Below are 113498 nucleotides of genomic sequence, written 5' to 3'. Positions count from 1 at the left end.
TCACCCGAAGACCAAAAGTAAACATGTCTGACAAAGCTATTTAATATCCCTACTGAAGCATTAAAGCCACACTCCAACAATTTGATGATTTTGGCAAACAGATGATTTAGCAAACTGGTTTTGTACACGTTGGTTTTGTTGAGATGATTTTATGTTATTACTCATTCAATGACTTGTATTTTCTCAAACTGAATTTTAGTGATCAGTTAGTCCTTTTCTCCCATATCACAGCACTCAGTTCACTAACGTGTAACAACAGTAAGAAGAATAGTTAACATTTATTTTTACTTTATGCCACCTCTAAATTAATCACATCTCAAGCACATATAAAAAAATCAGTGCCCTTAAATCCTGCACAAAATCTAATCATCATCATAATTTGAAGATTTTTAGGCAGAACACCCTGTTTCCCGCAGAGTTTCACCCCTACTGGATTATCTCTGCCCCTTTCACTCATTTGTTCATTTAATGCACTGAGGACATTTCTGTCTGTAACCCCTGAATGCAGGATCTCATACTCTAAGTTCAAAAGGGTCAGTGCATTAAAACATTGTTATGCTGTCTCTAGTCAATCCCTATTGATTTGCCTGTCATCAGAACTACACTGTGCCCAACCTGAAGCCTGGACTGCATTTGTCTTATTTACTGTTGTATCTCCGGGTCCTAGCAGTGCACCTGACACTAAATGGGTCCTCAGAAATATTTTTGAATATTTGAATGAATGACCTAACCTTTGCTCCTTCCCTATACTACTTTATCAGCCTTTCGCCTTCCCTGCTTCCTAAAATTTTACCTCCATCCAACACACATCAGACATTTTCACTCCACTGATTAAAAAAGAAAAGAAAAACTCTTCACTGACTCACCTTGGCTAAGGGAGCATTTCAAAACTTCTTAGTCTGACACCTAATGCCATTCATGACCAGGACACTACCTGCCTTTTCAGCCTCAATTTCCTTCACTAATTTTCAATGTTCCTTCTTGCAACAACAAGTTGCTCCTAATTCTCTGGACACACAATGTTATCCATATTTTCATAAATTTGTTTAGATTGCTCTCCTCCCACACGCATGATCCTAGAAAAGTGTGGGGGTTTTTGCTGCAGCAGCACATGCCCATCCCATGCTAGTCATTAGAACTTCCCTAGGGGGACTATTGTCTCTGTACCTCATGATACTGTATTATTTTTTTGGGTGTTGAGTAGAGGGTAGAATTTAAAATATTTTTTCCAAACAGATAACCAATCATCCTAAAACAATTTAACAAATAGTTCATTCTTTCCTCCTTAATTTGAAATGTTAGCTGTATCATAAAATAAATGCTTGGGTGTATGAAAGATCTACCTCTGGAGTATCATTTTCCATTGACTTGTGTTTCAAATACCAAATGCTTTTAATTATAGTTCTTCATAGTGTCTTGCTACCTTGTAGGCCAAAACAGAATCTTATTTTTGCTCTATTTTGCACATCCCAAATTGCCATTAAGGTTGAACATCTTTTCATGTTTCTTGGCCATTCAAACTTCCTCTTTTAAGGATGTTCCATTCATATCCTTTACTCATTTGACTATTACATATACTGAAGAATTACTTTTTCCAAGTCCCTCAACTTTATGGTGCCTTTCATCAAAATGAAGTTTTAAATTTAGATGCAGTTAAATTTTCAATCTTTCCCTTCTATGGCTTGTAATTTTAATAGCTTGCTAAGTTCCTTTCCCCTCTGTCAAAGGTTGTAAAACTCTTCTTCCGTATTTTCTTCATTGTTTTCAATGTTTAGGTGATTAATCCATCTAGAGGGGAGAGAGATAAAGTATAATGGGGTGAGAGATTTCTCTACCAATCCAGAAGGGATGGCAATACGGATACCTAGAGGGTAAAGAATGCAGCCACTCCTGTCACATGTGGAGAGGGTGTCAGAAGAGAAATTAAGGCACAGACAGGTTAGGTTAACCAGCCTAAGCGTACGCAAAAAGTTGGTGGTAGACCATGGCTTACACCCAGGCAATGTATTCCACAGCCCCTGTTCGTAACTGCTGTGCCCCATGGTGCGATACATCTAATGAAAAGGAAGAGCATTATTTCTCAGAGCACAGCTGAGCTGAAGCTCAACAATTAGACTCGTGGTTATTAGACTAGTGCGTAAACCACCACCTGTTTCCGACACCTTTATCTTAAACCCAGGAAAGTGACACTCAGAGGGGGTATCCCTTGCAAGATGATGTCCAGCCGGGCAGCCCACGGTCCAGCAAGTCTCGCTCCCCGGGTTTTGGAACCGGAAGAATCTTCTCCCTCCTCCGCTGAAGGTGAAAGGGAGTAGCGCTCGCCGAGGCCCCGCCTCCATCTCCGCGCGAAGGGGTGCCCTGCGGCGCTTCCCAAGGCGTGTGCTACAGCGATGGGGTCGACAGGAAGCGATAAGGCTTACTTCCAGAGGGGAAGTCTGCTCTGGTTCGCCGTCATCACCCTCTCCTTCGGCTATTACACGGTAAAGGCAGGGAGGGGAGTGAGCGCTCCTTTCAGCGCAGGATTTGCGCCCGCCAGCGAGGACAGGTCGCGCAGGCGCAATTCCAGCCCCCGCGCGCTCGGAATCGCGGGAGAGGGGACCAGACCCAGGAAGATGCTGGCGCATTGGTCGGCCCGCGCCTTTCGCCTGTGCCCAAAGTCCTGAGAAACCGGCTACTCAGGCTTTCCCTGTATGGGGGCGGGGACGGCTCCCAACCCGACGACTCTGTGTTAGATCGCTCAAGATGGTGGTGGCGAAGTCGGAGGCCGGCAAGGCTGGTACCGCCTACTTCCGTACAGCCAGACCCTTGCCCTCGCTTGTCACCGTGCTGGGGCTGGGATATTTTGCGGTGAGGCGTTGGAGAGGGCGGGGCATCTGTGTTGGGCCCACCAGGCCCTCGTAGGGCAAGGGGCGCTGTGGGAGCGAGGTCTTGCGCTTGCGCGCCTGGCGGTTGCCTAGGTTACTCGTGTAAACGGAAGTTCGATGGCCTCGCGGCTTCACAGTGTTTCTGCCATTGGGTTCTCGCCCCTCCACGGTTACCACGACTTAACCGAGTCTGAGTGGAGCTCACCCAGGAGAAAGCCAAGTTGGCAGACTTTTGTAGGCCTTCGAAATCAGGATAGGGCTTCCGAAGCGGAATGTTTAGAATTGCTTGGAAAACGGGGATAAACCTAAAGGATGGGTAGGATTTAATTGGTAAGGGATAGAGAGGATATAAATGTTATGGCGTAGATGTGGAATCAAGAAGGTAGAGGATTCTCTACTGAGAGGAGGAGCTACTTTTGTCTGGCTGACAGAGTTCGTTTAAAGGATAACGGGAAAGACTCCCGGAAAAGTAGGGGGACTAAGTTGTTGTAATTTTGAACGAAGGCAAAGCTATTTAGATATTTGCCTCGGAGATCCTGGAGATTGGGTATTAGAAGTGTATTTGTCCTGTCCACGATGTTGTTTGTCGTTGTGAAATCCGGCCTGATTTCCTTTGTCCTGATTTCCCCATATATAAAATGGAAGCGTTGAGCTGAAAAAGTGCATTTCTGTTCTGTGATTCTGCGTCTCTGATTAGTTAGAATATAGATGGAGGAAAGCTTCAGTGACTTCAGATTGGGATATTGTGGAGTTGGGAGATGCTGCCCCTTCCATTCCCCTTGGTTTTGGAGGATGCAGTGATATTTTATGCTATATTTAAATGTTAGGCGTGTAACAACATAATGAGAGAGATAAGACTGTTCTTGGCTGAGATCTGAATGGGACAACAAATTTTGGACCTGTTGGGTCTTAATTATTCTCAGAAAAGCCTAAACTGACACAGGTTACAACACAGACTGAGGGAAAGTTGGTAAAATTACAAAAACCTTATATGATTAAGTAGTTGCTGTTAGCACTTCACGAACCTGATCTCACTTATTTTCCAATTTTGTACAGTGGATCAGTCCCAGTTTTAGAGGTAGAAAAAGTGAAAGAAGAGAAGGGGATTCTAAATTAAATGGGAGTTTGGCTCAAGCCGTAGTTTCTGCAGTCAAGAAGCTAGCCAGAGCACATAAACTCTTAAAATTTGTTAATAACTTATATAAAATAATGTTTTTGGTAGAATTCATTCATTAAGAATAAAAGTCATCCAACCTGGGCACTGAGTCTGAAAACCACAGTTTCCTCAGCATAAATCTCCCACCAGAATAGCTTTTAGAAAATAGAAGTTGAAAGTGGAAGCCTAGATGATTTAGTTCAGAGTTTCTTTGGTCTGTTCTTATTCTTGTAGAATCAGGATTATTTCATAGCCTCTCTCAAAAACAAACATTTTCTGATTTAAGTGACCTAATAAGTATTCTGTGCCTCTGGTTCTCTTTCAGTGGGTTGTCTTCTGGCCTCAGAGTATTCCTTATCAGAGCCTAGGGCCCCTGGGCCCCTTCACGCAGTACTTGGTGGACCATCATCATACCCTCCTACGCAGCGGGTAAGGAGAGCTGCAGAGTGGGCTGTGGACACTGCCGCTCCAGGCTCACTGTAGACCTGGGAGGCCTGCACTTGCCTTTATATATCTAAGAGTGGTTGGTGCTAGTTCACATTCAAGCACCTTTCTTTTTGAGGTTTCTGTGTTCGATTTCATCATCAGATAACCATCACCTTAAACTAGATTGACCTTTGTTTCAGGTATTGGATTGCTTGGCTGATTCACATTGGAGAGTCATTGTATGCCATGGTATTGTGCAAGTAAGTGTTTTTAATAGGTCTTTGTCGCTTTTCTCTTGGTATCTGATATAAGTTGAGAGTAGCCACATTTAAATAATTCATGCACTTGTAGGCTGAGAGCACACTCAGGGTAGAGTTGAATCCCCACGGCTAATACGGAACCTAGCCCAAAGGTGTACCCAATAAATATTTAATGAATGAATTCATTTCATTTGTGTTTGTTAATCGGTTATTTAGTTACTTCATTCAGATGATTTTTCTTATTTTTTAAAAAAATTCTCTGACTAGTCCCAACTAGAACAAAAGATTAGGAGGCTGACATCTAGCTTGAAAAAGCGCTGAGTTATAAACTGAGGCCAATGATTCTCAATTCTAGTTTCACACATGAATCGCCTGAGGAGCTTTTTCAAAATACACAAGTCTGGTTTCCAGACCCACCAATCCTGATCTGATAGGCCTTGCTTTAGAAGTGGGAATATGTTATTTTTACAGGCTCCACAGATAATTCTGCGATGCAGTGCAAGTTCAAAACCCCTTGACTAGAAGCTACTCAGCAGACGCCAGTGTAGGTGAATACTATGTGAGAGTGCTAGAAAGATTCTCTTTACACCTGTACCTTATGTAGCATACAGAGAAAGTATGGTGTAATGAAAGAGTTGGTTATAGTAATGCCAAATTGCTTTGCATTTTTTTTCTGGTCAAGATTAACTGTCACCTCTATTGTTGTATTACTTCTAAAAATAGAAAATGAGGTACTTTATTACTAAAAGGTGTTTTAATAAAAATAATTAATGTATATTGGGTGAACAGTATGCCAGACACTGCTAAGTGCTTTAAATAGATTATGTTACTCTATCTTCTGGTTGATTAAACAAGCTGGACTTTCCAGGAGAGGAGCAGAAAGCAGTTTTGTTCTTTCTCACCCCTCTCCAAGAACCCTGTTTCCACGAACATAAGACCTAGCCAGACAATCAGCTCTATGTCTTTTGGAGCAAAAGCCAGTCTTATATAATATAAGACCGGATCTTATAGTAAAATAAAACCGGGTCTTATATAAATTTTTGCTCCAAAAGACACATTAGAGCTGATTGTCCGGCTAGGTCTTATTTTTGGGGAAACACGGTAAATTCACCCTGTGGGTTGTTGTCTGCCTCCCACCCCAACCCTGGATGAAAAGAAATCTTAAGCAGTTCCGTAGGTTTTCCTGTGCTATTATCCAATCTAGTCCAATCTATTCATTGAAAGTATAAACTTAGCTAATTCAGAAAGTCTGTTCTCATCCGCTGGGACTCTGGAGCCTGCTATGGGGAAGAGAGCACATTTAATGTCTTCTCTCTCATTCCACCTTTTTTCCCTACTCACTAGCAGCTGCTTGTGGCCCCTTGGGATGGTGAGAGTGGTTAGGGGAAACAGGGTACAGTCTTGCCTTGTAAACAGGCAGCTGGGTGCTGTGGATACTGCATACCCAGTGTTGGCTCTTCTCTCCAGAAGTGGATTTGGGGAAAACCGCCCATCACTAGGGATCTCCCTTCTGCACTTCCCCTAAGGACCACTTACAGTTTCCCCTCAGGATCAGTGATCGGGATGGGGGGAAGCTCCTTTATAGAGGTCTTTCCTACCCTTAGGTTAGGCCTCTGTGGTGGGGTCCCTTTTACGCCCACCATGCCAGTGCGCTTCCACAGGATCTGTATGGCTCACAAAAACAGCTTTTTTGTCCCTCCATGGGATAAACCTACCAGCGTGTGCAGTTCCCAGTACAGCCATGTATCTTCGCTCTCCCATCAGGCAAGCAGACCAGTCTTTAAACTTTTGAAACAGATGTTATTCCCTTCCCCCAAATTCCAGGGGACTCATGTCAAGCTCTCCAACTGGTTCTGTTAAAGCTGTTCTTTGGACTTGACTTGTGATAAGAAATGCCTCAGCTTTAGTCATTTACTAAAATGACCTCTGTCCAATGTCCTCTTCAGCCTCTCAGTGAAATCTCAGCTTGGAGGTGTGTGGTCCAGCCCCTCAACTTACATTGTTGGACTGCCTGACACCTGTTTTGTTACTGTTATTTGGAGCCTCCAATGAAAACCAAATGACTCAAATTGAATATCCTGCTCTCCAGTGTTTGAAGGCAGAGGGCAAGCAGGCATATAGAGGTTAGGGCACTATTGTCATGTCCTTGAAATCATTTCTTTATGGTCTAACATGTTGCAGTGTAACATTGGTCACTATAAAACAGAATCAATATTCCTTTTGAATTACGAATGAATAAATTTAAGTGAGTGATCACTACACAAAGACATGTAGTACATTTGTAACGTCCCAAATCCCACTATGCAGCAGCAAAAAGGAACTGATGAATTCCATTTAACCAGAGATAAGATTGGACTATATGTTTGACTTTATAGCCACCATAATATATCTATATATACATATAGATATAAAATATGCCTATTTTTCCATGTCTACCTATAAGATTACTCATTCATTTTATTAGTGCATAGTATTTTGTCCTATGGATGTGCCTTAATTATTTACATATTTACAAATTCCCTTCTGATGGGCTTTTAAGTCTAATTTTTACTATTATAAGTAACACTGTGTGAACATGAATTTCTCATGCATCCTGGCCCACTTTGACATATATTTCATTTTTTTATTGTTTGCTGGTAGAATGTATGAATGTAGTCGATTTTTATCTATTGACCTTACACCCAGCGGCCTTGCTAAATTCATTTGTGAATTCTAATAGTTCATCTGTCGATTTTTGTATTTTCTAGGTATATAATTGTGTCTAGAAAGAAAGACAGTTTTATTTCTTCCTTTCAATTCTGTGTATCCTTTAATTATGTGTCTTTCTTATTGCACTGGCTAGTGCCTCCAGCACAGTGTTTATTAGAAGTGGTGAGAGTAGGCATGCTTGCCTTATTCTTCATCAAAGGGAAAGCTTTCAACATTTTGCATCATGTTTTTTTCTAGAGTTGTGTAGATCTCCTCTATCAGAATAAGGAAGTTCCTTTCTATTTCTAAGTTTGCTGAGAACCTTGATTCAGTATGGATGTTGAAATTTATCAATGCTTATGCATTACTTAAGATGATCATAGGATTTTTCTCCTTTAATTTGTTAGTGTGGAAAATTACGGTTGATGGGTCCACTTATAGGCTAATTTTTTTCAGTGAATACAGTCGGCCCTCCATATCCACGGGTTTGGCATCCATGGATTCAATGCAGATGTGGAGGGCCGACTGTGTGCATTGTTCTACGTCATTTTATATAAGGGACTTGAGCATTCTTTGATTTTTTTTTTTCGTATCTGCAGGGGGTCCTGGAATCAATCCCTTGCAGATACTAAGGGCTGGCTGTACTTAAGTTTTGGGGGAGTTGAAAAGTTAAACGCGGATTTTCAATTGTGTGGAGGGTCACTGCCCGTAGCCCCCACATTGTTCAAGGGTCAACTGTATATCGTTTTTACATATGTTGTAGTTAAATTTTGTTTTAAATTAAAAGTCATCCATATGAGGCTTATTTATATACAGATGAGACTGTAAAAATCCATTCACTTCAATTGGGTCATTTTCTTTTGAGCTTTGTTTTAAGCAGTTGAGTACAGGTGTTTATTATTACTATATGCCAGGCCCTTTACTAAGTATTTTGTGTATGTTATTTTATAAATCATCTCAAAACTTGATGAGATAAATATTATTATTCCTATTTTTCAGACAAGAAACTCGTTCTGAGAGAGAGTGAGTGATTTGCCCAAGGTCACAGCGGTCCAAGCTGGGCTTTACATTGGTCTATCTTTAAAACATTTGCTCTAAAGCCATCCCACTCCTTTTTTACCTCTATCCACTCATCAAAATCACGCTAGAAACAGTTTTATAATACAATGCTCCGGGCAGTAGCCAGACTGCTTCTCAGGGATGATTGTGCCATTCTAAATGCACACACAAAAAATGAAAATAAATGAACTAACCATTCGCGTTAAGGAGCTGGAAGAAAATGGCAAAATAAACTCAAAGTAGATAGAAGCAGGATATTTTTTTAAAAATTGAAGGCAATAACTCTTCCGAGGACATAACATTCAAATTCTGGTGGTTAAATTTTTCTTTTTGTTTTTTAGGTCTAAAGGCATCACGGATGGTCGGGCTCGACTCCTCTGGTTCCTGCAGACTTTCCTCTTTGGGATAGCCTCCCTCTCCATCTTGATTGCTTACCGACCAAAACACCAAAAACGAACTTAAAGAAGATACACAAAAGCTTTCTCTGCTCTTTGATATCCAATCTCACCTTTTTTTGGGGGGGTGCTGTATTTATTCCATCTTTCTATCTTCTAGAAAGTTAAGATCCTCTAGCTATTGATTATATCATATGCTCTGATTGAACTTTAGTAGATAACGGGAAAAGATTTTAGCTTTTCTAATCTGCACACTAGCCTATTTGGCAGAGGGCTTCCAGCTACCTTCCTGATTTCCCAGGCTATGTTGGTGCTCTCTCCCTATCATCTGTTTTAAGCCATCTACTAAATTTGCTTATTAGTAGACCTTTGCTCCCACCTTCTGACCAAAACACGGTACCCTTCCCACCACCATCTTAGCTCTCCTTTCCCAAAATTTTTTCTACCTTTCTGGACCCAGGTGGAGTGACCCGTCTTCCACACACATTTATTATTAGCACCTGTGAGGCAGGATCTTACCATCTCAAACTTCCATTTCTCACACTGCCGAGAAAGACAAGGAAGATAAGCAAGTCCCTGGAGTGGGGTGGGCTGAGCATTTACACACAGTCACAAAGGACAAGCTGACACCCAGGAGGAGAGGACTCAGGAATGCCTTTCCTGATCCTGCCAGCCAGAGTGACCCTTCCCTCCACTTGTCCCCTGGGACAAAGTGCTGTGTAGTGTACAGGGCTCTGGTGGCCACTGCTGGATTGCTGCTTCAAGCCAGCACCACATCTCAGTCAGCTTTATTTTTCCTCTAGCACCTGCCCCATGGCCTTGCACACAGGTGTTCTATCAGTGTTTACTGAGCAAAGGAGGGAAACTCTGATTTCACTTTCCAGGATCATTCCAATTTTTATGTGAAAACTGCAGAACTCATTCAGGGTACCCTCATCTCAAAGAAAAGCAGGGGACAGCTCACGAATGGTAGCACCAAGTTGCTTTGGGTTCCCTGGTGGGATACCTGTATCTTTTTCACACTTTCCTATTCTTGGTCCCTTTCTCCAGACTCTGTAGATGTCTCCCTCCAGCTTTGTCTTACTCCAACTCAGACGTTCCTGTCCTAGGGATTCTAGCCCATGGGTGATCGAGCTGGTTACTGTCTCTCCCATTTACCTCATTATACCTTATTACTACTGATTGGTTGGGGCAGGAGGTTCATTGACTCTGTCCCCGACCCTGGTAGAATGACTGTCACCTCTAGGAACCATGAGGGCTCCTTTCCTGGAGAACCACCTGCTTGTTCACTAGGGACTAGACCTTTTCCTTCCATGATGCAATAGGGCGTGTTATTTTCTTAAGCAAAATTCATGAGAAACAACCCCCTCCCCGTAAAAAGAGGCCCCAAGAAAAAGCACAATCCTGAAAGGTTATGGACTAGAATTGTTTCTGGTGGAGATCAATTTCTACAAATCTCAGTCTTTCTCTGTTTCTCTTATGATGAAGGGGTTGCTTTTTGATAAGGGAAAAGATTTTAGAGTTAAACATCATGGAAGTCCAACCCAGATTTTTTAAAAGTATGGTCCTTTCCAAGGGAAATAATGACAATAATATTAATGGTTCCAGGAACAATATGGCCGATTATTGAATGAAATTGATTAACTTAAATAAAATGCTATGAATTGTCTCTTCAATCAGTGCTGTTTTTGTGTGTCAGTTTGGATATATTGTCACACATCTGATTCTGTCTTTTCTCAAATAGACACTATTATGGAACTGTTAGTCCAGTTTAGATACCAGGGATTTTTTGTTCACTGATAAATGCAGAATGCCCTAGCTGTGGGGCAGACACTCCTCATGCTTATAGAGCTGTCTGCAGCCCACTTAAGTCCACACACACACAGCTACAGGTGGACATGAATGTCCCCTTTCGTTGTAGGATTGTCCTCTGGTTTCCATTTAAATTTCATTCAGCATTTGACACAGTCTAGCAGCAAGTGAGAGGAGCAGCCTTGACTTTATAAATGCCAGGAGTGTAAAGTCCTGTGATCTCGTTTGGGGTATGATCATGGTTTACAGCAAAAAGGAATCTTGAGGGAGCAAATGGTGCAGGTCTTGACGCATGAACTGCATCCCATCAGGTAAAATAACATCACAGAGACAGCCCAGTCTCTAACTGATCGTGTGTTTCTCCCCTCCGTCACAGCTCATGAGTTTAGAAGTAAGTCTGTGAAGCAAGAAATAAACAGAAAAATGGAGACATCTTGGCTTTGTATTGCAGTCACAGTGGTGATATAGTAGAAACATCTTTATGTTGAGTTTGGATGAGAAAAGGCCAGAGGCATTTTGGTGGAAACAACCATGGAGGCCAAATAAACTAGACTGTTTTGTTTCCCACCTCTTTCCCCCACCCCAAAGATGTCAAGAGCATGTATAGTTTGGAAGAACAAAAAAGGTCCCATGGAAGAAAAACAACCAAAAAACTAATGATCTCACTACTTAAATAATAACAGTCCAGATTTATAAACTAACACTATTTTCCTATATTCAATGTGTTTGTGACTATGCAATCAGTCTAAACGTTTCATAAGCCATGGTTTTAAAACAAGTCTTGGGTTTAAGAGGCTATATTCCTATTGAAGACGTTATACATTTTGCTAAAGAGGTTCTTTAGCAAAACAACTTGCTGTTTGAGAGCCGGTATTTACATGGGGAGCCTGAAAACACAGAAGCTGGAGAACCTGCATTGAGGTTAAAGAACAAAGTGCAGTCACATTTTTGTCTGCCCCAGCCCTTCCTGGAGCCTTATTAATGAAAGCCCTTAGTCTAGCAGCCTGGGTTGTAAGTATCATTTATCCTTCTCTATCTTATCAGCACAGACAATAAAGGAAAGAAATGCCAGTGGGGCAGCTGAGTAATAATATTTGAAATCTGTGAGACCCTTCTCTCTGCAGGGTCCCTTGTCCACATCAAATTGGGAATTGTGGTTCTCTTTTCATTAAGGTTGGACAATGAGAGTCATTTCACATTTTTCTTTATAAAGCGGAAATCTATACTCTGATTCCACAGTGGACACTTGAAAATCCTATTCAAAATACTGTATTGGCAATTTCTATCAACAAACATTTTAAGATGGTTCCTAAACTTTCTTAATAGGGTTGAGAATACCAATTGCTTCGTTTCTGTTTATAGTAAGTCATAAAGTGGGATTAGGGAATATCTTTGGCATACTAGTACTGTTCAGGGAAATATTCATGAAATAATTCTTCCTTTTTCCTTTGACCAACACGTGGCACAGGATGTTCCTGAAAATAAAAATTACTCAATAAAAATTGCCACTAAAATTGAAATTTTGACAAGCAAGAAATGAGAGGAATGGCACCTATGACATAAAGTAGGGAAATATTCCCAAAACTCAGGTATGTAGGGACCACCCCCACACTAGTCACAACTACACTACACCTGAATTCACTTAAAAAAAAAAAGTCATCCTAAGTAAGAATAGCTATGAAATGCCAGGTCTAGTTCATTATAGTTTTCTCTAATACGTGTGAGAATAAAGCATATGATTACCTAAAGTCACCATGCATACTAATGATGCATTCAGCACACTCTTGATAATCAGAAGGTATTACACTACTAAGACCGAAGTGGGGGGTTTAACCTGGCTCTAGGATTTTAGGCAAGTTCCTTACCTTCCTGGACCTCAGTTCCATCATTAGAAAGAGTATGAATAATTTTACATCGTGGCTGGAATGAAACCAGGATGGTAAATTTAAATGAAATCATCTAGATAAGGCAACTTTGTAAACTATAACAGGAGAAGAGTTTTACGGGAAGGTTGGTAATTGCAGATAACACATCTTGTGCTGCCCAGACTTGAGCACGCAGGTGGATCACATGAAATCTGGTGAAAATGCAGGTTTCGGTGACGGTGGAGAGGGTGAAAGAGTCTGCATGTCTAGCAGGCTCTCTGGTGATAATGTTGCTGGTCTGCGGACCCCTTTGAGTTTTAGAGAAAATTTAGGAATCCAACTGTTCGGTTCCGATTTCATGAGGCTTGGGGTTGATTTCTACATGTGCCAACATGTTTTTGTCAATAAGAAAAATGGCTAAACACCCTCACTAGGAGCTCAGCATGCAAGGCAAACAACAACTGATATAGAGCAGTGGTGGGACTAAAAATGCTGATGAAATTAGCCAACTGGCTTGCTCCTCCCTCCTTGAAAATAAAAGTTTGGGACTGAGGTCTTTGAAAGTAAAAAGAATCTGATACTGTTCAAATACTGATTTTGATCTAGACACTGATCCTTGAGCATAGAAGTGGGCGGCAACAGTGGCCAGGGCAGTGTCCTGTCAATATCAGCAACACAAAAGCCCCACAGGGGGGGGGGGGGAATTCATGAAAATACTAGACACAGGCATTCACTTCACCATGGTCCTGACCAAATCACCAGGATTTCAGATTATGTTGTTATTTCTTCCTAAAGGTTTTAAAGTGAAACTTCAGGCAAAAGAGTGACCAGTGGGAGGCAGCTGGACCGCTCAGTTGGTTAGAGCGCAAGCTCTCAACAACAAGGTTGCTGGTTCAATTCCCACATGGGATGGTGGGCTGCACCCGCTGCAACTAAAGACTGAAAATGGCAACTGGACTTGGAGCTGGTCTGCGCCCTCCACAACTAGATTGAGAAACAATGACTTGACTTGGAGCTGATGAGCCCTGGAGAAACAAACTGTTCCCCAATATTCCCCAATTAATAAAAAAAAAAAGAGTGACCTGCGGATTGGCATCAAACAGATTCATTAAGGGTTCTGTGGTTCCTGGATTCTCATCTCTAAATCACTGATTCCAACACAGACTGCACCTGGCCTCAGCCCTCCCCCACTGCATATTACCAGACATGCTGGTTTGATACCCCAGGAAAAAATGAGCTCACAAGCCAAATAACTGGACAGCCGAGGACGAGTATGTGCTGAGCCACACACATTACCTGAAAGACAAGTGTCGGAACAGAAGGCTGGGAATCTAAAAATGTTCCTTAAGTAGGAGATACAGAGTTGATAAGAGAAAATATTAGCAATATGGAATAAGAACAAGAAGTCATTTTTTAAAACTAAGTGAAAATATCAGGCATGAAAAATAAAATAGTTGAAATAAAGAATCTAATAAATGAAAAGAGAACGAGTGAACTAAATGGATGGAGTTGAAAGAATTTGTGAACACAAGATTGAGGAAATCTCACAGTAGGAAAATATAAAATATGGAAGAAAAACTTGAAAATGTGATTGATTAATATAGAAATGCAACACCTGGGCAATAGTTCCAGATGGAGAGAAAGGTAAATGGAGTAAAAATATTTGAAGAAATAATGGAAATAAATTTCCCTTAAATGACCTTATTTGAAACGGCTTAAAAAGAGCCAAACAAATGAGATAAGGAAAAATCCATTCCTAAACAATAAAATTTAAGAATAATAAGGACAAGAGAAAACTCTAAAAGCTTCCGAAGAGAAAGAGCAGATCACCTCTAAAGGAATGACAATGAGATGGATATCACACAACGGTTACCGGAGAGTGGGCCCTTCTCAGTGCCATGTCCACGTTCTTGGCGTCTCGAGCAAAAAATTGAACGAGACACAGAAATACAGTGGTGAAAGAGCAGTTTATTAGAAGTGAAAGTACACTCCAAAGAGATAGGAGTAGGCCCGAGCACAAGAGGATGCTCAAGGGCCGTCATTATTAGAAGAAAGTGTACTCCAAAGGGATAGGACCGAACCTGAGCAAAAGCGTGGCTCAAGAGACACTGACTGGTGAGGACTTGGAGTTTTTATTTTCTTTCTTTCTAGAATGGACTTCTCCTCCCTAGGTGTGGGGCCACTTGATCAATGCCTGTGATTGACAAGAGGCTATTACCTCATCTTTTTAGACTGTGCACGTTCCTTTCCAGAATTCAGTCTGTTATAATGATATTAATGAACTTCTAGTCATATGCATATTATAATGATGGTATAATGAGGCTAAGGTGAGATGAAGGTCATTGTAGCCTTCACTGCTCATGTGTGAGTGACTGGTCTAATCTAGTTAGGTAGTTTGTGCCTTCTGGTGTCCTCATAGTGGTTAATGATTATGGTAGATAAGGGGAAAATTTGGGCATAGAGGGGAGGTTTTGGTAGGTCTTTGGGAGGTCGCTCTCTGTGGGCCGTGTTGAACGTGCAGGAATGTCTGGAGACTCTATTCCTATCTCTAACTGCCTGCTTCATTTTCCCCTGAGAGGTGTGATCCCCATAAATCTCTATGGGAAGTTGAGGGACAGGAGGTCTATTCTTCTGTATCTGCTTCCTGCTGAATGTGCTCGGTGCCCCTGCCTATCGGGGATTCATGGGACTCTCGGCCTATCTGATCTTAGATGAGAGGAAGGGGTCTTGAGATCCGTCTGGGAAGACCACATTGGCCTCTGTGGGGACAGAGCCAGGAGTGCAGTTTCCAGTCTCTTGGCCTCACATGGAAAGATGCTGGCTCAGGTAGTAAATGGCCATCAACTGTGATGGGATGGCCATCAGCTGTGGCTAGTTGGCCATCAGCTGTAACCAGTGAGCCATTGGCCACTAATATAACTGCTGTGGCTACGCTAGTAAAAAAAAAATGAGGGCTAGCAAGAAGATGGTGGCTTAGCCAGCAAGAGCAGATTGTAGTTAGCATGGCGGATTGCAGCTAGCAAGTGAGTTTGGTTGGCAGAGAGAAATGGACGGCAGGTTGCGGATAGTGTGGCTCCTCCAACCCAGCCGACCGCGAGAATATAGCAGTATGACTCCCCTATCTATGGCTCCGTGGGTGTTCCTTTTTGGCCTCACCATGTCCTGCGTTCTTATGTGGGGAGCGGCACTAGAGACCCCGCATGACACCCCACGTGACACATAGTGCAGCGAGCAGGGTACGGTGCTGGCCAAAGCTTTCTGAAGGGCAGTGGAGCAGTTTGTGCCTATGAACACTCAGTCTCAGGAAGACCAAGAGAAGCAGCTGCCGGAGAGCTGGACCCCCGTGGAGGGGTGGGAAGACATGGACGGTTCTCCAACCAGCATAGGCCAGAGAAAGCAAAGGTAGTTGTGGCCCTGGGGCTGGGAAGTTCTTGCTGAGGCAGCCCGGGTGCAGGACTTGTAGTCCCAGGAGGAAATGCTGCTGAGTCCTCCGTGGGAGATGAGGGTGAGGTCAAGGTCGTCCCTCACCCCCAGGACAGCCCTGGCGAATGACTATGGACTATGGGGAATTGCCTTCCATCCCTAATTTATTGGACCGCTTGACTGTTTGCTTGGGAATATACCACCATATAGTGACACTGGCGGTTGTTTGCTTTTGTGTCTTGACAGGCCGTCATCGAGAATATGTAAGCACCTTGACTGTGAGTCGCTGTTGTTCCAGCACGGTACCCTGAGAAACCCTGGCTGAGCCCAGGAAGTCTGGCTGTGCCCAGAGAGAGTGGCAGTGCCCTGAGAGGGCCTGGCTGTGCCTGGGGAGACTGGTGGTACCCTAAGAAGCCCAGGAAGTCTGGCTGTGCCCAGAAGGACTGGTGGTGCCCTGAGAAATCCTGGCTGTGTCCTGGATATTGCATTCACCTCCAGGCTCCTCGCACAGGGCTCCTCGCACAGGGCCCCTTGCAGAAGATGCTCGTCGCATAGATTGTGAGGCAAGACCCTATAGGGGTGGGGACAGAGCCAGGAGTGCAGTTTCCAGGCTCTCGGACTCATGTGGAAAGGTTTTGGCTTAGGTAGTAGATGGCCATCAACTGTGATTGGATGGCCGTCAGCTGTAACCAGTGAGCCATTGGCCACTAATATAACTGCTGTGGCTACGCTAGTAAAAAAAAAAATGGGTGCTAGCAAGAAGATGGTGGCTGAGCTAGCAGGAGCGGATTGCAGTTAGCGCAGCGGGCTGCAGATCGTGTGGATCCTGCTTCCTGTCTCCAACCCAGCCTCCAGCGAGATTATAATGGTATGACTCCCCTATCTATGGCTCCGTGGGTGTTCCTTTTTGGCCTCCCCATATCCTGTGTTCTTTTGTGGGGAGCGGGACCAGAGACCCCGCATGACACCCCGCGTGACAGCCTCCTTGGTCAGGGTGCACTGGAAGCCTTGTTGGGGCATCACTTTTATCCCGATGGCCCCTAGATGAAGAGTGATAGATTTTGGTTTATAGATTAAAAGCGCTGGCCCGAGGAGCAGGACTCAGAGTCCATTTAGCTTCAGTTCAGGTGGTGTTATTTACCCAGGAGTTGGGTCTGGAATGGCCTGGGGAGGATGCTGGGCTACAATGATTACAAGCAACAAGCTTAAGTCACAGGCTTCTAATAGTTATTTGAAGCAGGGAGTGAGAGACATTCTGTGATTCAGGCTAGGAGCAATAAACTGATTTAAAAAGTGATTAAAACCAGGGCCTAGGAAGCTAAGAAACTAGGGAAAAGGAGACTTAAATTTTCTGTAGTGAGGGGGCTCTCCTGTATCAGAATGTTTGCCACACAAAGACCCAAATTAAAAACAATTTTGGAAGAAGTCCTCACATAATAAAAGGATAAAAAGGCAGGCAATGCTGCAAGAGATGTGGGGCAAAGGCATCAAAAAAATGAAAAATAAAAGGAGATAATGTTATCAAAACAACCCTGAATTTAAATGATCTACATTGTAGACAATTTCCTTGGTGGTATATGGGGTGGGGTGGGTTGCAATAGGATAAGTTAACTGGGCATAAGAAAGGTTGAAGTAGTTGCCTTACGAATTTAAGAAAACAATTGGGATAAGTAAATATGAATTGAAGACTCAAGCACAAATGGACAAAAATAGAATATATAATCGTTTTTATTTGAAAAACTTCAAACCTTCACGAAAGTTACAAGATTCTAGGGAGCACCCATGTACCTGTCACCTCCTAGGTTCACCAGTTGTTAACGTTTTGCCACACTTGCTTTACCACTCTCTTTTTCTCTCTCCATATATATGTTTTTTCTTATTCCCTCCTGAATCATTTGAGAGCACTTGCACACCATGACATTTCGCCTTCAGTGTGCATCTCCTGAGAAGATAGGCATTGTGTTACATAAACCCAACATACTATTACACTTGGGAAACTGAACAGTATTGTATTCACAGTTCAGATCTCAAGTTCCCCCATTGTGCTGCGGCTGTCTTTAAGAATCTCATGGCAGGTGGGGAGGGAGAGTCCAGGATCACCCAGAGCATATAGTTATTGGGTCTTTTGAGTCTCCTCTAATCTGGAAGGATTCCTCTGTCTTTTTTTTCTGTCTTTTTTTTTTTTGCTTTTGTTTTTGCCTTTAATGACTGACATTTTTGAAGAGTCCAGGCTAGTTATGTTGCAGAATGTCCCTCAATTTTGTCTGCTTCTTGGTGATCAGACTGAACTTAAACACTCTAGTAAGTGTAGTACCCAGTCACGCTGTGTCCCTTTCAGTGTGTCACATCAAGAGACATACGATGATGTTTGTCCCATTATTGATGATCTTAAACTTCATCACTTGGTTAAGCCCGTGTTTACGGTTTTCTCCATTTTAAAGCTGTCTCCCATCCCTTTGAATTAATAAGGGATCTGTGGGGTGATATTTCAATGCAACATGGCCACATGTTCCCCACCACAGCATCCAGTAATGATTCTTCTTGCCTCAGCCAATCTTCACCATGTTTGTAAACTGGTGACTTTCCTATTTCTATCATTTCTTCCACATTTATTAGTTGGCATTCTTCTGCAACGAAGGCTTTTCCTTCCCCACCTCCTATTTTTATTTATTTGTTTAATATTGGAGGTATCAGTATGAACTTATGAATTCTTTTTTTAAATTCAATGTTATAAACCATTTACAAGTATATCATTATTTATTTCAATGCTCAAATTTGGCCAGTGGGAGGACCCCCTCCAAGGTGGTTCCTGTATCCTTTTGAAATGCCCTCATCAGTTTTTCAGTACTTTTAACAAGATGTAATTTTTGTACCCTACCCCTAGAATCAGCCATTTCTCCAAACAGTTTGACTTACTTTTATTGGAAAAAAGTATTTAGAAACCAAGATCTGGTGTGTTCCTTGCTGCCAAGGGTGTCATTGCTTTAGAGCTGTGTGGTGGACAGAGCTAAGGATGTAGGTTTTTGGGTTTTTTTAATCATGAATTAATACTGATACCTTGGAATTCCTGTTGTTCCCACAGGAGATTTTTCCTCTCCTGTGTCTTCTTCTCCCACAGTGAGAACCATAGTTAGAATAACATCAACGTATTTAATTAATCACTCAATCCTACAACACAGAATCATTTCAGAATAGCACCGTTGTCAGCCAATATTACTGAGAACAACAGACTTTCTTTATAGATCTTTTAATCCTTACAATATATGTCATAGGAGTTATATTTTTTCCCTATGAGTATGCTATTAATTGGTATTTAGTTAAGTTTTAGTTTCATTTGCTCAATTGTATTCAATTTTAGGGCTTTCTTTTTTTCCCATCCTCGTTAATTTTCCCTTACGTCCTTTAATGTATAAGACAAAGTTCAAAAGGCAAAACCATATAAAAAGGTAACTCAGAGAAGTCTATTCCCTCCTCTGTCCCTTTCAGCTCATTCACATTCATCCCTACAGATAACTGTATTTATTAATATTTTAAAGTCCCTTGCCAACCCAGAAAATCCTCTCCACATACGTAGAAAAGAAAGAAAACAGTTTTATTATTGAATAAGCACTAAATCAGACTGCTCTGTGTGTCAGGCAATCTGCTGCTGAGATTGCAAAGACAGAACTCTCACCCTTCCGTATGGCCCAGCAGATACAATCCATTCCATCTATGTGCTCAAGATAAACGATAGCTAGTCCTCATGTAAGAGGACTTGGCAGCACCATTTGCTGTATATGCTTTCCTGCTTTCTCCTAAATTCACCTAGTAATTGTGGTGCCATCTATATTAATTGTCTTCATATCCTAAGGAAAGACACAACTTCTGTCTGTAAGACAAGCAGATAGTTACAGCTTGGAGCAAGGCACCGAGGCTAAGCTCCCTAGGTGACAAGGAGTCAGGGTGCTGCCTTCCTTGATATTTACATTTCAAAGCGATGGCTCCCAGGCCCTTAAAAACATTCCTTGGGTGGTAAGGTTGTCAAGAAGCTTATTAAGCTTTTATATGTATATAGCGCTTAGATGTATGTAAATGACAGGGAAAGTACTCATAAATATAGTTTACTCATAAATAAAATTATATTATAATCGGTGACATATTATACATATATTATTATATTAATTATACAGTCATAAATACAATTTCTCAAGGACAGTCTCTAAGAAAAGAAAAGGGAGGGGAAGATCTCTTTTTCCCTTTAGGCAATAGGGAAAATTCTATCTTATTTTCATTTACCTTTATATAACAAATATCATTAATTTCTGGTTTATCCTTTCTGTGTGTAATTTTGCAAATTAAAGCAAATACCTAGGAATGTTCTTATTTTGCCTTTTTCCCTAGGTGTTAATTCCTATGATAGGTGCCATGATAGTGTAGATTCTCTAGACAAAAATAGGCAGAGGCTCTTTCACAAAACACCTGATGTAATGTTTTCAGTTCCCATCCCTGGGAGAATGGTATACCAGGTTAAGAAACAAATTTTGAAACGTTTTCCACTTTCTAACCCTCTAGAGTCCTCTAAAATCTCCATGAGCTGGAATAATTTACTCTGAAACGGTTTCAGAAAACCTGAGTTGAATTAATTTACCTTACCTTTTGTGCAACTGGAAAATGAAATTACCCCCAAAATATGATCTGATAGAGAAAGCTTCCTAAGAGGGAATCTTGCAGGTACTTTACTTTCCAAGGAAAAAGTAAAAACAAAGCTACTCTCTGAGAGAATTGATAAATTCATATCTCCATCGTTTGTTGTTATTGTCTTGTTTCCATTAAGAGCAAAATGCAGCAGTGTAATGGAATAGGGTCCTTGGCTTTTGAGTGGCAGCTCTATTCAAATTCTTACCCACTACTTACTATTAGATTGGTGCAAAAGTAATTGCAGTTTAAAAGGTTGAAAATAATGGTAAAAACCACAATTACTTTTGCACCAACCTAATGGTTATATTGATGTAGGTGATGTTGGATCTGTCGACAGTTTCTGGGTGTGGGCCAGGATCGTCTCGTGAAGCCAAAGAATGGACACACGGACCAGGGAGAGGCAAAAAGTTGTAAAAAGAGGACAGTTTATTGAAAGCAAGGGGTCAGAGCTCCAGAGCGGGAGGGTTCCTGAATGGGGGTGCCCAGTGACCAACGCAAAAGATCTTACTTTTATACCTTCCCTTGTCTGCTTAGGGAAGGGGGGTGGAGCATTCTAATGAAATTCATCTGTTAGGTTTGTCCTGTTTGCTCATCCTGAAGGGATTAATGAAATAATCCATTCCTATCTATCAGATCTGCTCCTTTGTCCTGCCAGAAGGGATTTGAGATTATTTATTAACCTCAAGGCGTATTCTCATGTCCCTGTCCTGGAGTGAAGGAGACATTCCAGGACCTGGAGTTTCAGGAAATGGCTGTTTTTTTGTTTATTCCACCAGGGACCTTTCTGTCTACCTAACATGCTAACTAACCTGTCTCAATATCACCTTAGGTAAATTTCATCTTTTCAGTGTCTACTCCCCTCTTGATTTGTTCATTTCATTTTATCCCCATTTTCCTCCTGCCCCCACTCTCAGGCATCAATTCCAGTGTGTTTGCTGTGCACAGATTCTTGCAAAATGTACATTGTTCTTTTGTGAGCATGTATTTTTAATTTAAATAATGTTGTGATATATCTGACTTAAAGACCCAATCGAGTTGCAAGATGTCAACTGTGACTAAACTTTGGCATCTTGAGAGGGACTCTGAGGACAATGAGTTTGGTAATTTAATCTGATTTTCATTTAATTCGTGACAATTTGCTAACAAGAGCTGAGTTACCCACATTCCATGTTGCTCCCTTGGAGAAGGAAAAAATATCTGTCTCTAAGACAGCGTGAGAGCCAACTGGAACTTACGAGGTTTGTGAACAAAACAGAGCACAACAGAAAAAGAATAATGCAGGCTGGCTAAGCAGCCAAGCTCATCTTGGATGCCTCCAAAAATCTATCTTAATTTTGCTGGACTTAGCCAGAATTGCATTAAACTACACAGGATATGAGATTAAATCATGTTTGTGTCCACGTGTAATGAGGATGCTGGAAGGGACTGCAGAGATCTTCAGATAGACCCCTTCATTTTACACTGGGAGAAATTGAGCACCTACAAAGCAAAGTAGCCACCAATGTCACACAGCCAATTTGGTGGCAGACCTAGGTCCCTGACTCCTCGATATTTCACCAAGCTTCTTGTCAGTAATGTTTGGATAAAACATCCAAAGCAATGTTCTCAACAGCATGTCTCACCTCCCAAATATTTTACAAATAGTATCCAAGAATGACCCAATAAGAGTGAGAGCAGTTTCCATTATTGTTAGCTGCGCTAAATCCCTACATCCTGTTCATGTTACTGGCGCCTGCCTTTGTTACTGTATCCCTAGCAATGGACAAATGTCACAAACACTCTGCAGACCTAGAGGTTTTCTTACTATTGGTTAAAGATGCAGCAGTAATATGTTGCACATATACACAGAATAGGACTGTTTCTAACATATATGAAGCTGTAACATCTGCGCAGCTAGGGAGTTTGCTGGGCTTGTGTTCTGGGTGTTACAGAGTATTTCCTAGGAAACTGAAAATAAATATATTATAAAATTTCAATTTTCAATGTGTCACTAATATTGTCCTGGCATCCTGTCATGCCCATTGCAAAACACACTGTTGGCCAGAGACCATAATGTAATCCCATTATGTCCTCATTTGAATCTGCAGGAATCCCACGCAATGCCTCTACGTTAATAGTAGTAAGAGCAAACATTAATTGAACACTCACTATGTGCCAGACATTATGCTTAGAACCTTGCTTGCATTTGTTTCACTTAATGCTCATTTTAACCCCTAGGGGGTAGGCGCTGCTATGCCATTTTTCCAGTTAGAAAACTGAGGCCTAATGAAATTAAGTAGCTTGTTAACTACTAGAGTTAGTATGTGGGAGAACCAGGAATAAAACCTAGATCCCTGTGACTCCAAAGTCTGGTTGTAACATGTGTTTGTGGCCTATTGCTTGTAAATTGCAGGTGTAACCATAGTATAAATCATTCCCTGGCATCAATATATTCACAGTGAAGTACATGACTCTGTGAAATACATGGTTAAAATGGACTCCACCATCTAATTCTTTATATAGAAATTATTCCGTTTCTACTTCAAGCAAGGGAGGCAGTTGAAATGTCTCTTCGAAGTGGCATCTAGTAGGAAAATACATTTCCATCTGAACATGAGTCTGAGAAGGACTGGGTAGAGCAGCCTCCTCTGAAGCCACTGGGAAACTGCAGCAGAAGCTCGGGTCTTGTAACAGATCACAGTGAGGCTCGCTGACTTCTCACTCTAAGGAGTTAATTCAAGGGGAGGAGGAGGAAGAGGAGGAGGAGGATAGAGGGCCAACTCAGGAGCACAGAGCCAACCATGCTCTCTGGTTGGGAGGCAGGGTTGATGTGGCTAACAGGCATGATCCAAGGTCATGTCAGTGACCTTGGAGGGATTCTGTAGGTGGGAGTGGCCAGGCCCTACCACTGAGCAGATACCATGCCATTCTGTGTGTGTGTGTGTGTGTTATTATTTTTTTAGTTTTAGGTATAAAAAAACCAAGCCATTCTTGCATGGTCACTTCCAGAAGATAACCCCAAGCAAGTCAGCTGCTACATCCGGACTACATGGAGCATGTAGGTAAATAGACATTGGCCTTCAGGATCTACAAGTCAGAGACCAGGAAGCTTTAAGCAGGATCAAGGTGAAAATTAAGCGGCCCCTGGGACTGGAGTGTGCCCAGGAATGGGGCGGAGCTGAATCATCCCTGTGACACGGGGGTGGAAGGGAGAGGATTGTCTTGCAGAATGTAGAAAGAAGAACCCGACCTTCATCATTTAAATGTTCTAAAATAGAGGTTCTTATCCTGGGATCCATCGATGGGTCAGTAAAAATTTGATACTGTCTGGAATTCAAAGAGGCCCAACAGACAGATAGTTCCTCTTCCTCTCTTTTGGATATTTTTCATGGTTCTTCTTGACTATTTTTCTATACGAACTTGAGAATCAGCTCGTCTGGTCATAAAAACATCCCACTTGCATTTTGTGTGTAGATTATTTAATTTATAGAATGATTTAGGGAAAATCAACATTTCCATCATCTTGATTCGTCCTGTCCAAGAACACGCTGCGTCGTTCTATTTGTTTAAATTTTCTTTTGTGTCCCCCAATAGCATTTCCAAGTTTTCTTCATAGAGATTGTATCAGTTAGCTCTTGTCATACAAGAAACCATCCCCAAACTTAATGGTTTTAAACAACAGCCGTTATTTAGCTCATGATTCTGCACATTGTCAATTTGGGCTGGGCTCAGCTGGGTGGTTTATCTGTTGGTCTTTGCTGGTCTCAGGTGGGCTCACTTACGAACCCGTGATCAGCACCGTGTTTGGAAGGGCAAGAACGACTTGAGACTCTACATGGTAGCTTACCCTCCAGAATGTGAATTGGGGCTTTTTACATGGTGTCTCATCCACTGAGATTATGGATTAGCTCTTGGAAATTGTATGCAAAATTGCATCTGCATATGTGCGAGTATGTGTACTCACGGCACAGGTCCCCTGCTTGTATCAAATACTACAAGGGGTCCATGATCCAAAAGAGATTAAGAAGCAAAGGCTGTGATCCTCCTGCACCTTCAGGAAGCAGAGTCAGCTGCTGGCTCTTACTTGGTCAGCAGTTGACTTTCCTGACTCCTTGAAAACCTTGAACGGCCCCCCACCCCATCCCACCCCCCAGGGCCTCTGTAGGCCTGGCAGGCATTGCTCACACCCTTTCTACCCTCAGGAAACTCCCAACCTGCAAATAAATAAGGCAAGGAAAATACAGTGACAGGCTTGGAAAAACTTGGAAAAGCAGGTCAGAGGCAGGCAAGGGAATTCACATTTTCCGCTTAGGTAGGTGTTATCGTTGCCCTTCTTTGCTGGTGAGGAAATTGAAGCTCAGAGAGAGGAGGTGACCTGCCTAAGGCCACACAGCCAGTGGATAAACTCAGGACTTGAGCCTCCCCTCACGAGGGATTTTAACTGAAATGCTTTGAGCAGTCAGCCAAGCCTGTCCTCTGACAGTTTACATTTTACCCCAACTCCAACCTCAAGGAGGAAAATGAGATGTCCCTAGAAAGCATTGCAGACAAGGTTCTCAAAGGGCTGCAGAAAATGCCAACTGACTCACTACCCACCCACCCCCAAACCCACCAAGGATCCAGAATCATGGATTAATGCATTCTCAGGAAATGTCAACCGCTTATGATTAATTGAATCAACAATAAGCAATGTGAATCTGCGCAAAAATACCTCAAAGCCGAGCAGGCAGGCTGCCTTGCTAGACCCCATTAGGCCAGTTTCCTCCACCTTAAATGTGGATTCATCTCTTCAAAAAACACCGGGAAGCTGCTATTGCTAAGCTCTGGGATAACTGCAGAACCCACCCCATACAGCAATAGCCAAGATTAATTGAGAAACAAAGCACATGGAACTTTGAATAGTGCATGACACAAAATCAGAATCAATGAATGTTGGCTATTAGGACTATAATTTTTGATAGCAAAATTGTTAATAATAAACCCCTACCATCCTCCCACACTACACTTCTCCCTGTACCCAGCAGATTTTCCCACCTTCCTACAGCTTCCTTACCTGGGAGGACTTGGCACTGCATGCAAAAAAGGGGGGAGATTTTTTTAAAAAACAGAAAACTTCTTAAATCTCAACTTGTCAAGTCCTCCCTCTTCCCATCCCCCAACAGAGACATTTATACACATATCCACTGGTTTGCTTTCTCTGACCATAACTTGTGTGGCCCTGGACTCGTAGCCCCTCCATCTATGTGGAGACGGGGTGGCCTGGCCCACGCAGTGCTAAGGGCTCTCCTGGACCTGGTCTTGCCTATGCCAAGACAAGAAGACAAGGAGTCTTTGTGCAGCTCCCAGCCTCCCAGCCACCAAGACCCTTTCAATGGAGCTCCCCCCACCTCCACCCCCAGAGACATGGCCAGCTCCTACTTCCTGTTTCCCTGGCCCCCAGCCAGACTCCCCACCATTTGCCCTTTCAGCACAACCAGGCTGGGAGGTGGGTGGGCATCGTGCAGCATTGCCTCTGGAAGCACGGGCACCCTAGGAGCAAATCCCCACATTTCTACATAGGCACCTCCTAATTTATCCAAGCCTCACACTATGTTGACTGTGGGTCTTAATGCGACCTGCCAGGGTGACAGGAACATTAAATAAAAGGGAAGCTGTGCACATTACGTCACTTAATTTCTGCAGGCGGTTATGGGTGGGCTCCTTCTAACTGCTAAGAATTTGCCACTTTGAGCCCACAAATAATCCATTTGTCCTTTTTTCACCTCCACCTCCCTCCAGATTCCCTCACTACCTAGCTACTTCCCGGGTGCCTGAGAGTCAAGAGGCCTGAAAATGCTTAACAGCATGGATTTTAGAACAAGATCTAGCTGCTTCCAATCTGGAATCTGCCACCCTTTGACCTTGATCAAATACGTGTGCAGTGGTACCTCAGTTTTCAAACGTCTCCATTGACGAACATTTCGGTTTGCGAATGCCGTAAATTTTATGGATCTATGGTATCATTAGATAGTAAAATTCACGCTATATTTGCAGTTTTAGGGGTTGACTTTAAAGGTCTGGAACGGATTAATCCATTTTGCATTACTTTCTATGGGGAAACCGTGCCTCGGTTTCAGAACTCGAATGGTCTTCCAGAACGGATTATGTTTGAAAACTGAGGTACCACTGTATATCGTATTTGAAAAATAGAGCTAAGGATACCTAAACTTAAAAGTTTATTGGTGCAAGGATTACATTACACGAGATATCACAGGTATAGCCTTAGCACAATACTAGGTTCAAAGAAGTTTAGCAAATAATAGAGTAATGATACATAATTATACTTATTGCTATTAGTTCCAGCTGGCCACCAACCTGCTTCGAGGTCTGGCATGTGGGTGGCATATTTTCCTATTTCCTGGCCCTGATGCCAGTTTCCCCTATTTTTAGTTCCATTGGTCATTTCTAGAGAATGTTGGAAGGAGGGCATTAGTTAACTGAGTCCTTACTATCCTCATGCCCAGAAGTTTTCCTTTACGTGTTTACGCTGATTTCTGTTGGTGTAAAGAAATAAATTGATTTCTAAACACACCTTAAATTCACCCAGTTTATGGAGTATTAATTCAAGTAGTTCTTCTAGTTCTACTGGGTTTTCTAAGGAAGCAATTGAACCTTCCTCTGTCTGCAGTATTTTGTCTCTTTCATGATACCTCTTCTTTTCATTTGTGCTTCATTGCCTTGACCAGACCGTAGGTAATGAGTAGTGGTGATGGTGGTGTCTTTACCTCATTCCTGGCTTAATAAAGAACGCCTCTGTCCTTTTTCCAGTATAAATGTGTAAAATACTTGTTTAGATAAAAGTAGTTAGCTTGTTAAGAAAATGCCCCTTTATTTCCTTTATTTCTACCTCTTAGAGTTTGTGGTTGTTTTTAAGTCTGGGATGGCTATTTAATTTAATCAAATAATAGTTTTAGTATTTACTGAAATTATAAGTTTTCATTTTTGTTTCTTTGACCTTAAAATGGAAATGATGGCCAGAGATTTTCTGGAACTCCACTGGGGAGTGAATGCTAACCAACAATTTATTTTACATTCAAATTAGTGGCTAAAGGAGGAACTATGCAGTGAAGAGCATTAGGATATTTAGATGTCCATTTGGGAAGAACATTTAAGTTTGAATCTGTCCTTGCAACCACATAAAAATTCTAGATGGATTAAAGATTATGCCTTTTTTTAAAAAAATCTTTAAACTATTTGAAGAAAATATTGAAATATATTTTTATGGTCTTGATGTGAGGAATCATAAACAAGTTGTAAAACCTAGAAGCTATAAAAGAAAATATTGAGAGATTTGGCTACCTATTTAAATATCTAAAACTTCTGTATGATGAAAGACACCCTAAAGAAAGTTGAAGACAATGGTAGAATGGAAGAAAACGTTGCCAATATATAAATACATAACAGACACTGACTTAATAATCAGAATATGTAAAGACAAGGGGGAAAGAAAAAAAGTATTTGAATACGCAAATAAAGCTCAACTTCACTCATAATAAATTGCAAGTAAATGAAAGCAACAAGGTAACATTTTTCATCATCAAATTGTCCAAAGTTTAAAAGATAGATATCCAGTGTTGGAGAATGCACAAGGCTGCTAGATCTACAACTTCAGGTCTCGCCTCTAGAGAAGTACTTTATGTAAATAGCGCCCCCTGTGGCACACAGAATGGGATCCAACACAGAATTGGATTAATCCGGGGCCCTTGGAGTAGGGTTCTCAGGGCCAGGCCCTGTGTTGCGGCTTAGTAGCAGTTTGGGACATATCTAGCAAAATGTAAAAGGCCCTCTGACTCAAAGATTTCTTTTCCAGGAATCTAGCCTTTCAGAAATCCATGAATATGTAATACGTACCTAAAGATACATGCAAAAGGATGTTCATTGAAGCATGATTTATATCTGGGATGAAAAAAGAAACAAACTACATATCCATCAGTAATGGATTGTCTGACAAATAATGGTCCATCATTCATGAGATATTTTGCAACTTTTCAAAGGAATAAGTTAGATTTATGTGTACTAATAGAATGATCTTCCAGATTTGATGTTATGACTGAGATAAACATGAGTGTGCAAGCAAAGCCCCAAAATGTCTATTATTCAATCCCATGTACACATGTTTGTGTCTGAATATATATTAGATAGATAGGGAATGCACAGACAAGGAACTGAAGCATCCACCAAGTTGAGGGGACTGAGCTGGAATTGCTGGGTAGGGGGAGTTAGTGATGGGGAGGAGTTTCTTGTTTTCCTCTATCTGCTTTCTGCCTTTGTGACTCTACCACAACAAGAAAGTATTATATGTGTGTCGTTTTTATTGCAAATTCAAAATATTAGGTAACCCACTGGTTCTGAGCTGCAAGAATCCCTGTGGGTTTGGCTGTTCCTTGTCAACTGTCCCACCTGACTTACTGAGGAATGTCCTACTGCCAAGTATGAGAAATTCTTGGCATTCTTGTAATAAATCCTTCTTCTGAACCAGCCCATCTGGGCATCCTAATCCCCATGAGAGTCTGCAAAATTAGATCCAAGATCTGCTGACTCAGAATGGGAATTTCTGTGCCTTAGACTGTTACCTTGGAGGAAGAAGTGAGAAGTGAGGGTTTCTGGTTAGTGTAGTAACTGTCCGGGACAACTGCACAGCCACAGTTGATAACAGGAAATGCAGAGAGGCAACCTTGATCTGCAAGGGCTCCAGTTAACCCTGATGGGGGCCCTTGCTGGATAAAGACATCCTCCTGGGCTTGGTGATGAAGGTGCTTGCTCCACTGGCACTCAAGGCTCTGCAGCACAGATGTGAGGGCTGCTTTTGTTTTCACACAAACATAACTTTTTTTTTGCAGTTGTTGGGTGGGTGTTTCTCGTGAATGAGGGTTAGAATTAGGTTCTAAACTGGAGGGAGGTGGATTTGAAGTTCGCTGAAAAACCCATCCAGCTCTTATTCTTGGCTTGCTTAGAACGAAGAAAGACAACCGGGGTCTCAGGGACGCGGTTTATATTATTATCTAAGGGCCAGCCTATAGAGGTAGCAGAACTGGATTCAAATATGACTACATTACACCAGCTGGTGACTATCAGCAAGGTTCTTAACATCTCTGACCCTCTGCCCTTCATGGAGTTGCAGTGAGGATCAAAGAGGGGGTGTATACAGAGGTAAACCGATCAAAGTTTATTAATATTATGGTGGATAATAGACGGAACTCCTTGAGGGCAGACATGTGTGAATAGTCTCCTGGCTGGAATCCCCGCCTGTTCTCAGGAATTTTTTTCGCTTTCCCCGTTCCCGAATCCCGAGATATAAACTATTTTCTATTCTCCACAATGAATCGTTTCCTCAAAGTGATGGCCGATACTACCAACCACCTGGGTTCAAGGGGCCGATTTTCCCGATTTCCTGACCAACTTTTCTCTGGAATTGGGAACGGTAAAGCGAAAAGAATTCCTGAAAACAGGCGGGAATTTTCACCCAGAAACCCTAGCAATAAATAGGAAAAAGGTCTAAGAGATACATTGTGAGTAGTATGTTTATTTCCCATTGTGGGTATTACTGGGTTCAAGAAGTCGATTTTCCCAATTTCCCGACCAACTTTTCTCAGGATTTGGGAACGGAAAAACAAAAAATCCTGAGAATGGGCGGGGATTCCCGCCTGGAAACCCTAGATGTGAATATGAGAATTCTTTTGTTTCCTTCCTCCCCTAGATTCTACCTAACACTGTCTCAAACAGAGGGTAAGTGTTTGCTGAACACTCTGATTCTGATTCTCATTCTATTAGGGTTCTGGGCCTTTCTTTGCTCTTAAGCCATTTTACAAGTCTGTAAGTCATAAATAGCAAAGCAAAATAATTTTTCTATAGGTATGCAAATTATTCCTTTTGTAGGTTCAATTAATTCTCCCCTTCACTGTGTGGAAGAAGCCAGTTTTACCTTTATTTGCACGTTCGCGTCAATATGCCAAGTCTGTGTCTATCCTTTGAGCTGGTTGTCACCTCTTACTGATCCCCTCATTAATAATGAGTTAAGTAAAATCTTCAGCACATGCTCATTTTACATCTGTATGAAAGTCATGATTTTACCTTTTTTTAAAAAATTACCTTCTAATATTATTACACCGTTAGCAGACCAGAACGTTTCTATAGAAGGCAGATACCACTTCTCAAGGCCAGACACTGTCCCGTGCAATTAGAGTTAAGGACTTATATGTATGCGGTCAGAGAAAAGCTTTCACACTCCGTGCAGTCAGGGGTGCAGTGCCATAGCTGTGGGTAACCGGAGGAAGGCACTGCTCTCTAAGCTTCAGTTGGCCGGTCTGTAAAATGGGCTCATAACGGGGACTCCAGGGAGGCCCCTTCCCGGGCAGGCGCCCAAGGCTGGCATGTCCGCCCTCCGCCCGCAGGGTCTCTGGGCTCCGCGCGGGGTGTGGAGGGGCCTCTGGAGGGGGCGGGTTCGTTTGAGCCAGAAAGCCCGGAGCCGCCCAGGAATTTTGGCTGGGACTGCGAGCATTTCCTCCCGGGCGGACCGGCGCGATCCCGGGGAGGGTGGCGGCGGGCAGACGGCACCATGCGGCCCCTGCTCTGCGCGCTGGCCGGGCTCTCCCTGCTCCGCGCCGCGGGCGCCGACGCCGGTGAGTGGGGCCCGGGCGGGCGGGCTCAGGGGAGAGCGTGGTGAGGTGGGAGAGAGCTAGAGAAGGAGGAGGGAGTAAGCTGGAAACAGAGCCAGATGGACAGAGAGGGAAAATGGTGAGAGAAAACAGGGAGAGAAAGAAAAAGGCAGAGAAATAAAGGCAGAAAGACAGAGAAGATTGGAGAGAGGCGAGAGGGAAGACTAAAAGGAAGGTAGAGGCTAAGGCGGAGAGACTTTGGAGATAAACAGATGGGTGTGAACCATGAACTGTGATAGGAGGTAGAAAGAAAAAAGTGTGAGAGGCAAACGGAACAAGAGGGAAAGCAATAGAGCGACTAACATGGCAAGAAGAGAGAGAGAGAGAGAGAGAGAGAGAGAAAGATTTGAGAGACCAAAAGGAAGAGAGTGTTGAAACCCGATTATTGAAGGTGAGAGAGGAGGAGACTAGGATCACCCTCAGGGTGGGGCAGCCCCCACCCCGCCCAGCCTGAGCTCCTTCCCGAGGGCGGGAGCCAGTGAAGGCGCCCAGGCCTGGTAAGCCCTTGCCTTGGAAGCTGAGCTCCAACATGCAGATGCCCCAGGCCTGGCCCAGCACGGCCAGTCAAGGGCCAGGCAGGTGGCCCCAGGATAAAGGCCACAGCTTCACTTCTCAGGTGGCCTGAGGAGCTCTGCAGTTGGGGTGGGGAGGCCAGTCTCCAGGCTTCCAGGGTTCACCAAGGGCCTGAGCTGCTTTGGGCAGAGAGGGAAGGGATTCAAGAGGGAGAGGCCCTCGGGGTGCTGTGCTGGCTGGGTTCTTTGTCTTGTACTATCCCCTCTGCTCTCCTGCCAGCAGTGCTAGTGCTCAGGTGAGGCAAGTGTACTTACTGTCCACACAGATGCTCAATCCTCCACCCTGAGACTCTGCATATTGTACAATACTGAAAGTTTACAAGCCACGTTCCCAGTTACCCAGCGTCTCACACAGGTCTTCGCCAGAGGCAGCTCGTGCTCATCCTAGTTGTTCAGGTGAGCAGAAGGCTCGGGTCCACAGTGGTGCCCAGAGAGAGCATCCAGACCTCCTGCCCCTTCAGTCAGGCCCTTGTCCCCAGGCCAGGCTGCTCCCCCATCACCCTGGAGCCAGCGGGTGTTGAGTCACCCAGGCAAAGTGCTCCGCTTTAGGATGGAAGCCCCACCTGCACCCCCCAAGACCACCTCAGGGTACAATGAACTGTGGGAGTGAGCATAGGGAAAGAATGGAGGCCAGTCCTGACCCTGAGCAGCCTCTGGCTGAGTAACCTTGGGTAAGGTGCTTCACCCCTCCGAGTCTGTTTCCTCCTCTGTAAGTTGGGGAGAACGATCCCCATCCCACAGAGCTGTCTGCGGGAATTGGACAAAAGAGGAAGCACCCAGCATGGAACATGTGTCAACACACTGGCTACTTCTCTCATCCCTTCAGCTCCATTGATCTCTCTGAGCCTCAGTTTCTTCACCTGTTAAGAGGACCTCACAGTCTGGGTGAGGAATGGCTCTGCACAGTGCACGTCCTTCTTTTTCTTTTTCTTTCCTTTACCCTCACCCTCCCCTGCAGCCCCCACCTTCTGGAGCAGAGGAGACAAAGCAGTCTGTGTTCCCCAGAGGGGAGGAGCTGGCCACTGCCCACAAGTGGCTGACTTTTTGTGGCCCCTTTAGCCATGACTGGTACATACTCTTTCATTTAAAACCATTTTTAAACTTTATTTTCTTTCTGATTATGAGTGCTCATTGCTACAGAAAAAAAGAGGAAAGTATAAATGTGTTAATGTAATTTCATATTGAGTTCACACATTCTTGTGTATAATCTTTCAGACTTCAGACAATATACCATTGTGTTTCTTAACTTTTGATTATGAAATCTTTTGGATATAAAGGCATACCTTGGCGATATTGTGGGTTCAGTTACAGACCACCACAATGAAACAAATATTGCAATATAGTGAGTCACATGATTTTTTTTGGTTTCCCAATACACATGAAAGTTAGGTTTACACTATTCCGTGGTCTATTAAGTGTGTAATAGCATTGTCTTTAAAAATGTACATACAATAATTTAAAAATACTTTATTGCTAAAAAATGTTAACCATCCTCTGAGTCTTCAGCGAGCTGAGCCTTCAGTGAGTCATATGTTATCTTTTGCTGGTGGAGGGTCTTGCCTTCAATTTGTAAAAAACGCAGTATCTGTGAAGTGCAATAAGGTGAGGTTTGCCGGCAAAATAATATAATGAACCCCATGCACCTATTACCCTGCTTCAACAAGTATCAATTCATGGGCAATCTTGTTTCACCTATAATTCCCTCCTTCCGATGATTTTGAAGGAAATTCCACACCTCATATATTTTCATCTCTAAATATTCCTTAACTATCTCTAAAAGCTAGGTAATCTTTTAACAAACATAACTACAATACCATTGTCACACCCTAAAAGTGGACATATTCATATCATAAATATCTAATCACGGTTCAAATGTCCCTGATTGCATTATGTTTTTACATTTGTTTTGTTTGATCCCAAGAAAGTGCATATGTTGCTTTTGCTTGATATATCTGTTAAGTTTCTCTTAACATAGTTCTCTACCTCCATCCTTTTTTTCTTAAAATGTATTTGTTGAAGAAACTGGGTTGTTTGTCCTATAGTTTTCCACATTTAGATTTTTATCTGATTGCATCCCCCAGGTGCCATTTAAATGTTCTTCCCTCCCCTGTATTGTCTATAAACTGGTAGTTAGATCTAGAAGCTTGATCTAATTCCAGATTATTATTTTTTTTTTTTGCAAGAGTACCTTAAGATGGTCCTTTTGGCTTTAATTTACATTTCTTTGATTACTACTGAAGTTGGACTTTTTCTTCAAATGCATAGTGTTCATTTCTACTAATTCTTGTGAATTCTTTAGCCTTTTCAATTGTGGTATTGGGAATTTTTTTTAAATTGGCAAATATTGGGGAACAGTGTGTTTCTCCAGGGCCCATCAGCTCCAAGTCAAGTTGTCCTTCAATCTAGTTGTGGAGGGCGCAGCTCAGCTCCAAGTCCAGTTGTCGTTTTCAACCTTTAGTTGCAGGGGGCGCAGCCTACCATCCCTTGTGGGAATTGAACTGGCAACCTTGTTGTTGAGAGCTTGCGCTCTAACCAGCTGAGACATCCATCCGCCCCTCCAGAAGCTCAGCAGCAGCTCATTGTCTTCAATCTAGTTGTGGAGGGCGCAGCTCACTGGCCCATGTGGTAATCAAACCAGCAACCCTGTTGTTCAGAACTCGTGCTATAACCAACTGAGCCATTTGGCTGGCCCATGGTATTGAGATTTTTTTATATGGATCTGTAAAAGGTCTTATTAAGTGAAGCAAACTGTTTTGTGTCATTTGCAGAGAATTTTTGTTGTTGTTTTAAGTTAAGGCTTCAGCTGATTTCCTTTCCTATTTTGCTATCAGAAGGATCTGAAGTACAACAGCCTGGTCCTTTCAGCCAGTGTAATCATTCTCACTCATGCCTCAGTGCCATTGGAGAAGCTCTCACTGTCCACTGCTGACCACTCCAGGTCCTGTGAATATCTATCTTCCATTGCGATTCTACTTTTTGCTGTGGGTGAAAGAGGAAGATGCTGAAGGGCTTTTGTGAGGATCACAGAATATCTTCTCACAAAAATAAATGTTGCGGGGAGTGAAGCTTCAAAGACAGTTGGATCCAAGGCACACATTTGGGCTTTTGTGGGGACTCAAGACAGCTGCAAAGGTGTCAGGTGTATAGGTCCCCTTTGGCCCACACCTGTCCATCCCCTCCTTTTACAGAGGAGGCTGCTGAGGCCCCAAGTGGGGGCCTTAGTTTACAGAAGGTCACACCACTGCCAGGGCATAGTATAGACAGTGTCAGGCAGATTCAAATCTTGTCCCCACCCCCTGCGAGCTGCATGATCTGGGGTATATTACTCAACCTTTCTGATCTTTGCTTTTCTAATCTGTGAATAAAAGATATAAGCATACTGAACTCACAGAATTAAATGAGATAATACATGTACAGACTCAACATAAACCTTGGCACATAATAAGTGATCACAAATCGAGAGTAACTTTGAATATAGAGTATGGTTATGCTCATTCTAAAGGTGAAGAAAACAAGAGTCCAGCAAGTGGGAATGGCTTCAAAGAGCGCGGAGAGCCAGGTGCTGCGTCCTTTGTGTGCTTGATGGAGAAGCCCCTCGCAAGCATCACTTGGACCCCTGCGTGGGTTTAGTTCTAGAGCAGATGCCTCCCTGTCTTGGGGAGAGCTGGTTGGAGTGATCTAGCCAAGAGCACTGGCTCCATGTGGCGAAAGGGAGCCATGAGGGACTTGCACTGCTTGCTCTGTCTTCAGCTCACCTGGTAAACGCCCCTACATGGCATTTCCCATCACTTGGCAATTCCAAGGCATCTTCAAGTGCAGGATCCCGTTTGAGCGACACAGCATTCCTGCAAAGTAGACAGAGCAGGGCAGATCCCTTGCCAATGCGGAAGGTAGTGAGAGGCAAAGAATGTGGTCGGTAAGAGTGGCGGTGGGACTGCGTCTGACTCCCAGCCTTGTGTTCTTTTCAGAGCGCAGAGAGAGGTTTATCCTGGATGGCTTCTTAGACCCTCTCAGCATTGCGGGAGTTTTGGAATGTTCTAGTACATTATAGCCCAGTGAATTAAAAACATAGGATTCCAAGATAGAAGGAATCTTGGTTTCTGTACAGCCTCATGGAGCATAGCAGCCTGCCAGCCCTGACCACCAGCCAGTCTACCTCTGAACTGATACATGAGAAAGAAATAAACATGTGTGTAATTGAAGGGGGCTCTTTGTTACAGCAGCCTAGCTTGTATCAAGCAAAATACTAACTTAACCAGATACTGAAGGTCTTGGAATAACATTTCTAAGCTCTCAGAGTGATTGGCTGGGCTCAAATCCCATCTGGAAAACGAACAGAAACCAAGGGAGCAGGACAGGTCTCTCTCCCAAAACAAAACAAAACAAAAATGTTCCTCAGAATCTGAGCTGTCTGTTTGGGAGCCTGAGGGTCCCTCTCCTGTTTCAGCCAGAGCAGTTCCACAGATTGAAGTTCTTCATATAATTGTTTGAAAATAATATTCTTCTGCTTAAAATAATTTTTAAAAACCACTGATGGTTTTGAATGAATCACAAATTGTAATACAAATATTGAATGTGGTAAAATTTTATTATTCTATTATATTGAATGTGGTCAAATATAATTAACCCCCAAGTGAAAAGAGTTGCTGGTCAAAGCAAAGTGCTTTTGATGATTTAGGAGGCACACTAGCACCTTTCAGGGTCACCAGAGAAAGTATTTGTCATCACCAGCATGGCAGAAATCCTGTGAGTTGTGGGTGCTTTCTTAGTGTTGGAGTCCTAGATACAAAGAGTCTCCTCTGCTTGTAATTGAGAGTGAGCCATACTTCCTGCCTCTAAGGGGGACCCAGTGGCCATGTCTCTTTAACTGGAAAAGTGAGCCCAGTGCCTCCCCCTGGGCCTCTGGCCTCCACTGGCAGCCTGTTTTCACCAGCGCACAACGTTCCACCCTTGGCCACCATCCAGGGTGCAGAAAGGCCCTGAGTGGGAGCCAGGCCAGAGAAAACAATCCGGCATCCAAGAAAGTGCATTTCCCAACTGGCTTGGGCAGGGAGGGAGGGAGTGAAGGAAGGAAGGAAGAGATGACTGGGTAACTACAACCTCAGCTGCTCAAAGTTGGTCAAGGTAATCCTTCGGCCTTCTTCATTCCTTCTCTTGTTTGCACTTTCTAAACCCCGTGAAACAGGTGTTATCATGAGCTCCTTTCTGCTGATGAAGAAGCTGAGGCACCAAGACGTGTGTGTGGTACATGCACAAGCTGAAGAAAAAGAAAAAGAAAAAGGCAGGCACACCCCAGGTCTTGCCTTGGTGGAGCTTCTGGTTCAGGAAGCAACTTATCCTTGACTCATCCCATTTCTGTCCTTGTAGTTAATTTTTGAGGCCTCTCGGCAGGCTCTGAAAGACAGAGCAACATCATGGATGAGCTGTATCTGGGCAGCAGTGCCTCAGATAATAGGCCTATCCCACCCGGTTACAGAGGAGGCAGCACAACGTGTCCCACAGGCCCACACCAATTCGTGGCTGAGCTGGGCTGAGAATGAGGCTGTCCACCGTGTTTTCTGCCACCATGCATTGAGGTCAATGCCATGGGGACCCACGTGGGGGAGAGCAGCAGTGCAGAGCCCTGGCCCTGGCTCTGCCCCAGCTTTCTCAGATGAGCTGGTCGGGAGGCTTGGATGAGCTCATGGACAGTGGGGCGGTGGAGCTCAGGGCGCAGTTCTATCCAGATGTGAGAGATTAGTGCTGTGTGATGTGGAGAGCAACCTCAGCCCAGCCTTTTCCCTGGAGGGGCTTTGGAGCCAAGTTAGACCTCAGCACAGACACGTAAAGAACAGTATGTTTTAGGCCAATGGGGGGAGCAGACTCATGCTGTTCATGACTTACAAAGCTGGCAGATCCCCACTTGGCCGGCAGGGTCACAGTGCTTCCTCTTGGCCTAAGCTGGGGAGATGGTGAGGGGGGAAGAGTAGGTTAGGGTCTGAGAGAGGCCAGGTGAAGCTCAGGAGAAAAATTTGGCCAAAGACCCCGGGGCAGAGCCTGCAGAGGGTGGGTGTGGACACAGACCCACACTGGAACAGCCATCTTGTCTCTGACAGCCCTCCCTGTGGGCCAGAAGAGCTCGTCCTGGCCCCCTTGAAGTTTTTCCTCTCCAGGCTGAGCACCCCAGTCCTTTCAGCTGAGACAAATGAATCAGAATTCGGAGTCCCTTCACCCTGGCCAGCTCTAGACCTGTTCAGCCCTCGAAGGCCTTCTCAGGACACATGGCCCAGAATGAAGCACAGCCCTCCAGGTGGGGTCTCTCAGACCATCCCCCCTTCTTGTTCTGAACATTTTACATTAATGCATGCAGCCCACAATGGCTTCTACTTTTTGCTAACAACCCATCAGGCACCTGGCTTTTATTATGGAAATTTTTAAGCCACATACACGAAAGTAGAGAGAAGAGTGCAGTGAACTCCCATGTCCCATTACCCAATTTCAACAATTACTAATCTTGGCCAATCTTGTTTGCTCTGTTCTCCCATCCATGCCTCCTCCCACACCCAGCTCTTGTTTATTTTAAAATAAATCTCAAGACATCATAGCATTTCATCTGTAAATATTTCAATATGGCTCTCTAAAAGACTCCCTTAAAACAAAAAGTAACCCAAGGCACCACTATAACATCCCCCTCTTTTCCCAGAGTCAACATGAAGACCATTGTCCTTTGAAGGGGCTTTTTGTAAGTTCAGTGGAGGGGAAAAATGAAATGGAGAATGTAAAACACAAACATGTTCTCCTCAAAAGATGCTCAGAGTAGAAGGAAGTTTTGTCTCTGCTGTTGGTTCTCACCCCTGAGTGGAAGAGCTGGGATCCAGACAGTTGGAACCAGAGAATCTCAGGGCAGGGGAACTCCAGCAGAGCTCCAGAGGGAGGGGTCAGCCAGCTTGCTGAAGTGGGGTCAAGAGAAGGCCAGGGTGCTTGGGGATCCAGTCATTTGCTGATTGTGTGACCTTAAGCAAGTCACTCAACCTCTCAGAGTGACACACTCATCACCAGCAAAATGGCTCATCATCTCCTTCCTGACCTCAAGCCCTGCCAACCTTCTGGGCAACTTGAAACGTCCTCTTGGGCAATACAACTAACACCAAGGTCTTACAGTTACAAGAGTTTTGTACCTTGAGCAATCAAGTCCAGTAACTTTTAAACCCTCTCTGCGTCAGATGGCCACATCCATGGCCAGAATCTTGATATTGCCAATCTGAAGCTACTCCGCCTCTAAAAGCTGAAGTTGCAGTATCCCTTACCACTTTTGCCTTTGGCTCCTCCCATCATCGCATCAAGACCTCCAGTCCCTTCAGCCCCTCCGTTTTCCCCAATTTATTGACCCTCTTATTAGCCTCCTTCCTTCTTATGCAAGCTAGACTCCAGAGCTCGTCCCCTCAACCCTGTGCTGGCCAAATCTTCCATTCCTTTGCTCTCTTGCTCTCCACCACATTCATCCTGCAGACTCCCAGGTTTCAGCTCCATCCAGCCATCTGTCTTTGCTGCTCCACCCAGCGTGCTGAGCTGCTGGGGGAGGGCTGGTGCTTCCAACGTTCCTCATTGATGTTAGGTCCTCCTGCACAGTCTCCTCGTCCTCCTCATCCCTTTTGGAAGCCCTCTTTTTATTTCCCCCCTTCTTCCGCCTCCCACCACCCACTCCCGTTGAAGCCATTGTTTCTCAGTTTAGTTGTGTAGGACACAGCTCCCTGGCCCATGCTGGTGTTATGAGCCTTGCGCTCCCCCGGACTGAGGCAGTCAGTCGGCAGTTGACCATGGGTCGCTCATGGCAGCTCTCGCTGGCTACTGGCTGCTCACGATGGCTGCCAGCCACTCACGCTGGGTACCGGCGGCTCATGGTGGCACACGGTAGCCTGCGGCAACTCACACCAACCTCCAGCTGCTCACAGCAGCCCAGCTCCAGGGAGAGCTGTTGTTCACAATCTTAGCTGTAGAGGGCGCAACTCACTGGCCCATGTGGGAATCAAACCTGCGACCTTGGCATTAGGAGCACAGTGCTCCAACCACCTGAGCTACCAAGCCAGCCTGGGAGCCTTCTCTTTATTCAAGCCCCCTACTCAGTGGTGTGCTGGTGGACTGGCTGTAAACAAAAGGAAAAGAAAAAAAAATTGCCAATTTTCGTGGTGTGAATTCTCTCACTATCGCTCCCATTTTATTGGCTGTTGTGGCTGCTAATTCGCGGGTTGTGAAAGTATTCATGAGGCAGTTAGAAATACAGAAGGAAGATTTATTAAAGTAAGAGGAGGGTCAGCTGGGCAGAGTCTGCTCAGAACTATTGCACAGTCTTTGTTTCCTCCGAAGTTTTATATTTGCTAACCAGAATGTAACTTGCTTCAGCCTGCAGTGGAATTTTCAGTTGAGTTCGGCTTTGTCCACTGAGGTAGGGGAAGGTGGAGTTAAACTGGTTATCAGAACCTTTGTATATGTTATGTAGATTTAAGTTGGAACCAGGAGTGGATCCCATACAGGTGCAAAACCTTTCCCAAGTCATAGGGCCTGCATGGCCAAAGTAAACAGAACCATTGAAATTGGTATGCATATTAAATGTATAGTAAACAGAGTCATTAAGGTTTTTCAGAAGGAAGGAAGGCAAAGAAAAGAGAAAAAAACTTTCTGAAAGTCCCAAGCTAAATTACACTTGTTAAATTGAATTATACCAGAGGGCCAAATCTCAAAATAGAAGATTTATTAATAGTGCCACCATTACAACCCCTGTCTTATCAGTGGCTATGTTTAATAACCCACTCACAGAATTCCTGAAAATTCAACAACTAGCTCTCCTCTTTCTTAACCCTACATGAATTTTCAGCAGATGATTCTCTTCATTTTACAGGATGAATAGAAGCTATCAGGTGGGAAATCACTCAACTTTTTGGCCCTCTACGTAGAACTTTTTTACCCATTTTTGCTGTGTCCCCTCTCTCTTCCTTCCATGTATTGCCCCTAACCCCCACCACCCTTTCTGGATTCTGTGGCCTCTCATCTCTTCAGGAAATGCCTTCCTTTAGTTCTGTCTTCTTCCTGTCCTTCAGCCTATAAGCATGGCTGTGTTTCTTCAATGCTTAAAACAACAGAAACGACAACAATAAACATCCTCTAGACTTTGCGATCTGATCTCCTTTCCTTCACAGCCATGCTTCCTGAAAACGTTTTCCAGGATCCAAGTTTCCACCTTCTGACCTCTCCTTCCTTTCTCATCCCACTGCAGTCTAAACTTTGCTTTGCTTCTGTCGATTGGCAAAAAATAACTCGTCAGAAAATTCACCAAAAGAACGGTTTATTCGGGAAAAGAAAAAGAAACGAGGTCACCCCAGGAGTACAGAGGCACACTCACGACGAGTGCTCCCACTGACCGCCCACGTGAAGAAGAGTCCCAAGTCCAAGATGGCTGTTCTATTTATTAGCATCTCTCGCCGCCCCCCCCGCCCCCCCCCCCCCCGAAAGTTACCACAAAGTTTAACAGGAAGTCAGGACTAGAGAGTTAACAAGGGACCCAGGTCCACCCATGGTCCTCCCAGCTCTATGGTTAGTCCTCTTAAGATGCCAGTTCACTTTTATCACTGCCACCACTTCGCTGAAAGTGCTGGGGTGGAATTTAGCTGTAACTTTCCCATTGCTCTGTTTTTCCAGCCTTTGCTATACCTCCATGATGCTTTAGATCATGCTGTCCACTTCATCTTCTGTAAAGCTCTTTACTTCTTAGTTTCTGGGACAGTATCCTTCACCCTGAGTGTCAGCGGTCTCCAAGGTTCCAGCTAACTGATACCCTGCAGGCATTGCAGAGCACCAACTCTGAAACCTCAGCTCAGAACTGTTACCATGCAAAGGGTTGGCTGCTTGCCACACAAAAGCCAAGACTCAAGAGGTGAGGTTGGTGGAAAGAAAAGCATATTTATTCCAAAATGCCAGCATAAAGGGAAGGCAGTGGACTCTGTTGCATAGATTGACTTCCTGCTCTTAATATTGCCAAAAGGTTTTATAGGCATGCAAGGAGAGGCAGAACAAAGGAAAGGAGAAGTTGGCCAGGTAACTCCAGGAAAAAAGCACTTCCCAGAGGCTGGTGTCTCCCAGGGACAGAAGTGGATCCTGTGCAGATGCAAAAACTTCATGTCACTGGGCCAGGCATGCACATGGCCTGGAAGTAAAGAGAACCATTGAAACTGGTATGCAAAATAAATGTATAGTAAACAGAATTATTAAGGTCTGGCAGGAGGAGGAGGGAAGCAAAGCAAAGAAAAACTGAAAAAATGCCAAGCCAAAGTACACTGGTAAATCGAATTGCACTAAAGGTTTAAATCTCAAAATAGAAGATATAGTGTCACCTTACAGAACCAGGGCTCTAAGACTACCCGTGTGAGGGTTGGCGGTGCCAGGAAGAGCCAAGGGGGAACCAACATTGGGGAGAAAAATGATGCATCAAGGGTTGAACCTCAAATCTTCCACTTACTAGCTGAGTGACATTGGACATATCATTTCACCCCTCTGTGCATCAATTTCCTTATGTGTAAATTGGGGATAATAATAAATTGTTGTAGAGGTTGATTGAGTGAACCTATTTGTTTAGCATACTATGTGGTATGTGGTAAGCACTCCTCAAATGTTGTTACTAACTGGTCAGCAATGTCAATGCTACCACTGAAATATCTCCACTCAGTTCCTTCCTCTCTATTCCTACTGCTGCTGCTCCCTTTCATCACTTCTTACACTGATTACTCCAGTAACCTCCTCCCTTCAAAGACACATGCCTCCAATCCATTCTCTGTATTTAAAACATCCATATAAGACTATGTGACTCTTCAGTTAACATAAACCCTAAAACAAACATCGTGATTGTTTTTTAGGGCCTCAGGCTTTGCTTCCATGATGCACCTCTCCAGTGTCATCTCCCACCACCTGTAGTTTCCAGCCACTCCAAACTGCCGAGGGTTTGTACACTGAGCCATGCTAACTCATGCCTATCTTTGCACATGCCATTCTCCCTCGAGGAGACTTTTCCTCCCTCCCTTACCTTACCCAGTTCAGGCAGCACCTCCTTCAGTAGGCTCATCTGGGTCTGCAGGTGACCATGGCCAGACCCAAGGGGGCAGCTCCATACTTGCTCCCTAACCCCCACTTAGCCTTCTTTGTTTTCTCTTTGTGACCGTTTTCACTTGAATGCTTTATAGGAGCTTCCAGTGTTACAGGGAAACCGAGGGCCCTATAGTGACTAGACTTGTTTTCCCACAGCTCCTGAACCCTTCATCCCCTCCCGAGGAGACTCCACTCGAAGCACAGGGTGTGACACACACATGGCTGTGCACGGCCGTTTAGACGTCATAGAGGAGGTAATAATAAGGGTGACCTGGGAGGACCTGCAACTTCACGGCCACCTGCCAGGCTGGTGGCTTTATAGGGCTCTGGCCAACCTTGCGTTAGAAAATTGGGGAAATCCAGGCCAATCTAGTTCCCTGGCGACCGTGTTAATCATCTCCCTGCCCTACCTGGGCTGTCAGCTGACCAGCCCCCAACAGACCCCGACGCCTGTGGCCTTGCTTACACCCACCAGAGATCTCTGCATAATGACCAGACAGGGAGGTGGAAATTCAGTCACTGTGTTTTGTTACACAGCCAGTTTGTAACCTGAGGTCCATAAAATTGTGTGTGGAGGGGAAATTGTTCATTGTTTTAAAAAACCTTAGCATAGCATCCCATTCATTATAAATACAGACACCTAACCATAGTAGTGTTAAAAGTATTGTGATTTTTGTCATCAACAGAAATCAGATAATTTCATCCCATTATGGTTGTATATCTCAACATATCATTTATTCTAATAAGTATATCAAAGTTGTAGTTGTTAGACCTGATGTTAGGTCATGTTATTTAATGAGTTAATAAATACATGAATTTTTACATCAAAATTTTAATTTTTAATACTTGAATAATATTTTAATGCAATTGGTGTCCTTGTAATTCCTGTTTTATTTTTTTCAATTAAATCATTTTTCTGAGAAGGGGTCTGAAACTTTCACCAGACTGCTAACTAATGGGGTTCATTTAAGAAAAAAGTTAAGAACCCTGAATAAAGAAAATTTCAAAATCCCAAACCTGTCATTTGGCAGAGTTGCCACCAGGTGGCGGGGCAACAAAAGGAATGTGAGCTCCCCGTGGTGAAGAGAAGACGAATCCTAGAGCCGCTTCTGGCCGAATCTAAGCCTGAGAAAAACCGCTGAGCGCCAGAACCAGGAGTCGACTTAGAGAGCCGGCCCCTAGGATTCTGTGATCTGGGGAACTGAGAAGCAGGCAGGGGCAGATACTGGATGAGGAGGACTCGGGTCCCCTGGCACCCAGTTCTCGTCCCACTGGATCACCAGCTGCTCCTGATTAAGCAGGACTTGGCACCACTCTTGTCCTTGACTCTTTCTGCCCCCCACCCCACCCTGTTCCCATCTCTCCTTGTTCTAGACGGTGGAGAAGACAGTGGAGCACCTGGAGGCAGAAGTGAAAGGCCTGCTGAGCCAGCTGGAGGAGCTGGCCTGGAACCTGCCCCCGGGGCCCTTCAGCCCAACCTCCGACCTCCTCGGAGATGGTGAGCAGCTCTAGTGGCAGAGATGACAAGCTTGGGGTTGGGGATGGGTGCTCCTCCGCACGGGTGTAGCTTGGACAAGCCGGGAGAGGCTCCAGCTCCTCCTTGGGACAGAAGTGGGAAGGCATCCCCCCCAGCTCACCCCAAATGTTCTCTGTTCCCACCCCTACCCTGGGTTTGCTGCAGCCCAGCATCAGGTCAGGGTTCCTGGAAGAGCCGGCCCCGCTTACGAACCTAACACAGAGCAGATGACTCCTTCACTGGCCATTTTCATCCCTCCAAGCTCCTCAGTTCCTCTCATCTCCCTTCCAAGGAATACCACTGTGCCAAGACTGGCATCCCTCTGACCGGGCAGTGGAGGGATTGCCACCCTGCTTTCTCCTTGAGCTGTTCCCTGGCACAGGAGTTCCCGGGGAATTGGGAGGGGAGGGCAGGGTGCCTTCAGCAGCCCCTGCTTGCTCACACTTCTTTCTTTCAGATCATTTTTGAGCACCGGAGCCCGAGTTGCCCAATATTGGGAAGTGACAAACCTGCAGAACAGCTCTCCTCTGAAACAGAGCCGTGCATCCTGGCTGTCCTTCCTTAGCTTTGTGCAAAATAAAATCTACTCCTTTGGTCCCCTCTGTGTCTGCTAACAGAGTGACCCCCATAGCTGCAGCCCCTTCTCCATCTAATCCCATGCCCTGAGGCCCACAGCTCCCTGCAGGCTCAGACCTGGGAGCCCCCAGTCCGTCCGTTCTTCCTTGCCCTCCTTTACAGGGGCGGACAGGGTAGGGTTGGTTCGCAGAGGTGAAGCACCTGAGACCCAGAATCCAAGGTGACACAGTGGAAGGGCCCTTTGGGTAGCCTTGTTACTCAAACGACGGCCACGGATGAGCAGCAGTAGCTTCACCTGGGAACTTGTCAGAAATGTGGAATTTGGGGCCCCACCCAGACCTCCTGAATCAGAATCTACATTTTAATGCGATCCCCAGGGGATGTCTGCACACTAAAGTTTTTAAAATTTTTTGAGGTAAAATTCACATAGCACAAAATTCAAGTTGTTAACCATTTTAAACTACACAAATTCAGTGGCTGCAGTGTTGTGCAATCGTCACCACTCTCTAATTCCAGAACATTTTGTTCATCCCAAAAGGAAACCCTGTACCTATGAAGCATCACTTCCCATTTCCCTTCCCACCACCCCTTGGAAACTAATATTTCTGTCTTTATGGACTTAACCTATTCTGGACATTTCATATAAATGGAATCATAGAATATGTGGCCTGTGTCAGACTTTTTTCCATTTAGCATAATGTGTTCAAGGTTCATCCACGTTGTAGCCTGTATCAGTTTCCCTTTTATGGCTGAATAATGTTCCATTACACGTTGTTTGCACTTTTTGGCTATTATGAATAATGCTGTAAGCATTCACAGATGTTTTTGTGTGGACATGTTTTCATTTCTCTTGGGTCTATAACTAGGGATGGAATTGCTGAGTCAAATAGCAACTCTTTTTAAGTTTTTGAAGAACCACCAAACGTTTTTGCACAGCAGCTGTACCGTTTTATATTCCCAACAGCAATGTATATATAAGGGTTCCAGTTTTCCACATTCTCACCAATATCTGTGTTTTTGATTATAGCCATCATACTAGGTGTGCAGTGGTATATCATTTGTGGTTTCTAGTTGTATTTACCTAATGACTAGTAATACTGAGCATCTTTTCATGTGTTTGTTGGCTATTTCTACGTCTTCTTTCTTTTGGAAAAATGACTATTCAAGTCCTTTGCCCATTTAAAAAATTGGGTTGCCCTTTGTTGTTGAGTTGTAAGTGTTCTTTATGTGTTGTGGATACTAGGCTTCTATCAGATACATAATTTGCAAGTATTTTCTCCCATTCTGTGGGTTGTCTTTTTACTTTCTTGATGTTCTTTGAACACAAGTTTTAATTTTGACGAAGCCCAATTTATCTATTTTGTTGTTGCTTGTGCTTTTGGTGTCATTCATATCTAAGAATCCATTGCCAAATCCAAGGTCATGAATATTTATTCGTTTTCTTTTAAGATTTTTATAGCTTTAGCTCTTACATTTAGTTCTTTCATCTATTTTAATTTTTGTATATGATGTGAGGTAGGGATTCAACTTCATTCCTTTGCTTGGGGATAGCCAGTTGTCCCTACACTATTTATTGAAGAGATTATTTTCCCCATTGAATGTTCCTGGGACCCTTGTCAAAAATCAATTGAGCTGAGATGTTTAGGTTGATTTCACAATTCTATCCCATTGGTCTATATGCCTATATTTATGGCAGTATCACACTGTTTGAATTACTATAGATTTGCAGTAAATTTTAAGATTTAAGAAGTGTGGGTTCCCTGACTTTGTTGTTGTTTTCCAAGACTGTTTTGGCAGTTTGGGGAGCAGTCCCTTGTAATTCCATATGAATTTTAGGATCAGCTTGTCCATATCTGCAAAAAGGCAGCTGGAATTTTGATAGGGATTGGATCACATCTGTAGATCAATTTTGCAGAGTATTGCCATCTAAACAATACTCTTCCAATCCATGAGCACGGGAAGTTTTATATTTTTGTATTTTTCAGTATACAAGTCTTTCACCACCTTGGTTAAATTTATCCTTAAATATTTATTCTTTTTGTTATTATTGCAAATGGAATTTTCTTAATTTCATTTTCAGATTGTTCATTGCTAGTTCAAAAATCAGATTGTTCAACTGATTTTTGTATGTTCATGTATCCTATCCTGCAACTTTGCTGAATGCATTTACTAGCTCTAATACCTTTTGTGTGGTATTTTAGGATTTTTTTCTATGTATACGATCATGTTATCTGTGAATAGAAATAGTTTGATTCTTCTTAGTTTCCAATTTGGATGCTTTTTCTTTTTCTTGCCTAATTGCCCTGGCTAGAACTCCCAATACAATGTTCAATAGTAGTAGCAAGAGTATTTAGTATGTCAGCTGTTTTTCATAGATGCCCTTTATTTCAGGTTGATAAATTTCCTTTACATTGTTTCTTAGGTGATTTTTTTTTTAATCATGAAAAGGTGTTGAGTTTTCTCAAATGCTTCTTATATTGAAATGATCATGTGGCTTTTATCCCCATTCTTTTAATGCATATTATATTGATTTTTGCATATTGAATGATCCTTGTCTTCCTTTGATATGTCCCACCTGGTCATGGGGCATAAGCCTTTTAATATGCTGCTAGATTCAGTTTGCATTGAGAATTTTAGCACTTTTCTTGTGATTGATGTTTTTGTCTGATTTAGTATCAGGGTAATGCTGGTCTCACAGAATGAGTTAGGAAGTGTTCACTCTGTATTTTGGGAAGAGTTTCCCGCATTCTTCCATCTCCCCTCCCCCCCAATCCAGTTCAAGCCGTTGTTTCTCAGTCTAGTTGTGTAGGACACAGCTCCCTGGCCCATGCTGGTATTCTGAGCCTTGCGCTCCCCCCAGCTGAGGCAGTCGGTTGCCAGTTTTCGGTCGGCTGCTCACAGCAGCTCTTGTTGGCTGCTGGCCGCTCACGATGGCTGCTGGCCACTGATGCTGACCACCGCTCATGGTAGCACGTGTTAGCCCACAGCAGCACACAGCAGCAGCTCACGCCAGCCTCACCGCAGCCCAGCTCCAGGGAGAGCTGTTGTTCACAATCTTAGCTGTAGAGGGCACAGCTCACTGGCCCATGTGGGAATCACACCTACGACCTTGCGGTTAGGAGCACCACGCTCCAACCATCCAGGCCACCGGCTGGTCCTTGGGAAGAGTTTGAGAAAGATTGGTGTTACTTCTTTACACGTTTGCTAGAATGCATCATGAAGTCTGCTGGTCCTGGTTTTTTCTGTTGGTAGTTTTTTGATTACTGATTTAATCTCATTATAGGTCTATTCAGATTTTCTATTTCTTCTTGAGTCAGATTTGGGAATTTGTATGTCCCTAGGAATTCTTTCATTTGCTCTAGGTTATCTAATCTGTTGGCATATAATTTTTAACAGTGTTTTCTTATAATCCTTTATTTTCTCTCTCTCTCCTGTCAGTCTAGCTAAAGGTCTGTCAATTTTGTTGAGCTTTACAAAGAACCTTTTTTTTTCTGGTCTCATCAATTCTATTGTTTTCCTAGTCTCTATTTTGTTTGTCTGCACGCTAATCTTTTATTATTTCCTTCCTTCTGGTTGCTTTGGGTTTAGTTTGCTCTTCTTTTTCTAATTCCTTAAAATGGAAGGCTAGGTTATCTAATTTAGATCTTTTTTCTTCCTTCTTGAGCACTGCGCTTTCACTGCATCCTGTAAGTTTTGATATGCTGTGCTTTCATTTTCACAAATCTCAAAGAATTTCCTAATTTCTCTTGCGATTTCTTCAACTCATTGGGTATTTTTTTTTAAAGAGTATGTTAGTTTCTACATATTTATAAACTTTCCAGATTCAAAATCTTCTAAAATTTATTTAGTTTTGTAGTCTATTTGGAGAATTTTCCATGTGCACTTGAGAATATATTCTGTTGTTGGGTGGACTGTTCTATGTCTATTAGGTCTAGGTGGTTTATACTGTTATTCAAGTTTCGTTTCCTTGTTTACCTTTTGTCTAATTGGTCTATCAATAGAGAAAGTGGGATGTTAAAGTCTCCAACTGTTATTGTTGAACTATTTCTCCCTTCAAATCTATCAATTTTTGTTTCAAACTTCCTGGGGGCTCTATTGTTAGGTTCACAGGTTTATAACTGTTATATCTTGATAGATTAACCCTTTTATCAGGATATCAGTTGATATACTTTGTCTGCTAATTTCTGCCTTTTAATTAGTTTATTTCATTTATATTTAATGTGTAGATTCTTTCATCAAATTTGGTAAGTTTTCAGCCATTGTTTCTTCAAGTATTTCTGCTTTCGCTCTTCTCTCCTGACTCCCATTATGTGTTATGTTGGTATATTTGAGGGAGTCTCATGGGTCTCTTATTCATTATTTTTTCTTTTTGATCATCAGACTGGGAAATCTGTTTGACCTATCATGAAATTTGCCAATTCTTTTTGTGCCTTCTCAAATCTCCTCTTGAATCCCTCTAGTGAATTTTTCACTTATTATTGTACTTCTCAACTCCAGAATTTCTATTTGGTTCATTTTCATACTATCTATCTCTTTACTGATACTATTTTGTGAGGCATCATTCTTCTGGTTTCCTTTAGTTCTTTGTTTATGGTTTCCTTTAACTTTTCAATCTTTTCAGGCAGTTGATTTAAAGTCTTTGGTAAATACAGTATCTGGGCTTTTGTGTTTCTAATAACAGATTTTTTTTCCTGTGTATAGTTCATACTTTATTTCTTCAAAGATTTTTATTGGGGGAGGGGAACGTTGTGTACTTCCAGGACTTTTTACAAGTCAAGCTGTTGTCCTTTCTTAGTTGTGGAGGGTGCAGTTCAGCTCCACGTCCAGTTGCCATTGTTGCAGGGAGCACAGCCCAACATCCCTTGCGGGAGCAACCTTGTGGTTGAGAGCCCGCGCTCCAACCGAGCCATCCGGGAGCTCAGCGGCAGCTCAGCTCAAGGTGCGTGTTCAATCTTAGTTGCAGGGGACGGAGCCCACCATCCCTTGCGGGAGCAACCTTGTGGTTGAGAGCAACCTTGTGGTTGAGAGCCCACTGGCCCATGTGGGAATCGAACCGGCAGCCTTCAGCGTTAGGAGCATGGAGCTCCAAACGCCTGAGCCACCAGGCTGGCCCCCATACTGTTTCTTTGTATGACTCATAATTTTTAAAACTGGGCATTTTGAATGTCACATTTCCATAATGTGACAATTATGGAAATCAGATTCTTCCCCCTAGTGTTTGTTGTTGCTACTTGTATTTGCTGTAGCTTAATGCCTTTTCTAAAACTATTTTTTAAACATTTGTATTCTTTGTCAGGTGTGGCCATTGAAGTTTCTGTTCAGTTAGCTTAGTTGTCATTGATGACTCAACAAACTTCTTTAAACTCTTGGAACCAAAAAACTCACACAAGAAAAAAAATATCACCCAGTCTTTGCACATGTGTTGTGTGTGTGTTGGGGCACGTCTTTTACACTCAGGCAGTTTACAACTCTGCCTCAGCCTTCACTTCCTGCTTGTGCAGAGCCTGAAGGTCAGCCAGAGGTGAGAGCTTAGGACCTTCCCAAGTCTTTTCTAAGTATGCGCCCTGCCCTGGGCATGTGCATGGCTTTCTGGATTCCCAGGAATTCGTGGAAGCTCTTCAAAACGATTATCCAAAGCATCTCATCTCTAGTCTTTCCTTCCCAAGCTCTTCAATTTGTCTCCCATTTGCCCCAGACTTTTGGAACTCCCTACCCCACCATTTTTCCTGACTACATTGAAGTTTCAAAAGCTCTGATTTGGCCTACTTTTCATGTTACAAAGGGACAACACAGGCTCAAATAGGGGAAGTGACTTTTCCAGGACCTCATGGCATAGGGATGCTTGATTTCTGGACCAGTACTTTCCACTTCAGGACTAGATGAGCTCTGACTGTTGCAAAGGAACCAGGTTCAAGTTGAACACCAGTATTAACCAAGGAGAGCTTCCCAAGGAGCAATGGCTGAGCATAAGAGCCCCTCATAGAGTTGGGGGCTTGACTGAATCCTTTGCTGAGGGGACCCTGTCTGGTGCCAGGTGGAAGACTAAGTAATGATGTCCCTTTCTCTGAGGGGAACACACGTAGAGCTTTCAGGTGTGGTGAGGTGAAAATTTAAGCTGTTATCTGCCTGGGGAAATGATTTAGCTTGATTTCTGTTTCTAGGTATGACTCCACTCCTTATCAGCTAGGGCAGGAAGGAGCTGACAGCAGAAAGAAAAAGGCCAAGTCCTAGGCTAGGAATGTAACTCCTTGTTAAAGCAAGAGAATGGACATGGCATGGCCATCCAGCTGTTCTTTTTCTTTTTTTTTCTTTTTTTTTTTTAATTTTATTAGGGAAGGGGAAGAGGACTTTATTGGGGAACAGTGTGTACTGTACTTCCAGGACTTTTCCAAGTCAAGTTGTTGTCCTTTCAGTCTTAGTTGTGGAGGGTGCAGCTCAGCTCCAGGTCCAGTTGCCATTGTTAGTTGCAGGGGGCGCAGTCCACCATCACTTGCAGGAGTTTAGGAGTCAAACCGGCAACCTTGTGGTTGAGAGGACACACTCCAACCAACTGAGCCATGTGGCAGCTCAGCTCAAGGTGTCGTGTTCCATCTTAGTTGCAGGGGGCACAGCCCACCATCCCTTGCGGGAGTCGAGGAGTCGAACTGGCAACCTTGTGGAGCCCGCGCTCTAACCAACTGAGCCATCTGGCCACCTAGGAACTGAGTGGCAGCTCATTGACTTCATTCTAGTTGCGGAGGGCACAGCTCGCTGGCCCATGTGGGAATCGAACCGGCAGCCCCATTGCCCAGAGCTCGCGCTCTAACCAACTAAGCCATCCACCATCCGTCCCCATCCAGTTGTTCTTGGACCATGGGTATCTGAAATGTTCATCTCTCAGATCCCTCTTCCCAAAGTTGGGAGTGGATTTACTTGTCTCATCTTCCGTCAACTGACCGAATTCCAAACACCCTGCCACCTGCTCAACTGCCCTCTGTGTGAACACCTCTAGTCTCAGAAGTTCTTTGTCTCAGTGCAGGAGTATTTAGAACAGCATCAAAATCACAAGGCAAGCAAGTTACAGATGCAATTTCCTGGTCCCCATGCCTGCTCAGAACCTGTGAGGGTGGGGCTCAGGGACCTGCATCTCTAACAGGCTCCTCTCAGATGATCTCGATACATACTAAGGTTTGAGAACCAGCACTTCAGGACCATTTCCCCATCCACAAAGCAAACACTCCAAAGTTCCTTTCCTCAATATTGCACGAGACAAATGACTCACTTGCTTCACCCTAGTCTCAGCCCTACCCCTAACACATACTGTTCCTTCCAATGCCCCACAGCTGTTGCAAATTTCCTCAGGGTTGAATTCATCTGGTGCCTCATCCTCCATTCTGGAAGTGACATTAGATGTGTAGCATGGACTGGCCTTGACTAACATCTCCAGGAGACAGCAAAAGACCAGAGAGGTGATCTGGAAGGTCAAATGTCCCCCTCTCCATATTTTTTGTCCTGAGCATAATCAACAGTGTTAACAATAACTTCCCATTGACCTTGATAGGCAAGTAGGTGCCTTTGCAGAGTTCACAGTCCTCTAGGCCCTACTTACTATGGGCTGGGTCCCATGGGCAAGACTGAGAGGGCAGCCACAGGTACAGCAAGGCAGAGAGAACCAACACCAAGATGAATTGGGGGTGGCCCCAAATGCATGGACCAGGGTGTCAAACTCAGAGGCCTGCTGGGGCCAAATGGGTAATATACGATGGTGTGATACATTAGGGAGTAGGTAGGCCTGTGCTGAAATGCAGAGTACATGACTAAAGGGGGCAGCTGCAACTTGGCTCCAGCAGCAACTGCTGTGCAGGAATACTGGGCCAGTATTGCCAGAGTTTGTTTTTTCAAGAGAAGCTAGAAGTCTAGATTTTTTTAAATATAAAATCTTTCAATGCTTAAATGTTGGCAATAATTTCAAATGTCTAAAAAGACTGGGGACTAAAGTAAATGAATATATAGGTTAGATACTACCTGTTGGTCACCAGGTTGAAACTTCTGGTATAGACAGCAGGGCAAAGTACTGTCACAGAACATTTCCAGAGGCCACTGGGGTCAGCCTGAGTTCATAGCCAAGTTGTGCAATGCAGGGTAGACCATCCCACCAGGCACGTCCCACCTGGCACCCAAGGGCAAGGGGCCTGCCCTAGGGGAGGAGCACCTTAGCCAAGCCTGCTGGGTCTTGGCCGAGGCTCCAGACATGGAAACTGAGGCAGAACGGAAGTGATGAGTAGGGTTTGCCATTGATTCCCGAGTCCATCAGTCTTCCCTGGCTGAAGAAGGCAGGTCTGGATACACCAGCTAGTGTCCAGCTCAGGGCGTCTCCATGCCCCTGGAGTCATCCCCTCCTCTCACTGTGTCCAAGGGGCAGTGAGGAGTCAGTATCCCCAAGCAGATGTCTACTCTTGGACAAGACAGCCCTGGGGCCCCTGGCTAGGACCCAGCAAGTCGATCTCTCAGCCTAGTCTCTGGATTCTCTCCTTTCTAAACTTTCCACATAGAAGGTCAGAAAGGAATAGAGACCCCTGCCAGCAAGGCGAGCTCTGGGCTTCTGGACATGACAGTGATTTCTAGAAACTCTGCCCCTTCTAGACTCGCCCTCTCCTAACACCATCAACCAAGGGGCAAGGGGCCCGCCAGGACCCCCCTTTTCAGACTGAAGGGTCCCCAAAGGAAGGTGCTGACCTTATGCCTCTCTGGCCCCCAACTGTAAGGCCCACCCCAAGTCATGCACACGCCCTCCTACCTATGCCTCTCCTTCAGGACTTGGGGAAGGACCACACCCTTCCTACCTTGTTCTCACTGTGTCTGCTGTGACCCAAATCCCTGCGGCCTATCAGTGCCTGGGCCACGAGCATGGATTTCAGGAATGTCCCTTTCTCGTGTCCTTACACCCTGGGTCTCTGAAAATTACTGATGCTCAGGGTTTCCTGAGCACAAATTTCTGTTTAAAGTCATATCAATTTTCACTGGCTACTAAGGCCGGAACCCGTGGGCTACAGGGCAGAATCCTGAAGCAGAAGAAAACAAGCTGGCACCAGGAAAACATTTCCAGAATGTTCCAGAACTGGCTGGCTTTAATTTAGAAAAAGCTTTTAGCTATCAACATTCAGGTTTAAGGCACAGTCTCACCTACATGAAGCCCTGTCACTGGCAGGGAGCGGGGTTGTTCACGTGGTTTTACATGGAAGAAGGAACTGATGACTTTCTGGCCCTTTTTTTTGTTTTTTCTTTTCTAATAAGCAGTGAGTTTGGCAATAACAAAGCTCATGACACATTCTTTCCAGATACAAGGACTACCCTTAAAGGTCCTGCCTTTCACTCCTCAGCGAGGACATGGTGTTTCCCACCCAGCCTCTCACCGAGATGTGTATGCAGCAAAGACACTTGTATGCATCTGTCTGGCAATGACTAAAAGAAAAGAAAAAAAAATGCCACAAATAAACATAAAATTACATGAGTAAGATGAAGCCGAGTGTCTCAGCTACAAGCAAAGGGAAATGATTGTGTGGGTCAGGAAACAAAATATCTACTTTAGCAGCAACAGGCTGTGAGGGGTGGGGAGGAAAAGGCATCCTGAGAGAGTTCCAGACCAACCCAGGCCCTTCGGCACAAGCACGATATACGACCAGGAGGGGAGGGTGGAGGGCAGGGCACTGGGACCCCTGGGGGCTGCTTTGTGGGTTTGACAGAAACAGACAGACATTCTCTGGGCCTTTTCCTGGCATCACCGTTGCTGGCAGGTGGAAGGAGTGAGCCACCAGGCAGCTCTCAGTCGTTGCCACCACAGATCTTCAGCAGAATTTTCCGGTAATCCCCGGAAGTATCTCCCTGGTCATAAAACAAGTACATCAGTTAAGGGAGGTGTGGCCAGTTTGGGCCTCCTGGCTCCTTTTCTTCTGACCCGTGCCCTTAGAGAGGCAGGCCCCATCCCAGGGAAATGCCCCATCACACAGGTCCCAGAGCAGCCGAGAGGCTCACACAATAGGCAGCGTGGGCGGCACAGGCCTTGGACAATCTAGTAGTTTAACCTCCCCAACTCCTCTTTAAAAACCAGAAAGCTGCAATCATCCCAATGATCAAAGCCAGAATTTGAAAAAGAAACACAAAAATTTTAACTAATGGTAGCATTTTCCCAGTGCATTTTTGTTGCACTCAGGTGGGTTTATACCATAACGCAGTAATATGTCCCACTCAGGAAATGTACTGTGACGTGACCTTCCAGTAGGGGGTGCTGTTATCATTTGGGCTTCCCAATTCACATCGCTCTTCCTCTACCTGAGTCTACGGGGTTAATTCCAAAGTCCAGGCCTCGCTTAGCTAATTTCTCTCTAGTCATTCCCTTCCTGAGGGCAAGGCCTCTAGCTTCTTCCAGATGCCCACTGCCCCCTGGCAGACAGAAGATACTTTGTGACTAATTACTAAATGTCTGCTACCGACAGCATTACTTTTATAGCCAGGGAAATGGAGGTTAGCCTCTCTCAGTGACATGCCCAACATCAAATGCTGGTAAGTCTGAAACCAGAACGTGGTCATGCTGACTTTGGCTGCAAGGTTCATCTGAGTTCAGAATTTAACCGTCAGACCACCCACATAGGAATACATTTTGCCAGACTGGCTCTGGTACACAATGATAAAAAAGAGTAGCGGGTGCTTGTCAGACACTTAACACACATCACTCAATATGCTTTACACGGACCGCCTTGCTCAAGACTCAACCCTCCTGAGCGAACTATGATTATAACTGTCTTAAGGATGGGGTTCAGTGTGTTAAGAAAGCTGCTTGAGATCACACAGCAAGTAAGCAGAAAAGCCAAAACTGGACTCCCCACAGCATGACCTGTTCCTAGATCTGTCACTCTGAACAGCCTCCCTCACTGCCACCGCCATAAGCAAGCTGAGAGAAAGATGTGACTCATAGTGAGAGGAGCTGCACTCCAGGGAACCTTGGGACATGAGTCTCAGTGACAGTGACAGTAACAGAATCACAGGGTGGTGGGACTCTGAAGGCCGGCACCCAGGTAGGGAAGGTCCTGAGTTTTCTCTGACTCCAATGTTTGGAACTCCCTCCCCATCCATCCACCGAGCAGCAGGTGTGCTGGATGCTGGGGACCCAGGGTGGAGGGTCCCAAGGAGTGTGCAATAGGTTTAGGGGCAAATGGATAAACAAGTTTAAGGTGAAGAGAGAAAGTACAAGGCCCATAAACAAGATGCTCATGAGCTGCAGAGGCCAAGCTGTGGGAGTTCTGAAGGAGACGTAAAGGGGACAGTGGGGGTGGCCAGGGAGGTCCCCAGGCGACTGGGACACCCCGAGGCAGCCCAGTTCCCCCTCGAGGCCCGTACCGTGATGTCGTGGTACAGTGACTTGCCATACAGCCGCTTATACTCCATTCTGATGTCTAGCAGGTCAGTCTCACTGCGAGACACCATGATACGAATCAGGGTCCGGTCCTTCGTTCCTGCTCCCTGAAGAGAGGCCACCAAGGGTGTGAGCAAGGGACCTCCTCACCACCCCACCATCCCCAGACACTCTGGTCCCCTCCTGCCCGTGGGCCCCCGACCTCTTTGCTGAGGTGTGGCTCTCCCCATGCCTCCTGCCCTGAGCCCTTGGTCCCAGTCACAGGGGGGGCTGAGACACCTCCCACCCAGACTCTGCATATGGAAGTTACGTACCCTCATGGCTTTGTTGAGCCTTTCAGCAAAGAAAGCAGGGGTATTCTTGAGACATTTCACTAGAAGAGAGAAACAGCATAACTCGATCTGCCGGAAACTGTCAGTCGAGAGGGCACAGAGTACAGTGTCCTCTTCTCTTAGGAGCCGGTGGTCTAACCCATCACTGCAGCCATCTCCCTCTCCCCCTTCTCCTCCAAGCTCAAGTATCCCTGGTCTTGGCTCCAGCTCTTTGGAACAGAAACATGCAGAGCCTGGACACCAACCCAACCTCCTTCCTGGCAACCAACATGGTGAAAGGAGCTGTGCACAGAAGCACCGGGGCAGTGACATTGCTCAGGCGGGAAGGGGCAAACTGGACATGCTGTGAGCCTCCTGGAGAAAGCATGGCCAAGGGGGACGAATGTATCCCTAGTGTTCTCAGGCCGTGAAACCTACCATGGGGGCACACAGGGAAACGAGGAGGAGTCACCATCTGCCCCATCAGAGAGCTCCAAGAAAAGCATAGCAAAAGACGGCAAACCATGATTTTCCCAAGTGACTGTAAAGAGGGGCCAGCCCCTCACAGGAGGCAGGACCTGGAGCCTGTCAGGCCCGTTTTTAAAGGGCAGGGCATGGACACCAGGAGAAGCACCCCATCGTCCCGGGAGCTAGGCCAGCTTTGCTTTAGCAAGGGCATGTGTTGCTGTTGCAACCACGTGTTTCCATCACAAACATCTGACAACTGCCTGCAGGGAGGTATTTTTAGAGGAAACATGGTAGGATATGAGTCATCTCCTCCAGCACAGCAGTCGGTTGCTCTCCCACTAATGCCCACACTGCAGCTCCCCTCCCAGAGCTGCACTTGAAATAGAAACAAGAAATAGAAACAAGACACCTCCAGAACCTCTGGGGGTACAACTACGTGGTGATCCGGGAAGCAGTATGACTTTCCACCATTCAGGCATGCTGGATTTAGCAATCTTGGCTCCTGAGTTTCTTTCGTGCACTGCCCCTCTACCAGAGTATGATGGGCACTGTGAAAGCTTACAATGCTTGCCAGTCCCTGGCCGGCAGGCGGGCAGGCAAGGCAGGCCCGAGACACCTACCCACGGCCAGCATGCCTTGCTCCAGGTCTCCGGACATCTCCCGACAGATGCTCTTCTCAATGTCTCGGCCTGTCATTCGCTGATACTCATTGAAAACTAGTGGGAAGAGAGAAGGGACATGTTATGTATGGCCTGAACTGGTTCCCTCCTAATTCACATGTTGAAGTCCTAGCCCCCAGTACCTCGGAATGGAACAAAATTTGGAGATACCTAATTACCTGTAAAGAGATAAGGCCCTTACTGTGTGCGCTAAGCCAATCTGACTGGTGTCCTTATAAGAAATTTGGACACAGAAGGGAACACCAGGGATGTGCACGCGGAGGAAAGACCACATGAAGACGCAGCAAGAAGGTGGCCGTCCACAAGCCAAAGAGAGGCCTCAGAAGCAACCAAACCTGCTGACACCTTGATCTTGGACTTCCAGCTTTCGGAACCATGAGAAAATCAATTCCTGTTAAAGTCACCCAGCCTGTGGTTTTATTACAGCAGCCAGAGCAAACCAACGTAGGCCACATGGTGAGGAGGCCCCTGCCCCTTCTCAAGCCCGCCTCTCCCACTCTGCTCCTGGCACCTGGACGGCCACCCGGACCGTGCCTGCCCAGCTCTCAAGTCAGCCAGGGGCTTCACCCACAGGTCACGTGCACCACAGGCCTGCGCATGCGGTCCTCTTCCCAGGACGCCCTCACCAGACTGCTTACCCAAATCGTGCCTCATCCCCCATCCTCACACAACAGTGATCCCTCTCTTCTCCAGTCTACACCATTCCCTCCCCATTGTTCCATGCGTCGGTCTTGTCTTTCTCAATCTGACTGTGAGCTAACACCCCTCCCGCCCCCCAGCTAACACAGGATGAGCGGAGCACCCACTGGAAGTGACTGTAGGTTCCCAGGGACGCAGGTAGCACCATGGAGTCCTGGGTCGTAACTCGAGCTCTGACCCTGGATACAAATGTCCTCTCCCCCAGCCTGGGTCTCAGTTCCTATCACTGTTCTCCAAACTTCTGACGTTTGCTTACCAGTGCTGTGCTTTTTGCTATGCCTGTATCCTTTCATTACTCAACTTCAGGTCAGCTCCTCTTTTCTTCTAAGTAATAACGTTTGTGAAACCAGGGTTTCACGTGCTACTTATATGTTCTGCACCCATTAAAATAAATGACTCAGATGAAAATATGTTCACTCATGCTCCATTACAATGCTCTTGCCATCCCAGAGCCTCAAACACCCTCAAAGCATTCATAGCTCCCAAATGTCCATCTCTAGCCAGAGCTCTCCTGGCCTCCAGACTCAGAAACCCACATGCCGACCTGCTTATCTCTAGCCCACGGCTCCCAGTCCCTGCCCTCCTGAAACCTGCTTTGTCCACAGCTTCCCAATCTCATTCCTCCACCGGCTTAGCTGGAAGAAATGCTTGCGTCATATCCTTGACGGCGTCCTCTCACACTCCACGTCCAATGCGTCACACAAGGCCAGACTCTCACCCCTTTTACCACCTGCGCCTGCCCCCTGGTCCCAGCCACCACGTCTCCTCTGGATACGGCAGCAGCCTCCTAATGGGCGTCCTGCTCTGCCATCAACCCCTTCACTCTTCTCGACACAACAGCCAGTGAATTTGCAAAACCGAAGTCAAATCACATCCCTCCTCCACTCAGACCCTTTGATGGCTTCCTGTTTTACTCAGGATAAAAACCTCATTAGGTCGACGTAGTTGTCAGCCGGGCCTCCTGCCATCTCTGACCTGACCACTCTCACTCACTCCACCTGCTCCAGCCTCACCGACGCCCTTTCACTGCTTCTCGGTCGCGCTGGGAGCCCCCTGCTCAGGGCCTCTGCACCTGCAGTTCCTTCATGTTTTTAACCCAAATGTCATCACCGCCGGGAGTACTGCCTCAAGCACCGCCCCAACCCCATCACTCCCATTTCTAACAGTTATTTTTCTCTAAATGACTTGCCATCTGGTGCAGTTTAGTTAGTTTTTGTTTACTGCCTGTCGCCCTGAACAAGAAGGTGAGTCCCATCAGAACAGATTGTGTAGTGCTGCTCCCCACTGCTTCCCACACCTGCTCCATGACCTGGCACATGCAGGAGCTCCATTTATATATGTTGAATGAGTGAATAAATGTTACTCAGCATTATTAATTGTGTTTATGATTTTTATGCCACACTTTGGAAAACATTGGCTTAGGTGCTCTTGAGGGTTCTCGCAAGTCTAATAGCCCACATTCTAGCACATAAAGATACCAGCCAACAGCCGGCGGCCATGTCCTCACCTCTTGCTTTGCTTCCTCCGGAACTGGATGCAGAAATGCAGGAAACCCGCTAATATTTTAAGTCACCACCAGGAGGCTCTCTTAAGGAAGTGAAAGCCCCATGCAGCAAGGAACCACCAAGTGTTCCTACAATCTGTTTCCCCACCACATCTTGTCTTCCGTCATTACCTGGCCCCAGGGAGGCCTGGGACTGCCTTACCTGCCACCAGGTGGGCCCGGCTACGGGAGCACAGGATTGCATTGAACTTGGATTCGTCTGTTCCCAGGCGGTTCTCGCCAGCTGCGTACAGCTCCTGAACAGACAGAGGGGAAGACGGATGTGCAATGCAGGCCTCACCCCAGACACCATGCCCAGATCACCTATGAGAGCTAGGCAGAGACTCCGGGCCCTACAGGTCGAGGGAAAGGAAATGGGAGCAGTGCTTCCGCTGTGTTTCACTCACTGTGTGGAACCAGATACCGTCCACACATCCCTCTCTAAGCAACACAGAGGATTCTAAGGCGGGGAGCACTCAGGAGCAGAACTGAGGCCCAGCATGGGCAAGGAACAGCTTTACCCCAACATAGGGAGCAGCAGCACAAAGGAAAGAATGGAACCAGAGTCCTGGGCTTGAGTCCTAGCTCTGTGGCCAACCTGCCCTGGGACTCTAGACAGGCCACTGGCTCTCTCTGTGAGCCTCATTTCCTCATCTCTACAATGTAAAGGTTGGATTAGATTTGGGGTCACAAAACTGAAAGCCCAAAGGGGCCGCTGAGTAACCCAAGGGAAACAGGCCAGTTATAAGGCCAGAGAGTGGTGGGGACCAAAGCTGACACAGAGAGGGAGGGCCGTTTCCGTCTCAGCACAAGCTGGGAACAATGACAGGGGAATGCAGGCTCACAGGTGCCACATCCATGTGTCATGAGGAGCCAGAAATGGATTTCTATGTCAAGTTTCCCAATCTATAAAATCAGCTTCCCTATGTATAAGAAGGAACATGTGAGACAATACTACTACAACAATTTATAAATCAGTTACAGATGCGGGGTTTCACGTGATAGGTGTTTTCCCAGTGTTTGGTTGCATATGCCATTATGTTTGCAAAATGGGCAGAATTTGCACTTGCCTGTTAAGCTTTTGAAAGTGTGAGCCCAAAATATTTACCAATTTGCAACCCCTGCACGAGGTGGCTTGAAAGTGCCTTCCAGCATCAGGGAACAGCTGTTGGAGCTAAAGCCACTGATACGCAGGGGAGGAGGGTGGCCGTCAGGGGCTCAAAGACCCTACTGTCAAGGTAAGACCGGAGCCGGTCCAGAACAAAGAAGGCAGAGCAGCAGACATGAGACCTTGAAACTGAGGCACTTTCTGCCTCAGCTGGGAAATAGCCTATATGGAAAATAAGAACAGGAAAACTCCCAATGGGGCCCAAGCCAGAGCCCAAGAGCTTTGAAGGTGTCGAGCCATGAATCTGGAAATGAGAATGGATGTCTCGAGGCAGGGAGGTGTTAAGGCCAACCCTGCAGGAGGGTGTCTGGGACCAGGGGGTCCATGCTGCCTGCACAGAGAACAAAGCCAGAAGTCTGGGCTCTGCCTCCACGTATCTCTGGGTACAGTGCTCAGCCTTTCTGAGCCTCAGTTTCCCCATCTGGAAAGCAAATGGACCAGACCATAAGGGTGGCTCTCTTCTAGTCCTAACATGAGAGCAGTCTACAGAGGTCCTCTTCAACCTGGCAGACAGGCGAGGTAAGGAGACCACGGGCAATTCCTGGGCAATGCCCTGCCGGTGGTGGCAGGAGCCGTGAAAAGGGAGAGAGGTATGGCCAGCTCCACCCCACCAGGAAGACATCGATCTCTCCAGCCAGAACTGCCGTGGTCTGAATCCATTAGCGGGAAACCCACACTCCTCTAGACAGGTACTCAGATGCCTGGACAAAGAGAAGAAATGGTGACTTTTTCCCCTTTTGTCAGAAGTTTACACCAGGCCGGGGACAAGGGCAGAATTCTAAGGCTGCACAACTAATGGGATGGCTGGTTTCCAGGCTCAAACCATCAAAAGTTTCACAGGCAAGTGTGAATTCTGTCCATCTGCAAACATAATGGTATATGCAACCAAACAGGGTAAATACCAAGTCACGTGAAGTCCCACATCCATAACTGTGACCTACCAACTGCTGTGATATTTCTTATCTCCTGTGTTCCCTCTTCCAGGTGGGGAAACCGGAGCGCAGAGAGGCTAGGTGACCTGCTCAAGGCCACACAGTTGATACGCAGCAGAGACTGTCTGAAAGTCACAGCATCTAGAACCCACTCCTTACTGGTTCTGTTTCCTCCCACAGCTCTTCCCTTGGGAAGCAAGAAAAGGGCCCCCTCCATCCCCACCCCAGCTTAGGAAGCCTAGGTGGGGTGCCTGGTCTGGCCATCTCACTCACCTGGACATCTCTCTGGACGAGCGACATGTCCACATTTGAGCTTTCATCCCTGTTTCCCTGAAAGGAAGCAGGCTGTGTAGTCAGGGTCACTCTGTGGAGCTGTACCACCCCCTCCCTGCTCCTTTTCCTCCTGGCTCAGATCCCCACCCATCCCCCACCCCCTCCAGCCCTGAGCTCTGAGCGGTCATGGGAAAGGTACCTGAGAAAGAGAGATGAGGAGCCGCTGAAAGTGCCCTGATGTGTCGCTTCGAATGGCGTCCTCCAGCGTCTTTTTGAATTCTGAGGGACACAGTAAAGGCCCACCTTGTAGCCCCACAGACATAGGGCACTAGCAAGAGAAGGGCCTGGGATCTTGGGCACGAGGAGCAAGGTGGCCCACAGGGCTCTCCAGGGCCACATAACTGGAGATTCAGGAGGGGCTGTGACCTTCGGGTTGATCTGGCTTCTGGTCAGTCTTGGCCCAAACCACACCCAAGATGTTCTCTTAGCCCTCCCTTCCCTGAGTCCTGACCTGTGTGCAAACAGAGGCAGGGCTGGGTCTTGGATCAAAGCCCCATGTGCTAGTTGGGGCAGAAGATGAGGTGGTAAGAATGCCAGAAGGAATAGAGGCCCTGGGAGAGGGTGCAGCCAAGCCCGGAACACACAGGGATCTGCAGAGGGTCGAGGGCCTCAGGCCGCCTAACCTGTTTTGTAGGCTCTGCTCAGCTCGCGGATGTGTTCGTTGCTGCGGGAGGCAAGGATCTCAATCAGGCAGGCTTCATCGGTGCCAGCCCCCTGTGGGAGCACAAGAGACCACAGGCTCGTTACGGCTCCCTCACTGGCACCCAGGACAAAGAACAGGTGCCATGCCACTGCCCTACCCCCCAGGGCCCATGCCCAACAACAGACGCCACTCACAGACACGCCCCTGGTGCTACTGCTGCTGCGAGCAGCCAAGCTCCCTCCCACAGCCCCAGGAAAGTACCAGACAATGACAGTGACGTGAGGATGAGCAGAGATCACAGGGAGGTTCATCCCCATTCTACCCACCAGGAAACTGAAAACCAGAGAGGTACAGTGACTTGTCCAAGGCCACACAGTAAACTGTGGGCGGAGATGTGAACCCAGAACTGTTTTATTCCAAGAATGAGATGAGAAACAACTGAAAAAATGGGTTTAAAGCCAGAGTGGACATGTGGAAAAACGAGTCTTAGAGTGGAATGTGGAGCTTCTTGAGACATGTCAGAAAAGGCAGCAATGAGAGTGAGGGATGACCACATCAGGGACAGTGAGGAGGAGGGGGACAAGGTCACTAGCCCAGTTTCTATGTCGGTTGAAGCTTGGCTCTGCTTCTGGCTAGCTGTGTGTCTCTGGCATGTTACTTAACCTCTCTGTGCCTCAGATTCCTTGTCCATAATAAAGTGGAAGTGATCCTAATACCTAGTTCATAGGGAAGTTGCAAGGACTGAATGAGTTACGTAAGTCAAGCACTTAGGCACTTAGAACAGTGCTTGTCACACAGAAAGCACAACACAGAGTTAGCTCTTTTATGATTACTGTGACTTATTTGAGTTGACAAAGTGCTTCCGTCAGCCTCCTGGCTCAGTGCTCACCACACATCACACGAGAGCAACCACATTCCCATTTTACAGATGCTCGCGGCCACACAGCTAGTCAGTGACAGCTGGCCTCAAACCTGTGTTGTTTCCAGCTCCCCACAACTGCCACCACCCCATGAATGGCTGGCGGCGGGGACTGGACAGAGGTCTGGGAGCCACCCCCAGGTGCCCTCCCCAACTGCCTCCGGACCCCCCTCTGTAGGAGAAAGCTTGTAGTGTGTTTCAATGGAGGCCTCTCTCCCTCCCACACTGAATGCCCTGCCTCTCTTCCTGGGGGCAGGGAAAGCTGTCGTGTCCATCAGGCCTGAGGAAGGTCAGATTCCTTCTGAAGCCCCTGCTTGATGCACAGGACCCCCTTCTGTGGGAGCTGCCTCCCCACCCACAGGAGAGCTGCTGTGCGTCCTGGGAGCCACAGGGGCGTGTGGAATGTAGCGGACCCTTCGCTTGGTCATCACTGGGGGACTGGGTGGGGGGAGATAGAGAACCAGACTAAGCCCATCCGAACCTGCCCCTATTCAGCATCTGGACTCAGGGGCAGCTGGTCTCTTCTACGGCCGATAGGTAAAGGGACAGGCTGCTCATTTCTATCCTCATAACCGATTCTCCACTTTGTTCTGCTTATAGTCCCCGAGGGTGTTCTGCTAGCGGCAGTGTCCCAATGAATGAGGATGGCCCCACCCACGCCTCGCACCCCTCCTTGTCACTGCACCACTAGCTTCCTCTACAACCCCAGCTCCCACCATGCTTTTAAGACAGGGAGAGACTTAGATGTTGCCTGACAGTGAATGACACCTCATCTGCCTCTTGCAAAAGTCACCGAAAGTCCCCCTTTCTATATATAGCACTTGGACTCCAGCCTGAGGGGGTCCTAGGGCCGCAGTGGCAACAGTCGCTAGCGAGTGAGCTAAGACACACCATGCGGCCCTGGCCTTCCCCTGGCTGTATGCCCACACGTGTAAACACACACACGCACACACACAAACAAACCTTGATGGCTTCCTTTATCTCATAAACGTCAAAGAGGACTGGAGTCTTCATCATAGCCAAGATTGTCTTCTCAAAGTTTCCTGACAGTTCAGATTTCAGATCTTTGATCAAATCCTGATTGGATGTTCAAAGAAACAAAAAGCCCTATGTTGAGACTCACTAGAAGGTGACTAACAGGGACAATATCCCGGATCTGAGGATGGGAGCGTCAGCAGAAAAGCCAAATCTCAGGCCCCAGCCCAGACCTGCAGAATCGGAGTCTGCATTGGAACCCACCCCCACAGGGTCCGTGGCACATTAATGTTGGAGAAGCACCGGGCTAGAAGCTAGCCGATTCAATATTTACCCAGTTTTTACCTTTCTAAGATTCAAAATCCCAAAAGCTCGAAATATGTCCCCCTTGCATTTGATCATTACTCAAAGCCTTTTCCTTCAAAGCCCTTCTACCAGCTGAACCTCCCAGCGTGCGTGTTAAGAGGGCAGGGACCACAGCCAGGGTTCCCAGGGGGCAACACAGGTCGGGGGTGGGTGGAGGGGAAATGACTTGCTCAGGGTCCCGGGAGTGGTGGCAGAGTCAGGGCGGGAACCCAGATCTCTGGGCACCTCTCAGCAAACCTCACTACCCTAAGGACTCTGGGATTTCTCCCTCAGAGCATCCTTCACCCCTAGGTGTCATCAGCCGAGAGGCCGCTGGCTAAATGGGCAGCACCATCTAATCCAGGCCATGTAGGCCCACTTGGCCCCAAGGAAAAGCAGGGGTGAGTAGTGCTGTGTTGGAGGATGTGCTTCGATTCAGGAAGGATCGGGCCTCCCCGTGCACCCTCCCTACGCGTGTGTTACACACACACACACACACACACACACACTCACTCACTCACTCACTCACCTTCCCGTAAGCTGTCTTGAAGGACAGAAGGATCTGCTGCCGCTGCTTGTTGGAACGACTTCCTAGGCAGTCGATGATGGCCTGCTCGTCAGTCCCTAGAGGAAGAAGAGGTGGGAGTGGGCAGAGCTGGGTTTGTGGGGATGTTCTGCAGCTGGAGACTCCCCGGGTGTGGGTCCTCCCATTCTCCTGGGTGCCCCAACTGCACCTCACATCCACCTTCTGGTCCACCGCCACGGGGGCCAGGTTGCCTCCACCCAGCGACCCCAGCCCACAGAGCTGCTGGGTAACCACCCTGGGTATGGGGGTGGGGTGGTTAGCACTTAAGCCTCCAGGGACTCTCACCAAAGCCTTTCATGGCCTTTCGCAGGACCTCAGCGTCTCGCAAGGGGTCAAAGCCAGGAGCATCTGTGATGGTGCCTCGCGTTCCAAACTGCTTGGACAAACAGACTTAGGTGAGATTCGGCATCTCCCAGATGTGAGACTGTTCCACCCCAGGTTCTGGGAATGACCTCTGCTCTAAAAGCTGGGGTACCTGAAGGAATTCTCCATCATCAGCACGGAGGACTCTACATTAAGGGGATCTAACGTGACTCTTATCTGTCCCCATGTCCTAGCACTGAAGCTTCTGCCTGGCTCCCATGGCTAGGAGCCCACCTATAGCTGAGTCCTGATGCTGAAAATCTGCCCTACTCCCAGGTCCTCCAGGGCTGGCCCGGGTCCCTGCTTAAGGTGCCGGGGCCACAGGCTTCTCCTCAATGCCTCACCACCACAGCACACGTGAGGTCTTCCTAACAGTAGCTGGCTAGTCCACAGGGCACCGTGGTGCAAATCAGAAAACGGTGCTCCCTCTGGGGGATATAGGTGTCCCACTTTCACGATGGTACATGCAGCTAGACTACCTCCGAGACCAGCACTGGTTTCCTAGCACTGCTTCCTAGACTCTGCAACCTGTTTGCCGGCCTTACTTCTTCCTGACACTGACAGCTGTGCTCCTTGGCAAACTTGAATTTTGCTTACTAGCCAGTCTCCTGGTGGATTATCTTCTAGAGCTAATACAAACTGATTTTAACAGAGTTAAGGAGATAAGCTCAGAGAAGATGAGGTGAGGCAGGGAGGGAGGATGGAGAGCAGGGCAGGTGTCGGGGCCGGGAGGAGAGGGGACCCTCTGTCCAAGAATAGTCATCAAGCACATACCACTAGCCCTGTGCTTGGCTGGCTTGGCTATGTAACCATGGCAATGAATTCTAGGTTCTGCAAACATGAACTGCTCTCCAAAAGGAGCCAAGAGCAGCACTGAGGGAACTGCAAACTATCTTCTCTACCCAAAGGAGGTTTTACAAATCCTCTGAAGCCAGCCTGGGAGGGAGCATCCAGGGATTGAAGACTGAGAACCATTGGGCAGGAAGCCTTGGGCCCAGTGGCCTGCGCAGTTCTTACAGAACACAGAGCCTAGACGGTAAATGACAGAGGAATAAAGAACACCCCAGGACACTCAGACCCAACTCTCAGAGATCGTCTAACCAAACTGGGAGAGACAGGGCAGCTCCCTAGGTCTTCAGGGATACACACCAGGGCTGGGAGTCTGTGAGAAAGCGACACTGTTAAAGCAAGAAGTTATGGCTGGAGGACTGAGCCCTGCCCTGTCCCTCCACACCTTCCCTGACCTTGCTAGCAGAGGACACTCGGTCATGTGTCTTGGACCTTTGGGGAAGGACCAGGATTGAGGGAACTGCAGGGCTGGCACTCACCTGGGATGGGGGCACGGCAGGGGTGACGGTCCCGGACCCTTGATATCCTGGGTAACTTGGCACCGGCTGTTGCTGCTGTCCAGGAGGGGGCATTGAGGGCTGACCAGGGTAGGTCATTGGTGGCTGCCCAGGGTAGGCCCCTGGGGGCTGCTGTCCAGGAGGTGGCATGGGCTGGCCTGGCACAGGGGCCCCTGGGTATGGTGGGTATGAAGGCATCCCAGAGGGTGGGTTTCCGCCAGGGGATGGGTACATTCCATATGGAGGAACGGGCTGCTGGGTGGAAGGCGGCTGCCCAAAACCCCCAGGGGGCATTGGAGGGTAACCGCCCCCGGCGGCCCCAGGGTACAGGTTTGGCATGTTGGCTCCTCCGAACGTCCCAGACATGTTGGCCGCCTGAAAGTCCAGAAAGCAGAGCCTAAGACTAACGAGGACACCAAGCAGGGCCCCCAGGACAGCACTGCAGACGACATGGAAAACACCCAGGCGAGAAAGTCTAACCCAATCCCGCTGCCAGAGGAAGAGAAGAGGGAGCCTTTTCCGTCTTCATTCCCTCCGAGCCCTGCAGCGGGCGCCCAGGACCTGCACGCAGAGCTCAGGCAGCGTCTGAGCACCTTGACACTATCCCACATGCCCTCCTCCTGTGCTGCTCAGCCCCTGACCTGCTCCTGCGCCCAAAGCCCACACACTTGCTCTAACTCCACACGGTTTACTTATGGTGACCGCTGTCTCTTCCCAGTGGAGATAAGTACTCAAGGGATGAGACTGTGATTTGTTTTACTCACATATCCCAGTGCCCAGAATGGGTGTGAAACAAATTAGATGGCCTACTGGCCGTACTGTGTACATTGAGCATACATTTGTTTCCAGATTACAAAAACATACTATTTTAAAAGCAAATCAACATAAGTAGCATTGTCTGTCCATGGTACATCACCCACTCCCAGGCCCAACCTGAAGAACAGCTATTCATACGGACACACACACAAATACAGACATACATGTGGACACGTATACACGGTACATGCGCACGCACGTACCCGCTCTCACCTCCCTGCTGACCACACGCTGAGCTCACACAGAAGGTGCTCAACACACATTCTGTGTAGGCACCACCCCTACCCAATTCCCCAGAGCCGAAAGGGACCTGAGAGACCGTGCAGTCCAATGCATTCCCCTTCCCTGATTTCATAGCTGGGCAAATCAAAATGCAGAGAGAGACAGGAGGTGGGAGCCCTGAAGAAAACCCATGCATCCTAAGAAGCCCCTCAACACACTTAGCACTCACAGGTAACACATACACGGACACCTCTGATACCAGCAGCCTTTATCCCTCTGGCCAAGGGGGTGGGCCCAGGGGAAGCCAGCGGGAGGGTGGACTCACCATTCCCGAGAGGTAGTCCTGGTTGAACTGCCCTGCGTAGTTGGCCACGTTATCCAGCCCAATGGGGGGCATGCTGGGCGTGGGATAGCCAGCACCTCCCCAGGGACCACCACCTGAAAGCAACACCAAGCCCGTTAGCTTTCACAGTTGGCCCCCCCAACAGAAAAAGGCAGAGACGCAAGCTCCCAGGTAGTTAGGAGGGGAGGCCAAGCAGGGCTCGGGGACAGCGCTGCAGGCCACAGGGAAAACACCCAGGCAAGAAAATCTAATCCAATCCTGTTGCCAGAGAAAGAGAAGAGGGAGCCTTTGTGGGCTACGGAGGCAGCAAGAGGGCCAAGGGGAGACCTGTCTTCGGGGGCTCACCACTGTGGGGCGGGAGTGTGACACAGGGACAGGTCATTTCAGGGCCCTGTGCTGAGCCCATGACAACGGTGAGCTCAGGGAGCACCGAGGATCAGGGAGATGCAAAAGCATGGTGGTGGGGGGTAGGGGGAGCCTGTTTGCTATCACAGGTGTGTAAGAGGCAGGGAGAAGCAGGATGGGAGGATAGAGGGAGATGGGCTGGGTCACAGAAAACAGACATCGTCCTTGTAAGGGGGGCAGAAGGGGAACAGCAGTGAAAAGCCCCAGCTCTGATACCAGCAGAGCCAGGGTATGAGCCCTGGGGCAAGGCACTCACCATGCTAGTTCAGTGTCCTCTCAGCAGAGGAGATAATAATTAGTGTTTGCCTCAAATTGCGGACTGAGAGGAAATGCACATGCAGGGCTTAGCTGGGTGGCTGATCAGCTCCTATGTTACAGCTGTCATTGTGACAAGCAACATGACAGCTAGTGTCATCGGTCATCATTCGGGCCGCTGGCCTGTTAGGTACATTTCTGTTCTAAGCAGTAAAAAGGCCCTGGAAGCCACAAGTGTGGCTTCTCAGCTCTGGGGCTCCAAGGCACTCAGGACAGTCTTCCTGGAATCACCTGCCTGCTCCCTCTCTTGCTGCTCAGGTGCTGACAGAGGTGGCAACGGTAGGATATGGATGGCAGAATTCCTACTAGAGAGAGGGGATTGAGGCCAGTGCTGGCAGATCTGGGCTAGGGCTTGTTCAGCACAAAATGGCCCAGCTCAACCCAATAAGCCATGAGACACTGGCTGAGCTGCCTCCGACCTCCAGGCCTGTCCTTCAGCTGTTGAATGGGAAGGTGGGTCCAAATGGCCTGCAGGGCACTCTGTGCCCAGACTCACGGACCTCAGCTCTAGGGAAATGAATGTACCCAGGGGTCTTGTGGGGCAATGGGCAGCGCAGCTCTGGCAACCTCAGGATGACCAGCCTGGAACTGTCTCTTCTCTCCCCCTTGTCCCAGAAGCCCTCATGTTTCCTTTCCTACCCTGGGGACCAAATCTCAATTCAGGAACCAGGAAGAGCCGAGGCCAGAGAAGGTGACTTAGTGCAAAGAGCAGCACTGTGGCCGGGCCAGGTTCTGATCACACCAGCTGGTGCAGCCTCGTGGTATTGGCCCCTAGTCTCTGGTACTGTTTCCCCGAAAGTAAGACCTAGCTGGACCATCAGCTCTAATGCATCTTTTGGAGCAAAAATTAATATAAGACCTGGTATTATATTATACCCAATACTATATTATATTAATTATATTATATTATATTATATTATATTATATTATATTATATTAGACCGGATCTTATATTAATTTTTGCTCCAAAAGACGCATTAGAGCTGATGGTCCGGCTAGGTCTTATTTTCGGGGAAACACAGTAGTCACAGAAACAGGAACATTTGACCCTTAGTGATTGCCTCCACTTCCTCCCTCGGCAGGGGAACCCTGCTGTTGCAAACCATGCAACCTGAGCACAGGGTAGGAGAAGTGACAAGTCACCTAACAGTGCTTTGAGGACACGGTGCCAGAGGCTTTACCTGGCTATCTTAATATTCAGGACAGCCCAGTGAGGAAACGATCCCTGAATCCGTTCGCAAAGAAAACTGAGCCAGAGAAGAGAAGGCACTTGCCCACTGCTATAGCTAGTAAGTCAGAGACCCAGTCCTGGGCTTCCAGAGGCAGCTTCCAACCCAGGCCTCTCCAGGCCTCACGGTCCATGCTCTCCTCCAGCCCACTCTGCCCCACCACTGCACTGTTGAGGATTATGGGAATGAGGAAATGACTGGAAAGCACTCTTATTCCTCCCCTCCACTCCTGGACACGGAGCAGAGAGGGCATCCCCTCCGCCACCCCTCAGACCCTCTTACCTGGTGCAGCTGGTGGGTAGCCGCCTGCGGGCGGGGGGTAGCCTGGGTAGCTCATGGTTAGATCTGTAAGGAAGAGGAATGCCACTCAGGCTCTGCCAGCCTTACCAGCCTTACCAGCAACTTCTTGGGTAAACAGCAACACCCATAAGCCAGGCCCCTGCAGGACAAGCTGCATCAGGCTAGATTGTGGCAACCCGTTTAGTTTACCCTCTACCTGCCAGAGCCTCCAGCTAGAAATAGCAACTGTCTTCAGGGCCAGACTCACATCCACACCCAACACGACAGATTCACCATCCTTGAGCAGTGGGTTGCCGTGAAAACCCCTTTCACCCAAGCTTCCCTCCCACCTCTCCTGACAAGGAGGGCTGCTTATGTGTAGAGCTGTTCTCTTGCTTCAGGAGAGAGCACACTGCTTCATTCTCAGAGATCCAGGTCTGTTTGTCTTTATCTTCCAGTGTCCTTACCACCATCCATCCAACAGGGGACCAGAGCCCCCGTCTCCCTGTGCCCAACCTGTAGACCCAAAATTCTCACAGAGGCCCCCAGACTGGATCAACTCCAGGCTACACTTTTCATTCCCCAACGTCTGGTTCATCCAGTGAGGGATCCTGAAATGGAATCACTGTTCTCCGAAATAAGAAGGGACCTCAGGAGGGCTCATCTGATCCAGGATCTGGAATCAGGCAAGTGAGGTAGCACCATCCTGTTTCTAAGAGGCAGGTGGAACTCAGAAAGGGTACGTGCAGTGCATGTCAGCAGTAAAGGAAGGAGAAAGGCCTGGAACCGGTCCTGCCTGCTGCTGCTGAGGGGGATACTTGCTCTCACAAAGTCCCTTTGTATACAGATCTCTCTGCCATGTCCCATGACAATTAAACTCCCCAGGAGGTACAGATTGGTGGTGACACCAGCCTCCCAGAGACTGCCATGAAACCTGCCTACCCTTGCTAATCAATGACTGCTGCAGTTTGCAAAGGCAACCAATTACAGGTGAGGGTGTGTGAGGACACCCGCAGGCGTGCTTAACAATCACATCTGCTGACCTGAGGTAAGCCCACCTTGGTGGCCCTGGACCCAAAGCCAGCATAGACCACTGGTTCTCAAACTGCAGTACACCAGAACCCCTAGGAGGGCTTGTTGAATACAATGGTGGGCTCCACCCGCAGGGTTTGAGTCAGTAGAACCAGAATTTGCATGTTTAACAAGTTCCCAGGAGATGCTGCTGGTCTTGGGGCTCCACTTTGAGAAACACTGCTCAAGAGGCTGCTCTCCATCTACAAAATTCTCGTTGCCCTGCTTGGCTATGCTGGTGAACTGGGCATGCTGTTTCCAAGAAAGCGGAAGGACTTTCTTAAAGTGCCACCAGTTCCCACAGGGTGGGCCTGGTTCTCAGCCCAATGGGTGAGGTCATTTGTTTTGGTTAGTGGGCCCAGAGGTAACTGTAGGCAAGGCCATGGGAGGCCAGACGATAGCCAATTGACCTTGGAGAGAGCTAGAACTGGCTACCTGTGGGTAGGCCAAAGACCCTTTCCCTTGCACACTGTGGTGTGATGGTTGAGACTCCAGTGGTGCTGACCTCAGGCTGACTCTTCTGTGGCTGGTGGAAGGTCAGCACAAAGCCCGCCAGGCCCTGCCCTGGGCCTGACCCTTCGGCCAGAACCCCATACTCTTGGGATCTGAATGATGGATGGCTCAGGAACCTTCTGATGGGGGAAAGAGGAAGGCCCCTGTGAGAGAACAAGGTGAGCTGCAGTTGTGTTCCTGCACCTTTCTTTCTGCAGATCACCACCATGCAGACGCTTGGGCACCAAAGACGCCCCTTCCACTTCTCATCGCTTCCCAGAGCAAAGAGGTCAAAGGCCCCAGCCACAGCCAGACGGGGAAAACACCCAAAACAAAACAAAAACTGGATGCTACCCTGTTCCATACCCCAAAATAAATTTCTCCCAGACCGAAGATTTAAATGTAAGAAGTGGTCCCAAACCCCAAAGATATAAAATTAAACTTCTGCATAAGAAACAAATAGAAAAACATCAAGATGAGAGAAATGACAAGTTTAGGGAAAACATTTTACAATAAGAAAAGGACCAATAATGACTAGAGAAACTCAAATGATGTGAACAGGCAATTATAGAAAAAGGACTAAAGATTAAAGATGTTCACACTCATTAATATGCTGAGAATTGCCAATTAAAAATAGAGATGTCAAAAGTAAAAATGACACACTCTTTGACCCAAAAACTCGACTTCTGGAAATCTATTTCACAGATACACCCGTGTGAGGTGACATGTACACGTGGATTTGACTGCAGCTTTGTTACAACAAACTCCTAAAGGTCCACCTATAAGTGGCTGGTGAAATTAATCACAAGAGCCATACAATGTATACTCAAGCTATTTTTAGAATTAGCCAGCTCTCTATATGGGGATATGAAATGGTCACCATTATTAATCAAGGTATCATACCAAGCTATTTCTTTTAAAAAAGAAAACACAAACATACAAACTTAGTGATGTGTGTATATATATATGCAGAGAGACCATCCCTGGAACAATAAACAAGAAAACTGGGTAACACTGGTTGACTTTAGAGAAAAAAACTGGGGAGGAAATGAACTTACTGTTTATATATTTGCATTTTTTTTTGCCACATGTATGTACTGACCATTTAAAAAAACAACTTTAAAAAAGCCCCAATTCAGGTGGGGATTTCTGAGCTCACTGGAGGCTGTGGCTGTTCTTCCAAGATTTGAATAACTCACACAGGGTCTATTCAGTCTGAGGCAGCCCCGCTCTGGGCCTGGGGTTAGCATTATTATATAAATATATCATGCGACTCGGCAACTGGTATTCCCCACCTGGGTGTTCCCCGCCTGGCCAGCCTCAGCCTGCTCCTAGGGTGATGGCACTCACCCCATGAGGGTTTCAGAGTTCCTGGCAAGAGTCAGAATCTGTCCCCTGGCAATGAGCTCTGCCCTGGAGTGCCCCATAAGCCGGGTGTAATCCCAGGTCCAAGGAGCAGTCCTTTATCCCTGGGTCTTCCCCTTTCCCCAAGAGAGCTCCAAATTTCTTCTCCTGAAACAACAGTCACTTTCCCCACCATTTCTTCCTGCCTGAAATAGTTGAGTCTGTGACCCACTCCCTTCTCCTTCCCTCCTCCCCACCTCCCAGGGCTGCTAACACTTGGGTTCTGGAAAATGGAGACCTGTGGTTAAATTCCTCCCTTACCTTCTGCCCAGGTTATAACCTACTGTCATCTGGGATTCTGACAGACAGCAAACATCTCAGAGGGCTCTCACTTAGCTGTTTCATATCCACCCGCAGAGAAAGGGCCAGGGATGGACACTCCTGAACTGTCACTGCTGACCACTCCCTGGCTTGACGACAGAGGGTATTGGTACTCAAACCACCTATCTGGCCACCTAACTCCACCACAACCCAGCACACATTTCCCTATAGCGTTCACAATAGGATAAAGAGGGCCTCCATCAAATGAGGGTTCTAACCTATCTCCATGCACAGAGCCCTCCAGTTTAACTTCTAATAACCCCCAGGAGAAAAGCAAACCAGCCAGAGAGCTTGGGGCAACCCACCCTGGCTCCCAGGGACTACCCAGCTATTACTCGTCCTAGGAGGCTGCAGGAATCCGCATGCAGCTGACTCACAACGTCCACATTCTTCCCTTTTTTGAAAATTAAGAGGTCTACTCATCATCCAGTCTTTGGGTAACTGGCCTCCACTTCTCAAAAGAAGCCACCATCAGGGCCTATTGTTCTTGGTGAAGTCATTCCTGGGACCCCGGGGCTGCCATATCCTGGCTCAGAGGGGAGCTCAGGCAGGGCTTCCAGGGGCCCCCCACCTGCCCCTTCCAATGCCTATCCAACCTCACTGTCCACAAGAGAAAGGAACACAGTGCATTACAATCCAGCAGTGCGCTTTCTCTCCAGCAGCCCCAAGTATCACACCTCCTGTGCTCTCCAATGCCGTTTTCCTACTCCTGTCCTTTCACAAAGTAAAACAGTGTCTGGGTGGGGATGCTTTACATTGCTGATGTGATTCTGACAGGCCAGGGCACATCCACGTTCTACGTCAGCTCTGGTCAGGCGCTCTGACACGGCGACATAGGGCAGACAGCTGGCCTCTTTCAGGTTTGCTCCAATTCTTAGAAAGCGGGATCCGGGGAACTTCCAGTCTCTGGTCCTGCCTCCTTTGGGGCCACTGCAGCACCAACACCCCCCTTCCCTCCACGCTGGGCCCATCTACCTGCAGCTGTGCACCTAATTACAACTAGCTGTGGCCCCCTCTGGCTCCATTGGTGCTTTTCCACTTCAGTCTGCAAAACAACCATCTTCTGGGCTGTTAAAAGCCAGGCTGCTGGGTCCCTCCCCAACAAGGTCTGAATCAGGTTTGGGATGGGCCCCCAAAATCTGCATTTCCAACACGCTCCCGATGTTGCTTGACTATGGACCAGACTTTGGGTAACTGCATCATCACGCATGAGAATCACCTGAGAGCTAGCTAAAACTGCAAATGCCTGGGCCTGGCATCCTGGGCCCTTCAACCTGGATGGGCCCGGGAATCTGAAATTTAAATAGGCACCATCCCCAACCCCATCCCCAGCGATTCTGAGCTCCACACTCTAGGAAACACTCTTTCTTTGAGGTACTTGGACACTTTCCAGCTTGTACTCTCTAGCCTGTATCACCAGCAGTAGGCTCTGTGGACAGGCTCCAGAACCCAGGCGTCCCAAGATCCAATCAGAACTGAGCCGCAGGGCCCTAGGGGAAAGTTGAAAATATACAGCAGGTACATAGGGGGCTTTTCAGGGACCGTAATAGGGCCTGTTCCCTAAAGCTGTGTATGAGGTCTGATAATTAAGTTCGCGAACTCATCCTAGAAAAGGTGCTACATACCTCATTGCTGAATATCACTACAGTCACCTTCGAAGTACTCCCCTTGGGAAGCTATGCACAAACGCCAGCGCCTAGTCCATTCTTCAAAGCAATTTTGGGGGCTGGCACGGTGGCTCAGGCGGTTGGAGCTGTGCTCCTAATGCCGAAGGCTGCCGGTTTGACTCCTCAAATCCCACAAGGGATGGTGGGCAGCACCCCCACAACTAACAACGGCAACTGGACCTGGAGCTGAACTGCGCCCTCCACAACTAAGACTGAAAGGACAACAATTTGACTTGGAAAAAATCCTAGAAGTGCACACTGTTCCCCAATAAAGTCCTGTTCCCCTTTCCCCCCCTCCCAAAAAAGGAATTTTGGAACCCTTTTTCTGGAATGGCCATCAGAGCTGTCGTCATATTACCCTTGATGTCCTGAGTGTCATCAAAATGTCTTCCGTTCAGTATTTCCATTATCTTCAGGTAAAGAAAGAAGTCATTGGGGGCCAGATCAGGCAAGTAGGGAGGGTGTTCCAATAGTTATTTGTTGACTGGCTATAAACTCCCTCACAGACAGTGCTGTGTGAGCTGGTGCATTGTTGTGATGCAAGAGCTATGAATTGTTGGCAAAAAGTTCAAGTTGTCTTAACTTTTTCATGCAGCCTTTTCAGCACTTCCAAATAGTAAGCTTGGTTAACTGTTTGTCCAGCTGGTACAAACTCATAATGAATAATCCCTCTGATATCAAAAAAGGTTAGCAATGTCGTTGCAACAAGTTCGCGAACTTAGTTGTCAGAACTCCGTGTACATACACAAATATACCATTAAATTTCAAGGGCTCCCCAAGGGCCCTAGCTGTAGTCCCCAAACCCAGGAATATAGAAATGCTATGTTGGAAGAAGAGACAAAAAAAAATCACACAGAACAAGAAGAACCTCACTGCCCCCAGCCCACAACGGAAGATGGAGATACGGGCTGGGCTACACACCATGCACATCTTCTCGCGTCCTGCCTGACTTCCAGGGACATGGAAGAAAAAGGAGGGATGGGAGGCTGCACATGTGTGGGGGAAGGGGAAAACCTGCACTTTCCACTCAATTTTGCTGTAAACCTAAAACTGCTCTAAAAATAAATTACATTTCAAAATTAAAAAACATAAAAGGAACACAAGCACACTGTAGGGAAATTCAAACAGAACAGAAAGGCACAAAGTGAAAAGCAAAAGTCCCTCTCCCCTCCAGCCCCCTACCCAAAGGTCACCACTGAGTAGTTCACAAAGCTAGGTTTGGTCAGGTCAGTGTAATTGGTCATCCACATTCCTGCCTGGTGAACCCCTTGACGCTGTTGGGGAGATGAAGAGTTAGCCAGCCCTCAGCCTCTCTGAGCAGCTCCAGGCCTCTACACATCACCCAGGGAGTGCTGGGCATTCCTCCCCAGATCGCTGTGCTGGACAGTAAGAGGCAACAACCCAGAGCAGTGCATGAATGGGGTCCAAAGCAAGACAGAAATGTGTATTTAAGGTAGTCCAGTTCTGAGAATCTCGCACGGAAAAGTATCCCAGTCAGTGACCTGGAGCCAGGCGCTCGTCTCCACACATCTCGCTATCCTTTGGGTGTGACTTGGGGGCTTCACCTCGCAGGGCTCTGCCCTCCTCTTGGACTTTAGGACTCCTGAGGGGGACACCTCTTTAGGTTTTCACTCTAAGCCTATATTTATAGATTCCCACACTGGAAGGGACCTTGAGGATTATCTAGTTTCTAACCGACTCAGTTTGCAGCTAAAATATGCCAGAGAGGGCTGGCCCGGTGGCTCAGGCAGTTAGAGCTCCATGCTCCTAACTCCAAAGGCTGCCCGTTCGATTCCCACATGGGCCAATGGGCTCTCAACCACAATGTTGCCAGTTCAATCCCTCGAGTCCCGCAAGGGATGGTGGGCTCCGCCCCCTGCAACTAAGATTGAACACGGCACCTTGAGCTGAGCTGCCGCTGAGCTCCCAGATGGCTCAGTTGGTTGGTGTGCATCCTCTCAACCACAAGGTTGCCAGTTCGACTCCCGCAAGGGATAGTGGGCTGTGCCCCCTGCAACTAGAAAACGGCAACTGGACCTGGAGCTGAGCTGCGCCCTCCACAACTAAGACTGAAAGGACAACAACTTGAAGCTGAACGGCACTCTCCACAACTAAGATTGAAAGGACAACAACTTGACTTGGGGGGGAAAAAAAAAAGGCCTGGAAGTACACACTGTTCCCCAATAAAGTCCTGTTCCTCTTCCCCAATAAAAATCTTTAAAAAAAAAAAAATACACCAGAGAGACAGCTTACTCAAGTCAGACACGTTAGGGTGAGGGTCTGTGCTAGAACTTGGCCTGTTGAGAACAGAACTGCCTTCCTTCCCGTAACAGGGCCATGTTGCAGAACTTGTAACCATTTCAACCAGAGCTGGTTGGCTTGTTTGGTGGTCCCAGCCAGTCCTGCCATTAGTTGGTGACCTACTTTAAAACCCCTCCTCCGAGGGCAAAAGGAAGACAGTGCAGTAACTGTGCTTTGAACTGGGGTTGGCCAAGACCATTTCTCATGCCTGGGAGGTTCCAGAAACCCTCAGGAGTCTCAGCTCCCCACACCTATGTGGAGGGGAGGAGGGAAGCCCAAACTCTGCCACATACAGTCATTCCAAGTCTGGCTCAGACCTAACCTGGACCCCCGTCCCCAGGTCAGTCTCCCAAGCAGTAACAAGCTGCATGACATGCAGCTCAGTGCTTTCTGAACTGTGTTCTGCGGCACCAGCTTGACATCTTGCAAGTTGAGAATTTACCAGCTACCCAGCTAAATAAAGAAAGAGATTAGTGTCCAAAACTTTTGGAAAATTCTGCCTACTACATCCCCTTCCGAGAAAGTGCCAATTCATTATAGTATAATAAAGACTCTGAGAAGTCCTGTAACGAAGGAGCTTGCTTAACTTTAACTCAAATTTCCCAAACTTATTAGGCAATAATAAGAATAATTAACATTTATTAAATACTTATTATGGACGAGGCACTGTGCTAAGTGTTTTACATGGATTTTAACTTTACAACAACTCTAAAAGACAAATAATAAGGTTATGCTTCCCATATTAGAGACAAGGAAACTGAGGTGTGGAGAGATTATGTACCTCGTGCGAGGTTACCGCTGGTTAAATGAGCCAGAATTCCAATCCAGGCAGTCAGGCTCCAAAACCCATGGCTTTCACCTCTGCTTTACTTCCTCATGGAGCCCACCGGCCCCAGAAACTTGTGTTTTAAAGACTGAAACTTCAAAAACACTAACTGGAACAGCAAGGGATTAGGACGCAGGATGTCAGGTTTCACCACGATCCCAGGTACTTCATTAAAGGCAGTGGAGGGCAGTGGGAAGAACATGACCTCTGAGGCCAGACTGCCCTCCTTCAAATCCCAGTGCTCTGCACTAGGTGTGTCTTCGGCAGGTTACTTAGCCTTTCTGGGCCTCAGTTTCCCACATCTGTAAAATGTGAATGGTAACCATTTAATATCAAATATATTCTGATATCACTTAATCTCTCATCATATCAATTTCTCCAATATAAAAGAGCAAACAGGATTAGAGGGTCCCAGAGGACCCTGGGCCTTTTGATAATAGTCAGGATGAGAAATGTGGGGGCAGGGCGAGGATGGGGTAGGGGTGGGGGAGTAACAGGAGCGGTGGGAGAGTCGGAACAGCATGAAGGGCAGAGGATGGGAGGTGTGGAATGAAGTCTGCCAGCTCCTTCTCCCACTAGGCGCAGCCCTGTACCAGGACCTGTACTAGGCAGGTGTCCTGCACATGGCTGTGTCGGATTTTCCCATCTTCCCAAGGAGAAACCACCAATAGGAAATCGGCAATGTTTTCTTTCCATCTCCTCCGCATCCCTGGGTGCCCAGAGCCTGGTCCAAGTTCCAGGAATGGGGAAAGCAGGAAGCAGAGTCAAGAAGCTGACTGTGAGGGGAGGTTGTGAGGAGGCGGGAGGGGGTCTTTGAAAAGGCCTCTTGGGAAAGAAACCTGCCTGGGAAGAAGGCCTGGCAGAAGCAGGGCCTCTTTCTGCACAAAGCTCCAGTCCTGCGGGCACCCTGGACCTTGTCAGGACAGCCAGCCCTCAGTATCCACAGCTTCCGATCCACGGGTTCAACCAACAATATAGCAAAACAACTACGTCCATTGTATTAGGTATTGTAAGTAATCTAGCGATGATTTAAAGTATATAGACAGATTGCATAGTCTATACGTAAACACTATGCCATTTTATATAAGGGAATTGAACAGCCTTGGATTTTGGTATCTGCGGGGGTCCTGGAACCAACGCTCTGTAAATACCGCCTATACTGCTACTCTGAGCCCTCCACCCTGACAGAAACCGTTTTCTCTCCTCTCAGCTGCCTGTCCAGACCAGGTCTTTGGAAATGAGAAGCGGAGGGACTGAGGCAAGAAGGACCACTTTCACAGGCACAGAGATTCACACAAGAGGTCTCTCTATCGACTGCTCCACAGCACAACTCCCTGGCAAACCTGGCTCATTCCTGTTCATGGGGAGACTGCCCTTTGCCACCTGCCCACACCAAACAGGCTTCCGGAAACCCAACACTTAGTCCTTGTAGACACCAAGGTCCTTGTGATAAGCCAGTAGCAGCAACAGAAAAAAGCCCCTCACCCAAGTCTTAAGTTCAAGGCATAGTCAGGACAGAAGAAAACACTCCCCTTCCCCTAAAGTAAAAGGAAATTGTGGGCTGTGTTTCTAAGTGCAGTTCAGACTGGGGAGACAGGTCTGTGTCTTTGTTTCACCACTTCCGATGGGGGAAGCTGCTCCCAATCACACCACCTGATCAGAAGGGGCTCCTCCCAGGACCAGCCTGAGAAACAAAGTAGGCGGGACCAGCAGATGTAAATCAAGCACAAGTGCCAGAGGCACAGCCCTCCTCGCAGCTTACACTTAGCTCTCAAGTCCCTCCATTTCCTGCAAAGTCCAACATACGTGCCATTTCTCCAGCATCACCTCGGCCCACAGAGGTGCCCCACACTCCAAGCCCCACAGCAGTTACTATCTGTACAACGCAAACTTTCCATGGCTCAGTTGGAAGAGAACTTGGGGAGCGCCTTCTCTGAACCCCTCCTTCGTCCGGGTGAGGGATGGGGAAGCTGAGTGGCTCACCCCAGGTCACACAGCCTAAGTAAGCATCGTGACACTGAGTCTCAGAAGGTCCAACCCCAGATTCTCTGCAGGACCTTCTACCACCCCCAATTACTGTCTGTCCCACATTCTAAACCAGTTCCCCAATCTCAGCACAACCCACACCCCCCTTCAAGAGCCACAAACATCACAGGACAGTTACAAGAGACTTCTCGGCTTTGCTGTATGGATTCTACCCAGAGCCCACAGCTCTGATATCACCTTCCAACAGGGCTGCTGGGCAACCAGGGTGACACAGGGTTTAGAGTACAGTGACAATGATTCTAGTCCTAGCCCTATCACTTGCTGGCTGTGTGACCTTGGGCATGTTGCTTGACTTCTTCGGGCCTTTCTCCTTACCTATAAAATTGGGGAAAATACATCCATCTTACTATGTGGCTGTGAGGATCGAATGCACGGATACACACATACAAAGTTATTCACCATGTCGCTTATTAGCATATAGTAGGTACTCAGTTAATTTTAACTTACTCCCTAGGACCTATTAGCCTGGGAGCTAGGGTCTGGGTCCTAACTCCACCACTTACTGTATGACCTTCACTGACGACCTAACCTCTCTGGACTTCCAATCTGTCTGGAATGATATAACCCACCCATCTACCTTGGAGTTACTGTGAGGACTGAATAAAGTGAGAGCAGGAAAGAACTTGATAAAGTACGGATAATTCTCTTCACTCTGTGACCAGCTCACCCAGTGTTATTCTCTCCCACGTGGCCAAAAAGGGCAGGCTCTGATGTTCGGAGAGGAAAAAAAGGGTCATCATAGATCCTGGACATGCACCTAAACTTGTTCTATCAGTAGTCCAGCCTACACGGGGGTGGGGGGTGGGCGTGGGGATTCAGTGCAGTGTTGGGAAGGAGTGGGGGGGTGGGGGTGGAGGGCATTTCAAAGCCCAAGATCAAGGCAACATCTGGGTCCTTGACTAGGTCCCTCAAAAATATCCCAAAAGAGGGCTGGTCCAGTGGCTCAGGCGGCTGGTGCTCTATACTCCTAACTCCGAAGGCTGTGGTTCGATTCCCACATGGGCCAGTGGGCTCTCAACCACAAGGTTGCCGGTTCAATTCCTCGACTCCTGCAAGGGATGGTGGGCTGTGCCCCCTGCAACTAGCAACGGCAACTGGACCTGGAGCTGAGCTGCGCCCTCCACAACTAAGATTGAAAGGACAACAACATGACTTGGAAAAAAGGCCTGGAAGTACACACTGTTCCCCAATAAAGTCCTGTTCCCCTTCCCCAATAAAATCTTTAAATGAAAAATAAAAAAGATTTTAAAAATCCCAAAAGACAGCCCGTACCCTTCTCCCCCAGAACCTGTGACCGTTACCTCATATGACAATAGGGACTTTGCAGATGTGATTAAGGTGACCAACCCTGAGATGGGGAGCGTAGCCTAGATTGTCCAGGTGGGCCCAGTCTAATTACATGAGTCCTTTCCTGGCTGTGTTAAGGATGAAAAGAAAGAATAAGGAGAAACAAGGATGAAAGGAAAAGATAAGAAGCATGAGCGGGACTCCATCCGTGGAGGAAGGGGCCGTGAGTTGAGAAAAGCAGATGGCCTCCAGAAGCTGGAAAAGACAAGGAAATGGAATCTCCTCTAGAGCCTCCAGAAAAGAAACAACACTGCCAATAAGAGAGAACCATGAGACAAAACTGCAAGACACGAAAGTCATGGGGTAAAATGGTACAGTGAGTGGCAAACAGTAGGGTGGTTCCTCAAAACATTAACCACCCAGCAATTGCACTTCTGGGTATACATACCCAAACGAACTCGAAGCAGGGACTTATATTTGTACACCCGTGTTCACAGCAGCATTATTCACAACAGCCAAAACGTGGACATAACCACAATGTCCATCAACAGATAAACAGATAAAATGTGGTAATATACATTACAGATTATGTGGCCTTAAAAAGGAAGGAAATTCTAACACGTGCTATAACATGAATGAACCTTGAAGATATTCTGTAAGTGAAATAAGCCAGTGTTAAAGAAAAAAAACCACAGGCCCAAAATGGCACCACTAGAAGTCCATGATACCAAATCTAGATTTAATACCTGATCTAATTGCACTTTCAACCCCTCACAGAGACATAATCATAATCAACAGGTCAGGAGTTTTCTGGCAAACATGGAGGTAAAGTCACCTGGGCCCTCTCCACGCCCCCCACCACCCCCACCATAGAAAGAGGCAATCTGCATGATAAAAACCCCTTCCATTTTCTTCCCCCAAAGAAAAAATGTCCAGGCCCCAAAATAATCCTTTCTTTTCTTAATAGCTCCCTTGCCTCACCCTTCTTCCTATAAAAAGCTTCCATTTTGTACAACCCCTCAGAGCACCCCTCTAGCTACTAGTAGATGGGATACTGCCCGATTCACGAATCACTCGCTTAATAAAGCCAATTTTAGATCTTCCAATTTACTCAGTTAAATTTTGTTTTTTAACACCAGTTACAAAAAGATAAATACTCTATGATTCCACTTCATGAAGTACCCAGAGTAGTCACATTCAAACAAAAAGTACAAGGGTGGTTGCCTGGGACTCGGGGTGGGGAAATGGCCAGTTACTGTTTAATGGGGACAGAGTTTTAGGTTGGGAAGTTGAAAAAGTTCTGCAGACGGATGGTGGTGATAGTAGCACAACAATGTGAATGTACTTAATGCCACTGAACTGCACCCCTAAAAATGGTTAAAATGGTACATTTTACGTTATATATATTTTACCACAAAAAGGTTGTGATTTTAAGCCACTAAGTTTGTGGTAATTTGTTATAGCAGCAATAGAAAACAAATATATAGTTGTCACTGCTTCTCTCCTTCCCTCCAGATCCTTCCATGGTGTCCTCTTTGAAAAGGCCTCTGCTCTCTGTATAAGAAATCTATGCACAAGTCGCCCTAACTCTGCAAGTTTTCTTTGACAAGAAAAGTAATAAGCCACCAAGACCACAAGAAAACCAATCCCAACTGAGAAAGGAGGCATCAGGAGCTCACCTTTCCTGTGTGTCTGGGTATAAGAGCAAGAAAGCTTTGCTCACCTGCACTATCAGTCAACATGAGTCATGCTGAGACTCAGGGCTGTAGGGTCTCAAAAGTTCCGTGACCAAGCCTGACACACCCAGCCATGTGACCAGGCCTGACACACCCAGCCAGCCACGCAAATACTCTAGGGAGGGAAAAGGTCTGATCTGCACAAGCTGGGCAATCACACCCAGTCAGCCAGGACCCGAGGTCACTCAGCCCTAGAGATGACTCAGTTCATTCCCCTCCACCCCACCTCCACTCTCATTTCACAAATGGAGCAACTGACAACCTGAGAGGGGGAAGTGACATGCCAAGGTGACACAGCAAGATCCTAACAAGTCTGGCCCAGGACCCCCACCTGCTGCCCCCAAGCCGAGAAGAGCTCACTGTCCAAAAGGCAAGACACCAGCCAATCCCTAGGTTTTTACCAACATCTGTAAGGGAGGTCCAGGTTTTAAGGGGCCTGGAGTCTACACAACTTTAGGGGCCCTTTTTAAGAAATCAATACATAACAACACTTTTTGGCAAATTTTACAAAACCACAAGACTTTGTGAATTCACTCCCAGGGGCTTGGAAGGGCCATAAGCCCAAAAGGGGGGCAGGGCTGAAGCTGAACTTCTATTAGCTTCAAAGCAATTCCATCTCTCAGCTAGACTCCCAGAGGACAGAGGAGGAAAAAACAAAGTCCTCGCTTGCTCCAAGCTCTCCCTTCAGCCAGAGAGAAACACAATAAGGCCATTACAGGAAAATACCCACGAGCTGTTCTGTGGACCTGTTTAAAAGCCATTCCCAGGAAGAATGAGATAAAGCTGATCAGGTAATTGATCTTTGGGAGTTGAGGAGGGGTGGGATGAGCTGAGGAGGGGTGGGTCGAGTGTCTAGAAAACCATTTCTCCCCACTGATGGACAAACCCAAAACTCTCCTGGGCATCTCTCCCTCACCTATTAAATGAGTGGGGCTGGGAGGGATCCACATTGTCAACTTCTGCTGCCCAGAACCTGGCGCTTTGTGAAGGTTTTGTATTTTGTAGTTCACAAACATTTATTTCTTTGTGGGGAGAGGCGGGGCTGCAAAAGAGATTCTCTGACTTGATTTTTTTAAATGGAAAAATAGGAGACCTGACAACAAGGGTCCTACATTTCTGGGTGGTGACAAACAGCTATGGCTATAGCAGCTGCCTCCTTCAGCCAGGTGTGCCTGCTTCAACGGCCCACTGTCCCTACATGGGCTGTCCCTGCAAGCACCTGTATTTGTAATCAAAGATTTGAATAGATGTTACTTGGGGCTCTGCCAGTTAAGATACATGAGCCATCTCACCTCCATAGGAAAATCTGTCACAGATCCTCTCTCACAATACACTAGGGAGAGAGGGATGGTGGATAAGACTAAAGATCTAAAGGCAGCAGGGAGTCAGTCCCCGGCCCTCTACCAGGGAGGCCCTGATAGGCCCTCACCCAGCCCTTGGGGCCTGTTCAAACAGCTTTGGGAAAGCCCAGTCCCTTCAAACCTAGAAGACCTGACAGAGTATTTATTCCAGCTCCCAGTGGCTGAGGTACCCTGCACTGTCGATATAAGAAATGTCCAACCTGTAGAGAACTTTTATAGGAGTTTATTTGAGCCAAACTGACAACATATGGTGGGGAGCAAGATCCCAAATACTCTGGAGAATAACAACACTTTTGCAGCTTCTTTTATGGATTTAAAATTAAGGATGGAAATAAGGAAAATTACATGGAGGTGGGGGAAAGCAAAATGGGGATCAGATTACAGGATAGTCTAAAGTTATGTGATCTGGAGGGTGGTTACAGTTTAAAGGTGTGTTAACTCTAGGTGCACAGAAACAATGGACAGGGCTTCCTTAAGGCAAAGATAAACCTTTTACTAAAGAAGTGATAGGCCTGGGGTGTCCCTACCCAGGACCTTCCCGGTTAGGAATATAGGATCAGATCATCTTGTGCGGTTACTTTCCATAGAACCCTTTTTTTCATCCACAGCACTTCCTGAGGGCTGCTCTTCTAATGGTGGCGAGAGCTCCAGCCAGCCTTGCACAGGTGGAAGCTGAAAATAAATCCCCACCAGAGCTTACAGAACACACTAGAGGAAAAGATTCTCTTTCAGATCTCAGGCATGGGCTGACCCCTGTGCAGGTGGGATCCTAAGCTCTGCCAAAGTGCCACTCTCCCCACACGAGTGACACTGTGCCATGGCAAGAAAATGGAAGGTTCCCAGAGGTATATGTGCGATGGAAAAAAATTGCAGGAAATGCCTGATCGTAGCTCAGCCAAGCGAAACCTCAGCACTTTGCATCTTTAGGACTTTTGCTCAGATAGCCCCTCTACCTGGTCTGTCCTCCTGTCTCCTTTAAGCCTTCCTTAAGCCTCTGTCAACCCTGGCCTTCTTTTAAGCCAGATGGAGCCCCACCTCTTTCAGGAAGCCCACCTTATTTCTCCACCCGCAATGATTCTCCTTCCTGGAGCTTCCCAGCCCTTGGCCTAAAATGTTCTCTATGCTCTCTAGTGTTCTAATAATATTCCTATTTTTTCAATACCTATGAGCGGTACATATATTACCTCATTACATACCCCTCATTACCTTTCACAGTGTTGCTACAGGATAGGTATTGCCATCTCAAGGGAACTAAGGTTCGGAAATGATCACCAACAAGCAAGGGTTAGACACCCAACCAGTGCCAGAGCCAGAATTGCCTTTGCCGAGGCCTCCCAGGCAGAATCAGTGCCCAGGCTGTAGGACAGCTCTCTCCTCCTCCTGCCACCAGCTAGTACAGGGCTAGCACAGCGAGGTCGGCGACGCACACCGACAGGACACCAGTGGACCCTGATTCATCTCTCCCACACCCTGGGTGGCACCTGTTCTGACGGCCGCTTTTGCTAGAGCTTCTGGTACGTAGGCTCCAGGAATTCTGGGGGCAGAGGACACTAGGACATTCCCCTCCCCACCCCCATGCCAAGGCAGGACCTCAAAGGTGTAACGAGCATCCCTAACTCTAGGAAGCGGGTAGGTGGCCCTAATCTCTGCAGGGACTTTCCTCGTGGGGCTCTGCCTCACCTGAGGTGTGGGTCACGCGTGCCATTAATCCACAAAACAAGCCAGGGAGCCCCAGGGCATCACTCCACCAACCCTGACGTGTTTTCCCAGGCACTGAACAAAAACCCCACAGAAAGTGCTGTAAACATTCCCCTCCCCACCCACATGCCATGAATTAAGAATAGCTGAGGCCTACATCAATCATTAGCCAAGCAGAACCTCAGACACTACCCTCCCAGGGCTGCACCTGGGGCTGCCCAGCCTGGAGAAATCTGGGCAAAACTGGCTGGGGGACTGGCAAGGAGGCAGTGTCTAGACCCAACTGAGGGACTGAACTTGAGCAAGGAGACTCTGAAAGACACCTCTTAGAAATAAAAAGTCAATTCCCAGTGCATTGGCATTTGGATCACACAGGAATTCTACAACGCTGGAGCTGGAAGGGGCCTTCGTGAAATCATTTGGTTCAAATGGCTCATTTTACTGAGGTGGGAGTCGAGGCCCAGAGAGCAGAGGGGCCTGCAGAGGTTCAGGACTGGCTGGGGCAGGACAAACACTAGAGCCATGTTTCTCCCCTTCCAGGCGGATGCATTAGGCCCAGGAGGCTCCCCTCCACTCAGCACACTTGTGGGCTCCACTCCACCTTCCCGCTGGAGCATGGACTTGGGAAATGAAAAGCCTGACCATCAGCCCCAGCTCAGTTCAGGGTTCAAATGGCCTCTGCCCCCAAGCTCTACCCAAACTAGTCATTTGTGTGCAATGTCTGGAGTTGAGGGAGGCAAGCTGAAGGGAGGAAGCACAGCAAGATACTCCCCATCCCAAAGTTGGGTCTTAGAGGGGCCCCCCAATCCCATGGGGCCTGTGAGATCAGGAGGTGGCTCCAAGTGGCAGAATGTGTGGCTGCCAGACCTGACTACTGGGAACAGCCTGGAAGCAGCGAGGACTCTCAGAGAAGCAGCTGCAGCTTGCCAGTTTCTTCACCAGCCCACAGGATCAGAGGCCACCATGCCTTGCACTACCGGCTGGCTCTCCACTGTCACGAGGCACCATTCCCACATCCTAACCTGAGGAATACTGGTTTAGCCAATGGCAATACTGACAAGCACAGTAGTAGCTTCAAATTAAGGACAGCAATGGGCGGTGTTCTAGAAACTTCTAGTTGTCCCCCTTAAACCATCTGTCACCTCTTGCTTCTATAACAGAACACTAACTGTAGCCTGGCACATGGAAGTTCCAAATAAGGACTATGTTTCGGAGCATCCCTGGCAGCCAAATAAGGGCCCTGTCGTGGAGATGAGAAAGCCAGCTGTCCTGGTCCAGGCGGGTAAGGGAAATGCCGCAAATCAGGAAGAGCAGTGCAACCTAAAATGTGGTCCTCAGACTGGCGGCATCAGCACAACTTGGGTACCTATTAGAAATGAAAATTCTCAGGCACCACCACATCCACATACCACCTACAGCAGAACCGTTAGAGGTGAGGTCCAGTCATCTAGGTTTTACCAAACTTTCCAGGTTGTTCTCATACACGTTCAAGTTTAAAAACCATAGCCCTAGAGAATGCTGGGAGCAACTTTACATACGTACATATGGAGTGTGATGCCTGGACAACTTCATGGAACAGACACTTATTAACCCTAAACTCCAATTTCTGCAGAGAGAGAGAAGCACCTCTCTTCATTCATGACTGAATTTGAACCCTAATGCAGGGGGGTGGGGATGAGGAATGATGAGAAAATTAACCAAGATAGCAGAAATCAGGAAAGAAATAACCAAGTAGAATAAATAATAAACAGAAAACAAGATGCAAGGAGTAAAAAATCAAGAATATCCAGTATGTGAACAGTCTGAATTTTCTACCAAAGACACAAGCTACTACATTCAGTTTGCTACCATCATTGTCTTCTGACGTCCTTTCTCCCTCCCCCGCCCCAGTCACATGCTGATTGTAGGAGAAACATTTTTTTTTTAAGTGAGTAAGAAAGGTTAAAAATTAAGGGTTGGGCAAAAACATATTATACAAACACAGAGAAAAACTACAAGTGGAAATAATAGCATGAGCAATATGTTGAGGACTTTCAATAATACTGCCTCAGCAGGCTGAGGGGTTTTTTCCAGCCATTTTTCAGCCATTTACCTTTATCTGGAAAAACAGAACTTGGAAAACAAGACATCCTAGTCCCTTTAAACGGTTATGTGACTTAAAACAAGCACACAAAAGAGCATAGGACCCATGGCCAAATACATCTGATATTTGGCCATGGGTCCTTTTTGTGTACTGTTTTGTAGTATCTCTTGGGGAACAAAGTCCACCTTGCTACCACAAAATGAGGAAGGAAACATAATTGCAAGTCAGAGTAGTCTATGTCCTTGGATCTAAAGGAAGCAGAAACCACAAAGGGAGGGAAGAGGCCTGTCCCCTGGGGTTTGCAGGCAAATCTCATTCTACCCATCCCTCCAAAAAAATCTGCTTATAGGGGGAACACTGTGACAGTCAAGGAGGGGGAGCTCGAGAGCTGAGAAACAGATGGGGAAGTCCCAATTACTACATACTCCACATAAGCCTGAAGTGAAACAAAAGGGGCACGGCTGACCGGCTTCTAACTGACTGACGCCTACCTCTAAATTTCTAAGCCTTTCAGTTACTGTCATAAAACGCACTTATTTATTAGTTTTGGGACTGTAAAGGAAGGATTCTCCCAGATCCTTGGCAATCTATTCTCCTAAAACATAGACAATATGAAATTTAAGGCCAAAGGCCAAAAGCACTACGTAAGCAACAAGTGACACCGGGTACAATCCACAAAGACAAGCTTGATAAACCTGCATATATCGAATATGAAGGCTGAATTCACCAAGCTAGAACAAATGTTAAGTAGAGCCTGACTGAAAAAGACAATTACAGTGAGAGTTTTTGATACACTTCTCAGAATCTGACAGATCAATAAGCAAGGATGGAGAGGGCAAGCTCAAGGTAACAGGAATCTCTAGTCTGTGTCCCACAGAGAATACATAGTCTTCTTTCATGTCCATCAAGCCTTTCAATATCGATCGTGTAGTTAGTTGGCCACAAGGAAAATCTTAATACAGCCCATTAAAAAGAGAGTTTGCTGATCACATTCTACTAATCATAACTCAATAAATATAATGGTCAACACTAAAATATGATCATGCTGCATCCCTACGAAACTACTCATAAATTCAGGACCCCATCTTCTAAATAATCCTTAGATCAAAACTTATCTATATAATAACTAGAAAGCAATGGAAAGGTGAACATTTCATACAAAAGTCCAGTAGCTAGAGCTATACGTAAAGGAAAATGTGGAGCTTTATATGCTTTTTAAATTAAAATAAGTGACTAAAAATAAACAAACTAATTTCTATATTAAAAGTAGAGCAATAAAATATGCAAAAAGAAGGAATGACTAGAGATAAAGGTTGAAATTAATGACCAACAAACACAAAAAAAGTAGAAAGGATACAAAACATTCTCTCTCTATATATATATTTATATATTTAAATTCCAGCAATTCCAGTTAGAATCCTCTTCATAGTATCTAGTAAAGACATAGTATAAGGTCTGTAATCTGTCACTAATTTGGAAACCTTAATATCAGAAAAATGTCAACTTTTCCTTATAAATAAATACATTCAATGACATTCCAATCAGGATCCTATAGGCTGTGTACTCCAACACTGTTCTAAGTTGCAAAAATAGTCAACGGTCTCAGTATCCATCAATAAGGGAAAAGCTGAATGAATTATGGTACATCTGAACATTATACATAGAACGTTCCACAGCCGCTACTGACCTGGAGAACAGTGACCCGGAGTTACTGTCCATGATAAATTAATCAAAAGCACAAGCTACATGGTGTGTTGTACAGCATATATCCATTTGGTGAAACACGCAGGTACCTGCGTCAAAGTGACATGGAAAGAGACAGAGCGGCACCCACGCGGCTAACTTCTGGGGTGGGACGGGAGAACGGGTGGAGGAAACAGAAGCGCCCCTGCAGGCAGTCCTCCTCCAGCACCCCCCAATCTTTCTCCTCCCCTTCAAAGCCCACATCTTCAATGCCCATCTACACCCAGCTCATCTCCTGCTACTCCCCCACCCATTCATTCCATCTGGCTCCCAAAAATAGCCACAGCTAAGGTGCCCAATTTTCTCCACGTCACTTCCCAGCCACCGCTGGCCACTCCCTCCTACTGAAGCAGGCTCACCTGGCTTCTGTGTGGGACTCTGTCTGGGTTTTCCTCCCCACCCTCAACTGCTCTTTTTCTGCATCCTTTATTGGCTCATCTTCCGTTACTCAGCTGTTCCAGGTAAATTCCTCAATCTCACCAAACCCTTGGTATCAGATGCAACCTAGACAAAACTGTTCCTCTAGCCAGGACCCCTCCTGCCTACTTGGTATCTCCAAGCCACCTCAAACACAACATGTCTAAAACTGAATCCATGATCTCCCTCGCTCCGGACCTGTTTGTCATCCAGTGTCCCATTTCTCGGGCATGCAGAGGAACAGCCTAGGGTGGGTGGGGGTGGCCTCTGCTTTTGTGCACACAACATGAGGCTAGGCAAACAGTGGGTACTCATTAATGCTGAGTTCAACAGAAACATGCCTTGTCACCCACTTCCTAAAAATAGCCATGACCTTTTTTATAGGTGGACAGAACAAACTCACATCTGCTATCACCAGCCCTCCCACATACACACCCTTTTCCCGACTTGCCACTCCTAGGGCTTAACCTGCCATCTGCTCCCTCCACCTCCCAATTATCAGCCTGTGTTTTCTTCCTCTCTCCCCTCACTCAGACTGTTCCTATCTCACTGTCCTCTATGCTAGCCTCTCCCCTCGCTCCAGGTGTAAGAGGCGGGGAACACCTGACTTCCCTCTGAATTTCGGAAGTGATCCCTCTCCCTTCAGTTCTGCTAAGGCAGTGGTCACTTCAGGAGTACAAGCCCCTGGAAGACGAGACACTAGGGGATCGCAGAGACAGGTGTCAACCACCTGCACATGACACCCCCAGCTTCAAGGTTCCTTGCAGTGACACACCCAAGATATCACCACTGTCATCACCACCCCTAATTGGTCTCAAACCCCTTTAACAAACATGTTCTCACCAGATTCTGCAAACAATCATTGGAGGTAAGCATTTCACCATCCAGAACACTGGGAGCCTAAGTGGCTACATGGCTTGTCCCAGGTCACCCAGCTCAGATGAGCTATCTCCTGACACCTTGGTTGCCCTCACCCATTAAGTGCTCACATCAGTGTAACATGGTCAGCTGTGGTTCGAGTCACTGTTCAGGCTGTCCTGTTACAATCCCCCTAAATAAAACCACCATGTGACATCAGACCTTTCTTTCACAGGGTACAGGAGTCAGGGTCAGTAGGTCAAATGTGGTATGGTTTCAGTGGTTATTAGAAAGCACCACTGAATTTCAACAACTCCTTTTAAAAGTCCAATTTCCCACCAAGGAAACCAGTTTATTCCTTTCCCCTCAGACCTTTCCTATCTAGAGACCACTCAAATTCCTGACGTGCTGGGGCAATGAGATCAGAGGGTGTTATAAGGGAAAAATCCAGAGAAACCTGAGTGCGCCTGCTCAGCTGTAATTATGCAGCACATCCACACACAGACTCTCCCCCACGTGCCCTCATGGGACCAAGTGTCAGGAACTGCTTCAGGCTTACCGGGAGAAGACGGCAGCTAAAAAGACAGAAGGAGAGAGAGCGCCAGAAAGGCCCTGGGACCCCTGGACATTCAGCACTCAGCACAGGTTCCGTTTCTACACTCACCCCCTGCCCACATGGGCTTCCCCCCCACCCCCCACTCCCCGTATTCTGCAGTGAATTCTCAAGAACCTATACTAACCTGTTCTGACTCAATTCTCATTCCTTTATCCCAAACTACCCAGCCTCCTCCAAATCACGTGACCAAGGCATCACTAATCTATCTTGGCCTTCTAGGAACAGCCATCCAGGATGGGCCCTGTCTGTCATCCTTGCCCTGACTACATAAAGCAGTCAAAGGGCCTCCTATTTGGTGTCTCAGCCAGCTCCTACTCCCACCTCTCAGTCTGGACTCATGTCCATCTCCATGTCTAATATTTTAACAACAGGGAAAACTTACTTCCCTGGCCTGCTTCTCATTCACCTAACATCTGCTGGGCACTCACATTAGGCAAGGCCCATTCTGGGTGCTGTGAGACCAAGAGATGAGTAAGAAACAGCCCCCACCCTCCAGAGACAAAAGACAGAGCAAAGTCACGTGGCCATACAAATACTACGCCCATCGAGAAGTGGGTTAGTACCAAAGGACTGGAGGAGAGCTGCACGGGCTCAGAGTATGTCTTGTCCCTTCCTGCTGTGAACAGGCACCTGGATGGCTCCTAGGAGACTGGTGAATAATGGGCAGAAAGGGGGGAAGGAGAGCACTCCTGACGGGTGGCACAGCATGAGCTAAGACAGAGGGACGGGTCAGGAGAAGAGCAGTTCAATTTGGCTGGACCTTCGGCTGCATGAAGGGAGTGACAGCTATTATTAGTATTATAGTTGATATTCACAGTTGTTTCCTTGCACCAGGCCTTGCTATAAGCTTTATGTCTACTCTGGGTGACATCCACCTGGATCACACAGGCATGGTATAACAGTCACCACCTGTTCAGGTCAGTGACTGAGCTCTACAGTTATTAAATATATTAACTCATTTAATCCTCATAATTACCCTGTGAGGTAGGTATTGTTATTAAACCCATTTTAAAGATGAGGAAACCAAGACTAGTAAGAGACAAGATTAGGGAGGGATGCAGAAGCCCAAGGTTAGCACCCAACGCCAGGGCAACAAATTGCCCTAGCCTCTCTTACGGATCACCTTACATCACTGAAAGTGCCTTGAGGGAAGGGTACCTGTTAATCCTCCTGGAATTCTCAACAATTGACTGAGCAAGGAAGGAATGAGGGAACTTAATGAGAGCCAGTTAGTGGTGAGCAAGGTAACATGCCCTACCTGTCCAGCTCCTGGACTCAGCAGGGCTCTGCCCTGCAAGCTTTTGTTCCTGTCGTGTGGGCAGGGCAGAGGCTCGCCCCTCACAGCACTAATAGTGCACAGGTCAGGGCATCCGGGAACAAAGTGAAGGGCGGGGAGAGAGAGCAGAGCAGCTGGCTACCTCAACACCCAGGGTCTGTCCTAAAACACCCCTCTCCACAGAAAAGTCACTGATCAGAGGGATGGGGACAGAAATACCCCAGGCAGACTGTTCCCCACTTTGGCGAGCACTGGCTAGCTTAACTTTTGCCCTCCAAAGTCTCTGTGTGAGGAACTTCACAACACTCCTTTAAGACAACAGACTCGGTTTCTACCTTGTTAAGCCTTCAGGGGACATAAAAGTCCAAGAATCCATCCCTGAAACCCTCTCAAGGCTGAAGATGGGGGAAAACAGAAAGGAGATAAACTTATTGGTGAACATAGCACCCAGGATGAACCCCACATTCCCCAAATAAAGTGCCTTACAAACAAACTCCAACAGTACCAGCTACCAGGAATTTGTGTCCTCCCAGTTCTGGGAAAAAGTTCCTGAAGGCAGCCTTCTCTACTAGCTCTCCTAGGTACAAGCCTTTCCCGGAAGGGCACACACACAACACGCGAGAACTCGGCTAGGTCGGAGGGGACCGGACCACCGGCCATGGCCACACCAGCCAGTCGCCTTCTGGTCGCAGGATCACCAAGTCCCAAGCCGGCCCAGGCCCGCTAAGTCCGACCCCGGCTGCACAGCACAACCACGTGACCCTGACCATGGGGACAGTCCCCGCTGTAGATCGAGCTGATGCAGGCCGATGCAGCCCTTCCGGGACCAACCGTCCGGGACCAGCCAGACAGCACCCCCCCGCCCCACCCAGCGCCTTCTTGCAGTGCAACCAGGAAGCCGCAGGGCCGGGCCGGGAAGGGGCAAGGGGGGTAGTCCCAGGCCTCAGCCGCGGGGATCGCGGCGCACTGCCGCTGCCCAGTCCCGTGCCCTCGGTCGGCTGGGGACCCTCACTCACCTGGCCACTGGCCACAGGGGTAGGGGGCCGCGAGGAGCGAAAAGGGACGCGGGCAGCAGCGGCTCTCTCCGCCGGCGTTCCGGGAGCGGCGCCTTTGGTCGACGTGGAGCTCTGTCCCGTTCCGCTCTCGGGACACTCAGGGCACCGGGGACACTAGCGACCTGGGGGCGCAGCAGCCACCAGGGCAGGGCAGGAGGAGGAGCCAGCTGGGAGGAAAACTCCCGGAGCACGGCAGTCTGAACACACCCCGGGGCGGAGCGTTCGTTCCAGGGGCGTGCCCGGGGGCCCGTGGGGCGTGGCCTGAGCGCCGTCCCGCCCCCAGGTGAGAACCTTCCTGGGCCAGAAAGCCGGGAGTCGCCTCCTGGAGCTGGGTGATGGAAGCTGTTGGCCTTCCAGCGGCCAGTGGCCTGAAGCACCTTGAGGTCGGCATGGAGCCCCTTCTTCCCCATCCTTTCCGCGAAGGGCCCCGCAAGCGCCGCCCTCTCGGGGAGAGGATTCTCCAAACCCCCTCCACGCCTGTGTACCATTGTAACTCTTTAAGGTAAAGAAAATTTTCTGCATTGAAAAGGTCACCCAATAGTACAGACATGGGGTAGGAGTGGGAAGAATAGCTTTAGGGTAGAGAGCTCCGACAAACTATCTCAGCGGGTGATCAAGGTCAACACCAAGAGTAATAAAACAAGTGACAGTGTGTACCAGTGTGTTTTTCCTTCCAAGAACACATAATCCCAGTCTAATCATGAAGGGAAAAAATCCCAGTTGAGGACTATTCTGCAAAATACCTAACCAGTACACCTCAAAACCCGGGAGGTCATCAAAAACAGAAAATCTGAGACACGCTCTGTCTCAATCAAGAGAAGCCTAAGGAGACATGAACACTAAATGTATTGTAGCATCCTGGATGGGCTCCTGGTAAAAGGACATTTTATCCTGTTATAAAATATTTTTTAAAAACTTATCTATGAGAGGGCCAGCCCAGTGGCCCAGCCGGTTGGAGCTCCGTGCTCCTAACTCCGAAGGCTGCTGGTTCGATTCCCACATGGGCCAGTGGGCTCTCAACCACAAGGTTGCCAGTTCAACTCCTCCAGTCAGCAAGGGATGGTGGGCAGCGCCCCCTGCAACTAAGATTGAACACGGCACCTTGAGCTGAGCTGCCTCCTGGATGGCTCAGTTAGTTGGAGTGTGTCCTCTCAACCACAAGGTTACCAGTTCGACTCCCGCAGGGGATGGTGGGCTGCGCCCCCTGCAACTAGCAACGGGCAACTGTGATGTAGGTGATGTTGGATCTGCTGGCAATTTCTGGGTGTGGGCCGGGATCGTGTCTCGTGAAGCCGAAGAATGGAAACACGGACCAGGGAGAGGCAAAAAGTTTTAAAAAGAGGATAGTTTATTAGAGGCAGAAGAGGTTGCAGCTCCAGAGCGGGAGGGGGTCCCGAATGGGGGTGCCCCAGGACTGAGGCAAAAGCTCTTACTTTTATACCTTCCCTTGCCTGCTTGGGGCAAGGGAGCTATTTGAAGAAGGAAACTTGTTTGAAGAAGGGAACTGGCGCCTTCTAATGAAATTTCCTCTACCAGGTTTGTTCTGCTTGCCCATCATAAAGGAATTAGCAAAGTAACCCACTCTTTATCTATCAGATCTGCTCCATTTGTCAGGCCAAAATGAATTTTGTGATTAACCTCAAGGCCTTGTTACGTTATGTCCTGGAGCGAAGGAGTGATTTCAAAACCTGAAGTTTTAGGAGATGACTGTCTTTGTTTATTCCACCAGGGACCTCCCTGTCTACCTAGGGACATGCTAACTATCCTGTATCAACTGGACCTAGAGCTGAGCTGCGCCCTCCACAACTAAGACTGAAAGGACAACTTGAAGCTGAACATCACCCTCCATAACTAAGATTGAAAAGACAACAACTTGACATGGAAAAAAGTCCTGGAAATACACACTGTTCCCCCAATAAAGTCCTGTTCCCTTTCCCCCAATAAAATCTTAAAAAAAAAAAAAAAAATCATCTATGAAAGATCATCCAGCCTAAGAGAAAGCTTATGAGTTTATTTGAGCCAAACTGATGGCAATTGCCGGGAAAGAAAATCTCAACGGATTGAGATTTTGCTCCAGAAAATGGCGGTTTTGCAATTTACTTTATATATTAGAACCAAAGAAGGAGGGTTACATGAAATCCACTGGTGGTAGAATAAGGGTGTGGGAGAAAGCAAAGGGGGGGGGGTGTGAAAATTGAAGGAGGAATATGTCTCTGAGTCCCCAAATGATGTAGGGAACTTTGAAGTGAGTGTGTGTGCCAGGATCGTGACCGAAGAATGGAAACACGGACCCAGGAGAGGCAAAGAGTTTTAAAAAGAGGAGAGTTTATTAAAAGCAAAGGGTCAGAGCTCCCAAGCAGGAAGGCGTCCCCAATGGGGGTGCCCAGTGACCGAGGCAAAAGCTCTTACTTTTATACCTTCCCTTGCCTGTTTGGGGAAGGGGAGCTGGAGCCTTTTAATGAAATTCATCGACCATGTTTGTTCTGCTTGCCCACCCTGAAGGGATTAGCAAAATAACCCACTCCTATCTATCAGATTTGCTCCGTTTGTCAGGCCAAAAGGAATTTTACGATTAACCTCAAGGCATTGTTACATTTTGTCTTGGAGCGAAGGAGTGATTTCAAAACCTGAAGTTTTAGGAGATGACTGTCTTTGTTTATTCCACCAGAGACCTCCCTGTCTATTTAAGGACATGCTAACTAACCTGTCTCAAAATCTCTGGGATTGTATAAAAAGTAAATTGGAGAGACAGATAGTACTTCTTTTATATTGGTGGGTACAGGATAGTTAATAGCGTTTTACTATCACATAGAGATGGTAATTGGGACAAGAAGAACAATGAGGGATTCTGTAGTTTCCTGCCTGGAGTGGTGGGTTATGCCTTGGAGGGTCCGGAAAAAGGGATTACTTTGACACTTCCAAGGGTATGTTATCTTAGATGCAAAAAAGACAATAGGCAGGATCACTTAACACGTTGCATACGGACACAAGAATCTTCACGAGGGATTTAAACTCGTGTTAAGGTAAAGATTGACCTTTGGCAAAGAAGCTACAGGCCAAGGATGTGACTACTGGCCATGACTAACTTTTTTAGTGAGGAATTTTTATGTTCAGACCATCCTGTATTGTTAACTTCGGTCTCTGAGTGTGTAGGGCCTGCCATGGTGACCTCCCCTGAGCTTGTCGGGTTTAGTATGTGGCCCCTTTTTTTTCCACAAACTGAAATTCATTCTTCAGTCCCTCAACACACTTTTTAGGTTGCCCCTCCAGATCTTTCTCTCTGCAACACACTCTATGTGTGTATATACATGTGTATGTGTGTGCGTGTGTGTGCATATTCATGCAGATAAATTGTTTACAAAGCTGTGTTGTATAATTTTTCTCGTTATTGTTGTGTCTACTTGCTCGCGTACCATGAAAGAATTCACGAATCAGAAATATAGCAGATTTATTAAAGTAAGGGGAGGCTCAGCTGGGCAGAGTCTGCTAAAAACTACTGCAAACTACTGCAGCAAGTCTTTGGTCTCAAGTTTTATGTTTTCCTATAGTTGGGGATGGGGGAAGGTGTAGTAAAACCGGTTATCACAACCTTTGCATACGTTATGTAGATTTAAGTTGGAGCCAGGAGAGTGGATCCTATACAGATGCAAAACCTCTCCCAAGTTACGGCTTACACTGGGCCTAAGTAAACACAAACATTGAAACTGCATAGTAAATGTGTAGGAAGCAGAATCATTAAGAGGCAAAGAAAAGAAAGCTTTCAGAAAGTCCCAAGCTGTGGCAACCAGATAGCTCAGTTGGTTAGAGCACGGTGCTCTAACAATAAGGTTGCTGGTTCAATCCCCACAAGGGCCACTGTGAGCTGCGCCCTCCACAACTAGATTGAAATTACTTAACTTAGAGTTGATGGGTCCTGGAAAAACACACTTAAAAAAAAAAGAGTTAAAAAAAAAATCCCAACCTAAATTACTTATTAATTTGAATTGCACGAGAGATCCAAATCTCAAAAATAGAAGATTTAGTGCCACCATTACAATCCCTCTCTCTTAACAATTACTATCTTGGAGGGTCTTACAATGCAAGCTGACCTGGATCAACTCATTTCTTCCTAATGACTGCACAGTATGCGCCTTCGTGCACGTGTCACCATTCTTTATCACCTAGCTCCCTATGGAAAGATATTAGGTTGTTTCCTATTTGGGGCTATTACTGAGGCCATGCTAAGGTCTGGCTGCCTGATGCTTGAAAAAGTTAAAAGTCAAGAGACAAGGCTAATGGAAAGAAAAGCAGGTTTATTCAGAATGCCGGCGTTCTGGGAGGATGGTGACTCCTGTCCAAAGGCTACCTCCCCCTTCCTAGAACGGGCAGATGGTTTTATAGGTACACAAGAAGAATAAAAGGGGGAGTCCGTCAGGCAGGTCTGAGGGCTGACATCCTTGCTGAGGTCTGGTCTGTTTTAAGATAATGTTATCTCTGGACTCTGGACTCTGACTCCGCCATCTCAGCCTGGGGCTTTATGTGTATTCCTTGAGAAAGGGAACAAAACGGAGTTCTTAAGTCAGTCAGTGAGGATAGAAACAAAGAGAAAATAGCTGAATATCAGGGAGGATCGACCTGCCAGGTGGCTAGATAGTGATCTATGTGGTGAGTCAAACTGCAAACTAGCTAAGTCTAATTACGTTATCGATTTACTGAATTTTACCCTTATATTACAAACTGCGCTGATAGTCCTATTTGCCTTTTGACAACTAGCAGAGAGGGTAGGACTGGACGTGGTTGGCCCAAGGGGAGGCTCTGGTCTCCTCTTTGCCTCAGCAGGGGAGCGGTTGCTGGGTGGAAGCTGCGTCCTCTGGTAGCCTAGCCACAGCTGCACCAGCCTCCAGGAACCCCTCATCTTCTGAGGCACCTCCAACACCCACCCCTCCCACAAGGCGTGGCTCTTTTTCAGGCCTGGACTACAATTTTTGGAGTCGAGTAGGAGGGTGAGGGCAAAACTAAGGCCAAAGGCTCCAGAGCAACTCAGAGGAACCCCCTCCCCCCCACCCCACCCCCCCCACACACACGCCCCCGCAAAAGAGGAGCAAAGGATCAGAAAAGTACCAGAAGTCTCCCCCGGGGGTTGGTCATTACGCTGGTGGGGGTGCCAGGGTCTGTGCAGTAGCTGGTGGGACTCGCAGCACGGGAGTGAAGGTCCCCACACAACCGGCAGCACTCCCACGGAGCACCTGGCCCCCGGCGCTCTCTGGATTTTAATTCTTCCATTAAGACCACCTGGTGCCCACCCGACTCTTCTGCCTGGACACCCTGTGCCCATGCCATCACAAAGGCAAGCACTTTTCTCCCAGCTGAGTGCATGGTTCTTTAAACACCACGTTGAAAAATAATAAATCATTTAGGGTGGGGTTCCTTCTGTATGTAGTATACACTTTCTTGCCTCAGAACTCAGCTCTCTTCAAGCCCAGAATGGTGAATAGCTACCACTGTTGCTCACCTTTTTATGATTTTCAACCATTTATTTTCAACAAACCCCCAACTTGGTCAGAACACGGTGTGGGTAAAAAGATTCTAGACTTGGTGTTCAAACACCTGGGTTCTAGTTCCAATTCTGACCTTGGAAGTGATACGTTCACTCAGCCTCTGTTTTCTCACCATTAAAATCTTCAAGATGATTTCTCAAAATCCGTAAAATAACCTTGGCTTCATTGCTTCTCAGGGCTGATACAAACATCTGCTGAGGAGAGAGAGAATCACCTCCCTACCCTCCTATGGTTTTTGGGTTACCGGAACTCCAATGTTTTGTTATGTTTTGCTTGGTTTTGAATCTGCCTGCCTGCATGGACTGGCCCAAAGAAATGCATGAGTAGGAGTTTGCATTATAGAAAGAAAAAATAGTTTAATATTGAACGGACCAATATGGAGATGGGGAGCTTATGCTCTGAAGACTTGATGCCCCAGGACTGTAGGTAACAGATTATATAGAGCAAAATCGCAAGACGCCGTGGGTTAGGGAGTTGGGTACCATGCTTGGAGTTGACTGGTTGGAGGTGAGGTAAGGGTAATGAATCATTTCTTTAGATCTTGAGGATAGTTCAAAGCTCTTTTCCAGTATTCCTCTGTCTGATCTCATGGGAAAGTAGCCAGGGGGGTCATTCCACCTCAGTGCTCAGGAGCTGAAACATAACTTAGGTCAAAATGTTATCTTTAACCTACCAGAGGTGCTGACCTTTTGACATTAGTCGGGCCCTGGCTACTGTCTTCTGCTGCCTCTGTGGTTGCCGATTTTCTGGGAGAAAGGCTAGGTCTCTGAGGAATATATATATATATATATATATAGAGAGAGAGAGAGAGAGTATGTATATATATATATATATATATATATATATATATATATATATATACTTGAGAAAGGGAACAAACAGATTTCTTCAGTTAATCAGTGAAGGGAGAAAGAAACAAAGAGAAAACAGATGAATATGAGGATGGATCAAACTGCAAAAAAACTAAGTCTAATTATATGTATATATATGGAGAGAGAGAGATGATTTCTAGAGCTAAGATTTAAAACTAATCAAAGTCATAAATGTCGTGGCATGGAATTAACCCCTGGTCATTCACAAAAGGTAAAAGCATTCACAGACTCTACTACAAAGGAAGTTTTTATTAAAGTTAAGGCAGAGAGAGAATGCCCATGGCAGTGTCCAAAGATGATGGCTGCCTTGGGTAGGAAGGAGAGCAACACTGGGTGAGGGGTTCACTGGGACAGAGTCCAGAGTCTGAGAATAGACAGCTACTGAGACAGAGGGATAAAAAAGAAATACTGGCAGACTCCTTTGCCAGGGCAGTCTGATAGACAGCTGTCCCTAACTTCAGGTTAATTTTTTCTTAATAAGAAACGGGGAAGTTTGAGGGCTGACATCTTTCCTGGGGTCCAGCCTGTTTGAAGATGATGTTATCTCCAGACTCTGGACTCAGGCTTGGTCATCAAGGCCTGGGACTTTAATGCGTCACCGGTATAAACTATAAGGGAGTTGTCATTTGGATTCCAGTGTCTGGGCATCTGAGAATTAAGAAATTGCTCTTTCCCAGGTTAGGATGTTATTAATTAACGAGGTATGGGTTTACTTGAGAAAGGGAACAAACAGAGTTCTTCAGTTAATCAGTGAGGGGAGAAAGAAACAAAGAGAAAACAGATGAATATGAGGATGGATCAAACAGCAAACAAATTAAGTCTAATTACAGGTGGCTAGATAGTGAGCTGTTCGGTGAGTTAAACTGCAAACTAAGTTTAACTGCGTTATTGATTCCCTGAATATCACCATTACACTAAAGACCCTCAGTTTCACTTATGGCTGGAGTACTTACAATAATAATAAAATTGGCACAAGGCTAGATTAACAGGAAAAAAAAAAACACTATTTAACATGTGCACATGGGAGAATCACAATATAATGCTCAGATCATAAAATGAGGCTCAAAGAAATGATTGAACCAGCCCCCCTTTTTATATATAGAGGGTGCCAAAAAAATGTATACACATCTTAAGAAAGGAAAAAACTATTAAAATTGTAATACTCAACATATACCAGTAACAAAAGATGAACACAAGTCATGTTTGACTTCTGCAATTACAAGAGGTGCTCAAAGTGGTTACCATCAGCATTCTGATTACGGTGAACTACTGCTTGAGCAACGCTGACCAAAGTGTCCACTTGTATACATTTTTTGGGCAGCCTGGTATTTTTTAGACAAAAAATAAATTTGTGAGAAATTGACAGAACAAAGAAAGTGTTCATTAGAAAAGAACCTAAGCAAAGCTTGGGTATTTGTTAGTGAAGATTCTAAAAAAAGTTGGGCCTTGGATAGCAAAGGAGTAACAAGATTTGTTTTTACATGCTTTCTCAACTATAGATTTTATATTTCTTGTGATAAGGTTTTTCCTCAGTCCTTCAAGAGCAAGGAGGGCACCTATCACAGCGATTTAATTTCTGCTTTAAGGAAGACAGAGGAAAGTCAGAGAGTTCTTCCTGCTCTTACTGCTTGTTAGGTGATTATAATTCAAAATAATATGCCATTGTGGAATACCTTGGGACAGCCTGCCCTGGTCCCCAACACATCAAATGAGATAAGGGAAAGTAAATGTCTTATAAGGAGGTCATGTGCTGTAGAGCTCTGAGTAGTTGTCGTGCGGGAGACCCTGCTCGCTGCGCCATTTGTCGTGCGTGGAGGCCTTCTCGCCGCGCCATCTTTCAGGCGGGGCGGCCTGCGAGGTCTCTGCTCCCGCTCCCCACACAAGAACGCAGGATATGGTGAGGCTGAAAAGGAACACCCACGGAGCCATAGGTAGGGGAGTCATACCACTATTGTCTCACTGGAGGCTGGGCCCACCGGACGCGTGACCTGCCGTCTGCCTTTCCCCCAACCTACCGACCGACGACTCTCCTCCACTCTCTCGACTCTGTTCCTCTCTCTCGGCTCTCCTCTTCCGCTCTCCTCAGCCCTCCTCTTCCGCTCTCTTCAGCTCTGCTCGGCTCTGCTCGGCTCCTCGGCAATCCTCGGCAATCCTTCGTAGCCGCAGCAGTTATACCAGCGGCCAATCGGCTAACCTGCCACAGCCGACGGCCAATCAGCCACAGCCGACGGCCATTCACCACCTGAGCCAGCACCCTTCCACGTGAGGCCGAGAGCCTGTAAACTACTTTCTGGGGCTCTGTCCCCACAGTAGTACAGTTGTATAATCTTTCTTATACTATTTGTTGGACAGACAATGGTTGAGTACAGCCAATGTGACTGGCCCCATGCTTGATGCCACTGACAGAGGGTCTAAAGAAAACTCCCTTGCTCTAAGTAAAGTTCTTTATCTAATGGAGAAATAAATAAATTGTAAGGACCCCACATAATACAGGCTTCAAAATTGATCCCTGGAGTGAGAGGCAGGTGAGAGGATCTAACCCAGAAAGGCTTGCCAGCCTTTTCAAAGAACTGACTTTTAATTTTTAAAACCATGTTAATTCTTTTTAAAGATCATCTATTGCTTTAATTTCTGCTTTTATTTTTGAGTTCTGTTCCTTCTACTTTCTTTGGGTTTGTTCTGGTGCTTTTTATTTTTGAGTTTTTAGAGTTGAACATTAGTGTCATTTAGTTTGAAAACGTTTGGTTGTTTTCTAATAAGTGTATATAAGACTATAATTGTCCCCATAAATCCTTCTTTAGTTACATATCACAAGTTTTAATATGTCATGCGTTTGTTATATCTCATTTATAAATATTTTGGTGTGTTTTTTTTCCCATTAAGATTTCATTCTAATTCATAGATTATTTAAAAAGGTGTTTTCCGTTTTTGTTTTTAAAGTTACAGCTCTTAAAAAAACATTTTACTGATCTGGTCAAGATGGCAGAATAGGTAAACACTGCATACCTCTTCTCATGATTACATCAAAATTACAGCTATGCTACAGAACAACCATCATTGAGAATCACCTGAAGTCTAGCTGAAAGTCTAGAAATCCTACAACTAAGGACACACAAAAGAAGGCACGTCGAGATTGGTAGGAGGGGTGGAGATGCAAAACGGGCTGGTCCCACACCCGCATATGGCAGTTAAAAATTAGGAGGGATATCTTGGTTGCAGAGGTGCCCACTGGAGGAGCAAGAGTAAGGGATCCCAGTCCCAGACCGAGCTCTCCAGCCCAGAGTTCCAGTGCTGGGAAGAGAAGTCTCATAACTTCTGGCTGTAAACACCAGTGGAGATTGTAGCTGAATGAGACTAGGGTGGTTGCAGTCCCAGTTGTTCCTCTTAAAGGGCTTGCACATGAACTTACTGGCTGATGGGCTCACTTGCTCTGAGCTCCAGTACTGGGACAGCAGCTCAAAAGACACCAGGGACATAGGGGGAGGAATTGAATAGTCTGGTTGCAGGGTAAGGGCTAGAGTGGCAGCTTTCTCCCAGACAGAAAGAAGTGCTGTTAGAATCCATTATTTTTTTCTTGAGCCCTCCACATTCCTGATGTGCAGACACAGGAGCCCTCCTTATCTGAGTATCCATCAATCTGAATAACACTGGTCAACCCACCCTGGTGGTTCCCTGAGACCCCACCCAACTTTTGGGCCCACCCAAGCCACTTCCAGTGGCTTTTCCATACAAATGGCCTGTCTCGGCTCATGCTGTGGACTTTCCTAAAATCTCTCAAAGCTTCACAACCCACCCCCCCCCCCAAAGCAGAATCTGGCCTTGATGTGCCCTGCACCTCATACTGAGCAGCCCCAAGCCTGGCATTAGTGACAGTTGGGCTTGATTCATGACTTGGCCTCTCCCAGGCACCTCCAAACACAGCGTGGTTGGCAGCCATCTGTGGATTGATTTGTGGCTCATGCCAGGTGGCCCCAGACAGAGCACAGGCTATGGCTGAACTTGGCCTGGGGTGGCACCCCACCCAGGAGACCCTGGGGTTAGCATACCTCATGGCTAGCTTCACACCAAACTGCAGTATTACCCAGACATCTCCAACGACAACACACCCAAAGAGCAGACTGGGCAGGCACCAGAGCTCTGCTAAAGTAAATCCTGTTCCATAGGGTCAGCCCCTGTACAATGGCTCCTCCACTGTAGTCATGGGTGGTCCTTACAACTATAATCAGCCTGAGGGTCAATCCCTCCCATTGACATGCAAACAGCAACCAAGACTCAACTACAACAGGATGGTGCACACAACACACACAAGGGACACATATGCAGCACCTGGCTCAGGTGACCAGAGAGATGGTGCCACTGGGCCCCACAGGGCACCTACTACATAAGGTCACTCTACTAAGACTGGGAAACATAGCAGCCCTACCTAATACATAGAAACAAACACAGGGAGGCAGCTAAAATGGGGAGACAAAGAAACATGTCTCAAGTGAAATAAGAGAACAAAGCTCTAAAAAAAGGACTAAACAAAATGGAGACAAGCAATCTACCAGATGCAGAATTCAAAACACTGGTTATAAGGATGCTCAATGAACTTAGAGGCAGAGTCGATGAACTAAGTGAAAACTTTAACAAAGAGATAGGAAACCTAAAAATGGAGATAGAAAACATAAAAAAATAACCTGTCAAAAATTAAGAATACAATAACTTTAGTCAGAAGTAAAGAATAAATTAGAGAGAATCAACAATACATTAGAAGAAGCAGAGGTTCGAATCAGTGATTTAGAAGATAAGGTAGTAAAAACACCCATTCAGAACAGCAAAAAAAAAAAAAAAAAGAATCCCTCCAAAATGAGGATAGTTTAAGGGGCCTCTGGGACAACATCAAGCATAACAACATCTGTATCATAGGGGTACCAGAAGAAGAAAAGAAAGAGCAAGGAATTGAAAACCTATTTGAAGAAATATGATAGAAAACTTCCTTAATCTGGCAAGGAAAATAGACATACAAGCCCAGGAAGTTCAGAGAGTCCCAAACAATATGAACCCAAATAGCCCAACACCAAGAAACATCATAATTAAAATGCCAAGTTTAAAGAAAAAGAAAGAATCTTAAAAGCAGCAAGAGAAAAGCACTTATTACCTACAAGGGAGCTCCCATAAGACTGTCAGATGATTTCTCAACAGAAACTTTGCAGGCCAAAAGGGATTGGCAGGAAATGTTCAAAGTGATGAAAAGTAAGAACCTACAACCAAGATTACTCTACCCAGCAAAACTATCATTCAGAATCAAAGGATAGATAAAGAGCTTCCCAGACAAGAAAAAGCTAAAGGAATTCATCACTACCAGAGCAGTATTAAAGAAATGTTAGAGGGATTTCTTGAAGAAAAAGGAGAAGGGATCAAAAATATAAATAATAAAATGACAATAACTACATATCTAGCAACAATCATTTTAAATGTAAATGGGTTAAATGCTCCAATCAAAAGATAGGGTATCTGAATGATAAGAAAATAAGATCTTTACATACACTACCTATAAAAAAACAAACGCTCATCATATCAAAAGGCACACACAAACTGAAAGTAAAGGGGTAGAAAAAGATATTTTGTGAAAAAAGAAGCCAAAAGAAATAAAAAAAGGCTAGAGTAGTAATATTTATACTAGACAAAATAGACTTTAAAACAAAGTCTATAACAAAAGACAAAGAAGGACCCGTAATCCCACTTCTGGGTATTTATCTGAAGAAATCAAAAACATTACTTTGAAGGGACATGTGCATCCATATGTTCACTGCAGCATATTTACAGTGGCCAAGACGTGGAGGCAGCCTGGGTGTCCATCAATGGATGAGTGCATAAAGAAGAGGTGGTACATATATACTGAGTAATGGAATATTACTCAGCCATAAAAAAAAGAAATCTTGCCATCTGCATCAATATGGGTAGATCTAAAGGGTATTGTGCTGAGCTGAGTAAGTCAGACAGAGAAGACAAATGCCATATGATTTCACTTATATTTGGAATCTAAAGAACAAAATAAATCAGTAAAAAATCTCATTGATACAGAGAGCATTTTGATTGTTGCCAGCTGGGAAGGGGGTTAGTGGGGTGGGTGAAAAAGGGGAAGGGATTAAGAAGTACAAAATCGTAGTAGTTACAAAATAGTCATGGCGATGTAAATTACAGCATAAGGAATATAGGCAATACTATTGTAACAACTATATATGGTGTCAGATGTGTACTAAACTTATCAGGGGGATCACTTAATAAGTCATATAAATGTCTAATCACTATGTTGTACACCTGAAACTAATATAATATCTTATGTCAACTGTAATTGAAAAATAAAATGATCATAAATAAATAAATAAATAACATTTTGCCATAGATTTCTAATTTTAACGCTTGGAGATGAGAAAATGTGCTCTTTTTAGAATTTTTTGAGACTCTTTGTGGCCTAATACAAACTTTAAAAAAAATGTCCCAGTTTTTGTGAATGTATATCTACTTTTTACTTGTGTCAAGTTTCTCTCTCTACATCGCTATCCAGTTTGATAATCTGGTTATTTACATTGTTTATGTGCCAGGACTTTTTTAAATTCGATTCATTGATCTGACAGAGTGGTTTGACATTTTCTACTTTTATTGTAGTGTAAACTATAACATAAATGGAACCACTTTAAAATAGAGCCAGAGCTGTCATGCCAGATGAACTGTGACACGTTTCTGTGCCTCAGACCTTGAAATATTAAAAGCAGGGCAAAATAACCTTTGAACTGGGCCTCCAGCAACCTTGGGTCCCAAAAAACTGTTTGCAAAGATAACATGAAAGCAGTTATTATGACTACTGGACTGATGACGACTGGACTGAACATTAAAAACATTGTTTAGAATTAACATCATTATGTTATGTTATCTGCACCAATAGAAATGCCTTCTTTCTATTGATGTAATTGTTTCCCTCTCATGAATAACCCATTTGTCTCCTAATGGGAACATTATTTGGGTTTCTGCCTGAATTAATGATTCCCAAATAGTTATTCTTATTGATCACATATAAATGCTTGTTTGCCTTTCACTTTGAAAGTCCTTTCTATTTTTAAGTTAACAGTTTGTCAATTCCTCCTGTAATTTGGTCTGATGTTGCCTTATAATTTTAAGAGCAAATTATTAGGTTCATAAGAGTTCATAATTGTTTTATCTTTTGGTGACTTATCTCCTTTAATATGTTTCTCCTTAAAAAATATTATGCCTGCTATTAATATTCTATCTAAGACAGTATTTGTTTAGTATATAGTTTCTCTTTTTTTTTTTTTTTTTTAAGATTTTATTGTGGAGGGGGAACAGGACTTTATTGGGGGAACAGTGTGTACTTCCAGGACTTTTTTTTTCCAAGTCAAGTTGTTGTCCTTTCAGTCTTAGTTGTGGAGGGCGCAGCTCAGCTGCAGGTCCAGTTGCCATTGCTAGTTGCAGGGGCCGCAGCCCACAATCCCTTGTGGGAGTCAAACAGGCAACCTTGTGGTTGAGAGGACACGCTCCAACCAACTGAGCCATCCGGGAGGCAGCTCAGCTCAAGGTGCTGTGTTCAAACTTAGTTGCAGGGGGTGCTGCCCACCATCCCTTGCGGGACTCGAGAAACTGAACTGGCAACCTTGTGGTTGAGAGCCCACTGGCCCATGTGGAAATTGAACCGGCAGCCTTCGGAGTTAGGAGCATGGAGCTCCAACCACCTGAGCCACCAGGCCGGCCCTATTTTCTCTTTTTTTAATCACTCTTTCTGTGTTGTTCTTTAGGTCAGTCTCTTGGAAATGATATACAATTTTTTTTACAAGATTTAAAAAATTTATCTGAGTATCTGCTTTTAATTTGTGAGTGTAAACTGTCTATACCGATAATGATTACAGAAACACTTGGACTTATTTCTGCCATTTGTATATATACACGCACATACCCTCAGGGCTGATAGTCACCTAGAACAGGTTGGTACAACCTTGTAAAGTATTACAAATTGAGATTCTTTTGTCCTGCTTGTTACTTTGAGACCTCATACTCACAGTGCCCTACCCCTGACCTTCCCCTGGTGTAGCAACAACAGGGGCAGTGCTTGTCACAGAGAAGCCCTCCAGGACGTTTTCCAAGTCTCTAACTGGTCATCAAATAGGCCAGACAGTGGCTTAATATTTTCAATATCATGTGAAATATGCTTTCTCTTTTCACTTTTTCTACCTTCCTTTGACTTGTTTGCATTTTCTTTGTTTAAACAGGGGTGTGATGTTGGAATTACAAATGTATCAATAAATAACTGCCTATTAGATACCTTTACCAGAATATCCCTCAAAAACCAAATTTATCATGTCAGAAAATGAACGTACCACCTTTCTCCCTCAACCTGTTTTTTCTCCTGGATTCTGTACCCCAGGTAAGATACCCCTTTTTGCTAAGGCACCCAGGCTAGAGGTGTGATAGCTACTTGATTTTCCTCTGCCAGAATCACTTTTCAAATCCTATAGATTGAGGAGGATTCAGCATGAAGCTGCAGAGCCTCTCGCTTGCATGGGCTCCTCATGGGAGAGAGTCTCAGCAGTGTTTTAGATGGTCATATGTTTTTGTAGAATTTGCATATGTAAACTATTTTTAATGCAAACAGAGAAGACAGATGGCTCTTTCTACTCTGATTTCTACTCCATCTCAATTCTCTTCAAGCCCCTCACAGTGGAGCGGCCACAGGCATTTTTGGGATCTGGCTAGGGAAAGGTGAACTGGGGATACACTTAGTTTGGGTTTTGTAGGCTATGTCCACGTCGTTTGCAGTCACTTGTATGTGTAGTTACATTCCCAGTGTAGTAATGGCTTCTAGGATCACCATTCTGATTCAGCCAGCTCAGTTATAAACATGTCCCATAGCACCTGTTTTCGGAAATATGTAGGCAGCAGAGTAGAAACAAGATTTGACATAAATGGAGCCAGAAACTAGTCTATGGAAAATTCTTTCAATCATTATATGTATAAAGTTTTAAGCATGTAAGTCTATTCTCATCCATGCTTATTTAAAATGGAAGTTTTCTCCTACAGGGAATATGCTCGTCAAGGCAACATATACAATTCTATCCTCCACACATATATAAATACATATTTTTTTAACAATTCAGGAAATAATTTTACCACAACTCCTGTATCATAAAGCACAAACTGCAAAAGTATTACAAATAGAGGTATTCCTGCATGTGAAATTAAATGGTTTATGTATCTACCATATCAGATTGCATCTCAGCTTATTTGATATATTTTGTCCTTATGAAGTCTGTAAATTTCTAGATGCACACACTAAGAAAAGATTAAATTTTATATAACTCAATATGAAATACTTAGATCTACAAGTACAACACAAAACTCAATTCATCACTTCAATAAGAATATCCATGACAAACTGGAAAATACTTGTTATCAATTCAGGATGTACGTATTTAAAATTAGACACTGCACAAGAAAATTTAAAATGCCTTGAAATCTCGTAGCTCATACATGAAACTTGATAGTATTTCCAACTTTGACAATCGTTATAAAAATTTGTGTGATATTGCCAGTGATATTCACTGTTTGCAGCTAAAAAGGATTTCTTTTGTAAATTTTACAAAAGCATATGACCACACTGGAAGAATTGGAGTCTCTTATTTTTTCTGCCTGAAGAAAATAAATACTAGAAAATTCTCCCTGTCTCCAGAATTTTCTTCCTATTTCTTGCATCTGACCCTTATTCTCCATCCCTTGAGGGCCACTGCCTTAGCTTCCAGGCCCTTGTGATGTCTAGCCTGGATTTCTGCAGGAGCTTTCTAACTGGTCTTCCTGACTCCAGTCTCATTCCCCTCAAATCTACCCTCCAAGAGTGGTACAGAATGCACACCTGACTGTATCACTCCTTTAGAACCCTCAGAAGCTCTCCAGGATAAGGTTAAGCCTCTTAACGTGACACCTAAGACCATGTCTCTCCCTTCACAGCCCACAGAAGTCTTACGTCTGGAAATGTCTAATTGCTCACAATCCTTCTCACCTGCCGTACCGTGCTGTGCCCCCATACCTTTGCTCATGCTGTCTCTTAATTCTGCAACGCTCTTCTCTCCTCTTTTCACTTTCACTGATCCTACTCATTCTCCAACATCCTGCTTAATTGTCTTTTTTTTTTTTAAACAGAAACTCTCTGACTTCCCTTTTTACGAAAGTGGACTGAGCCCATACTATAGTTTTTCTTCTCAGCCCGATACCCCAGAAATGACAGAAAAGGAAAAAAGAGTGTCCTCAAAAACAATACCAAGGAATGTGCAGAGGATCAGAAGCACTGAGGAATTTCAGAAGAGCTGAAAGCAGACAGGATGAGATTTAACATTGGCACCCAGCTCACGAACAGTGGCCAAGAATGCACTACATATGTCCTTGAATGTACATATGACAATATATATTACAAAAGTGGGAACAGCCTCAGAAGCACTCATGCCCAGAGGCAGGGAAGACCTGGAGTAGGAGGGGCCACGGGGTACTGATGGGCGGGTTAAACAAGCGCCCATGGCACCAGCTAGATGAGTTGACTTCTGAACATCTTCCTATACCCCACCCTTGCAGACAAGATGGCCATGACACGCGTGTCTGTCTCCAGGTATGAGCTGTGTTACGGAGTGAGAGACAGGGCCGGGCCCAGATAAATGGCAAAGCCAGAGAAGAATGGGCAGCAGCTAAGCCCCGAAGGCCAGCTATGAGTGTCCACCTGACGGTGTATCCTGCCCATTCTGCACTCTCCCTGAAAGCAGTGTGGCACTTACATTCATGAAATGGTTTTCACCCCTTGATCAGAGCAAGTTATGCCAGCAGATTTCTTGCAGGAAATTTCGTGGGCAAACATGAGTTCACTGTCAAAAAATTAAATATCACTGGAGAAGCACCAATGCTATGAAAGGGAGACTTATAACTGAGGAAAAAGAATAACCATTGCTAAATTTACTGAGCATTTGTGTGTCAGGCACTATTCTAAACATAATGGATTTTTATAAAAAAAACTTCAACCCTAACAGCAGTCCTTTAGGTGGGACTATTTTTAACCCCATTATACAAATGGAAACTAAGGTGCAAGTGATTCAGTAACTTTACACAAAGTCATATGACTTACTCTGTGAAGCCACAATTCAACCCGAGGCTGCCTGCCTTCAGACTCCAAGACTGAACAGAACAAGTAAGACAACTAGTAGTGAGCTTTGAAGTAAATACAACTAATATTCTCCAACAAGAGAAGCTAGAAAAGAATCAGAGATGTTGAAAATGAAAAAAAAATATATTTTTTAACAATTTAAAAAAAAATTAATTGGGGAATATTGGGGAACAGTGTGTTTCTCCAGGCGTTCAAGCTCTAAGTCGGTGTTCAATCTAGTTGTGGAGGGCGCAGCTTGGCTCCAAGTCCAGTTG

The 113498-nt window shown here is 46.1% G+C and overlaps 3 protein-coding genes across 8 annotated transcripts; 2 read left to right on the top strand and 1 right to left on the bottom strand.

The window, feature by feature from the left end:
* Window positions 1-2320: 2320 nt before the first annotated feature.
* TMEM254 (transmembrane protein 254) lies at window positions 2321-10524 on the top strand. 2 transcript variants are annotated; one of them, XM_019749504.2, is made up of 4 exons: window positions 2321-2480; window positions 4346-4449; window positions 4647-4706; window positions 8795-10524. In XM_019749504.2, the coding sequence occupies exons 1-4, from the start codon at window positions 2391-2393 to the stop codon at window positions 8913-8915; spliced, it is 375 nt and encodes a 124-aa protein (XP_019605063.1). In that variant the 5' UTR covers window positions 2321-2390; the 3' UTR covers window positions 8916-10524. The 2 variants fall into 2 exon arrangements, with proteins under 2 accessions (XP_019605063.1, XP_019605062.1); XM_019749503.2 differs by having other exon boundaries at window positions 2364-2847.
* Window positions 10525-30940: 20416 nt separating this feature from the next.
* On the top strand, window positions 30941-45736 carry PLAC9 (placenta associated 9). Of its 5 annotated transcripts, none has more exons than XM_074339684.1 (5): window positions 30941-31262; window positions 32697-32755; window positions 43139-43236; window positions 44357-44480; window positions 44664-44940. In XM_074339684.1, the coding sequence occupies exons 3-5, from the start codon at window positions 43201-43203 to the stop codon at window positions 44822-44824; spliced, it is 321 nt and encodes a 106-aa protein (XP_074195785.1). In that variant the 5' UTR covers window positions 30941-31262; window positions 32697-32755; window positions 43139-43200; the 3' UTR covers window positions 44825-44940. The 5 variants fall into 5 exon arrangements, with proteins under 5 accessions (XP_074195785.1, XP_074195784.1, XP_019605070.1 ...); XM_074339683.1 differs by lacking the exon at window positions 32697-32755 and adding an exon at window positions 32137-32266; XM_019749511.2 differs by lacking the exon at window positions 32697-32755 and having other exon boundaries at window positions 30969-31262; window positions 44664-44927.
* Window positions 45737-54148: 8412 nt separating this feature from the next.
* Window positions 54149-95830, bottom strand: ANXA11 (annexin A11). Its single transcript, XM_019749493.2, has 15 exons — window positions 95603-95830; window positions 71387-71449; window positions 69138-69250; window positions 67757-68149; window positions 66351-66438; window positions 66009-66103; window positions 65123-65236; window positions 63221-63311; window positions 62737-62816; window positions 62538-62594; window positions 60328-60421; window positions 57863-57958; window positions 56778-56836; window positions 56448-56570; window positions 54149-54935 (listed from the first exon to the last, which is right to left on the bottom strand). The coding sequence occupies exons 2-15, from the start codon at window positions 71439-71441 to the stop codon at window positions 54876-54878; spliced, it is 1518 nt and encodes a 505-aa protein (XP_019605052.2). The 5' UTR covers window positions 71442-71449; window positions 95603-95830; the 3' UTR covers window positions 54149-54875.
* Window positions 95831-113498: the final 17668 nt, after the last annotated feature.

This window comes from Rhinolophus sinicus, linkage group LG07, assembly GCF_036562045.2.
Source record: "Rhinolophus sinicus isolate RSC01 linkage group LG07, ASM3656204v1, whole genome shotgun sequence".
NCBI lineage: Eukaryota > Metazoa > Chordata > Mammalia > Chiroptera > Rhinolophidae > Rhinolophus > Rhinolophus sinicus.
Note: the sequence above shows the minus strand (reverse complement) of the source record. Positions and strands in the feature narration are given on the sequence as shown.

Coding starts and splice junctions, on each gene's coding strand:
- TMEM254 (XM_019749503.2), top strand. CDS start 2,743: ATGGTGGTGGCGAAGTCGGAGGCCGGCAAGGCTGGTACCGCCTACTTC. Junction 4,450..4,646: donor CATACCCTCCTACGCAGCGG/GTAAGGAGAGCT, acceptor CCTTTGTTTCAG/GTATTGGATTGCTTGGCTGA. Junction 4,707..8,794: donor TATGCCATGGTATTGTGCAA/GTAAGTGTTTTT, acceptor TTTGTTTTTTAG/GTCTAAAGGCATCACGGATG.
- PLAC9 (XM_019749511.2), top strand. CDS start 31,199: ATGCGGCCCCTGCTCTGCGCGCTGGCCGGGCTCTCCCTGCTCCGCGCC. Junction 31,263..43,138: donor CGCCGCGGGCGCCGACGCCG/GTGAGTGGGGCC, acceptor GTTTTCCCACAG/CTCCTGAACCCTTCATCCCC. Junction 43,237..44,356: donor GTTTAGACGTCATAGAGGAG/GTAATAATAAGG, acceptor TCCTTGTTCTAG/ACGGTGGAGAAGACAGTGGA.
- ANXA11 (XM_019749493.2), bottom strand. CDS start 71,441: ATGAGCTACCCAGGCTACCCCCCGCCCGCAGGCGGCTACCCACCAGCT. Junction 66,104..66,350: donor AAAGGCCATGAAAGGCTTTG/GTGAGAGTCCCT, acceptor TTCTTCCTCTAG/GGACTGACGAGCAGGCCATC. Junction 60,422..62,537: donor TCGTCCAGAGAGATGTCCAG/GTGAGTGAGATG, acceptor CTGTCTGTTCAG/GAGCTGTACGCAGCTGGCGA.